We start from the raw sequence: 136,341 nt of genomic DNA, 5'->3' as shown, positions 1-136,341 counted from the left end.
TGTTGAAATGCTTAGTTATAATTCATCATTTTTTATATTTTTTCCTTTTGAAAATGAATCTAATTTTCCTGTCAGTCATTATTATCTTGTTTCGAGCTATCTTAGAATAAATGGTTCACTACATCTATTTTGTTTGATCAGACTGTAAGTTACATGGCGGAGCGAGTTGTGGGACAAGGATCGTTTGGGATTGTATTTCAGGTGATTTTTATCAATTTCACGATTCATATTATATATAATAGTCACTGGCGTGGTGAAGGGATTGAATTTCTATAATTTTTTGAGGTAGGGGAAAAAAGAAAGTAATTATACATGCTGTGTAAGACTCGTTATCTCTCTTTTAAAGTTGTCATATCCGCAAAACAGAATAAAGTTTTGTAAATGTGCTTTTGTCATCGCAGGCAAAGCATTTAGAAACTGGTGAAATCGTCGCTATCAAAAAGGTTTTGCAGGATAAAAGATACAAAAATCGTGAATTGCAAACGATGCGCCTTCTGGATCACCCCAATGTTATTTCACTTAAACACTGCTTCTTTTCAACCACCGACAAGGATGATCTTTACCTCAATTTAGTTCTTGAATATGTGCCTGAGACACTGTACCGAGTGGCTAGACATTACAACAAAGCGAACCAGCGAATGCCTATGATCTATGTCAAACTCTATACATATCAGGTCAGGAAGCTTGGATAGGCTTTGATTTTTAAAATTTGGCAAACTTCTCAAGTGGTTACTTTGCGATGGTATTTTAATTTGGTGGCATGTGTGGACATTTTTTCACGCATTTTGTTATTTGATCCCAATGTTGGAATTTTTTATTTAACTTATATTAGCATTGGCTTTGATTTATGTTGCTACTGATCATGCAAATACTGCATCCAACACCTCAGATTCTTTTGAGAGGTATATGTGGATTAATGAGGTTTATTCTTCAAAGAAAAATCCACATGTCGAGCAGTTAGTAAATTGAATCTATTATGATGGATCTTGTGAATCATTCTGCTGCTGCATCGCAGGTGACTTATTCTACTCTGTTTTTTGGGTGCACAGATTTTTAGAGCTTTGTCATATATACATGGGATAGGGGTCTGCCACAGAGACATCAAACCTCAAAACCTTTTGGTATGCTCTTGTAAACAAAAATCGTGTGTCATTGTGGTGCAGCGGTGATGATCTATTAAATCTGTTTTCTGCAGGTCAATCCCCATACCCATCAGCTGAAACTTTGTGATTTCGGAAGTGCAAAAGTTTTGGTACGTTTATATAATCTCCTTCTTGATAGGCTGCTCTAACTGGCTGGTCAAATACTGGTCTACAGCAATAAACTGATTTCATGCTCTAAAACTTTTTATGGCTTATATGACAGGTGAAAGGCGAGCCAAATATTTCTTATATATGTTCTCGATACTATCGTGCTCCTGAACTGATATTTGGTGCCACTGAGTACTCTAGTGCTATTGATATCTGGTCTGTGGGTTGTGTTCTTGCTGAACTACTTCTTGGACAGGTTCTTATAAAGTTTCAGATCTTTGTTATCTATGGCACGATATACCATTTTGAAGATATTGGCTGAGGCTCCTGTATTTTGACCGAGTGTTCTATAATGCAGCCCATCTTTCCCGGTGAGAGTGGAGTTGATCAGCTTGTTGAAATTATCAAGGTAAAAGAGTGCCTGTAATCTTGGTATAAATAAATTGATATTGTATCTCTTCATCCTCCGAAGATCATAAATTGGATGGATAGCTGATTTTATTATTTATTATGAAGGTACTTGGAACTCCGACCCGTGAGGAAATAAAATGCATGAATCCAAATTACACTGAGTTCAAATTCCCCCAAATCAAAGCTCATCCATGGCACAAGGTTAGAATCTGTCTCCAGGCTAATATGTCCATTTATTGTTGTAACTTCTGTCTATAGTTTTTATTTAGTTTTTGTTGCCTTCAGATTTTCCACAAACGGATGCCTCCTGAAGCTGTTGATCTCGTGTCAAGACTTCTTCAATACTCTCCAAACTTAAGGTGCACTGCCGTAAGTATCTCTGACTTCCCGATGCATCATTTCTTTGCTTTTTCTCATCTTTCCTTTTTGATACACGAAATGCTTTTTAAACCCTTGGGTATATATTACTTGTTTTTGAAGTTGGAAGCTTGTATCCACCCTTTTTTCAATGAACTCCATGAACCCAATACGCGTCTTCCCAATGGTCGTCCGTTACCTCCTCTCTTCAACTTCAAACCCCAAGGTTAATTCTTTGAAACCTTTCCACCTTTGTTTCTTAACGTTTCTACCCACTTCATATTTTGACCCTAGTTATCTTTATTGACAGAGTTGAAAGGAGCATCTCCAGAACAACTTTCCAAACTGATACCTGAGCATGCTCGGAAGCAGTATCCGTTCTTCCTCGGTGCCTGAACTTCCCTAAAGATGCTGATGTATACTTAGAGCTAATTTGTGCTTCGTGTTGTTATTCTAATCTAATCTGAAACCTTGATTATGCTGACTTGTAGTGCGTAACTGCAGCTGAATGCTGAACTCATTTTGTTTCCCTCTTGTAACGCTTGTTCTATAGGCTAATTGATTGGCCAATCGAATGAATGACTTGTTTTCTTCATTCTTTTTGCTAATAGTTCCTATTGTGTCAAAGCTTTGCCTCCAGTATGGAATTAAATTAATTGCATAATTTGCTTTATGCAAAATCTGTATCCATTGCACGAGTGTCATAGAGTCGTTTTGCATAAAATAGTAGTTTTTATGTTTGTGGAGACGATCTCTAGTGGGTTTTCTCTACCATTTTCTCACCTGATTTTTAAATCTGTGTTCGTTACATTTAACGTTATTATTATAATACTTAATCTATATGCATTATATAGTCTATTTTATATGTATATTTACTAACGACGCACAGATTATTGTAATAAGAAAATGATATAGATGCGCTAGCATGAAGTGGCAGCTTATAATTGCAACTTGTGTGGAATTATCGAGTTTCGTAGTTCCAAAAATGGATGAAAACTTCGAAGATTGGTGTAAATGATCGATCTATCGTTGACAACACTTGGCTTTATATTTTGAAAGATCTGAAAAAATCGATCGGTTGCCGGATGTTTATTTTGGGTTTTCCTATTTGATTCTAAAAGCCGAAATTTCAAGAACTATCTAAAACATTTTTTTCGATCCAGAGATACAACTTGAACAAAATAGTTATTAAATACAGCAAGTTCCGAAACTGCCGATTCTCTCAGTCGATCCTAACAATGTCCAAACTTCTTTTCTTGTTTTCCCTATCTTGTTGGAAGTATCCATGAATCATCCAAATGTTGAGTTTCAATTTGACCCCAAAATTCAAGCTCGAAGTCCCTTCATCCTCTAAGAAGTCCAAATCTTAATAATTATCACTTCATTTTGCCTTTCTACACCAATGTATGTAATAGTGCAAGTCATTAATCTTTTGGTTTGATTCTCTTTGCTCTTGAATACAAGTAAACTGCAGCCAGAGCTAGGCCAGTCCCCAATGCATTAATCGGCGAAACGGGCGTTCGGAAAAAGATTACCTAAGACACAATCACCACTAATCTCTTCACACAGTTTCCGACTGCATGAGAAACCGGTGATACCATTTCTAATATCATGTAAGAAACCTGACCACAAAATAAATTTTGTCACCAATAACATGCAGAAGATAATTAAGATTTACGGGCCAATATTTAGTTTTATTTGAGATTCACCTGTTGGTACGTGTGGAAGCAGAAGCCTGATAAAAGAAACCTTATACACAAATCTTTAACATTCAAACCTTGACTTTTCTGTATAAATAAAGATGATTAAGCAAAATAAAATAAATATAAGAAAGAAAGAATTGATTTCAATTTAAAACATCGATTTTTTCAGATACACATATGTGTGCAAATGCGTGTGGTACTTACAGCATATTGAATGTATGAAGGACTAAACTTGTCACCTTCCAGGAGTATTGCAGCAGATGCCAGAAGTAAAAATGACATGGTGGTTATAATAGAGAAAAGATTAATGTTATCCAGAGTTCCCTATCAAAATCAACAACGAAGATTCGGAAACTTCTTCGCCAAAGAATATGGGAGCAAAAGTTGTGATAATATAATGGAACTTACCTCCATTTTAACCATTAGTTTTTTACTGAAGACATTCCGTGTTTGGTTCGTAAGATTAGAAGCCATTGCGCTGTTAAAACCTATCCTGTTAACATGTGATCATCATCATCAGGCTACAATTGTATGTTGAAAAATAATAGCCTGATCCATAGTTTTTATAAGATTCATACCTGTTGAAAGAGGCCTCAGTGAATGATGCTAAAGTCACGCCACCAACAACAGGAACAAGAGAAGCAATAACCCATTTAGAGGGACTCTGTGTGATCAAAATGAAAGTCAAATAACTTTAAATGATAAGATGATAAACTGCTGGTTCTTAAGGAATCATCTATGAGGCACGACAATGTGATTTTCAGGAAGCAATTGCTCTTCTTGACACATTAATAAAAGCCCTTCTACCGGAAAGTTACTTGCCAAATGTATCCCTCGTCGTTTCGGATTACAATCCACACACAAGGGAGATCTGATGGTCCGGATGACATAAATTGGTGCGTTTACCTCTCCAAGAAACAGGGCAGCAAGTAGCACTGTGAAGAAAGGTTCCATTGCTTTGATCGTGTGTGTGAAGGAGACAGCGACTGTCCCGATACTTATATTTGTCAAAAGATTTCCTGCTGTGTGTCCAAGAGCCAGTAGAAATATTGGTCCAAGCTAGACAAATGATGTTCATAATAAGCATGAAGGCTTAGAAAACAAAAGAATAAACAGCAGCCATCTGTGACGCAACTAAAACTTAAAATCAAGTTACAGAATATGTACCTGAGACCGTCTTAGTTTTGGTGTTGGATGGAGTTTTAATGCCCACATCAGAAATATGAGCACTGTTCCGCAACCAAACTGAAATGCTGTTACTGTCACAGGGAATGGATAAACCTTCAAAACCTATGATTCAAGAATCTAGTATCATTATTATAGTTGGGTAAAAGTCCTAACTTCATACATAGATTAACAATCAAAATCCCAAAATCATTTATGTTTATTTGGCCAAAACTAACCCTTTCACTGCAAGAAACAGCAGAAGAAGAAATTAGTAACCCAGAAACAGAGAAAAAACACAGAAAAGAAAAGGGACCTGTTTGTTGTAGATGTTGAAATATATGTTTAATAGATACCACATTGCAAACATGCATCCAAGCTGCAATGTTTGTAACTTTTCATCGGTACTCGTCTCCTCATTCATGCCTTCTGCTGCTGATCTGACTTTAAACTCGTACAACCTTTGGCTAGCCAATTTACATGCATTACTACAATTGTTCGGAAGTGAACTTGAAGAGAAAGAGAGACCAATGGCATGAGACAAATGGTGTGTCGATTTCAGAAAGCTTGGGTGAAAAATTGCTCCGAATCTGCAGTTGAATCTTTGAAATGGTTGGCTGAAAGATTTGATGGATGGTTTAGAAGGGGAGAGAGCCAAAGCATAGCTCCCCATTTCTTGAATTCTGCGTTAGACAAATCAAAGGTGCTGAATTTGTAAAGGTTTTGGCACCTTGTCTCCAAAGCCAAGAAAATGTCTGTTTTTGTTGTTAAGAAAATGTAAAGTCACGTATGGTTTGGAATCAATGATCCCTGATTGTCATTACGCAACGTGCAAACCTTTTGGCCAAATGATCTAGACATGAAGGGTTGTCTTAAGTATGCAAAAATGACACATAAAATAAACACAATTTTTTTATTAAACGGTCTAATGATTCAATTTCGTGACACATATTTTTTATTTGCTATTTGGATCATTCATGAAAAATATTACTTATTATATAATGAGTATGGTTGACCAGTGTTGTCATTTTCGTAATCTAATTCTTCTCATTTCCGACTTTAATGGTGGTGGTTTTTCTTATATATTTTCATTAGATCGAAAACCAAGAACTTAGGTCAGGTGAAATCAACCGTATTGCAGAAACAACTCGAATCAAGAATCAAAGATTGTGACACGAGCAGATTTGCTTTTGGTAGTTCTGTTAACTCATGTAAACAACTAAATTTTGGCTGATGCGCTTATAACTCATCTAGCACACCAAGATTTCAAGCTTCTGTGTAGGTTTCTCGAACCTCTCAACTAAAAAACAGATTTAAAAAAATTGAAAGAGCGACTGTTTAATATGAGATAATAGATGGATGACAGTGTTCAACTATATATTTAAAATGTATGGTCGAAGGGACTTCAACTCTGGAGATATTGTGTTTCAGATTTATTTGAAAAAGAAAAAGGATTAAGAGAGAAAAAATAATATTAACCACAAAAGGAAGCACAGCAGAGCTCATCTGAAATTCAAGTTACCACCCATCCAATATGTGGACCTAGACAACACTATTGTGCGATTTTCAGCTTTCTCTTGGATTCAAAACAATATGGTCCCATTGTACGGGTCAAATAAGCTTGCAAGATTGTGACCTGTTAGTATAATTTCTGAGCCATTATTCAGGGCCCCAGGCAAGAAACCATAACCACTTCACTTGGTCCCTGTTCAACATTTCAAATTTGAGAAATTATAGAACTGAAGTTCAAAAATCTAGCTGCATGTAATGTACATTTGAAACTGGCTGGATATGTTAGTTTGCCTATTAGTGTGGGAAGCTAACAATTTTTCGGCAATTCAAGATAAAAATTCTCCATTAGATAAAGTGAATGGCTTAAATCTCAAGCAAATGCCAATTACTAAGCGCGTCTTACAGACAGACCACATTTCCCTCCATAATCTTCTACAAAACTAAACTTGGAAAAAAGCAAGAAGAATACGCAGAATCCCAAGTAATGCCAAAAAATCGGATATGAGAAAACTTCACATCGTGCACTTGAGTCTGGCAAATGTCAAATAACCCGTATGACCTCTTGTCTCACCACTTCGTTTTGCCACGATAGAGCGAGGCGAAGAATTCTCCACCCCATTCGCTCCGCGCTGCCTCTTCTTGCAACTATTCCTTGCTGATAAACCTTCTTCATCATCCTCCCAGCTCCTCAAGGAAGCTTCTCGAACTTCATACGTGTGGAGAAGCACTTCAAATGTTCTTATATCTGAAAAACAAAACCAAGCATAGGTGCTAATATAACATATAAACATAGCATGGCAAATAACCTATTACATGAAAATAATCACTGGATACTCCATCAGAATCAAACTCCCAAAAAGCTTACCAGTGAAGTCCACTCTGAGAGTCTCACTGGATCTTTGTACTTGTTCAATGCAAGGAGAGAAGGAGCACAAAACCCCATCTTGCTTCAGCATTTTTGCAGCTGAAGGTATGGCCAACCATGGTTGAGGCAGGTCGAGAAAAATGGAGTCTGCTTGCCCAGAATATTCATCGGGGAAACCCTCACCCTGTATATCTCTCACACTTACGCATACCAGACTACTCAACCCATTACTTTCAAAATCGTCCCTGCAGAGAGGAATATGAAGATTTTGCTAAAATACAGATAGACACACCTTCACTCCACTATTCAAGAGTTATCCATCAAGTGTGTTCAATATGCAAGGTCCCTTTGTTATTAACAAACTCTATCACCATGATTACATGCCTAGGTTCAGTTAACACTCATCAACAAATGAAAAAATATATATAAATTCACTAACTCTGCCTCCTAGACAAGATCCATCTACCTATGATAACATAAAAACCTTGGATTTGACACCTTACCTAGCCGAGGCTGCTCTCTGTTCATGAAAATCAAATGTATAAACACGTCCATTCGGCGCAACTGCACGAGCCAGCGACGTGGTTAATGATCCACTTCCAGTTCCCGACTCAAGCACCACACAACCCGGAACAATCTCCAAGTACATCACCACGAAACTAATATCAGCAATGTACAAAATTTGAGTTCTATGGCTTAAAACTAGGGTCCATAACTCTGGAGTAGGAGATAACAAGTGCACAAATCCACCCTTGTTGCTTAGCACCTTAGATCCAAAGTGTTTTCCAATCCAATCTGAATGCTTAAACATACCAAATCGGTTCTGCAAAACGCCGTTTTCCAAAACCTTTACGGCCTTCATGCTATCGTGTCTCTCATATACTATAACCAAATCTCCATAGGTTATGCAACGGTTCTTGGATAACTTATCAGTGGGATCAAGTGCCAACATTCTTCGAGGTAGATAACCGGAAAGTATATGGAATCAAAATGTAGGGCAAATTACCTTACGAGAAAATCCCATCTTTCCTAAGATTTACAAATGACCAAAACTAGATCCTTTATATTATACCTAGGTTCCACCGACTTCTATAGCTGAAATTTCAGTTCAAACCTCACAAAAGTTACAATAAACTAGCAATACGATATCCAAACGCAAAATGTTCAACTCTTTCAAATTCCCAAGCAATTCCACGCATTTCTGATCGAACTTAAAGCACAAATCGAGTTTTACCTCGAATTCTATGGCATGGAAATGGTTATCTTCTCCGGGTGTGTTTCTTTTTCGGGTTCAGAAGCTTGGTGGTGGCGAGGGCTTTTCATTTCCCAAGGGGAGACAAGCCACAGTGAGGTAAGGGCTGTCAATTCAAATTTTACAGGGAAAATTGTATCTTTATTTTATTTTAGGTATTCTTTCGACATCACTATTTATTAATAAAAATTATTAAAATTGTTGCCGTAGATTCAAAATACTATAATTGTCTTAACTAATATGAAAAAAGTAAATATATCATACCAAATTCGCTCTTCCCAAATTTTTAAAAACAATTTAGAACATGTTTACATATATTTTAAAGAGAATTTAGTTTAGTAAGAGATGAAGGCGGCTCTGAGACGTAACCGATAACAAAGGGAGTTTGATTGGCTTTGGTCCATTCGATGTATTCGTTCGAAAGAGAAAATTGATCCAAATTAAAATATCAGTTCCTATTTTGCATCGTTGTTTAAAATATTTTATGAAAATTGTGTCAATCATGTTTATTTATAATATTCATCTATATTTAAGTAGATCCAAAGAAGATACATTAGCCGCATAGAACACTACAAAGTACCAATTGCTCGGAGATGAGAACAATCATGTCTTCCACTAAAACACATTATTATGTCCGAACTCACTTACGGATTGGCACGACATATTCAACTGTTTTTCACACTAGTAGTGGGAACACCACCTATGAACGGGTGAAGTACTATATTGATACAAACCTGTGACCACGCTGTGTATAACACCTAACTCGCTTATTCAAAAGATTATTTATTGATTGACTTGGCATCACTCCACAAAATCGAGGATATAAAACTCCCAGCTGTAAACAGTACATTATGATTTGAAACGATGCTTCACCTAGCTCTTTTGTAAAAAGCATAAGCCAATGCAATAGTACCTATTGCACCAGCTATAGCAACTGTTGTGAGAACAGGGCGATGCTCCAATTTACTTGTCCAGCAAGACAATCCTCCCTTGTTCTTATCCTGTTTCTGTTCAGTGTTCTCATCTCTACAGCAAGAGAATCCATTAGCACCTTGGCAACAACTTGCAGATCTTTGTGCCTTCTCTTCAATGGCATTCTCTTGAGGCTGGATTACATTGTTCGCCACAGTTGTCCCATTAGCTAGCTTCGGTTCATCAACCTTTTCTGTTTCTTTAACCTTACCGCCCATTTGGCCCCTACAGTTTGACAGCGGTAAATTTGTTAATTGCATAATTCAGTGTAGACAATTATTAGTTCCCTTCGCAATTGCAACACAATTTCTACTACTTGTGCATGGGTTTATATAATTATCAGAATCAAAGCAAAATACTCTTTCGCAGTCTAGGAACAGTAAAAGTTTCCAAGCTAGTTAAGAAATCTAAATGCAAGTAAACAGTGCGTTTATCAATTTGTAGGCTATTTGGGATTTCATTTGGGTTTTAATAAGATGAATCACGAGCAAAATTCAGCAGATGTTTCATCATCAGTATGATGGACCGAAAGCAAACAATGTGTAGTTGAACTGGTCAAAAAGGGGACATCAATAATGACCTGCTTCAGTTACCAGTTTTTCAATGACAGTTAAGTTCTAACCATGATTAAAGTCATAATTAATGGAAGCACAGCATTTACTAATGCCTAAGCGCAAAGTATCGCACTAGTCTAATTAAAATGAAGCACCCTAAGGGATAACATGATTGAATTCTAAATATATGAAGAAATTTTTGTCATATAACACCAAATATGTTCCAGAAAAATATGGACTGACAATAAAACAAATATTCATTCGTCTATAAACCGAAATGAGTAACTATGTTGAATTTCACCTTTAGTTTAATTTATTATCTCTACTTTAAGATGCACCCAAGAAGCGCGTTCAGTCTTTAAAGCTCGTCAAGGTTTGGGATTCACATTTAAAGCGCATGCTTTGTTTAGAAGGCTGATCATCGATTCTAGCCGCATCTCGTGGATTTTAAATTATCAAGCACCATTATTTAAATCATACGTGTGTATCATACAGATTGTCAGCAAACACAGATATAAACAACTGCATTAGCAAATTGTGTTTGTGGAAATTCATTTGCCAGTACAAGTGAGTGGTTGTGAACCAAATTAAAGCCTTCTGACAACATAAAAAACAGGAAGGTATCTTTCTAGTTTTAATTACCAAAACAAGATTAAAAATGTCGTATCAAAGGCCAAAAATTTACAATCAACGTATTAAAAGATGACTTTGAACAAAGAGGAAATTTATTAGAGAGCTTCAGTAGCCACTGAAGAATGACTTCACCACATGCTACACAAGTGACACACATTACACAAATTTAAAGTTAACGCAGATAGTTAGACAGACCAAGCATCAATACAAACAGTGGAAAATATAAAAGCCTCTGTGCGTGTGAATTGGTAGACAGACATAATTAGGTGGTATAAAGATACCTCCATATGCGGTCAATAACTTCTCCCTTCACAATTTGCCGATCAAGCAATTCAGCAACATCATTAGGGGTGACATAGCCGTACCTTCATAAAACAATGTGAGAAAATTTATATGATGTAAAGATACGTGCAACAGATACAAGATTTTCAAATATGCATCCAGAACATGTCCCGCGCAAATACTCAAGGACAATAAAAAACAAAGAGTGAAATATATCTCACCAGTTACCAACAATTTTTCCTTCCGGATCTGCACTAAAAATTATCACATTGCCTGCATATTTGTGACCACCTACATGTGAGCAAGCAGTAACAAAAACCTGGTTCTTCAAATTCCTGAATTCAATCTCCTCTTTGAACTTCTCAATCAGAACTGGACCACAAACACCACATCTTCGGTCTCGGTTGTTATGAGCACAGACAAACACATAAGAACCAGTTAACTCATCCGGGATCCCAGATACCCAAGGATTGCCATTAACAACCACATCATTGACAAAGCTATCCACGTCTGAGTCTTTCAAGCCCCTTCAATAAACGAAAAGATTATATCAGTGCCCATAACAAATTAACATTATGACAGTTGAGCAAGCCAACTTTAAAAATAATAAGTTATATCATCCTGATCTAATACGGAATAAATAATGATTATAGTAAGAAAAAATTTCCCAAATAAATGACATGAAGCAAAAGGAAAATCGTAATTCGAGCCACCGACTTTACTTATTAAACCATAGAAATTGGAGAATCCAAATATACGCGATCAAAACACATGGAACACTAAATGCATGTATAAATATGTTCCTAGCCCATTGCATCAACTGCCTACTTCAATAACAGAATGGAGGAAAACCATGGAAACAGTTACCTGTATATGGTCATGTCAGGAAAAATCACAACATCTCCTTCCGATAACTTCACATCATCGCCTCCCTCACATATAGTCAACCGAGTCTACAAAACCAAGTTACATTCAGTAAAATCCAAACGTACCACAAACATATCAGGAACAAAGAATAATCGATCGTGTCCAAATGGATGATACTATGAAAGCCAGTTAACTTAAGTACGCCTTTTGTTTTCATTTCACACATCCATCGAATAGCAAAACCGAGATCCAACTGTGGAATCCAGTGTAAATGGATTCCGCATTCGATTTCACTCTCATTCCTTGAAAAGCTAATCCGAGATCCAACATCAAACGACGCATAAATGATTATATTCATATTAACACACCTAGTGAGTAATTTCCAACAACTGGTATCAGAAAACATATTAACTCAGACGTATTCAATATTATTTAACATACCTGAACTTGGAAGTCCTTTTTCCTAGCTCTGAGAGCGGAAGCAAGCAGCGTTGGTAGAGGATCGGATTCAGAATTTTCTATGTGAGAAGGCCACGACTCGTGAGACTTGTAGCAGAGGAACAAATGACGTTCGTATGGGTTAACCGTCCCGGCAAGGTTGCCCTGGTACATCTCCGCGCGCTCGAAGCCGTAATCGGTGTTCTCCTCCTCGGCGGAGGCGACGGTGGTCGAAAAACTGGCCGATTCTCCTGCCATAAGAGCTGACGGTCAGGAAGAAAATGCGGTGGTTACGTGTGAGAATTGGTCGACTCAAAGAAATGTATTTGGGGGAGTGGAGAAAATGAAAATACATATGATTGGGAGGAATAACGCAGGCGCATTTTCTAGGTAGGTGTGTAAATTATAATAATTTAAATCTTTGATTTTTTTAAGTTAATCATAAAATAAATAAATAAAATCTGACAAACAAAATCCAATGTATGACCACGTACAGAGTTATCTCATTCGACGAGTTTCATTGATATATCCCTTTTGCGTGATAAATTTTTTAATTCATATTTCTTAGATTTTTAAAAATGTATTTATTTGTATATAAGTTCTATTTTATATTAGTTTTAATATTATATAAAATAATGTTATGTTTACTTGACTTGACTTTTATAATAAGAGGATAAAATAGTAATCTTTTCATTCAAATTCGAGGTATATGATGTACTTGACCATGTTACTTATTATTATATTTATGTCGCAATGATGTCCAACAAATCATCTCATCAGAATTATAACCTCAAATTTATCTCGAATTCAAAATTATATATATATATATATATATATATATATATATATATATATATATATATAAACAAAAAGATGGAACGAAAGAAAATGCATTAAATCAATCAACATCTTGGCTCTGTTTGGTACGTATGATAAGATAAGTAGATGATTAATAATTAGAGTGATTAAAAATAATAAAATTGTACTATTTACAAACTCGAACAATATTTATTCACAAAACTAATTAAATATGGCATTTGGACAACTGATATACCGGGAAAAAAAACTTGCAAAATTTATGGATTGTTTTATCTTTATAAATTTCAAATTATTATTTTCAACAAAATAAATTCATTTAAATCTAAAAAAGAACATATGCAATATAATAATTGAGATACAATTATTGATTGTATTGGATGGCATCGACTTAACCGCATTCACTATGCGTCTTACTCTCAGTTAACCGGATCGGAGAGATACTCGTTGCGATGCGTAATCATTTTTTAAGTATTTATGCATCGTAAATTGCTATTTTTTTTTTATTAGGAATATAGTTTAACTTAGGAATATTAGGCAAAACTAGATTTTAAAAATTCACAGAAAAAGAAGTTTAACAAAATTTCGATGTTCCTTCTTAACACTCTTTTTTTGTCAAAAAATTTAAGTGGATGATACAAACAAATTTAAGTAAAATTATAAATACCTTACATTTTACAGAATTGTATTTATCAAGGTATTAAATGTAAAATAAATACATACAAACCTAAGGGTGTGTATGTAATGTTAAAAATAATCAGATGTATTTGTTAGTTTTTACAAATTTCGAGAGAGATATATATAATATTTAAATATAATATTTTAAAATATATGTATTTGGATTTTTTTGTTGATACGAAGACAAACATCAGAGAAGATATATATAATTAACCTAATTTTTTATTATTATTATTTAAAAATACCCAAATTAGTAACAGAGAAACTCCAAAGGTGAACTGACTCCAGAAGAGAAGACAATTATATGTACAGACATAGAACAGCAGAAAGATCTGGCCCTGGCCCTGGCCCATTTTTCCAACTTTTAACAATTCCCGAATGATTATCATAATTGGACAAAAGAAATCCTCCATGTGGAATAATGAGAAAAAACTTGTAATATTTTTTTCCCAAAAACGGGACCTATTCTGTCATCAATCAACTAAACATGGTTAATAATTATGATACACAGACTGCAGCTTCATATCATCAGCATGTTTAGTGGCCTTTAGTCGTACCATAATGAATTCTTTAATTTCTTGGGGAAGCTGTTAAATATCAGGTAATGTTGAAATTACAGTAATTGTATAAAAAAAAAACTACTTTTACCATAGAACTCCAGTAAGGTACCAAAGTTTTGCGAGGATCCAAAAAAAATACATTTGTTGGTAACATCATTGCCGGACAATCTGGAGAGAGAAATTTCAAACAGAGATAACTACGACGTTTGTCGTATACTTCCGCTTTTCCTAGTCTGCGTGGGATTTAATTATTCTTTCTCTTCAGCCTCCATTATTGAATTGGGTTCATGTCCATCACCACCGGGGAAGTAGCTCTATATATAATTTTTTACCCTAAGCATTACCACTGGCACTGACATGGTATAAAAATACACAGGGAATGATAGAAGAGAGGCTAAAAGCCTAAAACTAAACAAGGCTTTAGAAATACTTTCCAGTAGATCTACTGGAAAGTATTTCGACAAACTTTCTGCGGTTGAGATGGCTTCTTCTTAGAAGAGTAGATTTAATACGAGGGCTGTATTTCTGGCCGCTCGTTTGGAAGTTCAAACTTAACTACTTTTATACAACTTCAAATAAACTTCGTCCTCGTCTGATCTCAATCATAAAGTTAGCATTTAGATTCGAATATATTGAGTCGATACTTTAGAATATGCATGTGTTATAAAGTTCTGAAGACACCCTTTTCTTTCCAAACGTTGTATGTACGAAGAAGATTGAAAATGTGTGTGAACAGATTACAGCAACTTCTGGAGGGACAACGCACGTGGTATCAACCAAAACATCTGAATATGCTGCAACTGTTCTTTGACAACAATCTAGGATTATTTTATAAATAAAGACACGTAGTCACAAGATTAAGTAAAAAAATTGCAAATTTAACGTGACTTAACAAAGAATGGATGTGGAAAACGAGAAAAAAATAGAAAGAGGTGGAGACAAAAGAAATGTGGCAGCCAAGAAGTGATGTAATTGAAGAGCACAAGCGTAGCAGCAAGAATGGTGGACAGGGTAATGATGGCAAGAATGATACCAAGGATGATGTTAAAGTTAAAGGGCTTCCACATCAACAAGTTCCACAGCCGGGCGATTTCGACACCACCCAGCTCGAGTTACTATGAGAAAAAGATTCTCACCCTTTCGCCTACAGTAATTTAAAACCACTAAATATGTGGGAATTCTTTTCTTTTCCATGATGTAAGTGGTACCAGTCTCAGCCCGTATATTTTAAGCGGTTATGAAATATTTTATTGCCATTTATATAATAGTAGCATGAATATATAAATTCGTGTGAAATTAATGAAAGGATGGTAAGTAACATAGTGAGACGGGAAAGTTGTAATACATAGATTAATGGAGTTCTTTTCACTTGATTTCTATTTCCAAGCTACTGGGAATCATTATATGTGCATGAACTTGAGAGTGATTGATTGTATAGAGAATTCTAGACCTACCTTAATTTGCAGAAGTCCACTGGAGCAGCGATCGTATTCAGTCGGCGAGGCCATTTTCTCGATGATGGAGAAAAGATAGGGAATCTGCATGTGATTTGAATAATCTTGCATATTCTCCATTTCTATGCATGAGCTCTCTGTGATTGCCAACCTGCGTGAATGAATAGTTCAAATCATCAGCTCTAAAGATTTGAGTCAGACGACTCAAAGATTTTTTTTAATTCGTTTTGTGGAGTCATATAGTTGAGGATATGCATCTTACTTTAAAAAAACGAATACAACGTTTCCTATAATATCTTTTATTCTGTACTGAAAGAATTTTTTTTAAAAAAAGTATCATATTTAGTTCATCAAAATATTGTTTAAACTTTATCCACTTAATCCTGAAATTCTAGGCGGCTGTCCCGCAATTATGGAAAACCTGCCTTGGAGGACAAGTGCATCACAATTTTATTTTACGAATTCTGTAAATCAAGAAGCATGATTCTATATATTCAAGACAATTAAAGACATCCACAATGGTGGATATAATACATGCCACGTCATCCAAATATTTTCTCCATCTAAATATTCACCACAGCACGCCATTGATTTGTGTGTCAGAGCAATACCCGGTTACAAATTTGTAATCGAGTATTGCAATTTTTTTTATTTCTTCAAGCCAGCGTGAGTTTCACGCTGTCTTGAGATACGTGCGTGCATTGCATTCGCGCGTTAAAACATATAGTGGACAATTAAATGGATTCCGGGATCGACCAAGATTGGGTCGACGAAACATTGATCGACAAAAAACATTGGTCGACCAATTGTTGCAATTGGTCGACCAACCAATTGTTTTAATTTTATTAATATTTATTTTATTCAATAAAAATATAATATTAAATAATAGATGAAAGTAATTAAAGTGGTTAAATGATTATATTTAAATGAAAATAAAATATTAACTAAAGTGATAGTGGGACTCATAAATATTTGATTGGTGGGATATTTGATTGTGAAATATGAGATATTTGAATAGAGAAATATTTGATTGATGATGTAGATTATGGGGTCCACAAATATTCGATGGAAATATTTTTCTTATTGTGGATGGCCTAATAGAGTATGAAAATTTATCCGCCAAGAAAAATAAATTTTCAAAATCATACAATTTCTAAATAAAGGATCTTCTGTTTGGCTCAGGATTCATATTTATTGAATGATTGAATAGATTAAGCATCTTAGTCTTACCTCAACAATTTGTCCGTTTTCCATAACCAGGATTCTATCAGCTGCTTTGATAGTAGACAACCTGTGGAAGCGGGGTCAGAATTGCTTATAAACGTAAAGGGACATAGTGAAAAAAACTAACCTGTGTGAGATTATAAGGATGGTCCTCTTTTTCGAATCATTTTTGAAAGTATGAAGAACTTCCTGTAGAGTGCACATATAATTATGGATGTACAACAATTTTAACATACTATAACTTTGACGACGATGGGTTCCCTTTAAGATAGAATTTGAAGCAAAAATCTTACACCTTGACGTAACTTTCACTCTCAGCATCGAGAGAACTGGTGGCTTCATCAAGTACCAATATCTCCGGATCTCTGAGGATGGCCCGTGCTATTGCGATGCGCTGCTTTTGCCCTCCACTCAGTAAAGTATCGTCAATTATGGTATCATAACCATTGGGAAGACCAGAGATGAAATCGTGTGCATGTACTTTCTTTGCAGCAGACTCTATCTCTTCTCTTGTGATGCTTCTAAAGCAGCCATAGCTTATGTTCGACTTGACATCACTACGGAAAATGTGGGGCCCCTGATCATGAAGAACTTTCAGCTATCAACTTAGTGCAGCAAGGATTCAAATATTTTGCAAGTCTAACCTGCCCAACAAATCCAATCTTTTCTCTCAGCCACCTGATGTCCATCTCTTTGATAGGAATGCAGTTTATGTGAATCTGGATATCAGGGAACACAGGTAGCGGTAAAAATCTCATGTTCAGCTCTGATAAAAGGGATCGTGCCATCCAAGTCGTCTGCTATGCATGAAGGACAAGGTAATTAAGAGGTAAAATGTCACGTTCCGCTTACCTCACCACTGATTGGCTCATAGAGACGAAGCATAAGTTTGATCAATGTGCTTTTCCCGCTACCACTGGCACCAACCTTTCCCAAAATAAAGCTTGAATTGGAATTTGAATTCTCAGAAAAACCAACTAAGCAAGATGTCATTTTCTTACAATTGCAACTACTTCATTAGATTGTATAGTGATATTCACACTTTTCAAAATAGGAACCTGTCCATATCAAAGACCGGTAACGCATTAGTTCTGCTAAATATGGGTAACAATCAAGAACACTGAAACCATACAAATTAGATTGAAGTATAAAGTAAATGTAGCATAAAACTAGTGAGATACAAACACCAGAAAACAGTTCAGAAACATTCTGAAATATACAATCTCTAAGATGTAACGATCCAAAGAAGACTTTTGGCATTGCAAAAGGATATTAAAGCAGGAGAGTTATATAAGTCTCTGCATATTGAAGGTACCGTGTTTCTTGAAGGATAGTGAAAAGACACATTAGCAAACTCAATGCATCCTGTCAGCTCTTGAAATTTTGCTCCTGCCAAAGAATAAACAGCAAAATCAGGGATTAAGTAGCAACAAATAATCAGTTAAATGGAATTCAATGTAGATACAACCAAACTGCTATAACTAAACGATCATTCTTGCTGTCTCAACTCAGAGGTACGTGAACCTGTTCATTGAATAGAAAAGATGGAACCTGAAGTGTACATGTCCCCCACAAACGTACATAGATAGCTCTCCCTAATATTGGAATAGTGTTATCTTAAAATTTGAAGAACTGAAGATCTGACATCGTGAAACTGATTGTGCATCATTAAAATTTGAAGGATTGAAGAGTTGAGGGTCAATAGAACAATCCGAAGGAATCTTTTAATAATCAGCCTAGTTTATGAAAGCATGCCAAACTAAGGAATACGCAGACATGAAAAAGCACCGATCATGAGAACTTTACATGACAAAAAAAAAGGTTAAAAAAAAAGTAACCAACCTTTTGATAAGAATTGACTACCAGGGGAACAATGCATCAACTGTAAAACTTTTTCACAGGCACCAACTGACTGAAGCAATGATGACATGTTGTCTTGTATCCTCCAGGCAGCATAAATCAACCACTCGCAATATAAGACATACTTTGTCAGTTGCTCAGCAGAGACACGACGGGAGAAAATAGACATTCCTCCTAAAATAACTGCAAAAACCTAAAATGTAGTTTCAGATTGTTATGTATATATACCAGATTTCTATTCCAATGTGCAGACTTTTGTTGTCATTCTCAGTTAGAGTCAAACCTGGGTCATTCTATACAAGATGATGAAGCTCATGTTCCAGAGTCCATAAGCAACACTTTCTCGCATATCCACAGACACCAGCCGGTCAAGCCATTGTGCGAACCTAAAAAGCTAAATTTATTACGCAAATAAGTCTACGCCCAACTTACAGCATGCACATTGCTATTATAATATTCAGGAAAACCATACAAATGAAGCACATGATTTGAATAACAATGTAAGACCTTTGGCACTCTTCTGTTTCTGTTCCATACGCCCGGATTATTCTGATAGAAGACAGTGATTCTTGTGCAACCTGATTTTTATGGGAGAAGAAATTTTGAAAAAGTACAATGTAGATAAGAGATGTATTGAAATATTAGTTATTATCTGATGTACTTCGTTGGCAGAAGAGGTAAAATCTTGAGCAAGCTTTGCTGCTTTTTTCTGGTACCTGTCAACAAAAAACAAAAGAGAATTTTTCTGTTCTCCGAAATGCTACAAGTGGGAAACAAACGAGGTGCTAGTTCAACTTAATATGTGCCAGAATTAGGAGAATAATACAGTCCATTGTCGATAATCAAAATCAAATAACAAACTTTAACCTCAAAATATCTTAGACTACTACAAATACAGTCAGTCATTTACAAATTGTCAAAGCAAAGCACTGTATGAGGAAAATTTGTGTGAAAAGCCACTAAGAAGATCCAGTTTTTACGGAAATACGCCGAAGTTTTTACCAAGACTTTTTATCATCTAGGCAGTCAAGGGTCACATGAAATGTTCTTAGATATTGTTAACTACAAAATCATACAAATGAAATAGCAGGGAATCATAAGCTATGAAATTGAGAATGCAAAGAAGTATATCAACACTTACTGGCCATAAATAACAAAAATCGCAGATAAAGTAAAGCATATGATCAGTGATGACAATGCTAGGGGCCACGACAAAATCATTAAGTTGACAAAAGCACCTGAACCCTGAAAATTATAAGTCAATAGAGAATATCAAAATTAGAGAAGTGATCAGTAATTTAGAATGAGCTAGATTAATGTTGACCTGAAGAATATTTCTCAGGATCAAATGTATATCATTTCCAAGTGTACGGGATAATCGTTGACAATCTGCACTAATCCTGCTAGTCAGATCTCCAACTGTTTCAGAGTCAAAAAAGGACATGTCCTACATCAAATGTAAAGAAATTCTGATGAATTACACAATATGTAGAAACTAATAAAGAGCACATGCCGAATCAAGTTTCTAACTCAATTGTACATAATCTAAATAAATTACAAACCTGAAGAAGAAGAGAGCTAAATAAAGTTTCCCTCATGCGCTTAACCTGCAGGACTTCAGCCCAGTTAATATCACAGTTCTACATCTGATGAAACGAAAAAGCCACAATAATATATGCTTCAGTCTACTATCAAAATAAAAGACAGTAGTCCTTTTGAGCATCTAAATGATTACTTGAACTAGATATGACACATAAAAGACAGTAGTCCTTTTGTTACGGAGCCTCAATTCTGGCATTTAATCAAGTACGTTTGTGAGAACAGATAAAAATGACTTTCGGAATTGAGAATAGTAATATAATATGGCAATTCTACTTGCTTAAAATTATTAGCACATGCAACTAAATACTCTGGTATTATTGCATTGTTTATATTCTGGTTCTGAGATGGAACACAAATCATGCAGCCCATAAACTAGATTTTTTAACAATTTTACCTTTGCTCTTAGTAAACATCGAGAAAAGGGTATACTCTAACCCTCCTCTTAAATTAGATGAGTTAGCGGGTCCTTAAGGTTGCATTCTAAGTTGTCAATGTAATCAATGGATTGAAAGCTTCTCTTAGTTCACATAAGCATTTACTTTTCGATGACATATGGTTTCGAAGTGCATTGAATAACAGTTATTCAAGAGGGCATACAGTTGATAGACAGGTCTTTTATACATAGCACCCGAACAAAATGTGAGTTAAAGTTAGTTTCAAGTATTCTCATCCAAGAAAGATGGGAATTCTATGATTTCAAAAGCATAGAATCCTCGAGCTGAAAGTCTCCGATACTCTAAATGTTAATTGTTGCAATACCAAAAGGTAAATACTTAAAACAAAAGCTAGGTTAGACGCACCAAAATCATAGTAGCAATAGCAAAACATCCACTTCGCAAGCCACTGCAGTCCAAAAACAGCTGAACACTGATCATGTTTGTTAAAAGAATACAATGAAAATTATTAAAATAAAATCATCTAAAGTGACCTGCATATCCCTGACGTTAGACACAACAAAACCAGAAGCTGAGACTTCCGGTAGAACATCAAGGTTTCACCATTTACTGCAGAAAAAACAGTGTCGGTGATTATCCCGGGAATTGTAATCTCCGAAAGCTGCAGAAGATGATAGTTCAACACATGACATCAGGGACTTTTATAATACACCTATACAAATCTAAATCAGACAAGAAAGATACTCTATAAATAAATGTAAACGATCGCATTAGCTATGTGAAATAGTTTATACGGAGTCGAGTTCGCAAAACAAATACTAAAAAAACTTTAATGAATGAGCTAATAAGTTGTGAGAACATAAATACACAAGATCATTGCCCGATCAAATATGTACAGTCGCGCCAAATAATGACAAAAACAGAGGCAAAGAACTCTATGGAACTGATCACACGAACCGCTGCAATGGTTAGGGCGCCAAATGATGTGTACAGGAGCCCTTTCTCATCATTTATCAACGCCCACATTTGATTCAGAGCACTCAAGACAGTCATCGGCTTCTCCGCAATCGATGAGCTACCAACTTCGCGCTCGTTATCAGGCAATCTCCACCAACTTCCACCGGGAAAAAATCCCCGAGTAAACTCCACCCATCTCTTCAAAACGTGAATAATTTCATCTCTATCGCCGTGGCAATGCTCCCGACCTCGCTTAAATGCATTTGAAACTGAATATCTCCCAGGAATTTTGACCGAATCGCTGTTAAATAGAGTGATAACTGTGCGACTTAGCTCTGGGATACGTCCAGAGTCGGGGGGTTGGAATTTGGTTGTGGGGACAGTAGCTGGAAACGATTTGTTTCTGTGATATTTGAACGGGACTCGAAAATGGAGCGTGGACGAAAGATTGGCCATCGCAGAAGCAACAAACGTCGCATAGATAGTCAAGAAACCAGCCTAGAGTCCGCTGCCGTCCACCCGCGACTAAGGCTCCGATTTGAGCTCAGGTCAAGTTCTTGCCAATCCACTCTATTCGTTAAAATGATGATAATGTAATCTGTCTCGCTAATCCAGCCCAATCATAATTGGAATGAAATGTAGATTCCGAGGCCCATTATAGCCCAATCAATGATAGATTACTAAATCTCTACAAACTTTTATGGCGAAAAAAAAAATAAAAGATATTTGCATAATTAGTTAATATAAAGTTAAGAGTTGGTATCATGTGAGACCGTCTCACGGATACTAATCTGTGAGACGGGTCAACCCTATCCATATTCACAATAAAAATTAGAGTGGGTCTTATGTGAGACCGTCTCACGGATCATAATCTATGAGACGGGTCAACCCTACCCATATTCACAACAAAAAATAATACTCTTAGAATAAAAAGTAATACTTTTTCATGGGTGACCCAAATAAGAGATCTGTCTCACAAATACGACCCGTGAGACCGTCTCACACAAGTTTTTGTCTAAAAATTAATACTCTAAGCATAAAAAATTGTAGTTTTTCATTGATAACCCAAATAAGATATCTGTCTCACAAATTCGACCCGTGAGACCATCTCACACAAGTTTTTGCCTAAAGTTAAATATAAAATATTAATATTAATTTGTCGAAATCTCGTTGGCTATGACAAGGGCAACTTGATATTTTTTATTGGATGTCGTTCAATTGTTATAATATATTTGATTTGATAACTTCAATAATAATTGGTGATATTCATATAACTAATTGATGGACGACTCCCTTGAAGGATGTTAGGCATTACATGTAGTTGTAACCGGTACTGATCAGGATGTAGCGATTGTATGTCCTACCAAGGTTTGTGAATAAAGATCGAAATGGTCGTTGATCATAAAAGTATAGGAATTTAGTATATTATGTGTATCAAAAGTTAGTATTGTGCTTTGATATTGACTTATTATACAAAAAGTTTACACATAAAGCATCGTTGGGTCTCTTCATATAATTTTTTTTTATAGATTTACTTTATTCCTTGGTTAATGGTTATCAACATGGTCATCTTTAGCTTAAGCTGTGTTCCGACCCCTACCTATTTTTTATTTGAAAAAAAAAACAATTTTCTATTTTATTTTTTTATGTTTTCTTAGCATCATACTAAAAAATTAAAAATACAACCACCCCACAAATCACACTTAAATATCGTCCATTGGTTTGTTTATTGTAGTAGGTTTTAAAATTATGCGATTTAAGGTAAAATTCGATATCTCTAAAATTATATTGAATATTTAGTTACGGTTATTATTGTTACGAAATTAGAGAAAAGTAACAAATCGATAAAAAAAAATATTTGATAAATATTGATGTCTCAATTATGATTATTCTTGTATTGTTATTTTATGGTTATAATAATTGAGTATTTATGAGATTTTTAAAAAAAAAATTCTTTGTTGAAATTTTTTGAGATGATTGGATTTTTTTAATTAGTGAACTCCAAGAATGAATAAAAGAAAAAATATCAAATTATTTTTAAACCCAAAAAACAAACATTGACAAATAAGACACATATATCAATTATAGTATATGGGTGAGCAAAACATATGTTTCAACCAAAATAATCAATCAAACTGAATTAATTTGAAAATTTGGCTCGATTTATTCGAAAAATGAGTTTTAGCTCTTTAGAATATCAGTTAGTCTAATTTGGTTTCGGTTTTTAATATTAATATTCAGTTAATCGAACAAACCAAATTTTTGTATAAAAAATAATATTATTAAAATTTGCTAATAAAGTTTATTGATAAATAATTGTTACAAATTTTCTAATAAAATTTTATTGAACAATAGAACTAGAACTAAAAATATAAATTCAAATAAATTTATTTAATTAAATTTTTATATTACATTTTTAAATTAAAACTTGATTTTAAAAATTAAAATTTGGTTAATTCGTTATGATCAAAATAAAGGAATTTTTCGATTTGGCTTGTTCGATTTTAATGGTAAAATTTAGGGATGTAAATGAGCCGAGCTGTTCGCGAGTTTTTCGGATCTCGGCTCGTTAAAAAGCTCGTTCAGGCTCGTTCGTTAAGCTTTTGAGCCGAGCCCGAGCCTTATTTTGGGCTCGACAATTTTGTGGAGCCGAGCTTGAGATTAATGATGTTCGGCTCGTTAGCACGTGAACATGTTCGATAATAGGTTCGTGAGCTCGAGCTCGGCTCATCTCGTTTAGCTGGAGGTTGATGGGCGAAAAAAACGGAAATATCAGCGACGGTTTTTACTAAACCGTCGCTATATAGCGACGGGCTGCAATAAAACCGTCGCATATTAAATTAAGCGACGGTTTATTAAAACCCGTCGCTATTATAGCGACGGTTTACATCAAACCGTCGCTATAATAGCGACTGTTATGAATAAACCGTCGCCGATTAATATAAGCGACGGTTTTAGCAAACCGTCGCTGATGGCCACGGTTTTGGGGTTTAGGGTTTAGGTTTTAGCAAACTGTCTAAAAATTGTCGCGTTTAGAGTCGTTTGTAACATTTGCACTTAGTCATCCTGAGTGTTTATTAAATAGATATATCCGTTGTCTTACAATCGAAAAAAATGTCAGAACAAACCATATTTAGACGAAATTACAAACCATTTGTGTTTCCTAATAAAAAGTACAAAATCGTTGATGTCAATCGAAAAAAGAGTCTTGGATACTACGAACCATTTGTGTTTCCTACGCAAGCCTCGCAAGTTGTGTATTTGACTTATCCAACAACGAAGAGAGCAGAATCAGATTGGATGCATGTGAGTACTCTACGTAGGCGAGCTTATGTCACTGATGTTGAGCCATATACTGAGCATAATCAAATTGATGCGAACGATGCATTTCAAAACAACGAAAGTGGACCTCATGACATCTCAACTCAATTTCTTTTATCGTCTCAAAATCTAGTCGATGTTAATGTTATGTACGACAACGAAATTGATTTGAACTGAAAGTGAAATAGAAAATGTTCAATATTCGAGCGACGATGTTCGTGACATTTATTGAATTGTACTTTGGAAAAAATATATATTTCATTAATTATAAATGTTAATGTTTTATAATTATTGAATTTATTTTAGCGAGCACGACATGGCAGAGATCCAACGTCATGGGAGCTATACGTTCACACACATCGACATGCAGATGGATCTTTCGTTGACACGCGATCCCGCCTGCTCCACGTAAGTTTATTAAATTTCGTTATTCTCATCAACGTTACATTAAGAAAATTCCATTTGATTCATTTTAAATCAACATCACAGGAGGAGATGGAGCGCTACATGGCTGATTCATTTTGTATGAAACACTTGTATTATTATTTGCAGATTAATAATATGATTACATTTTTCAAATTTTGTTAATTTTTTTTCGATTATACAGTACAATATATTTTTATTTCAGATTTAAATAATTATAACATTTAAAAAAAAACAATTAGCGACGGTTTATAATACCCGTCGCTAATGGTGACGGGTTTAACATACCGTCGCTAAAATAACGACGGTGAAACGTCGCCGATCTAGATCGGCGACGTTTTTGTCAATACCCGTCGCTATTAGCGACGCTTGTACTCAAAACCCGTCGCTATTAGCGAACCGCCATTAACGAGCCCAGCTCGAGCCGAGCCCGAGCGTCATAATTTCCGAACGAGCCGATCCCGAGCTTCAAACCTAAGGATCGTAACGAGCTCGAGCCGAAAAAATAGTTAAACGAGCCGAGCCCGAGCCAGCTACTGTTCGGCTCGGCTCATTTACATCCCTAGTAAAATTAGATATGTTCAGTTTGTCCGAAAAAAGATCCGTTAATTAGATATTAAAAAGTTGGATTCAGTTTTAATCGAATATTCACTGTTGTTATTGTCTTAATACTAACCACTTCCAAATACTTTAAAATCTTAGTTTCGCTTCTCGTTATGATGAAATATCAAATTTTAAAAATTGCAATTCAATATTAGCAAAATATATTCAATTTTAAATTTTTAAACCACAATTGTTAATTTGTCCCGTTGTGCGCTTCAATTCCATATACAGCTTCGAAGAGGTGATTGTTTGTACCCCTTCTACAAAAATCCAACGGTCGCTATTGGCCATCTCCAACCCATTACGCTATGTTAGTGTCACACTAACTTTAAAATAGTGTAATTCTTACACCAAATATAAAATTCATCTCCAACCCATCAACTCTAAACTCTACATTAAAAAGAATATTCTCGGAATATTCTCTATTATTTTATTAACAAAAAATAATTTACTTCACAAAATATTTATAAACACAACAATTAAAATATCACTAATATCTAAAATCATTTCTATATTAAAATTCATTATATATATTACTGAATTAAAATATTAATTAAATATTTATTTATAATTACGTTAAAATTTTTTAATATTTAATATTCATTTTCAATACTTAAACTTATTACTTGATTAAATGTAATTAACTAATCATTTAAAAAAATTAAAATCACACAAGTAAATATTTTGAACATAAATTACTAACATACAACCAATATTCAAATGATCCATATAAAATAGAAATGACACACAAATATCCAACATTTAATTAACGGAATTACTATATAAATCCCATAAATGGTCGATTAGTGCATCTCGTAGTGCGAAGTGAGCCTCTCTGTCCCTTATGTTTTTATACCGAGCAAGAAATTCTTGAAATCTTATATTTTGATCCGTAATCATTTCCACATTTGGAGTTGGTGCTTCCAACGCATCTTCGATTGGTGTATCCAAGTCACGCTCATCTTCGATAATCATATTGTGCATTATAATGCATGCAGTCATTATATCTTGCAAGTGTTTTTTCTGCCAAGCACGTGCTGGAGATGCTACAATTGCAAATCGTGATTGAAGTACTCCAAATGCGCGTTCGACATCTTTCCTACATGACTCTTGTTTCATTGCAAAATATTTTTTTTTGGGACCGCGTGGATCATGAATTGTTTGCACAAGAGTTGACCATTTAGGATATATACCATCGGCTAAGTAATATCCTTGATGATACTCTTTTCCACAAATAAAGTAATTTGCTGGAGGAGCGATACCTTGCGCAAGATTTGAAAAAAGATTGGATGCCTCAAGAACGTTGATGTCATTGTTAGATCCTGGCATACCAAAAAATGCATGCCATATCCAAAGATCATAATCAGCAACCGCTTCCAAAATAATGGTCGGAGAACCACTACGACCCGCGTATTGTCCTGCCCATGCTGTTGGGCAATTTTTCCATCTCCAATGCATACAGTCCAAGCTTCCCAACATTCCAGGAAATCCACGTTTTTCACCAATATGCAGTAGTCTATCAATATCAATGGAGGTAGGTGACCTTAGGTATCGCTCTGCAAACACCTCTACAATATCCCGACAAAAACGTTGAAGGCATTGAATTGTAGTTGATTCTCCTATCTTAATATATTCATCAGCAGCATCCGCTGGTGTACCGTATGCCAACATCCGCATTGCAGCAGTAATTTTTTGATTAGTAGAGAGTCCCAGCCGACCAAGACCATCTACTCGTTGTATGAAATAACGATCATGATTCTTTACAGCCTCAACAATACGAAAAAAAAGGCCTCGTGACATTCGAAAACGTCTTCGAAACATTGCTTCATTGTATCTTGGATTATCAGCAAAATAATCGTTGAAAAGATTACGATCCGCCAATTCTCGATCACGCGGAATTACGATATGACCGGGAATCGACCCTCCATGTTTGACTTCAACTTCATGTTGCTCAGCATATGAAGCCGCTAAAATTGTGTTATTGGTTGCTAGACTCCCCAATAAATTTTCTGTTTCGTTGATGGACTCAAATTGATCTTGAACATGTGAATCAAATTCATCAGATGAGCTAGATGATGCTGAATTGAAAAAATGAAAATTTTGATAATTCATGATGTTTGTTGATAGTTGGAAATTTTGAAGTACGAGTTGGATAACTTCATATGATTCATATTATATAACAAAACCAAATCTATTCACATTATCTTTATCATCTATCCAAAAATTCTGAACCGATTTATACACCGTCGGATTAGATTTCATTTAAACCGAACCATAGGATCTTTATCATATATCCAAAATGGTTGGATTTTCAAAATCTTTATCTTGACTTCACGAGAATACACACAAATGGACATTATAGGATATTATATACAATACATGATAATAGTAATAATAATAATAATTTGTTTATATACAATACATGATAATAGTAATAATAATAACAATACACGAGAATACACACAAATTAAAAAAACATGAAAATTTGTTTCTTTACTATAGGATATTATATACAATACACACAAATGGACAAATATGTATTTATAATAATAATAATAATAATAATAATAATAATAATAATAGGATCCTTATCCTATATCCAAAAAATCCGATTCGATTTATTCACCGTTGGATTAGATTTGTTTGAGTTGGAACCATATGATCATTATCCTATATCTATTATCTACAAAATCTTATCCGATTTATACTCCGTCGGATTAGATTTCATTTAAACGGAACCGTAGGATCTTTATCCTATATCCATTATCATACTCTATATAATAAATATTATACCTGTCTCTCAAAATATTTTCGTTTCAATGGCTTCGAATGCACGAACTGCTTCTTATTCATATCAAGAAGACATACACCTTTGTCATGTTTATCTTGACATTTCCCAAGATCCTATCATAGGCATAAACCAATCTCGAAATCAATTTTGGAGTCGTGTCGAGCAAAGCTACAACAGTTCCAGAGCACCCGACATGACTGAAGTTCGTAACAAAAGATCTGTGCAATCTCGTATGGGCTTAATATTGGCGGCGATTAGTAAATTAAAAGCATGCATCCAACAAGTTGAACAACTCCATCCAAGCGGTGCTTCAGATATGGATATTGTGAGTTTTGTTTTGATAGAATATCTATACTTATATTATTATCAGTTGTTTATATTATTTATCTTAACTTTAATTTTATATACAGATAATTCGTGCGAAAGAGTTAATGAAACAGGATTCTAATTTCAAGAAAGGTTTTAAGTTTGATCATGTATGGTCTATTATGAAAGATATGGAGAAATTTGCAGCTTCGTCAAATCATTCAAGGTCAACAATTCAAAGAGGTATTGAATTTTTCGACTCTCAACAATCGGACACACAAGCAACGGATTCCCCCAAATCAGCGTCCCCTGGATTATCACCATTTGAGATTAATTTAAGTGATGAAAATATTGGTGGTACTTCGTCACAGCGGCCACTTGGAGTGAAAAAAGCAAAATTAAAAAAGAAAAAAGATGAATATATGTCACAGACAATTGAATCAATGCGATTAGGACAAGAAAAAATTCTGGAAATAATCCAAACTGGAAATGCTTATCGTGAACATAACAAAGAATTACAGATAAAACGTATGCAACAAACTGAACGAAAATTGGAACAAAATGAAACAAAAATAGAACAAAATCGACAAATGTTGGATTTGACTAGGTTTCAAGAAGAAAACAAAATTTTGGTAATCGATCTCAACTCAATTCAAGATCCATCTTTGCGTGAAAATTTTAGGGCCGAACAGTCAAGAATTTTGAGTGAGAGGGAAGAAAGGAAACGTGCACGTGATAGTCTCGACTATGGAAAATATTTTGGAGACATTGGAGGATCTGGATCCAGCTTACCTCCGTTTTAAATTTAAGTGCTTGTCATCCTTATTTTATTGTATTGTGGTATGATTTTTAATAGTTTGTTGTTTATTATCTTCTTTACGTTTATGTTGTATCATTATCTTTGATTTGAAGTGTTGTCATCTTATTTTATTTTATGTTGTATTGTAATGTCAATTTTAATAATTTAGTGTTTTTTATGTTTGTTTATTTAATTTTGTATCATTTTCTTTGATTTTCAAAAAAATAGTGTTTGAAATCTTAATTTTTTTTGTACTTGTATCTTTGTATTCAATATTAATTAATTTAATCATAACTACATAATTATAAATAATTTAATTTATTTAATTTTGTATCATTATTTACTACAACTAATTTATCACAAATAATTTATTAACATAATCATATTATCTTTATTAATTATGTATTAAATTAAAATATCCAAATTTTTTAAATTCACTTTTTTAAAATTAATTGTTTGAAATAATACATTTTTATAATTAAATTGGATTATAAAACTAATTATATAATATTTAAATTTTAAGTAAAATGACAATAAAAAAATTACAAAAAAAAAATAAAAAAAACCAAAAACCCAACGCTATTGCTACAGTGTTGCACCAAATTTGGTGCAACACTGTAGCACTCCACTAGTTTGGCGTCAACAATAGGTATCGGTTGGAGCAGATAACCCTGCACCAAAATGGTGTTTTACACCATTTTGGTGCAGGGTTGGAGATGGCCTGTGAGTACAGTGACCAATCACCGCCTTTCACGGGCTACACTCGAATCTTTCTCTCCTTGGCGCCAAATCCTCCTTTCCCGCCAAAAAGATCACGGTCAGTACGGGCAGGATAAACACAACAGCGTTCGGGTCGGAGTTGTCGGCCCATTGGTCCTGGGCCTGAAGGTACCCATCGACTTTTTATTTGGTATAGTCTCTTCTACGCATAGGATTCCTACCATGCGTGCACTCAATTAATCCATGCATCGGATTCCTATATTAAATGTGATTCCAGACTAGAAATTTCAACGACACGAAATCACCGACGTAATTGCAATTTGGAATGGAGGAAGCTTCGCTCATTATTGCTTATTTCTAGTTTTCTTTTAATTTTTTTGCAGCAAATGGAGGATTTCTAACAGTGTAAATTCAATGCTAAATCGGATATAACAATTCCCCCGACAAGAAAGAAGCCTTTGTGGCCATCCATCCTCCTACCACGAATTTATCCATCTCGAATTATATACAAAATTATCTCAAAAACGTGAATTCATATTTTAAAATGGAATAAAATTTCTGAAAAAGGGTTCGATCACATCATTTTATAACTTATTATAATAATATCAATAATTGACAAATATCGAATTTCTCTTAAACTTGTTACGTAATCAACCATGAGTAGGGGTGGTGTCGGGCATATAGAGCTTTCCGCCGCACGTGCACCTCCAAACCATATAAAACCACTGAGGAGCCACCAGCTTCGCCGGAGGCACCTCCACCAGAACCCTTGTGCATGGATCGCATCCTTCGCATTTCCCCAAACACATCGGCGGGGATGACCCCACCAGCTGCCGCTTTTCAATTTTTGCCACCGGATCTATCGTCTCGAAACGATCGTTTTTCAACTCGCCGGAAAACACAACCGGAAACAAGAACAAGAAACATGCTATGTAAATTATCAAGAGCCTTTGCGGTACAAACGAAGCCATTTTTTGTTTTAGTTTCGATTCTTTGGGATCTTCATATTTATATTGGATTAGTACATGGATTAACTCAGTCAATCGAATCAAGCAAGAATCATATAATAACTACAGTCGATCGAATCAAGCGAGGATCGTCAAAATAAATATAACCGGATTCTAATTTCATATAACATGGATTTAATTAATATAATAAGAATTTAAATAGTAAGGCAATCAAATTTCGTTTTTCCAAAAAACAAAAGATGGAAGATCATGGTCAAATTTTGTTTTGGGATATCAAGAACAGAAACAGGACAATAATTAAATCATGCCCGATGAAAATAAATCGGAGGGTCTTGAAAACTATGTAATTATGCAGCCATTATACGTATTAAAAACCCGACAATTATTATTATGGTACAGCATTATGTTATGTACTTCTTGTAGTAATATATACAATAAATTTAAGGATTTTTGTATTGTATATGGGAGGAAAAGGATAAAGAAACCAAGCCTGATTCCATTATTGAGCCAATAAAAGGGACACTTTTTGGTAACAGATGTTTCTCCCGATAACCAAATAATATCGAGACGAATTGATGACATTTCTATAATATAGACAATCATTTTTTCCGGGAATCCAATGAAAATCTTCGTGATTGATTATGTAAGTTTTGATTTCAAATCTATTGAAATTGATTACTTGATCAATATTTCCTCGTCTCCTTTTTAGTTTGTTTGAATTTTGACTTTTACCATATATATTTCCCAAAATTGATATGTTGTATTTAGATTGATGATTTTTAAATTTATTGATTTTATATGTATTTTTTTGTTTATTTTAAAGATGTAAGAGAATGTGCTTCAAATTTATTATTCCATGGTTATATAGTGTTTTAACTTTTAAGTCAATTATGATGAATTTTCATCAATAACGATTTCATTTGAAATTAATTATATTTTATGTAATTAATGTGTAAATAAACAAAATGTAAATTTAGTAATTAATATTTTATTTTATTGTCGATAACATAACTATAATCGAGATTCATGGATTTCAAATTAATCTTCATAAGTGCACCCTTGATGAATTTTAGAATGGAAAACAAGATAAACGAAATTCTGAACTTGAAAATAATTTTGATGGCTCGTTCATAATTTTTGGGAAGAAATTTCGAAAATTGGAGAGTAAGCTCGAAAATTTCAGTGTAAATTCTGAATGAGAGGGTCTTCCTATTTATAGGGGTGATTTTAAAATCTTATCATAATTCGATTGATATTCTTTCTAAAATTTGGATATGCTCTTTCCTTAAATTTCGAGATACTACTTCCATAAATATAGATATGCTTCCTTGTTGAGAAAATATGTCTTATATATGATATTTTCTTTCAATTATGTGGATATTCAGTCTTAGTTTACTATGTATCTTGCACTGAATTTCGATTTTCATTTATTTATTGGCTTGGATGATTTCTGCATACCATATATTATTTATATTTTTGAATTTATTATAATTCGAAAACAACTTCTTATATATATCTATATTTAATCAATTAAATGCCCAAAAATTTGGGGTTTCGCATTAATTAGACTATCACGTAAGCACGATGACTGTTAGGACAAAATCTAAAGCCGGCCATTAATCTGACACGTTAAGGTAAAAAGATCAGGCTTTGTAAGAAATTAAGTGCTAATCCCAAGAAGTCTTTTTACACTTTTATTTAATCAAAATTCTTTTAAATTAACAAATCTCCTTCCTAATTCCACACCATTAAGAAGTGGTGTTAGTTGCACCAATAATTTAATATTTTCCGAGCCTCACGCTCAAACGTGTTGACCTGCTAGATATGGTCGTAGAGTAAAATACTCTTGGTATCACAATCTCTAACATTAATAAATTGGATACGCTTTGTTCGCCACAAGCCATTGAATAAAAATAACTTTATTAAGGCACCTCCATTGGATATAAATTAAGATCGAACGGATGAAATAAGTGATTGTTTAGTCCGTGGTTAAGAGTTCGATGTATTCTTCCAACATTTTAACGTGTGAGCTTATCATACATGACTTGTTTAGTATGATTTACTTGACTAACATAATTTGCATGTTAATGCGCGCATTAGTTCAAGAGTTTACTTAGTACGCATTAAACGATATCGATTGCGGGTCTCAAAAAAAGTTATTATATTAAACAAAATGAGTACTTTCATAAATTATAATATAATTTTCCAACGATGATTTATTTATTACTCATTTCATATCGATATCTCCAATTTAAGACTACGTCTTAAATTCGATATTCAGTTGTAACAAACTCTCACAATTCAAATTCAAAATATAAACTATTGTCATTAATATGAGACAAAATGAGTAAATTTATAAATTATAAATAAAACTGATTACTCATCATTCTTCTGACACTAATATCTCAAATTTAAGACAAAGATTTCAGTAATAAACGAAAATGATATGTATGATAATTGTTATGCTGGAGAGAAACTCATAAAAAATCAATTAATTTTAAATCAAATTGTGAATTCGAGTATCGTTAAATTGAAAATTGGCACTGAGAACTTTAAATGCGACGAATTATTTTTATAAACCTAATTACTTAACATGGACCTAAAACCCATACATATTATATATATATATATATATATATATATATATATATATATATATATATATATATATAAACATTAATTAATAGACCCATGTGTCTAAATACCTCTTAATTGTATTATAGTTTTTCAAAAAATAACAAAGTCAAAATAAAGATGCTTGTGTATGTTCCTCGCCAGTTTAATTACTCAAGAAATCAATCCTAGGACGTGTTTGATTAAGAAACCGTTAAAATATTTGGATATTCATTCTAGTTTTTGCGTGTGGGTAGTTTAATGAGGAAGTATGATGTGGCCCAATGGAATATGACTGCACCAAACAGGGCCTTGAAGTCATAAACAACCCCACATAGGATTCTCTATTTAACACGCTCAATTATGCGAGTGCTCCTTTTTATTATCGCCATTACGAGGGGTTTGACTTGGGACTCCTCGTTATTCAGAAAAAAAAAAACTCTAATTAACTTGTTTCATAAATCAAATTATGTGATATTCATATTTTATTCCACTAAAAATATTTAAAAAATATTACTTTTCACTACGGATATAAATCTCCACAAGACCGTCTTAAAAGATATTTACACTGATTCAGGTATGTACTGTATTACATGTATACAAAAAATAATAATAATAATAAATTGGACCACAAATTTTAAAATTTCAAATAATTGATCAAAATAAGTGATCCAAGGATTCATTGGAACAAGTGGGACATAAGGTAGCACTTTATAGTTTTGTAACAGTCAAACATAAAATCAGACAAACTTTAAATGTTAGCAAGAATTACGAACGGGGATTGAAGTGGGGAGGGGGAGCTAGGGGGAGGGGGGGAGCCCCCCCTTCGCTCAAATCGTCCTTGGTTTGATATCATATAGATGTGTTCATAAATACGTTTCGCCTGTCGGGTTTTGAAGTACATATTATTACAATTCGTCGCGCACATCATATATGTGATCTAAACCTAACGTATGGCGTGTGCACAAAGTATATATTGAATCTAGTTTACACGAGTCTCGTACTAAAATTCAAGTGTTTAAAGTGGGTGGTAAACTGGTGACCAGGAAGCTTCTGGTTTAGAGGGGTCAAAATCAAGATTTATGAAGCATCTCTCTCAGCAATGAATACCATTTACTTTTTATGTTAGATTTGTTGCTTTCTAAGATTGTCATGGTTTCCTTGCTATTCCTAACGCACGCACGTGCGTATCCTCTGTCCACAGAGCAATAGGTGAAAATACGCTACTAAATCTAGGGTACTGCTTTGGCGTATGATTAAAGAGCCAAGAAAAATGGAAATTCTGCTCCCATTTCCTCTTACAAATGGGACTTTATCAAGAAAAAGAAGCTAAAAATCTTGAAGCAAAAGGGGATGATTTGCTTCTAAAAATGACTGGATATATTATACTCTGATTCGAGAACATGTAGTGATTTAATTACCATATTATCATACTCTTGAAAATTATTAAAAAAACTAAGCTTTAAATTGAGAAAATAATTATAGCTCTAGCAAGGTAGAGTTGAAGAAGATTCATACATGCTAATATAATTTCTATTATACATTACATTACCACTTCAAAAGCCTAAAACTACCACAGTTAAACTACCAAGTACCGATACAGCCTGAAACAAACTTCCAGCACAAACTAATCGAAAGGCCTTCATATTTTGATGAACCTTAAAATCTGCTAAACTCTTTAGTTGGCTCTCTCAGCATGACACATGAATACCGATTCCAAGTCCGGGGGATTAAAGAACTCCCGAACTCCATTGAAATGGAAAGTTGAAGCTGGCCGGCGCTTCCTGGGAGCCGGTGGGCAGGACAGCTTCTTGGGTATTTTGTGCTCACGCGCAGTCGGAGTCGTGGAGCACGCGCCGTCTTCGTCTCCGTTTTCCTCCTTGGACTTTGTGGATATCGGCTTCAACGGCGCTCGAACGGCGATTCCGGCTATAACCCATTTCTTCCCATCCAATTCCTTGATCGCCTCCATCTGATGCTTCTTCGAAACACCCATTTTAGAAAACACAGAAACAGTGCAAAACCTTTGCAGGAGGAACAGATTCTCCGGGGGTGGCAAAGACTCTATTTTTCAAGAAAGAAGGGAGGAAAAGGAGACGCTTTTCTTAGTGGGAAAGGGCTGGATATAAAGAAAAATGAAAGAATAAACCAAAAGCGGTCTACCTTAAATTCCTTTATGTGATTCAACACGGGGAATAAAATTAAAAGAGAGGAGGACTTGAAGAGGGGGGGCTGGGCTTGGATGCAGTACAGAAACTTTGAACAATGGGAAAAAGAAGATTAATGGCGGCAAAAGGAGTGGACTCACGAATAATTTATACTCGAAAGAGAGAAGGAAACAGAGAGGAGAAACCTTAAAGATTTGGCCTAAGTGTAGACGATTAAAGGGCTAATTCTCGTAGCTTGCATCAGAATCTATTCCGATTGATGATTGTGTGTGTGTGTGAAATTGAGAAGGGGGCAGTCTTTTAGGCTGCCCGTCAAGTTTCGGGCAGCTGAATTTTTTTGCCGCCATTTTTTTGGTTGTTTAGCCAGCAACGGCTCTCGTTCCCGCCCATGGTTTTTTTTAGCCCTGTTGAATATAATATTATATAATATAATGTCATTTTAGTTTCAGCTTGGCTTCTCATGCACACACCACCGTTTTAAATGATCCCAGTGCTTTGATTTTATTGGTGCATGAACCATCCTGACGGTGACGAATAAACTGGAGCTTGTCTGAGATAACTCGATTATTGTGAGGATAAACATTTGATAGGATACGATGAATTGGATATTCATCTGGAACAAGTTTCATTCATAATAAACATTTGATAATCGTTAATCCAAAGATATAATCGAACTAATCCTCGTTCGTCTATGAATATTAAATAAAAGAAATGGTAACTAAAATAACACCAAACCAATCAAATGGTGAGAAGCTATTCATCTGGGGTGGCGAGTCACCGTAGAGTGGTGGGGGCCGACGAACCGATTAAATGAAGTAATATATGACAACGCACTACGCAAGCAATTAAGCTGCAAGCTGTTGTCCGATTTGATAGGATACGATGAACTGGCCATTCTGCTCCTCATACCCCTCATGGATTTGTGATTTGTGAAATTATCTCTAAATAAAACAGCATTTAATTAATTTGAGACGAGTCGTCAAATTCGAGACATAATCGTGATCGACAACTCTTTTAACTAAAAATCGTAGAAATTATATATAAAATAAATTTGTATGAATTTTGAATTGATAATATGTGATATATCTATACTATATAATTAAAGGCAAAAACTTTTGTGAGACGGTCTCACTAGTCGTATTTTGTGAAACATATATCTTATTTGGTCTTATTTGCGTCATACATGAAAACGTATAACTTTTTATGCTAATAGTATTACTTTTTATTGTGAATATGGGTAGGGTTGATCCGTCTCACAGATAAAAATTCGTGAGATCGTCTCACAAAGACCTACTCATTTTTTATAAACCTTCATTTATATTTCATCGTATTTTTTAAAAATTACTTAATTCAAAATTATAGTTTAGTCATTCATTATTTTTCATGACTATCGTTGACCTTCATTTATATTTCTTATCTTTTTAAAAAATTTAATTAATTCAAAATTATAATTTAGTCTTTAATTATTTTTCATAATTAAAATACGACCTTTATATAAAAATAAATTATACAAACATGTAAGACATGCCAATATGTACACGGTGATTTTCCATGGACCGAATTTATATTCGGGTCTGGGCTGCATTATGACGAGACCAAATACAGGATGCATGAAATTTATTGGATCTTAGAGCCAATCAAATATATGGGCCGTCAATTGATTTGTTGGGCCGATTTGGCCCACTTTTTCAATAACCCCTTTAACATTTCTTGCTACACTCACCCTATTTTACATCACATACTTGATACTACTCCACAGTCCATATTTTGTACAAGTATAATTAAATGTTATATTAACAAAAAATTAGATTAGAACTATCAAACGTGATGTATTTAATTAATTCTAAGAAAAAAAATAATAAATCGGATGTTATCGTTGTAAGCTATTACTGAAAATGTGATTATTGAAAAATAAAAAAATTTCCGACTTAGACGAAAAAATGATCGAATTGTGACACTTGAGTCACTGTATATTTTAGAAGATTTTAGTTTAATCTTTCTATCACATTTAATGTATATTTGCTTTTACAAATTCAGTAGTAATTGAAATTGTTTATTAAAATAATGGTTTTTTTTTTACGAAATTTGGGGTTTTAAGATAATTGACATACTCTGTCGTGGTATTAGTTTATCATATTTATAATATTAAAATTTCAAAATCTCCTTACATTAAATAAAAAAAGAATTCATTTTATATGTTAATTCGAGGGTGGGTCAATCTTTATTGTCTAGTATTAGTCATCTCGGATATTTATCTCTAATATTAACTTCAAATATATTTTCTTGATTCTAGAAAAAAGCAAACAAATCAAATTATAAATTTATTTTAAATATGATTTGAGCTATCCACTTCTTTATGCGAAACGTGTTTTCTCACTATGATCAAATTATTACATCAAAATAACACTATTATCATATTCTTTACTAATTAATAATTTTAAAAATAAAAATTGTTTATAATATAATCTCCCGCAGGCAAGCTGTATATATGATTCACAGTTTACCCCATGCATTACGATTGGACAATATTTTTATTTTCGTTTTTCAAACAAAAGTATTTGTACGAAAAAATACTGTAAAATACAGGTAAAATGTGTCCTTAAAAATAAAATTTTCCGGACAAATGCTCTCTCTACACACGACTTGTCGGTATGTCGGCTATGAAAAAGAGAAATAAACAACTTGAAGAGCAGTAAAGTGAAAAAGGATTATTTTAATTATCTCTGATTTTCGTCGTCTTTTCAAGGGTTTCTTTTCTTTCTTTTTCTTTTTCTTTTTCTTTTTTCTTTTTCCCTGTAAATTTTACGTACAAGTAATTTGCTGGGAGTTCGATAATGATTATTTAACTAAAGAATATTTTCTCACTAGGCAACTTCAAGAATTTCACGGAAAATGTGTGAATTTAAACAGTATATTAAACTTAGATGTTGGTGGGAGTTCTAGTTCTTTTTATGACGATTATTATATTGTCACAAATAATTTTTTGGACAAAACGATCGATTTTCAATAGATTTAATTAAATAGGTAGCTTATTATTTTAAACGTTGATCTTTATTTTAAATATTAGTTCGAAGGATCTGATAATTAGATTTTAAATTATTTCATTTTCGAAGGATCTGAAATCCATTCTCATGCATAAAATAATGGGAGCAGAACTCCAAATCCATAGAATTTCCTTTTTCTTTTGGGTGGAAATCCATAGAAATCAAAAGAATCGAAAGAAGCCGAGTGTAGAATATTCCAAATAAATTTTTTTATACGGATTGACTCCAAAAAATTGGATTTCAAATACTTCGATCCAAATATATAATAAAGTGAAAAAAAAAATGTATACCATTTTTAAAAATAAATAATATTATCGACACTCGTATAAATTATCCTATTCCAAATATATTTGTACCAAAAGAAGAAGAAGTAAAAACAGCTCTAATGTCCGTATAAGCGACAAGTGAAGAAAAAGGTCTTTCATTTTTCAAGAAGTTAGACTTGAACCTATCAAGCTCATAAAGCCATACCTTATAGATTCTGATAAATGCTTTTTTAAATCAAGACATTCATTTTTCTACAAAAGTTCATTAAAAAATAATATTTTTTTTTGGTGGGACAGCTTCTAATATTCAGACACACGCTAAATATCATATATCTTAACAAAATTAATGTACTCTATAAGAAAAAAAAAAGATTCTACTAAATAAATTGACGACAAATCCTAAATATGGTTAGTACTTTGAAGTATTTCGCGTTATTAAAATTTTCTAAATTTCTCGAAAATATTAAATTATGTGTCGATGAACAAAATAATCAGGAGAGAAACACTCGAGATGTAGCACATCAAAACCCAAGTATTTTAATTCGTGCTTTTAAAATTACTTACAATTCTTATTGTTGTTACAGGGAGAAATATAGAAACATGGAATCTTGAATGCTAAATTTTAGGTTAGATTCCTAGATTTATGAAATATATAATAAGATAAGTTCAAAAGCATTTGGTAATTATTCGTAGTGCAAATCGGAAAACAGTGTTCGAGGAAACAAATAAAATCCAGAAGATCATCGATATCTGTCGTCTTAGAGGATTGCGATCTGCTGCGTGTTAAAGGTGAGGCATGCATTAATTGCCTAATCTCCTTTTACACCGGCGGCGATACTTCTTTTCCATTCTCTCAATCGGATACTGTAATTTCAATGCTTTAATATTTTCAAGAGCAAATTATTACATAAAAAAGTGTGTTATAGCTAGCAACCACATAGCATGCATTTACTATAGCACTCTCCAGTCTCCACTCCATATATATAGAGCTAGAGATTGTACTAAATACGAGAAAATTTTATGACATCTAAAATGAGACTTTTGGAAAATATATGAGATAATCATAATTTTGATGTCTGTGTCTGTTATTCAGACAATTTTTTTTTTTGTCAAATTTTAGTCTTAATTCATTATCTTGTTTTTTTTCTTTTCCTTTTTTTTTTGCACGGCTCTGACATGACACTGATATTTCTAGTTTCATATAAATCTCACATTGAAAAATGACTAAAGTCGTGTAACAAAAACCAAAATGTGTGATAATTGCCAAAAATGAATGATATAGGTCTAAGACTCTTTATCTACAATATAATAGACCAAAATCAAGGACGTGTAAACGCTGACGAAAAAAAAAATGAAGCAAATTTTCCTTTGATATATTAGAAAGCATGTTGTTTCACAAACAAAATCATAGATGCTAGTTTCATTTATCATTGTTAGAGAAGGGACTTGTATGAGTGATCAGTCTGCTGCTACAGAAGAAGTGTAAGTTCACTCTTTTTGTATTTATATATTCATTAAGCTCTCTCACACTCTTTTTTTCAGAAAGATGTTTACAGTCAGCACAAAGCATTGTTTTAATAATACCCAATTGGCAGGCTTTTGTTTCACATTCCCATAAATCACTCACTCAATTCTTTTTCCCAATATTCTCTCCTCTCATGTAAATAACTCTACTTCGTGTCTCCTCGTTTATGTCTCTTGCCAGCAGCTTCTAGCTTGCTAGGGTTTCCATTTTTCTTTTCTTTGCCTAATTAACAGGAAATATATAGAAACAAGTTTTAAGAACATGAATGGAGTGTGTTTTTAATGGATAACAGGCTGGATCATCCTTGTAAGAAAAGTGGGAAGTGCTAAATTGAGTAGAGGGTTGTTTTCTTAGAAGAAATTTAGACATATTTGGCAGATTTTCGGACAGTTGATCAGATAAATCGATCTACTGAAAGAGGTATGTATATATATATATATGTGTGTGTGTGTGTGTGTGTGTGTGTGTGTATCTATACAAATATATTGATTCATGTTTTTACTGGCATGAATCATCTCATTTTTCAAGATCCAAGAAAAACAAGTCTTATCATCAGGTTTATCATTGATCATCCTGACATTAAATTCGATATGGTACAAGGAGGAATCACCAATAATGAAAATACAGCAACACTCACACACACATATGTGTGTGTTTGGTATCTTGCAAAATTACAAAGAACTTTGCTCCTTATTTTCTTTTCCCACGGAAACAGACTTGACGGGTGAATTGAATCAAATTTACAAGTTCCTGTTAGCAACTACTAGTATGATTGATTTGACTTTTCCTGCAGTCTTAGGTTCTATACTGCACGTTAGACTCTTAAGAAAACCACAAAGGTGAGCTTCTTTGGTCTTAAAAACGCTGGTTAAATATTAACAACTACTAGTGTAAATCTTTCAGGACTTACCGTTTCATGTTTTTTATTGATAATTAAGTACATTTCTTGCTCTATCTTGAATCAGAAGTGTTGGTCGTCGTCGCTCGTGTGGACTTTGACCGCGACACATAATAAGTCATTAATATGAATGAATATTTATATGCTAGAGTTTGATGCTTATGGTTTGGTCTTTCTACACACAAAATCTAGAAAATCTAATCTCTCCGTGTTTTTCACATTCAATATAAGGTTCTTGTGTTGCGGAATCATCGTGGGTGTTCTTGTGATACTCACGTAATCGAGAGTACATTTAGTCCGTCATCAAAATAGTGTGATGATACCAATCAAAAATCATGGGTTTACTCAGATCTACATCATATATTTTCGCCAAAAAGTATTGATCGAAACCACATGGTTTTCTTGAATTTTTCTTCTCATCTACCTGAAGAAAAAACAATCGAATTAGATATTGAATTTTGATTACTCATAGATATTAGCCATCAAGATAATTGATTCCTATATAATTTTTGTTAGATCATAGATATTAACCATCAAGATAATTGATTCATATATAATTTTTGTTAGATTTCACATGATTAATATATATAATAGTGAAATAAATGTCCCAATATATATTTTTTTAAATCCCATTGAGTAATTATATATTTTCAGCAGAATGGCATCAACTTCCAACTATTCCAACCCTCCCTGTGCCGCCTGCAAGTTCCTGAGGAGAAAGTGCCTGTCAGGCTGCATTTTTGCGCCCTATTTTCCTCCCGAGGAACCCACAAAATTCGCCAATGTACACAAAATCTTCGGGGCCAGCAACGTCAGCAAACTGCTAAACGAAATCCCCCCACACCAAAGAGAAGATGCAGTAAACTCTCTCGCATACGAAGCCGAGGCTCGGCTCAAGGATCCGGTCTACGGCTGTGTAGGAGCCATTTCCGTTCTTCAGAGACAGGTTCTCCATCTCCAGAAGGAACTGGATGCAACGAACGCTGATTTAATGCGTTATGTGACCAACGAAAACACGCCGAATTTTTATCATAATCCCATGAATCATATGCAAAATAATCCACCGAGGAACAAAAACAATAATAATATTGCGCGGAGGAATCCGGATTATGGAGCGCCTGGTGGGTCGTCTTTCGACCCAAATTCAGGGTTTTGCTTCCCTTATCCTCCTCCATGGATCGATAATCCGTCGGGGGAGAACATACATGACAATGATAGGCATGGCAGGGGCTAAGTGTATGTAATCAAGCAAAATGGAATTTGTATGTAATTATTTTGTGAACTAATCATGTTTGTACGTATCATGAATATTGTACGTGGATATTGTGAAATTTTGTGTGGACATTGGAGTATTTTAGAATCCATAATAAATTAATAATCAGCATATTGGCATTTGATCCCATGTAATATATATATGCCTTGTGTGTGTAAGTAATTAATTAACGAAAGTAATTTTTTAAGATTGTTTGATTTACACTTCATCTATTGCTAATACATTAGCAATCAAAATACCCTAACTTTTTTCTAAAACAGAACCTAATTCTAATTTAGTTTCTAGTATTACTTACATATATAGTTTCATTGATACCAATCAATTTTAATGTTTCCATTGCTCGGGGGTAGAAGACCACACGATCATATTTGGCATTAACATTTAGTAAAATATTTTTCCTTTTTAAGGGAATTTTTATTTTACAAAAAAATTATTTATATAGCATGATTAAAAACATCAATCGCTGACAAAGACAAGAAACATGGATTAATGGGAAAATTATGTGAAATATTTTTTGTAACAAACAACATATATTTACTAATTTACAAAGGAACAAATTAAAGACAACCAAACGATTCAAAATAAATGTATCCGGCGGTGATTCATCCAACTAGAAAAAGATTAGATATGTTCATTTATTTATTGTTACTATATAAATAATTTATATAATGAAAGATTGACGGTGAGCTTTTAATATTAATATTATAACTAGCAAATATTTGACTATATTCATGAATCAGAGATTTAAGAAAAAGTTCAAATATTAATGTTAGTCAAATAATGAAGAAATTTGACACAGCCAATGTGAACAACACAGCACATAATTTATTTTCTTAAATATTTAATTTATAAATATCACTCACAATGTTTTTTTTTACTTCTCTATAATATTTTGAGTACCTCAATTATATGAAAAAATTGTCATTGTCCACAACAGTAAAAAAAAAATAAAAAAAATCCTAGGAAGATATTTTTCCCCATGTAAATGAACATGAACTTACATAAATTTGCATGACCTTTAATTAATTATATATATGTGTGTTTCTTTTTTTGAACAAAATTGTGTATTCTATAAAAAAAAAGTAATAAATTTGTAAAAAAATATTAAAAACTAGACAAAAACTTGTGTGAGACGGTCTCACGGGTCGTATTTTATGAGACAGATCTCTTATTTGGGTCATCCATGAAAAAATATCTTTTTATGCTAGGAGTACTACTTTTTATTCTGAATATCAGTAGGGTTGACCCGTCTCACAGATAAAAATTCGTGAAACCGTTTCATAAGAGACCTACTCTAAAAAGTAAGGGAGAAGATAGCCCGACTCGTCCCTTAGCTCCACCATTTTTTGATAACTCAAATATCTGAGTTTCGTCCGATTAATTCGAGGAGATGACGATAAAAACATGTGGTGTTTAGTTAGTGAAAGGGCTAGTGAATGTGATGCCCCAACCCAAATTATTCACATCAAAATATGCTCTCTGTCTCTCTCTTTTATCTTTTCAAAGTCGTCACGCGTGGTGCGTATGAAAAGCATATACCAACAGACCTATGTATTCATTCATACGGCTGGATCGGATTAAACTTCTGACCCCAAAAAATAAATATAACTTGCTATCTCATTCATATTATTTTTGATAAGTGTAATCGTGTTTGGGAAAATTTGGATCGAGATTCTTTTTGTGAGTCTATCTTAAAGCATATATTTTTTGGGGAATAAATTTGGAAGGGATGTTACCTTCGGCACTAATATTGTATCTAATGGTAGACATTTATCAATACATGATCATGAGCCTGTTGATTTTTCAATGGTCTCGCATGTATAATTAAATATTTACTCTTAGATGCGTGGTTTGTGTAATACGTACCTTAGAGATAGCTCGAAACTTCCCACAAATAAACTACATTTTTTTGTATCTATCGGATTGTTTTTCACGTCAGCATATTTCACCTCGTTATCCTATTTTTCTTGAATCAGCGCAAGGATTACATGAGACACGCCAAACGTATCACAAATGGGGTAGAAGAGAAACAGGAAAATGTACATTATTAAATACAAATAAATAATGAATATATTTATGTATATTCATCTTCCTCTTACAACATAGGCATATAGGGAGATTTTGGATACCACACATAATAACGTTAGCTTTTTTTTTTTTTAAAACAAAAAACATTAATTGTTTTTTAAGTTTGGATAAATGTTAAATTTTTTTTTATATGTATATATTTCCCTTAATAAGTACTTTTTAAAAAGATTTGTACTAAACAATTACTTTAAAAAAGTCATTTTTTTTAAAAAAAAAATGTTTTAGTTCATTGGTTTTTCCAATCAAACGCGCTCTCACTTCACTGTAAATTTCCTCATTGTCTTTCATATTTTCATACTATATCTTACTTAAACATTGAAAGGATTATGCTAGGAGAAATCCCAATGATCTTACTTAAACATTGAAAGGATTATGCTAGGAGAAATCCCAATGATTCATAACCAATTTGTTCATACTTTTGAAATGATATGTTGGAGATCGTGGACCACCAAAAACAGAAGCAGACACAGATACACAACTTTAGATGGGGTCATTATCTATTATCTAATAAATTAAAAGAAACAAAAACAATTTAAGTCTTGTCATCTCAAATAATCAGTCCCATCCATCATTCTCAAGTCATTGGCCCCTCGAACCGACCCAAACACCACTTTGACTCAATGTAAGGACCCGTGAAGCCCAACGTCAAACTCACTCATTGATTTCATTAACTTCAAACCTTTTTTTTAACTTGGTCTGAAATGTATGATAATTTGTTTTGAATCCAAAATTTCATCTCAATTTTGTGACGTCAGTGTCAGATGAACGGTAAATCATCATACATTAAGAAAAAAATGTACTCGTTCCAAAGTGAAATAATTGATATATTTTCTCTTAGGTTTTATTAATCCTCTTTCACTTTGGTAAATGTATAAAATCATTTTTCCTAATGATTTTTTTGGGGGGTTGTAGCTAGGAAGATGGGGCCATCGAATTAATTTTAAAATATTTGCCTTTTTGACTTTGAGATGTCATTTTGTGCTTGTCCATGTGCCGGCTAGGGGATCTCCACATACACCTAGGCTACCCTATCTATTATCAAGATTTGATATCACGTAACAAAATTCAACACGTTCAGTTTCAATTAAAACATCAATTTTACCTTTAAATTAAATATTAGAGCTTACTTTTCTTTCGTGATTTTGTATGGAAAAAAGTGTATGTATGCGAATAATGAATCTGAAAATAAAGAATTTTTTTCATCCAAACCCCAAATTCAAAATGTTGAATCGTAATAAAATTAATATCTGAATCTCTGTGTTGAGATATGGGTATGGCAAATTGGATTTCATTTTTCACTAGAAAGGCTGCTGCGTTATTGGTCACCTTTAGACAATGACCCAAACACAGACTGCTGATTCCAGTTGACAATGTCCAATTTCAATTAAAGTTGAGCCCGTTTCTTTAGATCTGAAGAGCATTTCCCTAGCCCACCAGAAACTCAATTACACGCATATATATATATATATATATATATATATATTTTCAATATTAAAAAAAAATGACAAAGAACTCAGATATATATATATATATATATATATATATATATATATATATATATCTGAGTTCTTTGTCATTTTTTTTTAATATTGAATAAAAATATAACGTTGTTGTATAACTGTCACGTCAACCACGATGATTAAAATAGGTATCACATACGTTACATAACTAAAATTAAAAAAAATAATATCATGTAATAAGTTTACATCATCAAACAATGACTAATATTATAAAAATATCATATCATGTACTGATGTACATAAAAAAAATACAAAAATTGCAAAAATATCATATCAGTACCAACTGGACAGATATTGGGTCCGGTCTTAGGTCTCCATGAATTACCTTGTTTGGAACCGTCGAGAGTTTGGGAACCAAATGATAGTTCGAACTCCCCGTGAGCTCTTTCGTAAAAAAGATCCCTCAATTTTTTTTGATTGAAATTAAATATCGGAGATATATAATTCAAAATTTTCTTGCCAAGTTACACGAAATATATTTCCGGTAAAATTGCAATTACAAAAATTTTGGGAGTAACATGTAATAATGATTAAAATAGTAAGTAATGACTAAAATAAAAAAAAATCATATTATATACATATAAAAATGACTAAAATCACATAAATATCATACCAGTTGCATCGAAAAATTACAAAAATATCATATAATCAATTTACATCAAACAATAATTAAAACTGCAATTACAGAAATTTTGGGAGTAGCCTTGAACAATGATTAAAATGGTAAACAATGACTAAAATGGCAAAAAAATACAAGTAAATTAAAAAGTATTAAAATTGCAAAAATAAACAAACAATGACTAAAATCGAACATAAAAAAATTAAAATTATAAATATAACAAAACATAACGGACCAGATATTGTGAAAAATATGACCTTGTTATATGATACATTGCTTAAAATTGAAAAAATTACAAAAAAATTACGATAATAATTATATGAAGCAAGGCTTAAAATTGCAAAAATAACAAACCATAACAGATGAAATATTTGATATTTACAAAAATAACAAACATAGCAGATTAAAAATTTGTTAGTTTGTAAAAAAATAGATAAAGATAGCAGATAAAATATTCGATAGAAAAATAACTAAAATTTTAAAAATAATAAAGATAACGTTTTAGAAATTTAATAACATAAATTACCGAAATTCTGAAATGTCAAACTTAGGCGTCTAATTTTTTAGTTTTCTTTCTTATTTTCATATTACCATGCTTTGCATATTTTTAAAAATATTTATAATTCTTAACCTAAACTTCAAATTTGTACTACACCTCTTATTTTATAATTTGTATGATTTTTAATTTTTTAAAATTCAAAGTGACAAATTCAATTTTGATTTTTGACAAAGAGACTGTAAAAATTATTTAAAAATAAAAAGTAAAAATTTTAAATTCCATTTTTAAATTTTAAAAAACTTAATAAAAAATACAGAAACGAATCAATTTCAAATAGGGAGAAATATGGTTTTTAATTTTTTGTAAATTTAAGTTTTTATTTCTTAAAAACAGATAGAATCTTAAATTTAATTGTAAGTCTGTTGAAAGAGCTAGCTGTCTGAAGAGAATTTATTTAAGCGTTGACTATTTCTGACCTGGTGTCTCCCCCTCTGAATCAGTCACAACGATGGAGTCTTACGCTCCACTGTTGGAGAAAACCCGAATCCCTCAACCCTCGCTTCAGCGACTCGCAGTTATCTCAATCTTCGAGAAGATTCGCTCCGCGCCTTCATCCGCAGCCGGCGTCAATGCCATCAACCACTGCCTCCATTCCGCCTCCCCGGCTGTCGTTGAGCAATCGACGCGGGAACTCTGTCGATTGGTCCAAGACTCGAAATTTGATATCTCCAACGCCTTATTGGAAATCCATTCTGCACTCGAAGCTTCATCGAGTCCCCAATTTCGCTGTGTTTTCATTAAGGCGATTGGATTTCTTGCAAGGTTTGGATTCCAAGAGAAACCGTCTTCTTTCAAATTTCATTCGTCGGAAATTCATCCCTTCGTTAAGGTGGTTTTATCTAATATTTATTTTTTCTTACTTTAGACATTTTTAGTTTAGATTGACATTATATCATATTTTTTTATTCGGTCTGTTCTTTATCATTCAAGAAAAGGCATCGTGAAGTTTTATATATTTGCTTGTTTGTGCCATGTAACGCACAAATGCTTTGGATTCTGCAGATTCTTTCATGTGGAAACGAGGTTCAGTGCGAACTAGTGAAACAGGTAGTTTTATTTATACTGAAGTGTAAGCATCTGGGAATGGAGGCAGTTTGTGAATTCTTGGGCCCTTTCTTGAATTATTTGGTTGTTAAAGTTCCGGTTATGGGGCATAGTTCGGCATTTGTGAGGAACTTATTTTCCACGATACTGGCTTTCTGTTGCTCATTTCCTGAAGAGGCAATTCCCATCGTCAACCTGTTATCGGAGCGTCTCAAATATTTCTCCTGTAAGAACGCGGAAGTAAGTTATAAATTTTATTCAAAATGATGTTTTTTGTACCCGATTTACATTTGAAATGTGCCATAAAGTACATTTATCTCTCGGGAATTATTTGATTACAGTTTGTCTTAAGTTTCGCCGTACTACCCTGTCCTTTCTTGCAGGAGGTTGCGAATATTTCTTATGTTGTTGAATGCTTGGTTGATGCATATCTGGTGGTGCTGAGGCAGTTAGTTGGAATGAGATCTGTACGTTGATTATGCCATTAACAAATCTCACACTTCTCTTGCACACGGTTTCAGCCTGTCATTATTTTGTTTTATGCTGATTATGTTCATATTTTTCTAGATAATTTTTTTACTGGTTTCTCAATGTTATCAGCTAGTTCGTGAGGCTCAATTATGTGGTCTGGCATTGGTGGAAGCAATTTTATTGCTGCATACAGATTTTCGCAAGTGTTCGGGTGGGGTTGAAAAAAATTTAGATGCATCAAGGCGCTTATTGGGTGTTCAAAAAGAGCTTAACCTTAATTATATGGCTGAATTTTCGTCAGTGATGTTATCCTTGTTCTCAATTCTCGTGCAGTCGGAGCTTGAACACGAACAATATCCTGTACTGCAATTGGTTTTGTTTCTGTTGAGATGGAAAAATGAAAGGGGTAATGTTTTCTGCTCCAATATTATGCTTTGGTTGTTTTCATTTTTGTGATCCATATCTGTGGGGTGAAGAATTAGTCCGTCAAAACTCAAAACCATTTAAGATTAAACCAAAAGTGAATTTGATAATCACAAGGTTCCACGTAGTTGGATACAATTTCATCCATCACTTATTTGATGCTAATTAATTTGCAATTATCTCAGTCTATCGGTTTGACTAATTGATGTAGTGGAAGTGGATAATAAAAAGAATTAACATGTTGATTCACAGAGAATGCTAGGAAAATCTGGAAAAAATCGAAAAAAAACACTCAATTTAATTTTAATCACTTGAAACGTTGTCTTTACCTCAAAAGCCCATTTATGTAGAACAAATTCACAATTACCAGAATCGGGAAATATTTCGAAAAATAGGAATGATGTAACTAACGTAATTAAAGAAATTATCTTGCCTAAGGAACAAGGAAATCAAATTGGAATCAAATTTCGGTCTTCCAAGATCAATTTATTGACAAAACAGAAACTTACCAAAAACGGAGAAAATGCGAATTTGAAAGTCTAAATGAAAGAATTTGCCCAGAATCTTGTCGGGCTCATGACAAAGTCACGAGTCTTGTTTGTTGGTCTGTTTAAAATCAAAGTAGCCTATTTATTTTCCAAATCCGACATCGTCCAAAATCTGCTCATTTGAGTTGCGTTATTTGGACTTGGGGCGATCTCAATGTGTTAAAAGGCATCTTGCACTGCATCACTAATCCTCAGTCACCTAGCATGTGCCATTTGGTGTATTTAAAATTTTCTATGGAATGCTTCTATAAATGATCGCTTTGCTACATTTATGTTATGAACTTTCGCATGGTTTTGCAGAATATGACATGAATGCCGTTACAAGTGAGTTGACTGAAGAAATTTTGTTCATTTTTCCTGTCCTTGCATTTGTTTCCTCTCCGTCTAGGTGTATTAAACAAATAGCCAGTGATATACTCTCTATCCTGGGGAAGGCTGCTACTGCTTTACTGATTGCACCAAAGAAAAAGCCGTCTGGACAATGGAAACAGCAGTCTATCACAACTCCCGGACACCTTATGTTTAGGTTTCTAAGGAATATGTGGTTTGAGGTATTGCTTAATCACCTTGGTAAAAATATTTGTCGTCATTATTTCTACTTGGCTTACTGATTTATAACCTTGCCGTTGATCGAGTTAGAAAACAAGTTTGCTTTCTGCTAATAGATTACATTTTCCTATTTTATTATTAATCAAATAATTATGAACCTCACCTTTTGTAGAAGTGTGCTCGTGTGGCATGTTTCTATGAAATTTTTTAATTATTTGTAAAAGACTAAAAGATAAACATGGTTTTATTTGGCTTGTTTTCTCGATCTATTTATGCAAAATTCTTCTGTTGCAGGATAAATCATTGTCGCTTGGTTTGGTTTATATCAATTTATTTTCTAATAGGAAAGCGTACACCAATGAAGAGCAAAATAGATTAAAAACTTGGAGTTCCTCTGTAAGAGAGTATTCTGTAGGAATTATTGAAAAGCGCAAGCAGAGTGCGACAATCACACACTCTGGGGGAAGCTTTTTGACAGGTTAAACCATTTTCATGCTTTGTCAATATATGTCTCAGTCCTAACATATCTTAGAGTATCTTTCGTGTTGAAGTGCTTTTGAATCAATCCATTCTACATGATGCCTTCTATCCTTTTTGTCTGTCAGAAATGCCTTTGGTACTCTGTGCTATTGCAAGTGTCTTTCTCTTGCATCAACGGGGAGACTCTGTCATTGATCTCTTGGCTATTGGAAGTAGTCTGGAACCTAAGCTCGGTGTTCCGTTGTTGCTAGCCATTCTATTCTACACTCATATATTTTCTAGTAAAGATAAAGACAATGATGCTCATGACATGCTGGTGAGCCAGGACTTGAAACTCATGAACCATGTTCTTTATTTATGATTGTATGCATGGATGTGTTTTTGTAAGAAAAGAAGTGATTATCTGTGGATATCAAACTGCTAGTAATTTTATTTTTTTATCGCTTCTACAGTTAAAACTCTTAGGTTTGCTTCCGTCACTTGCTTTACATTCCGCAATGACACCTCTGGTAGTTCAGATTCTTCTGCCAATGCTTAACAACAATGTGAATCCGTATGTATCCAGTAACTATTCTTATTTTTGAAGTGGTTGTGTATAAATGCGTGGTTATCCTCTGAAAGACAATATTCAACTAGTGTATGTCTTTTCAAGGTTTGAGCTGACAAGCATGCACAGTTCCGTCCTTAATAGCTCAACAAAATGCGTCGAAGCATTATTTATCCAATTTTATAGATGAACTTTAAGGTGAAATTACTTTGTTACCGGTAAACATAACTAAAGAGAAATATTTAGTCAAAAAACACATGGTATCATCACAACTGAGCAATTCTTGTGCTGTGAACCATAATCCAGGACAGCTAGGGGTCCTGAACAACACCTGCTGTAGAAATCATACTTAGTAGGTGGCCTTGTATTGCTTTGTGTAGACTTCAAGCCTGAACCTAGTAGGATACCAAATTTAATTTTGGAACCGCTGACTGATTTAGATAATATCTTGATCCTCAAGTGAATTTTTTTTCATATTCTTCATGCTTAGATTATGGATTTTCTTAAATTTCCAAACCCTGGCTAAATTTATTTCCTTCATATTATTTGGGAGTTCAATTTTTTTCCAAAAAAATCTTCGTCGTGCAGAGGTAAAAAGTTGAGTATGAAAAACCACTCTGTTACAGAATGGTGTAACATTTCCTGTTTCAAATTTTTATCGTTATTGTTAATTTTATTAATATTGTTATATTTAATATTTTTAAAATTATCATTAACAAATAATTTTTTTTTACTATAATTTAAAAAATAAACCGTGTTTTTTTAGTGATAGATTTAAAAGTTATTCATACTCATGAATTCATTTTTTGATGATGTTGAATGTATGAATTTTCCTCAATAGTTTCTATTTAAAATTTATCTTAAAATTTATTTTCATTATTACTTGGGGTGAATTGCGACGATTTTCATTATTGTTGTAGGTATTTTACATGATTTTTCAATAGCATTTGAATGGCATTTTCAAATTGCTGTTAGTGGACCATAATTAAATTCGACGTGCCACTCAATTAGAATTTGAAACAGAAATGTTACACCATTTTGTGACAGAAGGTTCTCTTCCCTCTCTTATTATGTGTTTTGCTAATGATTGGTTTTTATTTTGTATTTGTTTCCAGTGTAATAAAAGCTACTGCAATACGCATGATTTGTAAGACATGGGCGATAAATGATCGTGTCTTTGGAACTTTGCATGTAAGATTCTATTTTTCTAATTTAGTTTTATCAGGAATCTTTTTTTATTGATGTCATTAAACTAGAATTCATCTGTATAAAGTTGATAGTGATTTCTAATTGATTACCTTTTGATTCCTTAGATTTTACTGACTTTCTTCCAGATTTCTGTAGTCATTGTTCTATCATCTTTTGCTAGAGTTAACAGCATATCAGGGGGTTCTCTACTTTCACCAATTTTGTACCAATTCTTCAGAAAAAGTTCCCTGTTGTCAAAGTTTTTTGGATGCCACATCTTTGTACCTTGCCCAACACTTATTTATACCTTTCAAGAAAGGGACAAAAAAATTATGAAATCAAATTGTAGTTCTTTTAACTCATGAAATATTCTTAGAACATAAAACAATGAATTGGTTTAAAGCTGAAACAATAGACAACAGTTATGCTTGTGATATCTCATGTTTAAGGCTGGAGCTTGAGGACTTGTGATTTGTTTGCTTTAGTTTCATGATTAAAGCTATATATTAATTTTTGTGCTCACTTATTCTTTCAATACTAATATTTATGCATCATGCGTGTGCCATTCAGCATCTGCACTTGTGCAGTTCTGCAAGTATTAATATCATGTTGTTCGTCTTGATTGTGCTAATAGTTAGTTTTAATTTGGATAGTGTAAGGAAAGGGAGGACTAGGATGGTTAGCATGAACTTGTTAAAATCATGCATAATTGTGTCTATTGTATTAATTTTTTTTCTTAATTGCAGTGATGGTTGTCTTGAATCAAGTACTATTTTCACAGTTGTTGCTGTACCTAATAAAATAACTTTAAAAATAAGCAAGTTGAAATAGGAAACAGGGAAACAAATTGTTGAGTACATGGCCTTTTTTAAAAAAATTATCCAATTTCTTGTCAGAAGATTGCGATTCATGTTTATCATCTTTGTTTTTTAAAACTAAAACCATAGAAACTCGATTATGTGGCATGGTTTTCTTCTTTAATACCCACAGACTTGTAAAATTTTATCTCTACACATGTTTACGGTTTCAAATTAGATGTGAGGTTGAACACATAAAGATTACGAAGATTGGATGGTGGACAAATTGTTATCCACCAACTATTTTTCACTAAATTTATTGTGCTACTGCTACCACGAATGCTAACAATAAAAAGAAAAAAATTGAATCAATAAAAGATGAGGTTTGAGTGGTTTGTGTTTTAATTTACTTTTATGATTGTATTGCAGTAATACTCTACCATTATGTTTTATTATCTTCCTTTTGGACAAGTAAATGTTCCATTTCTTTGATATTCTCACGAAATTTAGGGATCGTTGCATCAAAATGGATTAAAGCTGTTTGCATCTGAAAGAAGTATCTGCATCAGCATCGCCGTTTCTATTCTAGATGTCTGCAAACAAAACCCTGATCGAGGTGTGGACCTTATATTGTCTATCGAGGTGTGATGTCTTGCTTTTGTCTTGGCTTTTGTATATGTGCCGTGTGAATTGCTCTAATTTGTCTAGTTGAATCACCAGGCTTGCATTGAAAACCACGATCATTTAGTTCGGTCTCTTGGATTCCAAAGCCTTGCTTGCCTTTGTGAAGCAGATGCCATCGGTATATCTATCTTTTATGCTTTCAGTCCTTTACCAAGAAAAAAATGTTTGAAATGCTGTCCAGTCACTTGAAATTATATCCTCGTGTTATGGTATGAGTAGTGTTTGCTTATAGTCTCTTCTTTCCTTGTTCTGCTGTTTGGTAAATGATTGCTCGCATTGTGAAAAATTTGCTGAATTACTTTTTTTTGAAATGATTGCGTTAATTCTTTCTTTTATGCACCTAGGGAGACATTTATAGTGGTGCTCTTGTCTCGGACTTCTATGATTGCTTTGTAATGTTATATTGTGCTAAGATTGTTATCCTACCTCTGGTCCATCTCCACAAAATGTTGTGGTTTAACGATTGAAGGGAACCTCCAATTACATCTTTATTGGACAACAATCAGCCAGTTCCTTGTTATTTTTCCAAATCCTGTCACTCCTTCAGTAACAGTCCTTCCATTGCAGACCGAGCAGTATATATTATAATGGTCAGTACTGAGCTATTCTCAGAGCTGGTTTTCCTGTTACCCTTGTTCCGTGATTTCGATGATGAACCAACCAAAGGGACTGTTTGAGAGCTGAAAAACTCTAATATTCACTTTTCAACGAGCTAGCACCCTAAAACTAAATTACAATTGGCTGTGCACACTGATGTTACTCACACTTGGATATGCACTCTAATTTTAACGAATGTTCCTTCAGTCATGTCAGCATTCTACTCGTAATATTCTGGTGGATTCCTTTTGTCATGACTGGAATGTAGCCCTGAGATATGATTCCAGTGCATACTTGCTTTGCTTTTTCTTGATACAATTACAATTTAAAAATTTATGATCTTGTGTTGCTGTTTGCTCAGATTTTTACACAGCCTGGGATGTGATTGAAGTGCACGCACGGAACTACTTGGGGAATGCTCTTGTTGCTCATGGGTAAATAATCACTCCGGCACGTTCTTTTTCTAGTTGCATTATGTTGAACTTTAAGATTTAAATCCATTCAAAAGCAACTGTTGGCCTTTGGATTTATCTTTTGAGCATATGTTTAGGACTCCGTTTGAAAAAGTATGAGTTGAACTCATGGGCGGAGCCAAGATTGTAGTTCAATGTAGGCAACAATATACAGTAATTAATAAAGCAAGAAAAAGGACATCGGTTAATTGACAGCCTTAAATAACATGTCATAAGGTTCGAACACAAGCTATACACAGGCAGAAACACCTGTTAGTTGATGGGAAACGTTGGAAAAATGACGAAGAACGTGTACAAAACCCACAATCAAAACAAAATCTGATAGAAAATATAAACCCTACAGTTAAAAAATATGCATGAATTCATTATCGATCGCAAAAAAGACACATTCTTTAAAAACAATTGAACGATTGAAGAACATTGAAGGAAAAATCGAACCTAAATTTTGATGAAATTCTGGATTTTGTAGAGAATATGGAAGATGATTAATATGAATTGGAACGACTGTTAATCAAAACGTATGAAATTCATGACTCATGAAGAGAAAACACTGTGTAGAAGGTTAACAGTCTATCTGGTTAGTATAGTAGGTAAATATTTTAAAATTTGAATATAAAATTTGGGTCTATAAATTATTAAGAAAAAAATTGTTATTTCTGGGTTTAGTACGGGAAGCTAGACATATAACATCAGTAAAATTTTTGGGTCTAAAAATTTTGATACACATTTTTTTGGGCCAAGTGTGGGCAGTTAGCTCCTCCATTGGTTGAACTCTTCTCCTCAATTTATTTCCTTCTTTCCCTTTGTTTTTTAAAGGTTTTTTTTTTAAATAAAATGAGGTTTGAATATGCCATCAGGCCTGATTTTAGACATAATGTCTCTTTTTACAATTTGTTTAGCACAATGTAGAGAAATATTACATAACTATAAGCTCAGATGTTTATCTTGAAGAAGGTTTTAATGACCTTAATTCTTCAAGCCATTTGTTCTTGCATGCATCTCTTTTTTGTGTTTTTTCATTACATGAGTTTAGACAACGGATTTGAGGAATACAAATTATTGTGAATGATTATAATAATTTAGGGCTCAGATCTTTTGATGTAATTACAAACATGAATAAGTCATAAGACATGTGTAACTACATGGATAAGACATGTGTAACTGACCCGAAATAATTATGCTAATAGACTTCTACGAGTTACATTAAGTTTTTTTATTGAGGCCTGTCAGTTATCAATTTACCGTACTGATGTACTCTTTGTTGTGTTTGACTCGTATCTTCCTTCATATTTCGTGGGCATTATTTACTTATTTTAGTGCTGTCTTCAAAATGTCTCTCATTCTGGATATTCTTGGAGAAGTGCAATAATATGGATATTTTTTCAGTTGCCCTTTAGGTGTGTTCATATATCTTGAGAAATTTTCAGTTTCTTCTGCTGTTAGCCTGATGTAGGATTTATTCCTGATAAAGTTCTCTTCAGATACCATGAGAAGTTACTTCTAATGTTCCAATACTTTTTTCACTCTCTAGCCTTTCTCTGCTTCTGAAGTGGGGGTCACTGGATGCTGATGCATATCCTGGAGCTGCTACAAGTGTCGTGAACATATTGTGGAATATTGTAACCTATAGAGAAGTTAGTCAAAGTTCTTTGTGGACTTTTGCTCAAGAAGCTGCCTTTGCTGCTTTATTGCAGTATGAGGTAGGCTTTGGGTTTTTTGAATGTGTCAATGGATCGGTTAGTTGTTTGTACTATATTATTATTACGTTGTTTGGCATAATATATTGTTACTGAATCTGGAAGCAAAATGATGGCACTAGGGCATTTACAGTTCTTATAGAACTTATCGTTATAATTTAAGTGGATGTCAGGGTTTTATATACTTGTCCTTGCTTTTCAATATTTTAAAATTTTTGGCTCTTAACATGCCCCTTTTAACCAGGGGGTGCATATTCAGAATAGCATACCAGATTTCAGCAGCAGGAATATGGAATTGCTCATTTCTCAGGCCAACCCTGAATTACTGAAAGCAGTGGAAGAATTTGAAGTCAAAATTATAAATCATGAGCACATGTTAGATGATACCATTTTTGCTATCTAACTTTTTTGATAGAAATTATAAAATTCTCACATCTATATTTTTTATATTTTTGCAGCACAAGACAAAGATTTGTAAAGCAGAGAAAGGTCTCTGGAAACAAAATCGTTAAGCTGTTAGATGTTGTCCCTGACGTGATATTTCCTTCAGGTACGAACCAATTGGTTCTGTAAATTATATTATCTCAATGTTTGGTGGAATGATGTTATTATCCATCTTTGATCATTGCCTGATGCATTGACACATTCAAACACCTAAGAACCTACCGGTTAGTGTATTCACGCGATGCTATTTCTATCAACTTTTCTAAAGAATCGAGTTGCTTTCTAGTCCATTCTTCTCAATCAATTTAAAATTCTAATTTTTTGACAATGATGTTTCACACATTGAGTTTCAATGTTCAAGTAATTATGACTGAAATTTTTAATTCTGAAATATATGTTTGGATTCAAATATGTACATTCTTGCTACCATCATTATTTCTATTACAGGTAGTAACCACAGGGCTAAAGAATTGCCTGGTGCAGCTTTACTTGTCATCCCTACTCCCAAAGATAGGACTCACCAAAAAGTAAGAAAACAAGTTTGTTGTGTCATGTTTACATTATTTTTGAATTTACTGGCCTTTGAGCACCAGTGCACTGGGACAACAGGATGTGCATGCTGTATATGAGGATGCAACCATGGAAATAGCTGCTTCTCTTCAGCTTTCGAGGAATATCTTGCTTGCTCTTTTCTCTTTGCAATCTTGGAAACCTTTTATGTTGAGATGGATTAGGTCTGGCATCATGGTACTTGAGGCAAAGGCGCATACAGTGCCAGATAAAACTTTGAAGGCTGGTGATTATATTTTGAAGGTTTAATATACTTTTTGTCCTTTTATGGTGTCGTTTGCTTTAATTCATGGCTTTCTGAAAAATTTTCAATTTGAATTTTTTAATCATAATCATGCAGGTTATAACAAGGTTAGCTGAACCAGCAAACCCTCAATCCGCTGAGAATATGGCTCTTGCACTGGGAGCTTTTTGTCTGGTGATTAACTTAGAAATTCGATCATCTATACCATATAATCATCTGTTTCTTTTCACCACATGGATCATTCTTATCATGTTTCTGACCGTTCCTTGCCCACGGTCAGAAACATCGATGCTTTTCATGATTCTAAGAACCAGTCACGGATTCTCTGTCCTGCTTTGCTCATCTAAAATAATTTCATGAAACAGGAACTTATTTTTCTAATGTAGATTGTAGATGGAATTCATTATAGTAAAATGATTAGAAGAGTTTCAGTGTTAAACGAAATTAGGAATTGAGTCAACTGCAAATAAGTATAAATGAACCCAATGGCTGTTCTAGCTCCTATACAAATTCAGAGTGCTCAAGGTAAGTTTGTGGGGAGGATTAATTTTATATCTTTACAGAACTTACGAGCTATGCAAGGAACTTTGGGTGAGATCTAAATCATATGATGGGTATATCCAAGAATTATAATGACATCACAAGTTGATTTAAATTAAGTCTATTATGTTGTGCTTTAAGATACATGCTTTGTCACATATCATGTGGATCCCTGACTGCTATTTTCTGATGTAGGTACTACCACCTTCTGCACACACCATCAAGTTAGCAGCTTCAAAGTTCTTGCTCAATTGGCTATCTCAGTATGAGCATGAACATCGCCAGTGGTCGGCGGCAATTTCTCTTGGGTTGATATCATGTTGCCTGCATGTGACTGATCACAAGCAAAAGTTTGAAATTATCAATGCACTCATTGAGGTTTGGAGCTTAATAGTTTGTATTATTTGCAGTAAGAAACCATTGAGGCTTAGCTGTGACTGAGAATGGTCCGACTTAGAAAATTGGATTTTTGTGCTTCACCATTTATGATTTTGCAACATTCCTGTTGCTTAATATATTATATGTTGTGGTGCATTATTCATTATGCATATAAAATTTTTAATTGAAATCGTGTCACTCGTTCCAATCAGAAAAGTCGTTGAAAATTCTCTTCATTGGGTTCCTTTTTTTGGCAGAATCACTGAATCTCCTTTCTGAACCCTCTAATCTATTTTTTACATGTTAGATGCATGAATCATGTATGGTTACCGCAATTTCGATGTCAATTTATTTGGATGGTGATCCTGTTATTCTTTGAAATTGGAACTATATCTCTATTTAGCTGGGTTAACTTGGATGTGACACAGTTAGCTTTGGTTTGTTATTTTACAGGTGGCATCTGTTAGCAAGAGCACCCTTGTAAAAGGAGCTTGTGGAACGGGATTGGGTTTCTCGTGTCAAGATCTACTGACTAGAGTCAATTCTGAATCTAATACTCTACACGAAACGAACACATTCAATAAGCAGGAAACTGATTTGTTGAGGAAAATCCTTAGAAGCTTAGTCCAGATGATATGCCAGTTTACTAGATCTTCAGCTCATATTATTGAAAAGCTAGCTTCATATTTTCCTCTTGGAACAGATGATTCCACCCGACCTGGTACTGTTGAGTTTCTGAGAGAGGATTCTGATAGTCTGGATCTGGAGGACATATGGGGTATTGCCGGACCTATCATTGGTTTGGGGAATTCTTTTGGTGCATTATACAGGGCTGGCGCTCATGATGCAGTTTGTTATTTAAAAGATCTGATCTTTTCGTGGATTATTCCTAGTGCAAATTTCCTGTTCTCTAAGTCAGCTGTAGGTGAAACAGGTTGGCAAATGCCATCTGTAGGAGCATGTCTTGCGATTCCATCTATAGTGCTTTTCTGCCAAAGGGTTGAATTGATCGATCACATTGAGTTGGTCCATATTGTGAATGGCTTCAGGGAGCTAATCTCTGAACTGCTCTCTGTTGAATTATCTGATACCTTCCACCAATACTTGTTGATGGCATCTTGTGTAGGAGCTGGAAGTCTTCTTTCTATCATTTTAAATGCGGGGGTGCACTCGTTAGATGTCGAGCCTGTTAAAGGTTTGCTGGCATTATTTAGGAGAACTTACTCCAGTCCTCACCCTCCAATTATTCATCTAGGAGGAATGCTTGGAGTTGTAAACGCGTTAGGGGCTGGTGTTGGAATACTGATTCCACATTACCGTTTACCTTCCTTGCATGCCACATTTAGTCAAAAGGTTGCCAACTCAAGTCACTCATGTTATTTTTATCATTTCTTAGAGGAGACATTATATGCTCTTCCTTTTCAAAATATATGGTAAAAAAATTTGCAACTTAACCTGGGTAAAATTAAATATTTCCCGGCTACAAAAGATTTACTTGCGCCCACGCCCTCGCCCACGCACATACCCTTGTGCTAAATGGTTTTCCTAGTGGATGTCAAAAGAAGCTTCTGGTGCATGAATTTGAGCGATGGAATATACTGTTTTTGAATGTGATTATCACCCATAGCCAATTAAACATCTTAGTATCTGGGAAGTTTATTATTTTGATTTCTAAAAGTAAATAGCATCTGTAAGCATATGTGGAAATGGAGTCAAAACAATTTTATTGTGTTTGTAATGGGTTGATGTTATATTTCCTGGCAGGAATCTTCTTATGCCTTGGGTCCGCTGCTTTCGAATCTGGTTCTAGAGCAGGAATTGCTCACACTGATTCAAGAAATATTTCTTGTGGCTCAGAATTCTGATGATCCTCGATTGCAGCATTATGCATCGTGGACAGTCACATTTCTCAGGCATTATGTCTTTACTGAAGAAACCTCATATGAGGAGATTGCTGTGCATAACCAATCTGGTGTTCACAAGTCCATTCCTCAGGGCTTAGCTGAAGATAGTTTGGTCATGAAACTGTCTTTGTGGCTGATAAATGTGAATTATCCCGAGGTTGGCTTTCGTTCTAAAGGCTTACAATTTCGAAAAATAAAGACTAAATTACTGATTTCCCATCATTTTGGTTTGATACACACACACATATATAACAGTTTGGTACCAGAATTAATATCAACACAATTGCTTGTGCTTTGTGATGTCTGTCATTGTGATTTCATAGGTTTACAAGTTGGGGCAACAAACACTAATTTCTAATCAGCTTTCACTTTGTTTGTAATGTTTTTTAGCTTGGTACCAGAACTAATATCAGCACAGTTGCTTGTGCTTTGCGATGTCTTTCACATGCTCCAAGATTGCCATCATTGGATTGGGGTGCAGTCATCAGACGATGCATGAAATATAGTGATCAGGTTGCCCAAGTGCCTTCAAGAAATTTAGCCTCGAGGAGAACACTCAGGGAGGAATGTTTCCTGTTTTCTTTATCACATGCAAACCAATTTGATTCTCTCCTTGGCTTCCTCGATGAACTATCTGATCTGCCAAGACTGAAGACACTTGAGTCAAATCTACAGTCACTGGTGTTCTTGCACCTGGGAGCCCTGTTGAAGATATTCTCTTTTTCTAGACTAGAAAAGCTCTTTGATGATCTAGCTGCCTTCATACTGTGGTTTGTGTCTTCTGATCAATACAACCAAGCACAGAAAGTCTCGTTAAGAGTTTTATGCTGGAAGGGATTATATCTTTGTTTAAACAAATCTGCTTTAGAGGCTCATGACTATGCATATACTTTGGAGCATTGTATGGAGGTTCTATTTGAAATGTTGCCGTGGTCTCACTCGACCGATACTGGATTATATCATAGTAATTCCAGTGCGGAATGGGCCGAAGCAATTAGGTGCCTGGGGAAGGCTCGGCAAAGTTGGCTATCAAATCTTTTGATGGTACCGTTTCCCTTGTTATTTTTAAGCTTCTGCAGCTCTATTTGTTATTGGAAAACCGCATAGCTTGGAACTGTCAAATAATTTTTCTCCTACAGGTTTTGGATTCAAATTTCAAAGAAAAGAACAGAGATTTGAAAACTTTGAAAAAGATTCAAGCTAAAGCGGCGCTAGTTCGAATTGGTTCCGTTCCTCTGTTGGAGCTTGCAAAATGGAAAGCTATTATATTGGACACGGATTCAGAAGGTTAGTGTGCTGATTATCAAATTAAATAATGCTACATTCTTAGGATCCACGCCAGTAGACTTACAAAAGTTTTGAAATTGCAGTTATCTGGAATATTCTGGTAGAAATCACTGTAACTTTGCAAGACACAGAAGAAAATGTTAGAAGACAATGGCTAGTTGATACTGCTGAAATTCTCTGTGTGACAAGTCACCCTTCCACGGTATGAACCAAATAATCCATTGCCTTTTGCAATCAGGTTAAACATTGTCGCTTTAAAGAAAATGGTATTCCATTTTCATTTTTGGTTGAATTTTGAATAATAGTTAAAATACAGTGTTTGAAGAATGCAACAAAACAAAATCCCAGAGACACAGATGACAAATGAACTAAAACTTTTAATTCAGAATACAATTATTACCTTATTTTATAAGTAATATATTGGAGATATAAGAATATCTTTCAGAGTGAATAATAATAAATTCTTGTTAAGGACTAGTATAATTTTAGTAATTACCAAATCTGATTTGACACGCTTTCATTTCTATACCTACTACATTGTGCGTGCCACATCAACATATGCACATTTAATCATACGTAGCATGTGTCCATCGAATGTGTGTTCATGTTGAGAACTTGCACTTCGACTGGAAGCGTGGAACCTTCATAGGATTTCCTTAATGTTGCTCCTCGACCTTTTCTCCTCTTCCTTTCCTGGAGTTTGCCACGTTGAGCTTATTGTATTATACAAATTTCTGGTTGTCCTAGCTATAATTTTTTATTTTTCCAATGGGGGGACGGAAGGTGTCCTAATGTCTAAAATGGAGGGTTATAATTTTACTTGGTTTTCTCTTTGGATTTTTTATGATTCCATTTCCTCTCCTTTCGTTCAAGTTAGTTTTGCTAGTTTTTTTGGATGGTTGTGCACAATGATTAGATGTACTTCAATTGATTCTGTGTAACCGGAGACAACCGGAGTGTACTTTCTGTCTAGCACTCAAAACGTGTAGAAATGACACATTGTACGCCTTAGCATATGAAAACTCAAAAGACCATTGCACCCGTTTCAGCATAAAACTCTGATCTTTGGCAAAAATAACCCTTTGCAGTCCACGAGCTGGGTCGATATAACGCAGAAAAGAATGTGGCTTACTATAGTGATCACTTTGTGGGTTTCCTTTTATGCAGGCATTACGGTTTCTAGGCTTGTTATGTGGCAGCTGCTGCAAATACATGCCCATTTTGGTTGCTGATAAGGTAAGTGTGCTGAGTGACCTGCCCATCACCCTTTCCGCTCTCCTATCGGGAACAGGTTGGGAGATGGCTGCTGAATCTGTAGCTTCTTACATATGGACATCAACGGAGAGGATTCATGATTGCGTCACACATAGAGAGAGTGCCAATTATTTACAGATGGACAGGAGCGAGAATGACACTGCGGATGTCTTATTGCGGTTGCTGCATCGCACGAGTATATTGTTGAAAGATTATTTGCCCGTGGACAAGCAGCTGAGACTTGCTAACATGCATTTTACGTGACATAACTAATTCAATTTTTTTTTTTACTTAAATACCATGGGCGTAGGGTTTTTGTTTTAACATTCAATATCTTTATGTATACTTTTTTTCTGTAAATTTATGTATTGCCAGCAGAAGATGCGTTGATGTTGGGAGATTTTGCGTGATATTTAGAAAATATCAAAACCGAAGGATATTGATGACTTCCCGACTGACCCAAGGGTGTGGATCATCGATATGAGATGATAGCATTGTAGGACCGAGTGCTTACCGCTTTACCAAAAGCTATAGCTAGTAGTAATGGTGCAACTCAAATCTTTTAAATCACACAGCAGCTCAAGCATCACGGTTCGATCGCTCTACCAAGTAGGGACTATTATTGCACCCAACACTCTCCCTCTCAATAATTGCACTCCTTGCAATCAATGAGAATCGAACTCGTGACCTTGGCTTCGATACCAATGTTAGGAGTGCTCACCGGTGATGCCGTATCTTCTGTTATCCCACTGTTCAACCACAACAAGAAACAATAGAGAATAATGTATTAGGATAAAAACCGGGCTCAGACGAACTGATTTTGGCCTCTCCAAATACACAGTGAACCAAGGCGAAGACCACAAAGGTTTCCCGATCAAAACACCGATCACTCTACACACAGTAGGAACGACACTGTCTCGCACAAAGAACCGAGGACAGTTTCCAATCTCACCACTCTCTGGTATATCACTTGAGAAATAGAGAGGAATAAGAGAAGGGAAGAGCACACATGCACAAAGCAAAGAACACTACGCTTAGAAGAAGAATGAGGAGAACGGCGCTCATGTCAAGTTACTGCCTCTTCAGAAATCTCACGCTCGTTCTCGTTTTTTTTTGCTGGGAACCAAAATGGGTATTTTATAACAAGGCAAAATAACCTAGTAGGACAAGACAAAGTAATGGGTTTTGGGTTATGGGCTTGGAAAAGTTGGGCCAAACCCAACATTTCTCCACCTTTCGGCCCAACACCGGTTCACTGGACAGGAGAGTCACCTACAGCCATCATCATCGCCCCACTTGCAGAAAACACAAAGTTAGTACAAGTACCAATATGTAGCAAACACTAAGTAAGCTACACTACAGAATAGAAACAGAACACATCAATCAGAAGTATCAAAGTTTAAAATTTTTAAACAAGATCTGAGTTTTTCAACAAACAAACACTTAGTTCCCATATCAGCAGGATTGAATTGAGAAGGAATTTTTTCAAGATAGACTATGCCTTTAGCAACCACATCACGAATGTAGTGGAATCTAACATCAATATGTTTAGTTCTATCATGAAAAACAGGATTCTTACACAATTGTATACCAGACTGACTGTCAGAAAATACAACAACTTCACCTTCAAGAAAACCAATTTCAGAAATAAGACCTTTCAACCAAATAGCTTCTTTTAAAGCTTCAGTGACAGCAACATACTCAGATTCAGTGGTTGAAAGAGCAACTATGTGTTGTAATTGAGATTTCCAGCTAATACAAGCACCACACAATGTAAACACATAAGAAGTTGTTGATTTTCTATTGTCCCTATCATTTGCATAGTTAGAATCCACATATCCAATCAATTTAACACCAACATCAGATTTTGAAAATTTTAAACCATACTTCACAGAACCATTCAGATATCTCAAAAGCCATTTGACAGCTTGCCAATGGTAAACACCAGGATTAGACATATATCGACTCAAACAACTCACAGAATATGCAATATCAGGCCTCGTGCTAACCATTAAATACATGACAGAACCTATAGCATTTGAATATGGCACATTCTTCATGTTTTTAACATCAAAATCAGTTTTAGGGGATGCTCTTTACTTAGAACAAAATGACCAGCTAAAGGCACATTGACTGGTTTTGCATTTAACATGGAAAATTTACTCAAAACTTTCTTAACATAAGTATCCTGATTCAACAAAATGACAGAACGTTTTCTATCTCTATAAATGTTCATGCCAAGAATACGTTTAGCATCTCCTAAGAATTTCATATCAAATTTAGCACTTAAGCAATTTTTAACATGATCAATGGTTTTCACACAAGAACTAATCAAAAGCATATCATCCACATAGAGAAGCAAGAAAACAGGAACTTTAGCATTTTGTTTGAAATACAAGCAATGATCATAATTACTTCTAGTAAAATTCATAGAGAGCATGCATTCATCAAACTTTTTGTTCCATTGTCTAGGAGATTGCTTTAATCCATACAAAGATTTCTTTAGCAAACAAACATGATCAGGATACTTAGAATCAACAAAACCATCAGGTTGCCTCATACAAATTTTTTCATCAAGTTCACCATGTAAAAAAGCAGTTTTAACATCTAATTGTTTCAACTCCCAATCAAACTGAGCAACAAGGGCAAGCATGATTCTCACAGTAGTAAATTTCACAACAGGAGCAAATATTTCAGTATAGTCTATCCCTTCTTTTTGAGTAAAGCCCTTAGCCACTAACCTAGCTTTAAATTGAACAGATTCACATTCATTGACCTTAAATAACCACTTACAGTCCACAACAGAACAATTATCAGGTCTAGGTACAAGAATCCAAGTGTTGTTAACATGCAGAGAGTTAATTTCTTCATTCATCGCATTTAACCATTGCACAGAATTTTCAGATTTTAAAGCTTCTTCATATGACTTAGGTTCAACATTATCAATCGATTCAAACACACTAAATGCATGAGAAGTCATATGAAAATCATCAAATCGTTGTGGCTGCCTAATATTTCTTTTAGATCTAGCCCTAGCCAATTGATAATCATTCAAATCACTAAGATCAGTTTCAGGAATATTTTCAGCAATTTCTTCATGCACATCAGCATCAACTTGATTATCAAAAACAGATTCAGACAGATTTTCAGGTAAAATATTCACATCAGGAACATTCTGCACATTTTCAGAATCATGACTTGGACCAAGTAAATGCTCCACCTTGTTTGGAGCAGTGGCAGGTTCGGGAGTAGATAAAGGAACAGATAAACAGGGAAATTCAGACTCATTGAAAACAACATCCCTACTGATTAACACTTTAAAACCAGGTTGATCCCTTACCCATAATCTATAACCCTTAACCCCATCAGGATAGCCAAGAAAAACACATTTCACAGATCTAGGTTCAAGTTTGTCATTTTTCTGATGCACAAAAGCAGAACAACCAAAAACTTTCAAATTTGAAAAATTAATTTGTGTACCAGACCACACAGATTCTGGACACTTACCATTCAAAGGCACAGAAGGAGACCTATTTATCAAATAAGCAGCAGTACAAACAGCTTCACCCCAAAACTTTTTTGAAAGACCAGAACTAGCAAGCATGCACCTCACCCTTTCAAGTAAAGTTCTATTCATACGCTCAGCTACACCATTTTGCTGAGGCGTATAAGGGACTGTCTTATGTCTTTGAATACCAGATTCAGCACACAAATTATCAAACAATTGATTACAAAATTCAAGACCATTATCAGTTCTTAGAATTTTAATTTTCTTACATGTTTGATTTTCAATCAAGTTTTTCCAGTTTTTAAACTTCTCAAACACATCAGATTTGTTTCTCATTAAAAACACCCAAACTTTTCTTGAAAAATCATCAATAACAGATAGAAAATACTGATTTCCACCATGCGTTGGCACACTAGCAGGACCCCAAACATCAGCATGCAAATACTCAAGTATTTCAGAAGTAACAGATTGTTTGGGAACAGGGGAATTGGAAAACTTCACTCTAGACTGTTTACCAAGAACACATGAATCACAAAATGGCATACATGACAATTTGTCACTACCAAAATAACCATCTTTGTGCAAAATTTCAAGACCTTTAGAACTCATGTGACCTAATCTTTTATGCCACAAATCAGTTTTGTCACTTAAGACAGCATTCACAGAATTTTGTACACAAGATTCAGATTCAACATAGCAAACATACAAGTTTTTCTTTTTAGCAGCTTTAAAAATCACCAAAGACCCTTTCATGATTTTCATAACCCCATTTCCCCATTTACCCTGTAAATCATCATCTTCCAATACAGCACAAGAAATCAAATTATGACATAAATCGAGAACATGCCTTACATTTTTCAAAGTTAACACATAACCAGAATCAAATTTCAGCGATACATCACCAAGACCAGCAACTTGACACAATTTTTCATTTGCCATAGAAACAGACCCATGATTCACTTCTTTATAACTAGAAAACAGATTTTTAAATGGGGACATGTGGAAAGTGCACGCAGAATCAACTAGCCATTCATTTTCACACAAAGAACTTGAATGCACAGAATTCACCATAGACACATCACATACCTCAGTCACCATAAAAATATCACCCATGTTTTCACTACCAGAAGCCATATTTGCATGGTCATCATGCTGATTTTTAAAGTTTTGGTTTTGATTTTGGTTTTGCTTAGGCCTAGTACACTCTTTAATGTAATGACCAGTTTCACCACAATTATAGCATTTTCTATTCTTGGGTCTTGACTTGGATCTCGCCTTACTCTTACCTCTATTTTTAACGAACGCTTGGTTATGGTTGTTTGAAGGTTTTTGATTTTGAAATCTATGTTGAGACCTTCCTCTAACAAACATAACCTCACTAGAATTATTAGCACCCTTATTTGTTTTTAAATCTATCTCTTTGCTTTTCAGACCGTTCACAACAGTTTCTAAACTTACCTGATCTCTACCATACTTAATAGCAGATTTAACATCACTGTAAGAATCAGGTATTGCATTTAAAAGAACAATAGGGGTGTAATCATCAATATTCTTATCTCCTGTTTGCTTAATGTCTTGCACTAATTTGGTAAACACATCAAGGTTCTCATCGATGTCCTTGTTTAAATCAAGTTTGAATCGGAAAAATTTCTCAAGCAAAAACAATTTACTAGGCAACGAAGTTTCAAATTCCAACGAACCGAAGATGGAAACACAACAAGCACATAAAACCTAGAGTTCTACCAGCAACAAATCCCAGCACATAAATCCGCGGCAAGCGGTTACGCTACTAAATGCAGTAAAAGAGGTTCCAGCCAATATACCAGAGCGAAACCCTAAGTAAGAGTTTCAAATTCCAACGAACCGAAGACGACAGTACGGCGAGCAGCAAGGCGCACGGCGGGCAGCAAGCCGGACAGCAGGGCGGGCAGCGGGCAGCAACCAATGGCTCTGATACCACTTGTTAGGACCAATGGAATCCGGATATCTCCACACTGGTGTGATATTGCCCACTTTGGGTTTTAACCCTCATGGTTTTGCTTTTGGAACCACCCAAAAGACCTCATTCCAATGGAGATATCATTCCATCTTTATAAACCCATGATCTTTCTCTAGATCTTCCAATGTGGGACTTTGGTTGCATCCCAACAAGCATACATAGATGTCACGTGTTTATTCAGAATTACTAATGCTGTATTGCATCGTATGTATAGAAAATAAATCTTCTAATATAGTGTAGATGAATACTTGATATAAGACGAGGAAATTAGACTTTGAATAGCATATACAGCGTGTCCTATCATATTACAAGAGAAGGTAACAAAACCAAACACCTATCATAGAGAAGTTTATAATTATGATCCACGCCGCCAAAAAATTAATGGAAATAGCACAACGAATACAAGTCACCAAGGGTTGCTGATGGCTAGCAGTTTTGTCATCAGAGATTTCTCTTAAATTTTCCAAAAATGAGGAAAGAAAACTGAAGACAGTCCAGCAGCAACTAAATCTTGAGGATTACATATTCATCTGATACGAAATTTAACTTGCTGTACAAACTTGAACCAGCTTCCAAGGCATAAACTTCATGATGCATTGTTTTCGCTCGAAACCAAGGTTGTAACAGGCTGAAAATCTTCTCCATTTTCCACAGAGTCTGCATCACTTTCTTTTGTCTGGTTCTCCGGTTCACTACATCCCGAGGCATCACTTTTCTGAGAATGAATCGAGGTAGCATCTCTGTATGGCTGGACATGAGCATTAGCACCTGAAGGCATGTTAGAAGAAGCTGAAGGATTACCAGCATCGCCTCCCTCTCTTCCAGAATTAGTAGACGCAAGCCACATAAACTGCAAATTGTGATCCTGCCAGCATTTACCATTCAAGAATGCCCTCTCAGCAGTACGCCTTGTTGTAAAAGAAATAAGAGCTGAAACATCAGATTGTACTGAATTATCATTGATCTTTTGAAGCTTCGACTCCTCCAGTTCCACTGAAGAAAGATCACCGTATGTAGAGAAGTGTTCTTTCAATGTAGCAACCTAACAAAAAGAAGCTCAATGTTAATAACGGTATGGAAGTGGACAAGGCAAAAGGCAAAAATAATCTCTATAATCCTCTCCTCGGCCTCCAAATCCAACAGAAAGTAACAATAACAATAGTGGTCGAATAAATTTGGCTAGAATTACCATGTACAGTCCTCAAGATGAAGTATGTTTGTGGCCATTTGTTCAGCCAGCTCGATTGAACAAAGGCAAAACAATGGAAAATTTCAATTAATATGATAAGAGTTCTGGAAATTACATTTGCAAGTCCAGCTGGTAATGGCGCAATAATTCTGAATGCTGTTGGGCGATTATCCAACTTAAATCTGTTTCCTACAAATGGTGTCCCTAGCAGAGCAGGTTGACGAATTTGTCTCAAGCTTGATGGCTGCAGAATAGTAGGCTTTGACGTGGTAGTATGTTGAACAGCATGTTCAGCAGATCTAGTGTTTTCAGCAATTACGTGGGTACCAGGTGACTTGGTAGTTTCAGTTTTTGCATCATCAGGTAGTGTTTCACCTTCAAGACTTTTAAAGGCCTCTGATACTGTCAAATCTTTGACACCTACAGACTGCAAAAGAATGAAAAATTGAGAGTGGCAAGATAGTTGCGACCGATTTTAGAAGTTGAATAATATTTTAGATGTGGAATTCAATCACTTATCAAGAAGGAAAATAGTAATTCTAATTTCTTTTCTAAAAAAATTCGCCATTATCCCACAGTTTTTATACTAAATTTTGCAACTGGCAGATGGCACCTGCCAATCAAATTCACAGCCAATCCCCTAGGAATACACGGCTCCCCAACTACTCTCATACACTCATAAACCCCCATATTCACCCATACCTCTACTCATTTACAAGCTCTAAAACTAGAGACTCGGCCTAGCAAACACTCTAAATATAAGACATCTGTCAGCTTCAGAGGTAAAAAACATTAGAAACTTAATATGCAAGAAGAAGAAATTCTACAAAAGTAGCACTGCCGGTTCAAAATGAATATTTATTTCCTCTACATTAATCTAAAATAAATCCGGCTTACTTGTTTCGCAAGTTTGTCTAACTGAAGCCGAAACTCATTTCTTTTTTGATCAAGCATCTCTTGCTTCTTACGAAGTTGTTTCAAAAGCTCTAAATTCTCTAATTTCTTTTGCTGCGGAGGGGTTTTGGAAACTTTAGCAGCCATGGGTTTGAGATGATCATAGATTGGCACTTGGGCAACAGAAGGATGAGCATTATTGTCCTTGCCACCTGCAGCATGAAGATTTTCTTTTCTCCCATTGGGAGCAGGATCATCTATCTTTCTTCGAGACATTATTGGCAAACCACTGTTGCCACTTAATCCATGATCAATACTATTATCTCGATTTGCCCACCAAAGCTTGATAAACCTATTGCCCATAATTGCATCAGGTGCCATCAACGCAGCTTCTGCTTCTTCCCTTTTCGAGAATTGAACAAAAGCCCGCTCACTGTTCATTGGAATGTAAATATCAATGACTTCCCCAAATTTCTGAAAATGTGAAAGAAGAGCTTCCTTCCTGTTATCTTTTAGAGGTATGCCATTAACGAATAGAGTCCGAATCGCTTTCTGAGATGGTTTCCGAACATTAGATATTGAATCTCTCCATGGCTTTAGAGACGATTCCTTGACTTGTGGAGCATTGTCATCTGCATTCATTCCTTTTCCTTGGGAAACAGCTTGAAGACCAACAATGGCTGCCTCCTCGCTTCTGATATCCCGATCAATAGAACTAGAGGATGTCCCTGTAGAATCAATTATATTTTTCTTGCCGAATCTTTTTTTTGAACTAGCTGGTTTTCCCCAACCAGACAAACTTTGAGATACAGAAGTGCAAGCACTTCTAATCGGTTTCTCATCATAGCCTTCATATGATTCAGTTTGTTTCTGACCAGACGTGTCTATATCCAAAGAGGACTCTTTAACACCAGCATTTGATCCATTAACTGCTAGTAGTGATGCTGATGCTTCAGTATTATTATTTGCCCACAAAGGTTGATCTGGATCATAAACATCAGATCCCACTGCCATAGAGCCACCCACAAAACCACCATTCAGCCCCAAACCATCTTCAGTAATTCCAGGCCTGCCACTTGTCACATGAAAAGCCTTGTTTTTTGCTAATGAGCTGGAGGAAGTGCTAATTACAGGTAAAGCTCCATTCCCTGAAGTTCCCAGAAGCTGTGAGCCAGGAAGTGAAACAGGGAGGTTGAATTGTGAAAGGCTCTGCAGTTTCAAGGATAGTATTTAATCAAGCAGTTGTCACATTTGTAATCAAGTAAAGGTCTGAATGAAAAAACACAAACAACTTATATCGAATGACAAAGTATTCTAAACTCCAAAGTAGTACAAATATTTAGACAATACCTGAACATCTTCAACAACAATACGATTAACACCATGTTCCATTGGGCACATATCACCTCTTAAGCAAAAACCACGCTCCTCGAAGTCTCTACAACGTTGCCGAGGAAGGCCAATATTTAGTGCTGGATTAATAGATTGTCTCAACGCCCCCGGTAAACCGAAGTGGCGAAGTCCATCAAGCCCACCATTTGGTACTCCTGGAACCATTCCAAATGCATTCCATGATGCACTGTGTGCACTAGAAATGTTTCCCAGTCCCCTTCCTGCAAGCAGGCCAGAAGGAACAGGTCCAGATTGGACCATTGGAGTTGTGACATCAACCATGCCAAGCCTGGAATTGTGCAAACCCCAGGAGAGAGGGTCCATTCCCCTACCCAATACAGGTCCAGCTTCAGCTAAAATTGATTGGTTTGCCCTAATTCTTTGGTTCAAATCCATGGGAACTCTAGAAAATGGGGTCCTGTTTGTGCGTCTCTTTTCAGATCTCGTAAAGAAGTTTCTTTCTGAGGCCCCATTATGATTTTTTGAGGTTTCACCAGATTGTGGATCTCCTTCCCTGTAAGGAAATCCATTATCAAAAGGTTTCCTTTTCCTATATGGTCTTGTTGAAACTTGATTTAGAAAATCACCATCCAGTGGTTGAGAGCCTGTCTCTCGCTTGCGATGCTTATGGTTACGATCATCGTCTTCATCTTCGCCTTCACTGATTTCTTTCTCCTCGGAATCACTGGCGCAATCTGAGGGTGAAAGGTCTTGAGAAGAAGCCTTTAGATCCATGGAATGCTAGTGATGGGAAGAAAGAAATCTGAATTGTCACTCTGCTTCAAAAGTTCAATATCCGTAGGAGATAGGGAAACGGAGAAAAATTTAGTGAATCGATTTTAGCTCCACCACCACCTAGAGATGGAAAGATAATAAAAATGTTCAAGCCAAACAATATATTGACTTCCCTTTCCCATTCTCTGAAATATCAAACAAGATATAGACATTTCTTTACATAAAATGTTTCCACATTACAAATTAAATCAAAAAGTCACTCTTCAACCCCACAGAACTCCAGCCAAAGCTGATATGTCAAATCCCAGACTCAACATGAAAAAAAGCTTATATTTACTAAATTCTAATAGTTCCGAGTTCCGACTAATTACCAGCAAAGGCAAGCACAACTCTTCCAATTTTACGGAAGATAAGGAAATAAAAAATTCATCAGCGTCCCTAAATTACTATCATTAAAGACTCTGGAATTTAAGGAAACATTTCATGGCACTAGATATTAAAAATGACTCCGGCATATCAACTTCCTTCTGGAAGCTTTTACGGCATCAGTTTGTTCACATCTAAAAAAAACGTGTAAGTCAATATCTTATCAGAATGTCCTGTAAAATCCAAAAAACAAATAGAATGTAATAAATACACAGCTCTTTGCTGATGAACACCGGGCAGTTACTTATGAAACTTACAGCTCAACCTATCGAAGAAAGGAAAACCGAACAACATCATTATTTATCACAGAACAAGAGTTGACTAGATGAGCAGCAAAGAACCATAATTGACTATCACAGACATCTTTATGTACTAAATGTCTAGTACCCACACTTAAATCATGCAAACAGTAACCAGAATCAACCATCTCAGGCACAACCACATTTGGGGTCAGTGGGACCTAAGTTTCAATCAGAGACGCCACAAAAAATTCCCAGTTAACATTCAACATTTTCAACCTTGCTGGAACCACAACTATAAAAACCAATCCCAGACAAAAACAAAAGCAAAAACAGAAGAAGAAAACGCGCAACCGTTGCGCAAGGAGCAAAAAGCCTAATGTCAATACAAAAAATCAACCGCGTAATCCCGAAGAAACATAATCAAACATATCACCACGCCGACAAAAGAAAAATTACACAAAAAATCAAAATCAGCTGGAATTGATGACAGAAAGGCGGAGAAATTAAACCTAATCACTGAAATTCGAACTAGAGCTTCGATGACTTGTTTCTTCAACGCAAAAATATGTAGTACGATTACTTATCAATGCGGGGCCCCCAAAATTTCTACCCAATTGAAATATATTTAGCCTTCTGTTCAGCAATTGATCGTTGATTATGTTTTCGCAGCTGTATTTCGCTTGTAGATTTTGTCAGTTTTTGGTGAGTGATCTCCGAATGGGGGTTTTACATTAGGAGGAAGATATATCATAGGAGTCCTCGTATATATACTTCTAAGAAACCTGGCAAAGACATTGGAAAATACAGGGGGGGTTTCTGCTATTTACAAAGGATGCATGAATTTTGCGTTATTCTAAATTGGCCACAATATTTGGGTTCATGAGGTGAAAGAGTTAATTTACGCTTTTACCCTAGGATTTGTGAAGGCTTGTTCATGAATGTATGCTTTTTTGACATGAAGTTATCGTGACTAAGTACGAATTAGTTCGTTGCGGGTGTGCGGTGGACCAGTAACTTCCTCGACGACCAATCCTTTAGTTTAGTTGATACAGATTTTAATTGTTTATATTAGACATAGAATGATAAATTACAATTTTTTTTCCTTTTTCAGTAAATAATGAATATAGTAATAGAAGAAATATATAAAAAAATAATATTATCATTGTCTTTGTACTGTAATTTTAATTCAATGATCTGATCGATAAATACTCAATATACAAAATTGAGACCAAACATCTAGCAAGCCAAAAATCAATGACCTTTAGCATAGGGATGAATAAATTTGAGCTAGTGAAAGAATAACTTTTGTAAAAAAAGGCCAAATCGACTACCTTTAGGTTTCTTCATGATGCTCAAATAGATTGTAAGGAAGTATAATATCATGAATACACTGAGAAATAGCAAATTACACACAAAAAGAAATGTAGCGCGAGTTTATCTTTTCAAACAAGTGAATTCAAAACTCTACACCCGCATGAAGCAGCAGAATCTATTACTGGCCAAACCACCCCGAGGAGCTTGGCCTTCAGTGTCATTCATCACTTGTCCATTACCATGTTTAAATCTACTGATTGTCCATACTCTGTCAATTTCCGGACTGTGGCCCTCACTTGGTCTATTGGAAATCCCTTGTGGGTCACTTTCCCAACCACATCATCAATAGGAACCTTGTTCCCAGAGCTGCCGGACCCCGACCCACCACCAACATTAAGGCTGAAGGAATTGCTTGAGGTAATATTCGAGCAGTAGGTAGCTGCGGATAACCACTTCCACCACCAAGTCCACCATCGTTGGAAGGAAATTGTTGTGGTTTCCTTGGCGAGTAACTACCATACTGTGATGGTGAGGTGTTGTAAGGATATGTTCAACATGACCTGCTGATTGACCAATCAAATGAATGAGAATATCCTGGAATAGGCCTGCTAGATCGAGGCTCATAAACATTTGGGGTAGGAGTATATAATTGTCGAGGGGGGAGGAACTTCAACAGAGGGATGAGAAAGTGGTGGGCGAATGCCAGATGGATAAGTTTGGGGAGGTCCATACAGCGTTTCTTCGGAGTGATGACTCAATTGTGGCTGGGGTAGGATGTGTTAATTGCAGAGAATTGGGGACGCAGATGAGGAGGTGAATGTGGCAGAGAGTGAGGTTCAGGAGTGTTGGTGCTGCGGCAGAGGTGGTTAAGAGTAATGTGGTTGAGAAAGTGGTTGCTGATGTTGGTGTTGTGGTGGAGGTGGCTGATTCATATGTTGTGGTGGAGGTGCGAGAAGCTGATGCTGGTGCTGGTGCTGGTGCTGGTGCTGGTGCTGGTACTTGATACTGCTGTTGGGGAGTCTGGTCAGATGGAGGAAAGTAAGATTCTTGCCGAGGAACAGAAGTAGTTTGGTTTTGTGAGTACTGGTTAGGAAACTGAACATGAAACTCTTAATTTTTATTGTTGTGGTGGTGGAGCATGGGTGAAGAGAGGCTTGGAGGTGGCAGTGTAAGAGAAACTGTTGAGAACTGCTGGTTAGCAGATGCAACTGACTGGGTCAGCTCAGCGTGTGCAAGGTTTTGGCTTTCGACTTTTTCTGAATTTGGAGACTGCAGATTAGCAACTGGTAGTTCACCTACTCTTGCTTGTTCATCACTTATCACCTGTACACCAGTTTGCACCTGCAGACATATTACAATAACCATAAAGAGTTGCATAAATTAATCAAGAATTTTTTAACATGCAAAAAGGAAAGGGTTAGGCCAAGCTCACCCACAAGACACTTTTCACTTAGATATCATGTAATAAATTGAAAATTGTAATGTACCCGTAACCAAAAGGAGAACCAACTCTCCAATTCATTTGATTATTTTTACAAAAAATCGATTTTCAGAATAAAGCAAGATGGATGAAAAATATCTTTGATTAATTTCATGTATGTGTAATAGTAGGTAAACGTTCTTTGCATAGTTTGAAACAAGTACACAATCGAGAAAGTGAAAAAAAGTATACACTATATTGCATAAGTTAATGTCATTTATGATTTAACATATCAATTCAGTAAAACTAAGGTAAGTCAGAAACTAACATGGCCAAATGACTATAAAGCTGAAAAAGAAATGAACATGTTGTCTCCAAGATTAGGTGTCATCGAATAAGTTGATGATAAACCTTACCTATTGCCACTTAAAAGTATACATAAAAAGGAAAAAAGCACCTCTCTGAGAATATTGCCCATTTTTCTCAGTTTCTCATCGATGATCCCAAGATTGTTCCCAACAGACTCCTTCAAATCACCCATGGAATTTTCAAGCTTACAAGTCCTTGTTCCCAGTTTACCAAGGACAACCAATGTTGTGTTTTATCCAACCTTCTGTTTGGTTAAGGAACCCTTGATAGATTTAAAGATGGCTTGTAATATCTTGTCAATCCTTCATCACTTGCTGCTCCCAAGACTTAATTGAATGATTCATCATGTAATCTAGTTATTCCTTTATCCAAACAATTAACAACTTGTAATGTTTCTTCTTATCCCAATAATAATATTGATCTTTGGTATAAAAGATTTGACCACATGTTTGTTGCTCGATTACAATGCTTGCCTTTTATTGAACAAAATAGACTCATAACACTGCAAAATCTGTCGAGTAGCCAAGCAAACTAGAGCTGTGTTTCCATCTGTCGAGAGACACAATTCCCCACATAGTTTCCATCTTGCCCACATGGACCTATAGGTCATTATCGCACTGCCATAATGAAGGTGCTAAGTATTTTCTAACATTGTTCGATGATTTTTCGAGATGTTCATGGGTGTTCTCGATACAGTTTAAGTCAGACACTCTTGAAAAAATATGTTCTTAACATTCATCCATTAATGGATTCAGATTGCACGATCTGTGTACACATTAACTAGTTGATGGACTGGGGACGATTTATTTTACTTTCAGACTCTGAGGAGGGACTGCCATTTTCAACCTCGTTGGACTCACCTCAGATAAATTGTATCATTGTATCCATGAATCTGGGAGAGGAAGGGCGAGATGAGACAAAATCTTAGGTCATTTTAATAAATCCACACCAAGCTACAGTTTCGTTCTCAGATTGTCGATAGTAAAAGATAAAACCAACCTCAAAATCTTGGTTTCTTTGAAACAAAACATCGTTCAACGTTACCAACCTATGCCAGCATTTTCGTCCACCAATAGAGCATTATGTTGCAAGGGCCCTCGCCAAACGCTGCCAGAAGCACTCCTATCAACCTCGAATCCCGTTCGACTAACGGATGCATAATAATATTTCCTTAGTTCATTGCTCGTTAAAATGTCGTAGGCTTTGTTAACTATCAGTGTGTTCTCATGACCCTGAAACTTAATCTTAATTAATTAAACTTCTTACATTGAAATTAAAATTCAAGAACATGATATGGGATGCACATAAGGCACTTGTTCCCCTGCTATATCCGGATGACATTTCTTTTGCAGTCTCCTGTAAGCATAACAGAAACTGCAAGCAATTGATAGTGATTCTTGCTTTCTTCTAGCGGGTTCCGACCACATCTAGCCACAACTGATCTTTGTCTCCTACCGATACAAAACCATAAAAATAAATCCCATTTTTTAGGCAATATTCACAGCAAAGAACGCAACTTTCGCTATTAATTCACCACGGAAGGAACCGTGTTAATGTTTAAACATATTACCTACAGATGGGCTTCTTGAAATATGGTCGGTGATTGCTTCACAAAGGATTTGACATAGAGAATTGGAGATGAGATACAAAAGAGGATGCCATTTTTTCCTTGCTTGCAGAGGCAGATGCTGTTTCACTAGATACTTGTGTATACATGACAATGGGACCAAGATATTTTGGTCTCCTCAGTGTGTTCCCTCTATCCAATTCTTAAACCCGTTTCTTATAAAGCGTGTGAAAGGAAAAGAGAATGCCGATTTATTATGAGAAAAAGCGTGTTTAGAAAGACATGAGTCACTGAAAAATGTTCGCCGTCAGATTTCTCCGGCCGTTTAGGGCTCCTATCGCTGCCACTGTTTCGTCCTCTTCCGTCGGAACAACTCCTCGTTAGTCCCCTTCCCAATCAACAGGCATATACTCCTCTCTATGCTCACCCCAGTCAAATGAATACACTGATCACTGTCTTATTCTGTTGTCAGGTTTCGGGAAATCGGATTTTTTCAAGGCGTGGATAAAATTGGGAGCTACAAACTCTCCGGAGCTGTGTACCGTGACCAAATCTAGCTTCAAATCGGTTGCGTTGCGGAAATCATTTGAATACGCTCAGAAATTGTGGGACTCAGGTGAATTCAAGTTTTTAGTGGAGCTTCCATTTGTTCTTGATGACTGTGTTAATTTGTTCTATCACCATATTGGACAACCAACGAGATCAATGTACTTCACTATTGAAGGTTTTGCTTTGTGGATAAAGGGGTCATACCATTGTTGAATTACAGTCATCTATTGAAATTCTGTAACTGTTGGTTTTGCTCACAGAATGCAGGTTTTCGGTTCGAAATACGGTTATGTGTGGTGTTCTTGGATCAATTGTCCTTTGGCCAAGGATTTCTTATTGTTTGGAAGGTGAGTAGCAAATTTTCTGGTAAGTGTATTGTTTTCATGTACTTTGAAAGTGATTGTTACTTGCTATGTGGTTGGCATGAGCGAGTGAAATTTTGTTTCTCATTTTGTAGGTTTCCATCCACTGGCTGATTATCCTCAAACGATTTCAACGGATTCGCCTTCTTGCGAAAAAGTTGATGGGATTATTGCTTTGATTCGGAAATTGCTAGTGCCGTTTTTCCTGATTTTAAATTTGTGGCTGAATTGGGGACAGAGTCACCCTGTCTTCCTTGTGGCTAAAGTTACTCTTGTCTTTCTAACCACAAAGCCATACCCTTCCTCGGTTTATTTAGTTGTTGATCGGGTAATTTGCTTTTTCTCCATTGGTTGCCTGTATGGAATTGTGCATGTTTAGGAAATACTTCACCATATTTCTTGAAATCCATCTTTCTGTCATATAGAATTACTGAAACTCTGTAGTTTACAAAAAGATTGTGAAATGTTATGAGTAGTTTCTCTAAATATTCGGGTTTCATAATTTCATAGCTTCCACCTCGTTTTTCCCTTTTGATATTAATCTCTTCAGTTGCAGCACCAGATTATTGGCCGACAACCCTTCTTGTACAGATTCAAGGTGATTTTCTTGCTCCATTTATCGAATTTTCTCAGTTATTGCTGAGCAATACTGTCCTTGTGCATTTTCTTATTGAATTCAGTGTCAAATTTGGAGTTAAGAAGATACAAAAATCCAAGTTCTTTCTTTGGTTCTTTTTACATCTTCCTCCACTGTATTTTTCAGCCTCCGCAATTAAAGACGGTAGAAGTTGAAGATTACACTTTCTTATGTCTCGCTAGAGTTGAAATGAAAGACGAAAAACTTGTGCTGATCGGGGTTTTGGGTGGTTGGTGGATCTTGCCTTTGTCGTGGTTCGAGGAAGTTCTTCTCTTTGATAAATCATCATGGAAGGAACTAGTTTCTCTAGCTAAGAGCAGATTTAGATTGGCTGCTGATACATGTTAAATACTGAGATAAGGGTCGGACAATACTTTTTTCATCTCCATCTCCTAATATATAAAATCCTCGTGTTATTTAAAAGCTTCAATCACGTATAGTATATCTTTCATAAGACGGTCTCACGGATCTTTGTTCGTGAGACATACAATAAAAATTAATATATTTGACATAAAAAGTAATATTTTTCGTGGATGACTCATATAAAATGACTGTTTCACAAAATTGACATGTGAGACCGCATCACATGAGTTTTTGTGATTGATTTATTATTTAATAAAACCGATAAATCTGATTTAGTTCGAACTTTTATAAACACGAACGAAACCGGCACTTGACACCGCTGATGAAAATCATTCATTTAGCTTTATTCTCTGTTATATATTGAATAAAACAAATCTAAACGCACAAGTAAGATGTTCGAAAAAATGTAATTGTAGTTGTTTTAGATAATTTTTAATTTTATTACTACCCAAGTTTATGAATAAAACAGTATTATTCAGATGACATTTACGTACTAATCATTAGTTTATCCAATCCTTCAAATCATTAAGTCATAACATTAATTGTTTCAACAACTTTTTTCCATGCATTTACAAATTCTGCTCCAAGAAAAAAATTACTTGCTTGGAGTTGAAACAAAGATTATCTAACTACAACACATTTTGGAAAGAGTTATACATGATTCACAAAAGCTCTTTGTGAGACGGTTTCGAGTCAATTTTGTGAAACAGATATTCTATATGGGTCATCCACGAAAAAATATTATTTTTTATGTCAAATATATTAATTTTTATTATAAATATGAACAGAATTGATCCGTTTCACGAATAAAGATCCGTGAGTCCATATTATGAAAGACCTACTCACTCAATTATGGTTCATGTTTTTTGTTCTCTTTATTTTTTATTCATTAAACTAAAATTATAGTTTAATCCCTAATAATTTTCGTTCAAAAAAAGGTTTTTAATAATTAAAACTGTCGGATGATACATCTTCCCCCGTTCACCAGAGAACCAGAGACTGCAGTAAAGATGACGGCTTTTGTGTTTTGTTGTTTTTATATTAAGCTTTATCTTGTCCAAGTTTAAATCTTTTGTGGAAAATTCCTATAATTTTAGAGATTGTAGAGTGTGTTCAGTTGATGTTTTTACTTGTGAAGTCTCTCTCCCGTTTTCCTTTTTTCTCTGAAAATAACCAAAATTTCTGAAGCGACATCTTATTTTGCGATAATTTGAGAATGTGGGTAAAAATATTTTCTGGGATTACGGTTGCAAGTTATTTTGCTACTACTTTTTTGTTGAATTTAAGGAGAAAAAGGAGGAGAATTTATATAAACTGAGTATGGTTCTTCTATATATCTACACAGGTGTCCATATATCATTGCTGCAAGAGGTGTGCGAGGAAGAGACAAAAGAGATGTCTTCCTCAAGAAATGTTTTTCGAAATTTTTTTAGGCTGCGTGTATAAATTTCAAATCTATTCATTTATTTTTGTAATTTAGTGAAAAATCATATACTTCAAATTCAAAATTTTTTCATGATTATATGATGTTTTATGATGAACATCAAATCCACGTCTTTAATAGATATATAATGTTTCGTGTTAGTTATATACTTTCTGTTATAATTACCCTTACATCTCCCAGCTCAATGTTTGCAGAGAATGGAACCTGTGAATTATGATCCGTACCAAACATTTCATCCAACACCATATTTGGAATTCAACTCATGGAATTATAATCCTGGAGTTGTATCCGGCTCTTAATGATAATTACAAAGAAAGACGCAACATCGCAATGTGATTTATGTGGAAATGCGACGAAGTTGTCTCGAGATATGTAAGTTTGACTGTGGATTTGAATATCTACTATGGACTAGCTGTAATGGTTTAGCAGTGGTCCCTGATCTCAGAGACTCGGATATTTATTATGTTACTAATCCCTTGACAAAACAGCGGGCTATACTTCCTCCAAATTCCAGTGAGATAATTGAGGCTTCTGTGGAGTATGAAGTGGTGTATGCGTGTGGTAAGAAACCATATGGTCCAAATCGCAGTGCTAACTATTGTAGTTGATAGAGTTTGCTGGCATATTGACATAGGACACTCGTCTCACAATAGGAGATCCGTGTCATTAGTTACCGGAGGCTATGCACACTGGATTGGCAAAACTTTGTTTTGACATTGAATGTAGAGAGTGAAACCATTAGTTGGTTTCCTAAGCCTCAATTTCCAAAAAATGGGCTGTAATTTATCCATTATAGAACCAATGAGTTTACGAGGGATGTTTGGGAAATGAATCCAGAAACTGGAGAGTGGACCGTGATTCTTAGCGTTGATTTAAAACCTTTGAGATCCCATTTTAAGAACTTGTGTTGCAAAAATGCCAAATCGATAGTTCCCTTCGGTTGCTTAACATTTAGAGAGGTCTTGTCTTCAGTACTGGATGTACTCAGACAAATTCAGTCGTTTGAGTTGGGCACCAATTTGAAATCATACCGTTTTCAAGCTCATGTGAACAGCTTGGTTTGGTTGGAAGAATGATTTTAAGTTAATAGAATAGGAAAGAAGCGGAGAATTCCAATTTCAAGATTGATTGCTCCTGACATGCAATTCTAAATGGGGTGAGTCTCGTAGTTAGTTTGATTGTCTGAGTAATTTTGATGGAAGCACATACATACAGGTTTGTTTCAATTGTGTTTTTTTTCAATTCATTTGAGCTCCTGGTGTGGATGATAATGTTTTTTAGAGCATATCTTTCATAAAAATATGTTATGTAGTTTTGAATTAAGAGGCATTCGTACTTGAACTTGGTGGTCTCGAACTGAGCTATGTTCCTGATTTGCTGCAAAATGTGAGTCTCCCTTTCCTGTTTTGCTGCAAAATGTGTCTCCCTGAGCATGATGCATGAAGTTTTTCCTAAGAATTTGTGGTGATAGTAGCACATGAAATAATAGGTTCAACTACGTGAGAGACAAAGAAGAGGGACCTCATGAACTTCGATAAAATTGAAGGCCGTGTCACAATAGCAATCTCTGGTGCTCCCATTTTGTCAAATGATATTTTTTTTTACATCAAATACAAATCTCTGAATTCAAAATTATCTTTCCTACAATTCTCTACGCATCTTCGAAATCTAATACAAGATTTGTACAGATATTAACTTTTTGCACACAAAACTAGCTCTTACATTGTATCCCTTTACAAAACTTCATTCGTAGTTTGGATATATACGCTTATAGATCACAACTCTGTATACTCGATGACTCTGCTGATGAGTATCGGTCTCCGAGTTTTTTAACCGTGTTTGATGATGAACTGTTTGTGCTGTATGATGACTGACCAGAGTCTGCCGAAACCATACTGTTTAAAAATGGTGGTTGATTTGGCTCGGGAATTTCGCAGTTTTCGTTCACAAGCATTCGAACGACTTCCTCCATCGAAGGCCTCTGAGCGACAGAAGCCTGTGTGCACAGAAGCCCGATTTTCAGCACTTTTGAGGTCTCCATTGATGGAAAATCACCTTTTAGAAGAGGATCCACTGCTTCAGTTAATCTATTTGTCTTGTAGAGTTTCCAAACCTAATGCCAGAACAAGAAAATATTTAATAATTAACATTGCAAGATCGAAGAAAAATGTTTCGAGCCATGAGATTTTACAGTCTTTAGAAGGGACCCGGAATCCTCCTCAAATGCGTTGTTCTTCCTGCCGCACACAATTTCAAGAACCAACACCCCGAAGCTATAGACATCGGCTTTCTCAGTAAGCTGTCCTTTTACAAGATACTCGGGAGCCATGTATCCCCTGTCAAAACAACTTCTTAAAATCGAGAGAACTTGAATGCTCAAAACATTCGGATTTAGAAGAAAGTTTCTTACAATGTGCCCGCGATTCCTGTGCTTAGATGAGTTTTATCAGCTGCAAAACATCGAGCAAGACCAAAATCAGCGATTTTAGGATTAAAATTTTCATCAAGAAGGATGTTGCTGCTCTTTATGTCCCTGTGAATGATTCTGGATGAGCAACCACCATGAAGGAAGGCTATCCCCTCAGCAGTTCCGACAATTATATTGAATCGTTCCTTCCAATTCAGAATCTTGGCCTTGTTTCTGATGCATTCTTCGAGGCTTTTATTGGGTACAAATTCGTAAACCAGCAAACTCTCAGGGCCCTCAATGCTACAGCCCAGAAGCTTTACAAGGTTCTTGTGTTCAACTCCACTGATCAAGTTTATCTCATTGAAGAACTCATCTACCCACTGCCTGGTGCTAAAAAACAACCTTTTCACGGCTATCGTTTGACCATTCGAAAGGGTTCCCTTGTACACTGAGCCAGCCCCTCCTTGGCCTAGTTTTCTTGAACCGTCGAAATAGTTTGTCGCCCTCTCCAACGTTTCATATTTGAAATTCAAATTCGATTTGTTGTAGGAATATGAAATCCGGCCGAGATTACTACGTCCTGCAAGGATTTTAAATGGTGAAATAAATTTTCTGTCGATTACATAAAAGAAAAACTGAAATTTATCATTCTTTATGGACAATTTATATTACTTTGTTTTCGTCTTTTCCATCTTCCATAGGATGCATAACCAGCAAATAGAGAAACCATGCAGAAGAATGCCACGGACAAAGCAATCGCTATTGAAGTCCCTGTTTTAGTGACTCCTAGAAAAATAAAAAAAAATAAAACAATAAGCAATTTTTATGAGAATGAATCAACACTACAAGGAAAATGAACAGAAAAAAAAGGGTCGCTGTAATATGGTACGAAATGTCACCCACCTTCAACCTTATAATCAGATTAATGAGCCATCCAAAGTTGAAAGACAAAGCATGGAAATGCAAAAAATTCGATCATGAAATCAAAATACAACGAAAAAACAAGAAAAGGGACACAAAAGAATATATTACAGTGTATATCGATTGCATCAAAACACGTAGAAGATCACTAAATTATCGCAGCACCGAAGCTAAAGGCGCATACAGAATCATGCCGCCAAAGAATGGATTCCATTTCCTATGCACAAAAAAACAGACTCTAACAAAATAACAAAACCAAGAATCGGCTTAATTCCAACAACCCGTTAAAAGAATTGCATCAAACTCACCGGAGTTTCGATTTGAATCCTCGGATTGATTAGAGAAAAACTTGACCGTGGAATACCTCAAATAGCAACCAGCATTCAAAGCTCTGCCTTCCCTGCTCGGCAGACAAGTTTTCACTTCTCTATTCGCCTTCGCCAAACACTCCCTACATCCATCCCCGGTCAAAGTCTTCCAGCACTCCGCCAATCCAAAGACACCCTTAATCCCATCCGCCGCGTGCCCCCTATTCGAAACCGCAGCAGCAGTTAGATTATCCATCAGCTCCGCCACATTCTTCCCGAATTCCACATCAACCCCCACCCCCACCCCCACGGTGCTGTTGCAATTCACCTTATCCCAAACGGGGTCGGTTCTTTCATCGAAAAAACTGTAGTTATCATATCGCAGGAAGCACCCGTCCAGAAATATGCGGCCGGAAGCTGAAGGCAGGCAGTGGGGAAGGCGTGTGCGGCTGGCGGCGTAGCACTGAAGGCAATCATCGTGAGACAAATCACTGTGACACTGAGCAAGGCTGTATATGGAAAAATCGGCGGAGTGCACCGTGTAATTCCCCCAGTCATCCGCCGTGACACGCTGCGAGAGCGATCGCATTTCTTCAACGAAGACAGGAATATAGCTGCTGTTCGGCACCGGCGGCGGTTTTCCGCATAGCAACCCGGCTTCGAAAATTCTGGGATCGGACAAAGAAAAATGTGGAGCCTTGCTGAAGAAGATGAAGATGATGATCCATGCTAAGCCGGTAAAATTTTGGATTCTTGAATTCATATAGAAAATTTTTTTCTGTTTCGTGATCACTGTAGAATCTGAAACAGCCAGCGGAGGCGAGTGATGAATCCAACGGACATTTGAGTTCTGTTCTGTTCCTCTTCTTTTTCCCACCGGAGAGGATGATGATGAATCAGTGAGGCATATATATATAAATTGATTATATGAAATATCTTAAATATTATAATATAAATTTTATTATGCCATTTATTAAAATCATAGAAATTTTTTTAAATGCTTTATTTTAATAGATATACGGATATATATATATGTAAAAAAGAAAAAGAAAGGAAAACGAAGCATATAGAGAATTGAAAATGTAAACAAGGGTGAGTCCAATTGGAATAGTCAAAATGTAGCCGCTTAACTGGACCTTGTCTCCTGGATCAACGCACGATTGGACGAGAAGACTTCATTTATATCAATTTGGTCGAAAGTTGACCGAAAATAAAATAAAAAGTGAAACGATAAAAGAAAAAGAGAAGAAAACTAGTAGAGCTGTCAACTTCTTGAGATCCACTTTCCAAATAATAATATTTCTTGAAATACACTCTAAGTTTTTTTATTTTGAATTTTTTTCATGCAAACTAATGAAATCTAGAAGATCGTTGAAAAATAGAACAACAAGTGGAAGAAATATTACAAATATAAAGTAGAATAAATATTCTAATATAAGTAATAAATGTAGAAAGTATGGTAAAGTTTGAAACTTCTCAAAAGTCAATCATTCATATTATACATCACTAGGCCCCATCATGCTCTATTTTATTTATTTATTTATTCTTTCTTTCACACTCATAAATCACAATATATATATATATATATATATATATATATATATATATATATTAAATAAATTTAAAAGTCATGAAGCTGGACTCATGATTAATGAATATCTTTTAAAAATAGAAATGCTGATTAAATTAACTAGAAGAGTGGTATTAATATTTTAATATAAGCTTATTTTTTCGAGAGGATATAAGTTTACTATAATTGAGTTTCAAATATAAAACATCGTCTCAAACTTGAGATTTTGGTTGAGATTTGTGTGTCAAATTAGCTATTATCTGCGATATTTTAATATAAGTTAGTGTTTTATAAGTATCAGAAATAAAAAAAAAATTAATATTTATTTAATTTTCTTATATTTCTCTAGTTGGTGAGGATTGAAAGTTATGAGATCAGAATGAGTGGCTTCTATCAGTTGATCGAGAGCATACACGGGATTAAAATTGATGGAGTAGTATATTCTCGATCTACCAATGTATAAATAGAGCAAAATCCTAACAAAAATGTTCGCACGTGATACAACCCAAACGGGTTTAAGATTCATATAATTAAGAAGCCCACAAAGATGAATTCAAGATTCTTAAACGAAGGAAGGCCTGGATGGAGCAGGCAAAATCAAATCCTTTTTGGTAAGAAACTCGACCACTCTCGCCATTGTTGGACGTAAATCATGCGATTCTTGATTACACAACAAAGAAATCTCAACAATTCTTTGGACGGCACTCGAATCTTCAATGCCAAGCATTGGATCTGTTACACTTGCCACCTTATCCATTTGATAATGCTTCCATGCTTTCATGATTATTGTCCAAGTACCCTTGTAAATAAACAACATCATATGTTAAAGAAGTGTTTTTCATGCTATTGGGATGATTATCACCACGGTGACAAGCGTGTCTAGACTGTCATCATGCTGATAATTGTTGTTCCGTTCGCCAGTACTTACTATTTCGAGTACAAGAACTCCGTTGCTATACACGTCTACTTTATCAGTTAATCGCCCTTCGAAGAGGTATTGGGGCAGCAAAGACAGATGTAACAAGTCAATTCAAAAGAGAAGTAAGTTAAGGGGAAAAAAAGGCTTACAATGTGCCTGCGATGGCAGGGAGTCCTATTTGATCTGTTGAATCGAATCTTCCTAGACCGAAATCCGCGATTTTGGCATTAGCTTCACGTCTAACAAGATATTACTCGCTTTATATCTCTGTGGATGATTTGGGCATGGCAATCTTCGTGCATATATTGAAGACCTTCTCAGTTCCTGTGGATATTTCTTCCATTTGCATCACAGGCAAGGTCAGATTATTCAATATAAAGAAAAACAATCTTATTTTTTGCAAAGGAGATATTGAGTAAACATCAAATAATTTTTTGCAAAGGTACCCTAATACCTTAGAGAAACAGAGGAATTTAAGTTAATAAAACCTTTTGCCTATTTGCAAGTGCGAAGGGTAATGCAGAAAAATATACACCCCAAATCCTCCTTGGCCAATCTTGTGGGAGTCATTGAAGTTTTTCTATAGCTTTTTCTAATGTTGAATTCTTGAATTGCAAGATTATGTTGATGGCATCTGATACCACCTGCATGTCTTTAGAGCACGGGATTCTTTGAGAATTTTACAGGCTAAATTTGTTTGACATTGTTATAGCTTAAAAATAACGAAGAGATATATTGCCAGCAAAAAAATCAAACATAAAATGCAGCATACCATTTTGTTGTTTCCCGTGTAGTGTGTATCGCTTCTTATAGACAGTTGTAGACAAAAGTATCCTAGGAGAATTGCTGTGAGGCATATCCCAACCGAGCCGATAATTGCTGAAAGAAAGAAAACAGCTGCGTATAAAATTTGATGCATTAGTGCCTTTGATGTCATAAATGGAAACCGAAGCAATATCTCAACTGAGCATAACTGACCTTTACTTGAGGACGATTCTGGCTCATTGACAAACTCAGAATCCGCGTAAATAGCAACCGACGTGCAGAACTCGTGCTTCAATCTAGGGCAACCATTTTTAGATTCCTGTGCTAGGACTTGTGAGGCATCCACTGCGTGAACTTTGACTCACAGTTGTCCTGCAATTTGCCATTCCGTATGCCGATATTTAGTCATGTGATGTTTTTTGCACTTGTGCATAACCTCGGTTTTCCGGTGCCTTCTGCACTAACTTATCCATCATTCTTGTCACAAGATTCTTGAAAGTCCGAACACTGCTGTCCTTGGCATCGCTACAACTCGTCTTTAGGGATGATATGCAAGGAAAATTGGAAATTAATCATAATCAGATCATGAAAGAAGAGGAAAACAACAAAACTAGGCCATTTGAACTATTTGACATCATCCATGCAGAAACATGACAGAATATGGTAACGTTCAGCTTCACAATTCCTTCGAAAAAGCGACGACAATAAAGGGTAATCTTGAAATCACCTCAGAACCATATTGTTTTGATAACGATTCATGAAAAAAACTATAGTTTTCAACCCTTATGAAGCATAGAAGCAACCATCATAGGAAATACGGGGGCAGTTATGAGGAAGGCAGTCCGGAATCTGCTTATTGATGGACGTAAAGCAATTTTCGCATTCTTCTCTCGACAAATCCTCCATGCATTGAGCCAAAACAAACACGCGATCAGGGTGTAAAAGCCCGCTTGTCACCTGGAAAATTTGATTTCCATGATTCCATCTGGCATTGATGCAATGGCCTCGGTATAGTTCTCGTTGAATTGCGAAACGTTTTTTGCTCTGTTTTCCCCTCATTGATCGAAATCGAGGATCTAACATTGTTGCATGCTTCAAATAATAGACAATCGACTAAATAAAGATGATCGACATTTTAAAGATCTCTGTCTCATTTCATTATTTTTTGGTAATAAAAAAACTTCCACTACTTCTGCTTTATTTATCTCTTTTATTTATATAAGTTTGTTATAAAGCAAGTCCATATTTTATAAAAATAAAAAATTAAATTAATAATAAAAATACTTTTTTATTCTTTATACAATGTGATTCAATTCATAAAATAACATTTTGTTCGAAAAAATATAAAAACCTGATAAAAATTAAATAATGATTTATCAATTTAAATACAAAATTGAACAACAATACAAATTAAAAAAGAAAAGAAAGAGATCCTTGCAGGGTATTTCACACAACACATTTTTCCCCCTTTTACAAAATTTTCGTTTTAGATCTTCATTCATTTAGAACAATACGCGCAAAACAATTTTGATAACTTAGTTACAAAATAATAATAATAATAATAATAATAATAATATAACAAAAAAGGAAATGAAGCATTTGACTTCATAAATAAAAATAAATGAAACCAGTAAAAATGTTGTCAAACTCGTTACACTAATCATGATTTATTAATATGTAATCATAATTAATCGGTAAACAATATATACTTATAATATCTGATAGACGACAACACTACGCAGTATCTAAATACAACTGAACTCACTCGCAAGAAGCTCTAGTACTTTCAAATTATTTTAAATTTTTCATTTTAAAATAATTAATCTAAATTATTGCCAAGATATAATGAGCAAAACTCTTTACGAATATTGTAATTACAACGCTCAAAGCTTCACCCTCGAAATACTTATACATGGATCTCAAAAAAATTGGCATTGCATACACTTTATGGTTTTGACTTTTAAGGATATCAATATTGAAACAAGATATATTTGGAAAATAAAAAACCCATCAAGAAAATCAAGATATCATTGTAATATAGATTTAATGTTTTTTGTAACCACATTTAATGTTTTTTATACCAATAAAAAATATATAAAAGGAATATGTAAAGGTACGATATGTGAAAAAAGAACAAACTATTTATTTTACAATTATATCTCATTAGAAACTTCTCGTACCATTGCATATTTTCATTTTTGCGAAGTCTACGACAAACATAATCCCGACTTTAAACTCTCCTCTCTTTACTCCACATTTCGAATTCAAGCTCATCAGTAGTCAGGCGGCAACTATTTTAGGCCTTTTCACCTTCTGCGGAAATTTTACATTTTATATGGATTAAGGAAGTGAGGACCACTAGGTATTATTTTTTAAGTAACTAAACTTACATTTGAGACGTTGATCCAGCAATCAAGAACCTCCAGAGCTTTCCCGGATTGATGAACTTCGCGGGCTCGATATATCCCTTCAGCCAAGGTGCAGACGATCCCGCTCAGAAATAATGCTGCTGCTGCATTTAACACCTGATTCAATGTATACCACACTGTAGTGTTAAGAGTATTTAGATGGATTTCTCGTGCTGTGCTGTTGTGTTCAGACGTAGTCGGTTCATATAAAGGTAACTGATGGTTTGACGGCTTTGAATAGAAAGTGTTGGGACAAATGCAACCCACTCTTCGAAAAAGAAGGAAAACATCAAGAATTTGTCTACTAATTACTGCAAACAAAGCGTTTAAGAAACTTACAAGTGCATCGGCAATAGCTCCTTTCTCACCAGCGAGCACACGCCTTAGCACATCAGCATTATATTTTGGTCCTCCCCCTTTCAAATCTTCTAATGTGCAGCGAGGAATGCCAAAATTTACTGCATATACAAAATGGACTTGCGACTGAATATTCTCCAGAGAAAGACTCCCGAATTCACACCAAAAAGGAGCTCATCATGTGGTGAGTATAAGATATGCTGATGACATTAAACAGATTGAGTTCTTACATGGATCAAAAGAAAACTGCTCGATTTTTTTGGGTGAAATATCAAGCACCACCCCAGGACCTGTTCCAAGTAGCCAAATTTAATCAAGCAAAGCCAGAATTGAAGAAAGGGTTTGTGATGGACACAACCAGAGTTCCTTGATCTAAACAAGATAGGATCTTACCGAGTGGACTCATTTCATCCAATCCCTCGGAATGAACAACCAATGCTCTTTTCATGCCATATCGTTGTAATGCTTTAGCCATCTTACTGACCTATCAGAACACCATGAATCACGGTGATGACATTTAAAGGAAATATTTTTGACATATCACAACAAGAAATAATTAGGTGCTATGGACTTTTTTTTCTAAATCCTATCAAGAGGGAAATGATGGACAAGTAGGTATCAAAAACTGTTATTCATGGTGTAGAACTCCATTTTCCAGATAATACATACCATGCCTTCTTTATAAACTCCGATGACAGAGTAGGATACATGTGCTGGATTTAACATAGGACCTAGGATATTAAATATTGTTTTCACTCCAAGTTTTCTCCTCACAGGAGCAAAAGTCTTCATTGCTGGATGATAATTTGGAGACATCATAAATCCGATTCCAACTTCTTCCACGCATGTCTTCACGCCCTGAATTGACACGTAGCAAAGATGATATCACATCCGATTATCCAAGTCCGCCAAAACACGTACAATGCACTTAAAAGAAACATGCATCTCTACATTCTACTATGCTCCACCTATTTGTCACATAGAAGTAGTAAACGTAGTGAATAAAATGTATATGGTTTAAAAAATTAAGTAGGCACAGTCTTACTTTGTCATAATAAAGACATAGATACTATAAGATCGTTTCCTTAAATATCGTATGATCTTTCCAAAAAAAAAGAAGAAGAAATAACTGAGTAACAACAAAAGTATGAAATTTTATACGGCAATAAATGGAGGGTGGTGGGGGGAGGGGACCAAATACTTGAGTTCTTCTGCCAACAATTTAATGGGCATAATGTTCCTGCTGTCAAATAAAAGGCAAATCAATAATCTTTTGCAGATGGGTTAATTAGATGCCGGCGATATCATACAAGATCCAAGAGTCCAATTTTAATTCGTCCATACCACAGGGTCTGGATTTCGAATATCTAAATCAGCTTTTGACCATTGGATCTAGCATTAGTTATGCTATCAAGAACTAAAACGCGTGCGGATGACAAATTCTACACACATCAGTGGCGACACCTAATATTGACCAAACCTAACGCACTGAACATTTTGTGATGCTAATTGCCACCATTACAGCATCAAGGACTTTAAGACATTCTAACCTCTGGCTCCACATCAATGGCGACTCCTAGTGCTTCCAAAACATCTGCACTTCCACAAGCCGATGAACTTGATCTATTCCCTTGCTGTCACAAAGAAAATGCTTCAATATAGAAACTTTTGATGACAAATTTTTAGGTGATGCAATAGGTGAAAAATGAAAGCAGATTGTAGATTCAAGAACCTTCCCATTTATATCAGTATATAATCTATCAGCCAGGCTCACCTTAGCAACCTTGACACCACAAGCAGCAGCAAGAATCGCAGCACCGGTCGAGATATTCACGGTGTTAGCTCCATCGCCGCCCGTGCCCACTATATCCACCGCATTTTCCAACCCTTCAACCTTTTTACAGCATTTTATCATAGCCCTAGCCAAACCCACTATCTAAATTCAAAGTTCGACAGAAAACTTCAAATTATCAACTCAAAAATCTCGAATGGTAAGAGAAACAAACGTCTATAGCGCGAAGAAAAGAACAGTGAAAATAAAATTGCCTTACTTCTTCAAAGTTCTCTCCTTTGGCTCTGAGAAGAACAAGAAAAGCGCTGATCAAAGATTCACTCCCATCTCTCAGCAAGAAATCCAGTGAGCCCTCTGCTTCTTCTTCAGTCAAGTCTCGTTTATCCAGCAGGCACTCAAATAACTGATAGGACAAAAGAAACCAACAAAAAACTGGCTAAGAAAACAAACGAATCGTAAAAGCTCAAAGTTAAAGAGGAAAAAAAATACCTCTTTGGGGGAAGAAATGGGTAGCTGAATTCTGGGGCAGCATTCCGTGCGAAGAGCTTGTCTCCGCAGAATTCCATTACGGTCGTTTGGATTGAAATCAGAACCGTGTATCATGCATAAGTCAGCGCCGTTCTTGAATATGAGATGAGAAGGGGAAGATAGAAGAGCACTGCTTCCAAAAGCAGCCATTACTCCAGTTTTCTTGCTTTGTTCATGGGAAATGGAAGCGTCATTCAAATTTCTGAATCCCCAACTTGTTTTCACCTTAAAAACAAAAACAAAAAAATGGAGTCTCTCCTCGTTGCTAGACACGTGACCTCTCTTATTTGAGTAGGTATTTGTGAAACACTGTGCGAAATTAATATTTTTAGCAGATTGTATATCCTAGGGATCTAGGGTTAACGTCTTATCAACCGCTCGTAATTAATAATTTCATGGCCAAAATCATTTCATTAGTCCCAATTTTTTGTTGATATTGGGGACCTTTTTCCCCAAATAAAGTTGATTTACGATGGGAAAACAAATTCAATAAACATTGATCGGTGGGGTTGTTGATCATAAACGTATAAAAATTTAATATATTGTGTGTATAAAAAGTTAGTATTGTGCTCTGATTGTCAACACGAGCACATAACATGCAGCAGAAATTAATTATTTAACACACGAGTACAACTTGAATAAATAGATATCATATTTAAATTATGCACAAGTTCAAATACTTGTGCAATGTCTCGTGTTCAAAATTCACTGGAAAAATATGTGATCGTTTACACCAAAATAATACTAGCGATAATAACAAAATCAAATTTCTTAACACTCCAAAGAAGTAAAATGCATCAAAATAAGAACTAGATGCATAAACCGTAGTTGCTTAAAAACAATAAAAGAACACTCTTCGATTAACAATCTGCGTCAGTATTGTTCTCCACGTGTCTGTAACACCAATTAGCAACACGGCATAGACATGAGTCGATCACTCTAATTCTTCGGCACGAATATTGTCTCCAACTCTGAACGTAGTGTAGTTCAAAGAAAAACTCTAGCATCTATGTAAAAGTCCCTCTCCAAAGGTCATCAGTTCTTCTCTCAACATTCCATATATATAGATTTCATATTTTGACCTAATTATATTTCGATAAAAACAAAATCTTACAAACATGGAGACAATAATTTATTAGTAATAAAACTCTGTTAAAAACTAAGATATTATATCTTATAAATAAATACCAAATCATGTAGGATAAATATTAAGATTCAAGTCAAATTAGTCTAGACATGCAAAACTCTTATTTTTCAATTTAAATAAAGGTCAAAGATTAATTAATAATGAAATATTCTTTTCAAATAATTATGATATTTAAAAAGTTAAATATAACATAAGCTTTAATAAGATGAACTTTTTATAATTATGAAATATAAAAAATCTATAGTACTTTATAATATGCAATAAAAATATAAACAAATAATAATTTAATAAGTAAAACACAATCATTTTTTTAAATAGTTAATTGAAGAATAAAATTATGTATATTATCACCAAATATGCAAGGGGTGATTTTGAAATTTAAAAAAAAAAAAACTTTATGAAAAGTTAGTTATTAGGACATTTTTGATATCCTGCACACTTACCGTGCACATCTATGTGAGCACCGATAAGGTGACACTCACCCATTGGATGCACAATTTTTCTATATTTCATTACATCCAATGGGTGAGTGACACCTCATCGATGCTCACATAGGTGTGCACGATAGATGTGCAAGATATCAAAACTGGTTATTAGGATATCAACCTTAATTATTAGTATAAATAAAATACCAATTAAATTATCTTCTATGTAAAAATTGAATATAACCAAACAAAAGCTCAAATATAAACTTTGATGGTGAAAACAATTAAGCATACTCTTAATCCATTTTAATGCTAAAAAAATAAACTTTAAATAAAAATTAAATTTACATGTATGTATTACATGCTAAAAATCCATGGCCAATATTATATAATAAATCCTCCGATTATAATATTAGATTATATTATGAGCAAAATTCATCATAAATATGTATTTATTGAAGTCGTTGAGACTTGAGAGACCACCGCAATAAATACATTTCTTTGTAGAAACTTAAATTCAGTAAAAATATCCAAAACACCACAAATAATCAACAAATCTCAACCACTGCAATAAATACATTTATTAGTAAAAACTTAACACAAAAACTCACGATTTCACGAGTCAATTTTGTGAGACATATATTCTATTTGAATCACATCTAAAAAAGTAATATTTTTTATGTCAAAAGTATTGATTTTTACGTTAAATATGAGCATGATTGGCTCGTTTTACGAATAAAAATCCGCGAGACCGTCTCACAAGATACCCACTCAAAACTTAAATATAGTGACAATATCCAAATAATTGACAAATTTATAATGTAAATCAGACTATATTTATTTGATATGACAAGAGACATGTACATGTACGGTGTATAATTATTTTTGGTAAAATATTAATTTTAGTTATGTAAATTTTAGAGTATTTTTGGTAAAATATTAATTTTAGTTATGTAAATTTTAGAGTTTGATGTTTTTGTCATGTATTTTTCGTTTTTTTATTTATTATAATCATGTAACTATATTCGATACATAAATTTTAGTCATTATCATCTAAATTATATAATTAAATAATTAAAATCAATATTAAAATTTTATAATGGTGTGACTTTGTGAGGAGGAAAAAATCAGAAAACTAAATATTTGAGCCTCTGTTAAAGCCCAAAATTGGGAGGCAGGACAACTATTTGAGCCTCTGTTAAAGCCCACAATTGGGAGTCCGGAGCTGCATAATAATAAGGGAAGCCCAATGACAAACTGGACAAGCTAGCAACTCCGTTTTGTAATCAAGATGAAGTACAGGGGGTAGAGTGAAATAAACCAAACGTACTCAAACCCCCAAAGGAAGTCGATACTCTCCGGAGCTTCACAGTTTCCCAAGAAGTGGAGAAGAAAATGTTCGCTGCAACTGCGAGAAATCTTCAAAAGCATTCCCTCAAAGCCATCTCTTCTTTGATCTTCAATCAGAGGTTAAATTTTTCGTTTTTCGTATATTGTGTTTTCTCGTAGAATATTGGATGTTTGTTGCCATTAAAAAGTCTCTTATCATTCAGGATTTTGGGAAGCAATGGTTGTACGAAGTTTTTGCCTTGTTCTCTAAATGGGAGTTCTGGGTTTTCGCGTGTGGATGACGATTTTAGTTTTTTAGTGAAAAGGCTTAATCTTGTTGATGGAGCTCGCGGGTATTCGGTGAAGAGTATGAGGAGTAAAGTAGAGAAGCGAATGCAGAGGGAATCAGGTAAAACCATGAGGGAGGTTCGAAGGGCAAAAAAGTTGAGAAAAAAGTTGATGACGGATGAGGAACGCCTGATTTATAATCTAAGAAGAGTATGTTGCTGAAATTGTTCTTAGATTTGAATTTGTTGAATGCTGTGGTTTTTTTTTAATCTCCTTCTCATTAGAATCGTAGCTGCTCCGAATTGGCTGTCTCAATGTTTTGGTCTATTGTGTGTGTTTTTGTATCGAGCTTTCTGTCACAGTCAGCTACTTGAACTCGTGAGTGATATGCTATGCCACCACTATTTTTCAGCCGTATTGGTTCGCACCCCTCTCCCCAAATCTGCCCCCTGTTTATGGGATTTTAGCTGGTCAAGAAATGCTTGTGCCTTTGGTCTTTGATAACTCAAAATCCTTAACCGAGTTGTGTCGATGTTTTTGCTTCCCAGTTTCATGGAATTTTAGTTGCATCAAGTTTCCATAGTGCTACATCATGGTTTGGAAATTTAGTTGCCAGTAATCGTTGGATGTGAATGTCATCATAACTATTTGGTTTGGCATGTCTTGCATCAAAATAGCTGTTTTTTGTGTTTGAGTCACGAGGAAAATTTAAAAATCGCATTTCTGCTTGACGGTATTTCTATGCATGTTCTATGGCAATTTAAAACCATTTTTTATGTGGCGTCTCTTCATTATGTTCTTATATTTTCATGTCCTTGATATTTGCAATTGTGCTTCCTGTTGAACAAGTACAGGCAAAGAAAAAGGTTGCTTTACTCCTTCAGAAGCTGAAAAAGTACGAGTTACCAGAGCTTCCACCTCCACGCCACGATCCTGAGCTGTTTACTCCTGAACATTTACAGGCATATAAGAAGATTGGCTTCAGAAACAGAAATTATGTTCCAGTTGGTGTTCGTGGAGTCTTTGGAGGAGTTGTTCAAAATATGCACCTTCATTGGAAATTCCACGAGACAGTGCAAGTTTGTTGCGATAATTTTCCCAAGGAAAGGATCAAGGAGATGGCAACTATGTTGGCAAGATTGAGCGGTGGCATCGTGGTCAACATACATAACGTGAAAACTATTATCATGTTCCGAGGCCGAAATTATCGTCAGCCAAAGAATTTAATACCTATCAATACTCTCACCAAAAGGAAGGTGTATATAAAACGTTGTCTTCTTTAGTTCCTTTTTCTCTTCTGCAATTTACACTGAAAAACTTGTAAAATATGTAGAGAATTTGATATTTAACCAATTATCCTCGACTTTGTTATACAGGCGCTGTTTAAGGCAAGATTTGAACAAGCACTTGAATCACAAAAGCTTAACATAAAGAAAACGGAACAGGACCTCCGTAGAAAGGGGGTGAATCCCGACGATCCGGTTGCCATGGCCAGCATACAAAGAGTGGCATCCACATTTTTCAATGCAATTGACAAGAGAGAAGGAAGTCCCTACATTTTCCGAGAGGACAAATCAACACAGATCGAAACTGACAAGCTTCAGCAGCCACAGGATCCTGAGGATGACAGTGATCAGGAGGAGCTTGACCGATTCATTGCTGAGATAGAAGATGCAGCTGACAAAGAATGGGCTGCAGAGGAAGCAGCAGAGAAAGAAGAACTTGATCGTGTTAGATATTGGAACAGAGATGATTTTAGTAAATTCAGAAGAGATGACATGATCAGAGGTGAACATTCAGAGGATGAAAACAGGGTAAGGACGAGAAATTGGAATCAGACTCGTAGGAGGACCTCGGTAGATAGTGAAAGTGAAGATGACAACGATTCCAAGCTTGATCATGAATGGGATTCCAATGATGATGTGAATCGTGATGATGGTGGTGAGGACTCTGAGGAGGATCTTGATAAACTCCCCTGGAGTAAATTGGAAAGACAGAAGGATAATAAGATTGGTAAAGCCAACTCAAAGGGATTCGAGGGAAATAAAATTGGATCTAGGGGCAGGACCAACGACACATCTATGTCAGAAGATATGCTAAGTGACCTCGATGATGCTATGTGGGGGTCAGACGAGGGGGAAGAACAAAACCTGACAAATTCTAGAGCATCAATTAACAATTACCAAAGCAGTAGTGATGACGAGAACTACGATCAGTTCAAGATAGAAGATAAAAGAAATTCTAAGAGGGGCTTAAATAGAAATAGCGGCGAGTTGGCAGAAGACCATTCTAAGGCGAAACACTTGTGTAAATATTAATTTTGTTTCCTAATTTGGAGCCATTCTGGTTATTCCACTTAATCTTGATTATTACAACTATGAACTATATGTTCACTGTTATCCTGATTTAGGAAAATCTTCAACCTTTTTTCAGTTTGAAATTGTGTGCCGTGTTAGCTTGGTGGCTTCGTAAATTGAAGAATGACATTTTGACAGGATGAGTTAATTTGCTGCTATGGCTATATATCAAATCTATTGGAAGAAAGATCAAATTGACTTAATAGCTGGCTTTGTAAATTATTTATTGAACATTATTTAGAATGGTATATGCTGTTTGGTAGATTTAGATTGTTTTAAATAAGCTTGGATTGATCCCAATCACAAAGTCCGGGATGGCCGGAAGTTTTTATTTATATTTACACAAATGTTGAGTAAAAATGTATTTAGCTCCGCTCCCTACATTAGGAAAAACATTTAGACTTGCAAGTTGGCTCGATTAACATGAATTCTTGGCTCTGACATGGATCTTTCATGCATATTTTCGAGCTAGGGAATTATGAATAAAGTATGAGCATGCATTGGTTTAAATCTATATGTAACCTTCTCACAGACAAGTGCAGAGAAAATGATATGGTTTTTGTTTATCCATACAGCACCTGAAGTGGTTGAAAAGTCAGGTGACAATTCACTATCGAGGCTCAAAATGTTATATACTCCAGCCAAAGAGTTGTCAGAGAATGAAGTGACGTATGCCCGAGTTTTATTCAATTAGGATGTTTATTCTTTTTTGGACTTTTATTTTCATTTTCCAAATTCTCCTAACATTGTCGCCACTTACAGCAGTGTTGCTATCTTGTTTGGAAATCATAGTTTGCGCAACACATTTTTTTTGCTATTTCTCATCTTGTTTATTCATTTGTAAGCAGCATTTCCACCCAATTATTAGGACAACTGGATGCGCTAATACCTTCTGGGACTTCAGGGCAACATCGCAGAAAGATAGGTTTGTACTTAGTTTTAGAAGGCATTCAAAAATAGGTCTACTTATGGCTTTATGACGACGACAAATTTAGTGGATCACTACCAAGCTGTCGAGTGATTTTAGTTTTTTGGAATTTTGATCAGTTGGTTATCTTCATACTAGATATGTTTAAGTTAGTAATCCTCAAAATATTGCAACTATTTTTCATGCTATTTCTATTATAATCTCACTGAGTTTAAAATTTGCCTCCTTCCCTGTTCTATAACAATATATGCATGAAAATAAGAGATTTTGAAAGGCTTAGTCCTTTTCCAGAGTGAGTGATACTATTGAAACAAATTAGATGAGATGCAGATGCATATCCATTATGTAGTCGAATTTATGTCGGTTTTAAATTGTTCAGTGCTAAAAATGAAGTTGAGCTTTTATTAGATGAAATTTACTTATAACTACTTGCTCATGTTTCATTTAAGATTCATATTTTTGTGTGTTTGTATCGACTTTATCTTCGGATTGGAAATATAACTCAGGCATTTCATCCATAGGAGATGGTACTGAGCCGAAAAAGAAGAGGATGAAGGCCGATTCAGATGTCTCCAGACTTTCACCTTCAATGCGAAATCACCTAGATAACCTTGCAAATTTGAAGGGTGAACAGGTCAGCATTAAGCCTGAATTCTTCATCCAGTTACTGCTGATCATCCTGTTGATTTTCGCTTTTAATTCAAATTTGGTTATTCTCGCTTGAGGTACCTACCTTTGTGATATTTAGTAATGGATTATAATTAGAAATCTTCAAACAATTCAGGTGGCAGCAAGGGTCCCTCAAGAGGATGCAGGAAAGGATGAATGGTTCGTGGTTAAAGTTATTCATTTTGACAAGGAAACCAGAGAGTGAGTGATGTTTTTATTTAGAAGGTGAAAATGCATATTTGCTATTTTCGAAACAAATATTGATGAAAAACCTTACGACTAAATTTGTTTTTATTTTTATTTATATTTATATAAAAAGAAAAATCTGGTGTAATTTGGTATTATTCAAGCTTTGCGTGTAATAACTGTGTTGACACAGAATTGAAGTGTTGGATGAAGAACCAGGTGATGAATAACTGGTGTAATTTGGTATTATTCATACTTTGCAGTGTACATATCCACGTATATTATCGAAGCTTCATAAAGCTCCAGTCTTAGTTTGAGAACCACATCTTTAAGCTCTTTGTTGAAATTGAATAGCTATTTCATTTTGGTTCTTGACACAGCCATGTTCATCAAGGTACCCCGGCATCGGATCTTGGACTTTAACTGTGGCTACTGGCTGACTGACAGCCAATCGGACCAGTGTTGTGTATCCAAAATGTCATTTCCCCTTTCTCATACAGATTGTACAGGAATGAGAAAACAAAGAAAATAAGCAGGAAAAACATAGTCATTCTGTACATTGGAATTGACTGGCTTAATTCTTGATCCTGATCACTTACGTGTCAGGACCATAGGAGTAAAATAAGGGTCCCCAAATCCTGCAATTTTGCTGAGAACAATTCTTGAAAATTCATCACAAAATTCGACTGGCACTATAATTTTTTCTTACAGCATGTCTATAATAGATATGGCTAAAAATACAGACTTCCATAGAAAATTGAGGCACGTAGCTCCAGGATCATTTTATAAAAATTCTAGTATATGATAGAAAAATTTAGCTGAATTATCTTATAATCAAAGATAATATTGCGTATCCACGCCCAAAATCTGTTTCGCTAGAAAGTGATTCTCAAATAAGCCATGAAAATAAAGGAGGGCGTCAAAAAATCAATAATTTGTCTTAAACCAATAGAATATTAAAATTCAAGAACCTTCATCGCTATAACATCAATACTTGTCTTATTCTTCAAAAAAATAAATAAATATAAAAGCAATTCACATAGTTTGCAGAAAAATGAACATAAATAACATAAATGATAAAAGTAAACAAATAACAGAAATTATACATATAATCGTTACCCGGGATAAGCAAATGATATCGGATTGTTTTCTTTTTCGTTATGAAATATATGTAGAAGGAAGCATAAGAAAAAAAAATAATATAGAATATGAGAAAAGAGATAATGATAGAGAATAGGAGGGAAGGTGCCTAAAAAAGGTACGTAGAGGAGGGAAAATCAATATTTTAGATTAAAGTAAATGAGTAATTAGGTTAGAATAATTATGTTTGAGCATGTAAGGGTAATTTTGACCAAATTCATATAAAAATTTTAAATGAAGGTTAGTTTACAAATTAAAATTGTTAGAAGGTCAAAAATCTAAAAAATTATTGTATGAAGGTTATATTTCAAATTATCCCAAAAAGGAACCAAATCACTTTTTTGTTCCACCGTTGGAACGGGCTGGGCTTTGTATGGGTAGGTTTAGACAATAAATGGGCTTCAATACCTTTTGAAACAGAGCCCATTTCATCTCAGCTCCAATTCTTCTTTTGTATATTTTTGTATACACGTATTGCGCGTATATGTTCGAATATATGATAAGTTTTTTAGAAGCAAAAAAATTAAAAAATTAAAAAAGAAGAAAAAATGGGGCTAAATTAAATATTTTGTAATTCCTCACTAGATTTTTTTATCCACGAGTGTATTTGGTAGGCAGGCAAACACATATTGGTTCGGCAATTTTGGTTTGGGTCATTCAATTCATTTTTGGAATTCAATTATAGTATATTAATTTGTCATTCGATTGGGTATTTATTTGCCAAATTCATTGAAATCTTCTTGTATCTTTTATATAGAATAGTTGTCCAAAATCTAAACATCTTCTTATTTATTTTTAATTTTAAAATTATTTCTAAAATAATTGTCTCAACTGAACAAATACACACTTGTTTTCAAAATAATTTTGTAGAAAGTAATTATCCAAACAAAATCTAATACATTAATATTTTACAACACGTGTCAGCTTTACTTTTAAAAAATTATTTGTATTACTGATTTTACTCTCTCTCTCAGCGCTCTCGGTCAATTAAAAAAATAGGATTAATACATAAAAGATTTAAAAAAGAAAGACTCTGACTTTTTCCATACAAGATACATCCGTGCTTAAATATTTGTAATGCATTAAAAATATGCATAAACTAACCGATCCATTCAACTGATTGGCAGGAGAAAAGTCGACTATGAGTGGTTTACCATTAAGATTCAATCTCTGCATGTTAGGAGTAATTCCCGTTTTGATACCAACCAAGAAAAGAATGATGTTAACTTGAATTGACAAATTCCACGCAATAACATGCACAACATACACACGAAAACAAAGAGAATGAACGAGACGAGATTTACGTGGTTCGGTCTTGAAATGACCTACATCCACGGGAGAAAGATTAACCAGCTCTTGTATTCAAATTACCAGAAGATATTCCTCGGTTACAAAGCTATATGACAGATACTAACTCTCAAGAGATTTTGATTTACAGATCAAGATCACTCTAGACGATCTCACACCTCTCAAGTTAGAGCTCTCACTTTCAATATCTTTCTGCTTCTTCTCTTTTGAATACTATCGACTCCTTGTATATCAAGATCAGGATTATGAGTATATGTATACACGGGATGACCGCTAGACCCATCAACCGTTTCTGTTGCTCACACCAAAGGATAACAGACTCCAGGCATACAGAGAAAACTAACTCAATGGCTTATTATCCCATTGACCCCTTTTCAATTCATCCTTGCCCACAGCTGCTCCTTGATTCATTGTGAGACACCAACATTACCTCAACAATCTCCACCTTGTCTTACAAGGAATAAACCCCAAGAGTGTTAAGTGTTAATCTTTCTCCTCCCCCTTTCGGGCTTATGATATTGCAATCATACCGACCAAGTCTAAGCAAAATTTAAACTTGGCCTGAGGCAGCTCCTTAGTCAACATGTCTGCTGGATTATCATGAGTTGATATCTTCTCCACCTTAACATACCCTCTTTCAATTACATCCCTTACAAAATGTAGTTTTACATCAATATGTTTACACCTTTCATGATACGCTTGATGTTTGGTAAGGTGTATTGCACTTTGATTATCACAATAAATCGACACAACTTCTTGATTAATTCCCAGTTCTGTCAAGATTCCCTTAAGCCATATTGCCTCTTTAACTCCTTCAGTTAAAGATATATATTCCGCTTCGGTAGTGGATAAGGCCACCACAGATTGTAGAGATGCCTTCCAGCTTATGGCTGTTCCATATAAGGTGAAAACAATTCCGGTTATGGATTTCCTTGTGTCTACATTTCCAGCATAGTCTGAGTCAACAAACCCAACCAAAGGTTGAGTTATTTCAGGTTTCCTTTTGAACATTAGTCCTAGATCTGGCTGTCCCTTTAGTATCTCATGATCCATTTTAAGGCTTCCCAATGAGCACTTCCCGGATTTGATATGAACCTTGAAACCAAACTCATTGCATATGACAGATCTGGCCTGGAACATACCATTCCATACATCAAACTCCCCACTCCACTTGCATATGGTACCTTTTCCATTAGTTCCCTTTCTGAGGCCCCTGTAGGTGATTGATCACTCGACAGTTTGTGATGATGTCCCAATGGAGTGGAGACTACCTTTGCTTCGTGCATTCTAAACCTTTTCAGCACCTTCTTGATGTATGTACTTTGATTGAGAAAAAGTGTTCCTCTTTCCCTGTCTCTTCTTATTTCCATTCCAAGGATCTTCTTGGCTTCCCCAAGTTCTTTCATGTCGAATTCAGAGCTTAGCAGCCTTTTAAGCGCTTGAAGATCACCCTTATTCTTACTTACAATCAGCATGTCGTCTACATATATTAGCAGAAAAGTTCTTGGTTGAGTGCCTTCGCCTTTCATGTATATACAGCTGTCAAACTTGCTTCTTGTGAAATGAATTTGTGTCATGAATTCATCAAATCTTTTGTACCATTGTCTGGGACTTTGTTTGAGGCCATACAAGGATTTTCTTAGCAAGCACACCTTATCTTTGTCTTCTTCCCTTATATATCCCTCGGGCTGATCCATGAAGATTGTTTCTTCAAGTTCGCCATGCAGAAAAGCTGTTTTGACATCTAACTGTTCCATTTCAAGATCCAGTTGAGTGACCAGCGATAACATGAGCCTAATGGATCCATGCTTGACCACTGGAGAATAGATTTCATTAAAATCTATTCCCTCTAGTTGTGTATAGCCTTTTGCCACTAACCTTGCTTTATATCTGAGATTGGGTTTGGCTGTTCCATCTTCCTTTACTTTAAAAATCCATCTACAGCCAACTAGTCTTTGTCCCTTGGGTCTAGCAACAAGGTCCCATGTGTTGTTCTTATTTAAGGATTCTATTTCCTCATTCATCGCTTTGATCCACATTTGTCTATCTTTGCATCTCATGGCTTCCTTGAATGTGGTAGGTTCTGTAATCTCCACCTGTTCAGCTATGGTAAGTGCAAAGGATATCATGTCAGCCTGTGCATATCTCTGAGGTGGTTTAATATCCCTTCTCTGTCTGTCTCTGGCCAATATGTACTGACTTTCTTCTGTTTCAAATACAGGTTCTTGAACTGAAACCTTGTTTGTGTGTTCTGTTCCATTGTGTTCAAGGGTTAGTCTCAGGTCACCTTCCCTGTTTTCTACTTCGACATTAGAATCTGTAATAAGGTCATCTGTTGAAGTATTGTTCTTGATGATGAGGGAGTATCCCATCTTGGATTCATCAAAGGTAATGTTTCTGGTATTAAAACACCTTGGGCCAGATGATTCCAGGTTCCATACTTTGTACCCTTTAACCCCTGTAGGATAACCAATGAAAATGCATCTTAGTGCTCTAGCTTCTAGCTTATCTTGCTTGACATGAGCATATGCCAAGCATCCAAACACCTTTAGATTTGAATAATCCGAAGGTTTGCCAGACCAATACTCCATAGGTGTCTTAAATCTCAAGGCACTAGATGGGCTTCTGTTAATTAGATAGCAGGCTGTTGTTACTGCCTCCCCCCAGAACTCCTTTGGTAGTCCTGCATTCAGTAGCATAGATCTCACTCTCTCAAGCAAGGTCCTATTCATGCGTTCTGCAAGCCCATTCTGCTGAGGGGTTCCAGGTGCTGTTTTATGCCTCACTATCCCCTTTTGTCTACAGAATTCATTGAACTGGTTAGAGCAATACTCAAGTCCATTATCTGTCCTTAGGTGTTTGAGTTTTTTATCCAGCTGATTTTCGTTCAGTGTAACCCATTCTTTGAATCTCAAGAATGCTTCGTCCTTGGATTTCAAGACATATATCCACAGCCTCCTTGAGTAATCATCGACAATGGTCATAAAATACCTTCCCCCACCATGTGTGGCTGTCCTTGAGGGCCCCCACACATCAGAATGTGCATATTCAAAGGGTCTGGTGGTTGTATGATTTCCAGTTCCAAAACTTACTTGTTTTGCCTTTCCGAGAATACAATACTCACAGGTTTCCAAGCTTTGAATCTTGTCTCCACAAAGGAGATTTTGTTGAGACAGCTCATGAAGACCCTTAGCACTTATATGCCCAAGTCTCAAATGCCAAAGTTTTGACTTTATATCATGATCTTCTATGTTAGCTGCTCCACCTAGGACAGTATTTCCCAAGAGTATATATAGGGAATTCTTTCTTGAAGCTCTCATAACCACTAGAGATCCTTTTAGCACTTTCATATTTCCATTGTCAGATTTGAAGGAGTAGCCATTTGACTCAAGTGTGCCTAGTGATATTAAGTTCCTCTTAAGTTCAGGAACGTACCTCACTTGGTGCAAAGTTCTGTCTGTGCCATCATGCATCCTTAGCCTTATGGTTCCAATCCCTTTTACTCTACAGGATTTGTTATTTCCCAAAATTACCAAGCCCAAGTCTGACTCATGTATTGATTCGAACCATGATCTTGTAGGGCACATGTGAAATGTGCACCCAGAATCTAGAATCCACTGGTTCAATGTGTCTTGTTCTGAAATGGCTAGAACTTCAGCAGATCCATACCCATCAGATGTCACTGATGCCTCACCATCATCTTTTAGTCTGTCTTGCCCCCCTTTCATACGTTCTGGACACTCACGTTTGAAGTGCCCTTCTTTATGGCATATGTAGCACCTGTATCTGGTGATGCTCTTTGATCTTGATCTGCCTCTATTGGGTTTATGATGCCATTTTTTACCCCTTCCTCGCGTATAGGAAGTTTCAGGTCTTCCCCGGGTGTTCAGACTTTCACCATGAATTGGTTGTCCTTGGGTTTGAGTTTTTCTCTGTAGTTCCTTTTCTTTAATAGCGGATTGGACCTCCTCAAGGGTAATAGATTGTTCCCTGCCATACAATAAGGTATCTCTGAAATGTTCGAAGTTTCTTGGAAGAGAGTTTAACAATATCAGGGCCTTGTCCTCTTCCTCCAGCTTTACTTCTATATTTTCAAGATCATCGAGGATCTTGATGAATTCATCCATCTGGTCAGAGATTCCCTTGCCATCTTCGATTTTGAATGAGTACAATTGTTGTTTCAAGTACAGCCGATTGGCAAGGGACTTAGTCATGTATAACTTCTCGAGTTTGCCCCACATAGCAGCAGCTGTGGTTTCTTTAGAAACCTCGCGGAGGGGTTTATCGCCCAGGCACAGAATTATGGCACTTAGTGCCTTCGCTGCATTGATTGCAGTCTCCTTTGAATCTTCTCCATCTGTTGATTCTGTTCCAAGGAGAGCACCGGCAAGTCCTTGCTGTATCAAGATTGCGCGCATCTTGATTCTCCATAATCCAAAATCATTGTTTCCCGTGAACTTTTCAATGTCAAACTTCATTGATCCCATCTTCTTGAATCTTTGGTGATCGTGATCGTGGGTTCGTTTTCCCACAGACGGCGCCACTTGTTAGGAGTAATTCCCGTTTTGATACCAACCAAGAAAAGAATGATGTTAACTTGAATTGACAAATTCCACGCAATAACATGCACAACATACACACGAAAACAAAGAGAATGAACGAGACGAGATTTACGTGGTTCGGTCTTGAAATGACCTACATCCACGGGAGAAAGATTAACCAGCTCTTGTATTCAAATTACCAGAAGATATTCCTCGGTTACAAAGCTATATGACAGATACTAACTCTCAAGAGATTTTGATTTACAGATCAAGATCACTCTAGACGATCTCACACCTCTCAAGTTAGAGCTCTCACTTTCAATATCTTTCTGCTTCTTCTCTTTTGAATACTATCGACTCCTTGTATATCAAGATCAGGATTATGAGTATATGTATACACGGGATGACCGCTAGACCCATCAACCGTTTCTGTTGCTCACACCAAAGGATAACAGACTCCAGGCATACAGAGAAAACTAACTCAATGGCTTATTATCCCATTGACCCCTTTTCAATTCATCCTTGCCCACAGCTGCTCCTTGATTCATTGTGAGACACCAACATTACCTCAACACTGCATTTAAATCTTTCTTAATAGCATGTGGGCAGAGTGTGGCATTTGTCTTCATGTGTCGTGGCTTTAATGTGTTTATGTACATATTCAGTGCTAGGTGGATGCGTCAAAGGATTTTGTTATCTCGCTTGAATAGCTATCAAGATGAAGCCAAAACTCGCTCAGGCACATAGGAGGCCTAGAAATCTCCAGGAAGGGGGCCCAAACTGCATCCTTGTGGCCGGGGGTGTGTTGCTGAGTACATTATCAATCCGTCTGGGGTTCAAACTTAAGCAGTTTCTTGATACGAAACAAACAGTGACTAGGAGCCAAAGGTACCGTATGTTATCTTATCTTTTTCAGGATAATATGAGTTTACTTTGTGACAGTTGCTTTTAATGCAGGAAATAGAAAAACTATGGATGGGAAGAAGTCAGCAAACTTCCCCATGCACTCAGATGCCTTTTGTTTTCGTCAAGATGAAGAAGATGGTTGTTACAATTATAGTCCTAATCACATATTATCCATATCATTTTACTTAGTAATCAAACTTCGCATTGCCCTCCCTTGTTAATATAGTATATCGTTTTTTATAAATAAAAAAAATTTGTTGGTTCTTTTTATGTGTGATCATAAAAAGAACAATATTTGAGACAACAATTGAAGAGAAGAGATGATATGATACTTGAAATGCAGGATCAAATTGCATAACTTCAGAACTCCCATAACGTGCAGCTTTCACATTGTTCCCATCTTCAATCTTTGCTGGATGCTACGAACAGGGATTTGTTTGATTCAGATAGGGAAATCCAGCGATTAAGAAAGGCAATTGCAGATCATTGCGTTGGACACATCACCTCTGGTGAGAAGTCACCAACTGTTCCCACTTGGCCAGCTGAGTGGAAGAATGGTCATACAAATGGATTCCAGGAAGTTGAAAAAAAAATCGGATTTGCTAGAGAAAACCAGAAGGGATGGAGAAAGGATTGAACTTTTGAAGGGGGAAGTTAGTGAGTTGAAGGAAAAGACTACTTGTTGCAAAGCTACAAGGAGCAGAAATCTGAGCTCTCGATGAAGATCAAAGAGTTGCAGCAGAGATTAGATTATCAGCTTCCAAATATTTTGTAGGCATGTTCAATTTCTTGTGCATTCTTGTGTGGCTTCTTCACCAGTTGTGGGGACCCGGGGTTCTAAATCAGATCTAATCTGGGATTAAGTGAATCTGTGAGAAAATGCGGGTCAAAATTTTGCTTTTTAACATTAAATCAAATGTCAATGAAACAAAACATGATTTTATATTAATCCAACAAAATAAGGTACAAACAAACTGTTTAATACAAACATCCACTAGTGTTCGAATCTCAAGTACAAGTCTATTACAAGTCTAAAAGGAAGCCACTAGAAGTCTTCTTCTACACCCGACATCACCACATTATGAACTCTCTCTTCATCGACGTGACCCTGTACCTGCCCCACCTGTTGCCAAGCACACATACAGACAAGACAACAGCCGGATAACTCCGGTGAGAACGAATCCCAGTAAAAAAATGTATGCATGCAATGTAATAAATCATATACAAATGCATAACATATATCAATGTACATGAAATAAATCTAAGACATGTAAAGGAATACAAATCTGTATTCAACATCTAGTTCTTGACTCGATTCTTTTCTAATCTAGGGATCCCGGTGTGAATAAGACGTCACTGATCTGTTACCTACCCTACCAATCGGGGTAACGGGCGTCTTATTCCTAGACTCCGATCAAATCTGTATCGAGTGGCTACACGTGGAGGTGATCTGCTCCTACGCGTCGATACACCGAACGTCTAGTTTGACAAGTCTGTCAATGATTCCTATCTCAAAGGCTTGAATATAAATCTATAAACAAAGCACAATAGAAATCAAATATCAACAATATTCTAGTATGTGATTTAGGGAAACTCGTATCAAATCTGAATCGAGTTGTGCAATCCCGTGATCACATGAATTATACCTTTCTTTGTCGAACAATCTGTCGAAGTCTCGAGTTCACAATAGCCAATACAAATCTGCAATGGCATAATAAATGTGCATTCTATCAACATGTATTTCAAAGGAATACAATGTACAAATCTGAAATTAGTTTCAATACAATTCGACGGCATTACTACATGCTTTCTCGATACCAATTAACTCCATAATAACCGATATACTAACCACGATTCATAACATCAATAATAACAATCCTAATCTCCAACAATGTGCATATGCTCTATCGATTATATGCTGGAATTTCACCAGATTTACATACAGTGTCTGAAAATCAATCCGGTAACGAGTATAGCAAGCTCAACATGTCAAGAACACATATTCTCACTCAAATCTGAATTTCCCCAACATGAATATTCTGAAGCATGCTGAAATATAACAAAACTTACATCCTTTGATAGCTCTTGAAGAGAGGAACAAGAATATCTACTTAGATTTAAGTTTGGATGTGTAAATCTTACCCAACCACAATTATAAGCTTGGAAAACTTGAAGAACAATGGCACATGCTCTCGGTTCTGCTGATGGAGATCTGAAAATGAAGATTCAGCAGCTTCATCTATATATATACCTGCCATGTGTCAACATAAAAATCGAAGGTGGCATTCTCGCATGCAGCACCGCGGGTGCGCTGCTCATGCACCGCGGGTGCGCTCAAGCTTCGGCCCACTTTTAATTTTCTGAAACTCGTCGACCGTGGGTGCACTGGGTGTTGCACCGCGGGTGCGGTCATTCTACCGCGGGTGCGGTCTGTCTAGCACCGCGGGTGCGGTACCTGTTCTGCCCAAATTTCATACCCTACTGGCCATTTACCGCGGGTGCGGTCACCCTTCGGCACAAACTTCACAATTCTGATTTAAAGGACCGCGGGTGCACTCCCTTCTACACCGCGGGTGCGGTGAAGCTTCGGCCATACATTGAAAAATGCTAACTTTTTCAGCCATCACCTACACACATCTCATTTAGTGCTTCTCATTGTATTTCATGCATTCTCATGTCTTCGACGATTACATTAATAAAGCGACGGTTTGGCAGTCCGTAACCGGAGGTCACGTCGCATTCGTATAGCGCCGGTTTCTCAATAACCGTTACACCTTGCGACGGTTACATACAGACCGTCGCTTAAATAAAACCGTCGCTAATTTAAGCGACAGTTTCACTTCACCGTCGCTATATTAAAGCAACGTTTAGTCAAAAATAAACCGTCGCTTAAATAAAGCAACGTTTAGTCGCTTAAATAAACCGTCGCTATGTACCGTCGCTATGTAAAGCAACGTTTAGTCAAAAATCGTCGCTATATTTAACGACGTTTATTTACAAAACCGTCGCTTTATTAACCGACGGTCTTTCAAAAAACCGTAGCTTAATGAAGCGACGATTTTTAATCTATCTAGTAAAAAACAACCCAGACATGATTTACAAAATTAATAATCTATTACGCTAAATTAAAATTCATAAATAAAATACTACGCTAAAATTCATAAATAAACTATTATGCAAAAATTAAATATTAAATTTTCTGAAATATAAAACGCTTTAAAAACCTGAGTGCGCAAAGATATACAGATCCACGTAACACTGGAAGATCACACCGACGAGCAAATCTACGAAATTAATACGAAAATGTTAGTACAAAATAAAAAAACCGAAAATGCGAAAAAATTGATAGAGTTTCGTTACTATCAGATAAGAAAGATTATAGCGACGGTTGTTGCTAAAACTGTCGCCATTAGCGACGGTTTTATTAAACTGTCGCTAATAGCGACTGTTTTTGACAAACTGTCTCCGATCTAGATCGACGACGGTTTTCTCGTAACCGTCTCTATGTGCGACATTAATTAAAATCTGTTGCTATTAGCGATGGTTTGTCCTATAGCCGTCGCTTATCCAACCGTTTTTATGTGAACAATAATTTATTATTTTAGGCTACATTTAGGGCAACCGGTACAACTTCGACCCGACCCCCATCAAGTTCGGATCCGAACAAGACATGTTTTTAGTTCCCGCCAAACGCGTATATAACCTCACTAAACCCCTCACTAAACCGTCGAATAAAATAGTTTCAGAAAAGATGGGATTTCTTCATGGTCTGAAGCTGCTCTGGCTTCGCCGGCACGCATCCCCACTTTAGACGCAAAAGTCGAAGTACTGGGAGGTGTCAGTGGGTGTGGTCATAGCTGTGGATTCCGCCTTCTCACTCCACGCGGCCGTGAAGAAGTTGATGAATGAGGATGAGGAAAAGGAAAAACAAAATCAACGTGATGCAATGGCCAGAGAGTTGTTGGAGTTGACGAGAGAACAACTCACACTGCAACAAATTCAGGTCGACCTCGCCAAAAAGCTTGTCGATGCAAAAGTCGACACAGTGGCAAAGTCAGAGAGATCAGCTGTTGATGACGGATGAGGAACACATTATTTATAATCTAAGAAGAGCATGTTGCTGAAATTGTTCTTAGATTTGAATTTTGTTGAATGCTGTGGTATTTTTTAATCTCTTTGTCATTAGAATCTTAGCTGCTCCGAATTGGCTTTCTCAATGTTTTGGTCTGTTGTGTGTTTTTTTTGTATTGAGCTTTCTGTCACAGTCAGCTACTTTCAGTCGTATTGGTTCGCACCCCTCTCCCCAAATTTGCTCCCCCTCCTCCTGGTCATGGGATTTTAGCTGGTCAAGAAATATGCTTGTGCCTTTGGTCTTTGACAACTCAAAATCCTTAACCGAGTTGTATCGATGGTTTTGCTTCCTAGTTTCATGGAATTTTAGTTGCCGCAACTTTCCATAGTGCTACATCATGGTTTGGAAATTTAGTTACCAGTAATCGTTGGATGTGAATATCATCATAACTCTTTGGTTTGGCATGCCTTGCATCAAAATAGCTGTTTTTGTGTTTGAGTCACGAGGTAAATTTAAAAATCGCATTTCTGCTTGACGGTAAAACCATGAGGGAGATTCGAAGGGCGAAAAAGTTGATGACGGATGAGGAACGCATGATTTATAATCTAAGAAGAGCATGTTGCTGAAATTGTTCTTAGATTTGAATTTTGTTGAATGCTGTGGTATTTTTTAATCTCCTTGTCATTAGAATCTTAGCTGCTCCGAATTGGCTTTCTCAATGTTTTGGTCTGTTGTGTGTTTTTTTTGTATTGAGCTTTCTGTCACAGTCAGCTAATTTCAGTCGTATTGGTTCGCACCCCTCTCCCCAAATTTGCTCCCCCTCCTCTTGGTCATGGGATTTTAGCTGGTCAAGAAATATGCTTGTGCCTTTGGTCTTTGACAACTCAAAATCCTTAACTGAGTTGTGTCGATGGTTTTGCTTCCCAGTTTCATGGAATTTTAGTTGCCGCTACTTTCCATAGTGCTACATCATGGTTTGTAAATTTAGTTACCAGTAATCGTTGGATGTGAATGTCATCATAACTCTTTGGTTTGGCATGCCTTGCATCAAAATAGCTGTTTTTGTGTTTGAGTCACGAGGTAAATTTAAAAATCGCATTTCTACTTGACGGTAAAACCATGAGGGAGATTCGAAGGGCGAAAAAGTTGATGACGGATGAGGAACGCATGATTTATAATCTAAGAAGAGCATGTTGCTGAAATTGTTCTTAGATTTGAATTTTGTTGAATGCTGTGGTATTTTTTAATCTCCTTGTCATTAGAATCTTAGCTGCTCCGAATTGGATTTCTCAATGTTTTGGTCTGTTGTGTGTTTTTTTTGTATGGAGCTTTCTGTCAAAGTCAGCTACTTTCAGTTGTATTGGTTCGCACCCCTCTCCCCAAATTTGCTTCCCCTCCTCCTGGTCATGGGATTTTAGCTGGTCAAGAAATATGCTTGTGCCTTTGGTCTTTGACAACTCAAAATCCTTAACCGAGTTGTGTCGATGGTTTTGCTTCCCAGTTTCATGGAATTTTAGTTGCCGCAACTTTCCATAGTGCTACATCATGGTTTGGAAATTTAGTTACCAGTAATCGTTGGATGTGAATGTCATCATAACTCTTTGGTTTGGCATGCCTTGCATCAAAATAGCTGTTTTTGTGTTTGAGTCACGAGGTAAATTTAAAAATCGCATTTCTGCTTGACGGTAAAACCATGAGGGAGGTTCGAAGGGCGAAAAAGTTGATGACGGATGAGGAACGCATGATTTATAATCTAAGAAGAGCATGTTGCTGAAATTGTTCTTAGATTTGAATTTTGTTGAATGATGTGGTATTTTTTAATCTCCTTGTCATTAGAATCTTAGCTGCTCCGAATTGGCTTTCTCAATGTTTTGGTCTGTTGTGTGTTTTTTTTGTATTGAGCATTCTGTCACAGTCAGCTACTTTCAGTCGTATTGGTTCGCATCCCTCTCCCCAAATTTGCTCCCCCTCCTCCTGGTCATGGGATTTTAGCTGGTCAAGAAATATGCTTGTGCCTTTGGTCTTTGACAACTCAAAATCCTTAACCGAGTTGTGTCGATGGTTTTGCTTCCCAGTTTCATGGAATTTTAGTTTCCGCAACTTTCCATAGTGCTACATCATGGTTTGGAAATTTAGTTACCAGTAATCGTTGGATGTGAATGTCATCATAACTCTTTGGTTTGGCATGCCTTGCATCAAAATAACTGTTTTTGTGTTTGAGTCACGAGGTAAATATAAAAATCGCATTTCTGCTTGACGGTATTTCTATGCATGTTCTATGACAATTTAAAACAATTTTTTTTATGTGGCGTCTCTTCATTATGTTCTTATATTTTCATGTCCTTAATATTTGCAATTGTGTTTCCTGTTGAACAAGTACATGCAAAGAAAAAGGTTGTTTTACTCCTTCAGAAGCTGAAAAAGTAGGAGTTACCAGAGCTTCCGCCTCCACGCCACGACCCTGAGCTGTTTACTCCTGAACATTTACGGGCATATAAGAAGATCGGCTTCAGAAACAGAAATTATGTTCCAGTTGGTGTTCGTGGAGTCTTTGGAGGAGTTGTTCAAAATATGCACCTTCATTGGAAATTCCACGAGACAGTGAAAGTTTGTTGCGATAATTTTCCCAAGGAAAAGATTAAGGAGATGGCAACTATGTTGGCAAGATTGAGCGGTGGCATCGTGGTCAACTTACATAACGTGAAAACTATTATCATGTTCCGAGGCCGAAACTATCGTCAGCCAAAGAATTTAATACCTATCGATACTCTCACCAAAAAGAAGGTGTATATAAAACGTTGTCTTCTTTAGTTCCTTTTTCTCTTCTGCAATTTACACTGAAAAACTTGTAAAATATGTAGAGAATTTGATATTTAACCAATTATCCTCGACTTTGTTATACAGGCGTTGTTTAAAGCAAGATTTGAACAAGCACTTGAATCACAAAAGCTTAACATAAAGAAAACAGAACAGGACCTCCGTAGAAAGGGGGTGAATCCCAACGATCCGGTTGCCATGGCCAGTATACAAAGAGTGGCATCCACATTTTTCAATGCAATTGACAAGAGAGAAGGAAGTCTCTACATTTTCCGAGAGGACAAATCAACACAGATCGAAACTGACAAGCTTCAGCAGCCACAGGATCCTGAGGATGACAGTGATCAGGAAGAGCTTGACCGATTCATTGCTGAGATAGAAGATGCAGCTGGCAAAGAATGGGCTGCAGAGGAAGCAGCATAGAAAAAAGAACTTGATCGTGTTAGATATTGGAACAGAGATGATTTTATTAAATTCAGAAGAGTTGACAGGATCAGAGGTGAAGATTCAGAGGATGAAAACAGGGTAAGGACGAGAAATTGGAATCAGACTCGTAGGAGGACCTCGGTAGATAGTGAAAGTGAAGATGACAACGATTCCAAGCTTGATCATGAATGGGATTCCAATGATGATGTGAATCGTGATGATGATGGCGAGGACTCTGAGGAGGATCTTGATAAACTCCCCTGGAGTAAATTGGAAAGACAGAAGGATGATAAGATTGGTAAAGCCAACTCAAAGGGATTCGAGAGAAATAAAATTGGATCTAGGGGCAGGACCAACGACACATCTATGTCAGAAGATATGCTAAGTGACCTCGATGATGCTATGTGGGGGTCAGACGAGGGGGAAGAACAAAACCTGACAAATTCTAGAGCATCAATTAACAATTACCAAAGCAGTAGTGATGACGATAACTACGATCAGTTCAAGATAGAAGAAAAAAGAAATTCTAAGAGGGGCTTAAATAGAAATAGTGGTGAGTTGGCAGAAGACCATTCTACGGCCAAACACTTGTCAAGTGATTAAGAGACTGGAAAATGGGAATCAGATGGCACATCAGGAGAGGAATCTTGTGATGGCTGGAAATAAGTTTGTAAGGAAAAGGAAAAAACAGTGGGAAGATAAACGTTTTCGAAGAGGATGAAATTTGGAACCGAGAATGACTAGACAGAGGTCTGTGCACGGTGGCTAAAGAATTTGTTTGAATGATGCTATTGAGCTTTTCAATCGACGGTTGATTCCAATTCTTGAGGATGCTGAAAGAGAATTACTGTGTAATCTAGTAAAATACGTTAGCAGATTCTTATTCTTGGAGGACAAGGTGTTCCATATTTTGTTACAAGTTACATAATCAAGAGAAATTTTGTCGTAATATTCTTCCTGGCTGAAGAATGCAGCCATGTGGTAATGGTAGTTACCAGTTAGGCCGTTACTGCTGCCAGAATGTAGAGAACATGAGTGAATGTATGCTAATGTATGCACATTTTCTTTATCAATGACATTACTGCATTGAATATGATTAAATATATCAAAATTATATATAAATAGGCGAGTGGTATTTCACTGGAGGACACGTAAGTTGACACAGTAAGTAGAAAACATAACAAAATTGATATATACACACACACACACACACACATACACACACACACACACATACATACATACTTGGATCATGAATTGGATTTGTCATCGACTAACACTGTAGCATCTAATCAACTTAGTTACACCTCGTGTCATGGGACTTTCTTTGGATCTCATCTCTAACATCAGAATTTAACGAATATTAGTGTCCATACAAATATTATACTAAGGGGGCGTTTGGTAGGCTGGATTAAATAGGTTTACATTGTTTTGTCCTTCCCTATCCTCTGCTTGGTTCAGTTTTAGTTAACACCTCCCAATCCCATGTCCAGAGGACTAAAGTATAGTAGGGTAGATAAAATAAACCCTTGCCCCACCCCAATATTATTAGTCCTTCCTTTTGTCTAACGTGTAGTTTCTTAAAGTACCCTTTCATCCCCCCACAAGTCGAACAATGAAGTCTCCCACCAACTCAGTGAAATCGGACGAAGGAGAACAGAGTGTGTCGGTGATATTTTGTTTCCCCATTGACATCTTCGTTTAACAGGTTATTGTGATGTTTACCTTTCTTTCTTTCAGACTTGAATTTCCACCAACTATTTTCGATTTTAAAATTGTTTGACGTCAAATATTGGGTTTTACTTTGCGAAATGTTGCCCGAATCTGAGGATAATCTCGATGTGTCTGTAAATGAGCTTTGTTTATTTTTAGCTTGTTCCCGGAAGATGTTGTTTTGGTACTGTTGGACCACGTACTTCACTGCAATCGTATTCTTTTTTGTGTTGTTCTTATCCATCTCCGTCGAAGCCCTACAATTTCCCCTTTTTAATATTTTTGTTTGGCCTTAATCTTTACTGAAGATAAATTTATTTTTTTCAAAATATGTGTACATGAACTAAAAACAAAATTTGAAATAATTTAATTCAGGTACTGTCTTACATGTGCGTGTAACAATCGAGTGTTCAACGTCGTTGAGTTTGGCGAAATTGAATAAATGATTTATACTTCATATGGCGAAATTTTGATGACTACTATGGTAGTTTTTTTGCGCAGGAGAACAGAAAAACCTGACTTTTGATGTCCACCACAGTGTAGTGAATTTGTCTGAACTAGTAGAAATTACATTGTGCTTCTGCGTTTGCATTTTTGAACACATTTGAAATGTTAATTTGTTTTGAAGTACCTTGAATCGATGACAATTACGAGTAGACGCATTCTACTTGTTGTGATGCTACACCAAATCATGTGTCGATGGTTCTTGATAATGTTACTGCTGAGACATCACCGAATGAAGTTACGTGCGAAACGACTTCGCCAAACGCGTACAAGAACAGTAACCTACAGCATTACGGAGAGAATAAATTTGCAATTGAACCATTTGCACCGTATCATTGAAATAGGAGATGTTCAATGTGTGGTGAACTTGCGAATGAATAGGAATGCATTTGCACGATTGTGTTACTTGCTAACTACTGTTGGAGGACTAGTCGACTCTACCTATGTTCGTATTGAAGAGAAAGTCACAATGTTTCTATCTATATTGGCGCATCACAAGAAAACCCGACTTGTTGGTCATGACTACATACGTAGTGGCCATACAATCAGCACCCATTTCCATCAAGTACTCCGATCAATTCTGATGTTACATCCTATACTACTGGTTAAACCATCCCCTGTCAACGATTCTTGCAGCAACGATTCTTGGAAATGGTTCAAGGTGAGTTGAACCCCGTCTTATTTACGTGTAGAAAATAAACAGTAAGCATGTATGTATATGGTGATCCTTACGTATAGAATCTGAACGTATTATTCATTACTTGTACAGGGATGTCTTGGTGCTTTGGACGGAACGTATATAAGTGTACATGTACCTGCCAATGAGAAGGCACGATATCGAACAAGAAAATGTACTATTGCCGTAAACGTTCTTGGGGTTTGCGACCGAGACATGAAGTTCATATACGCACTTACGGGGTGGGAGGGATCTGCAGCAGATGGTAGAGTTCTTAAAGATGCACTGACACGTGACGATACACTGAAAATTCCAAGAGGTTTTTGTAACTTTGATTTTTTTCTGCCTAAATTTCGCAACTACATATTGTTAAACACGTAATAACTAATTTATTAATTCCAGGTTGTTATTACCTATGTGACAATGGATATGCCAATGTCGAGGGATGCTTGACTCCGTACAGACGAGTAAGATATCATAGGGACGCTTGGGGAAACCGTGCAAATGGACCACAGAATTATAAGGAGTTATTTAACTGGACGCACACGCAAGCCCGTAACGTAATCGAACGAGCCTTCGGTTTGTTGAAAAAAAGATGGGCCATACTTCGAAGTCCTTCGTTCTATCCGTTGAAGACACAAAACAGAATAATAATGGCATGTATGTTGTTGCATAACTTCATCCGTTCTGAAATGCCCGATGATCCAATCGAGGAATTGAATGACGATGTACTAAGTCCAGACAATGACACACAAGATGATTTTATCAACATCTTCGAGTCATCGGATGAATGGGATACGTGGCGAGAGAACCTCGCAATGTCGATGTGGAACAATTTTAACTAAAGCGTTTGGATTACTGTACTTGTGTTGTTACAGCTTTTAACGCGATTTACTTTTCGCTTGTATCGTTCAGCACTATGTTAACTGAAAACAAGAATGCATTTAATGTTATTGTGTTTCGAATTTTTTAGCCGCCATATGTAATTTTCTTCTTATTAACGAACTTTGATTGTGAATCAATCTATTTATTATCATCTGCTTCACTTCTGGTCTGTACTATGTGCAGGATTCAGAGGACGGTAGTGGCGACATCCTAGTATGGAAAGTGGTGCAACTTCTGAAAGTTGTTTTGGCAAAGGCAAAAAAACTGAGAAGACTAGACGTACTTGGACTGAACGTGAAGAAGAGTGTTTGATAGAAGCACTGGAAGAAGCTACCACAGAAGGTTGGAAGAGCGGAAATGGTTTTCGGCCCGGGTACTTAGCTTTTCTTGAGAATCGTATGAAAGTTGCATTCCCTACAACGAATTTATGTGGCAACCCACATATTAACTTCAAGGTGCACGTATGGAAGAAATTGTATGGATCTTTGGTGACAATCTTAAGTAAGAGTGGTGTCGGCTGGAACGACATAGAGAAGACCATTGAAGCTTCCAACGACATATGGGAATCACTGATTAAGGTATTTTTTTGTTTCGACAATTGATTTAACTATGTTCGTCACCCAAAAATGTGCACAATTTTATTTCGTTAACTGTTTGTAGGCTGACACCAATGTACGATCAATGAGACACAAAAGGTGGATGTATTACCACGATTGGTGCGAAATATTCGGTAATGATCGGGCTACCGGTGACAGAGCTGAACATTTTGCAGCAGCAGTCCAAGAGGTCCTTACCATGACACCTGAACTACCCAACAATGTAGGTGTGAGTCTCGATGAATTGTTTTCTGTTGACGAGGGAGGTGCTGAGTCAATGTCCGTGTCTCTAACACCATCGTCGCGTGCACTGTCATTTGGAAAGTCCAAAGCTAAAAAAAGGAAGCAGGTGGACGATGATGATGATGCCTAAAGATACAATGACGGACCTCATCCGACAATTGGCGAAAGAGAAAGATGTTGAACATGAGAAGATGAGCGATGCACAAGACAATGTGTTGAAGGTAATGGAAACAATTCCGGAGTTGAGCGAAAACGAGAAAGTTACTGTTATTGAGTTATTGGTGGATAACCCTGCAAAGTTATCATTGTTTCTGCGTTTGGGTGATGCCGGAAGATTGAGCCTAGCGCGACGTTTGTTAGCACGATGTTGAAGGAATGGCTTTAGTTGCGGCACTTTTGGGTTACTGTTTTGATTCCACGCATTCCTTCGTTTTTAGTTGATGCCATTGTGTGCGTGTAGAACTTTGTATGAATTATGTTGACGAACATTTTGTCGTTGCCTTACTTATAGTGTAATTTTGTTAGCGGTAATTTTGTTTGTGCCCGTGCTGCGGTTCATTTACTGACTCAATTGCTCTGTAACATCAGTATACAAGTTGTCATGGTAGGGTTTGTTTTGTGTCCTGGAAAGGGAATTCATTGTGTCATGCTTCCAAATTTCTCAATTGGTGACATATATGTTCTTTGATTTCGTTTAGAGACTTTGCCTGAAGACACAAAATGTGGTCTTCACTGACTACATGACTTGATAAACATTACAGGTTTCGTCCCCTCCCATTCGAACTTAAGCGTCGTAAAATTCATTGACCCGAAATCTTGTCTCGTTCCCTGTTTGACATAGTTTCATCGTACCAAAACATTAATTTAAATTTTTAAAACCCGATAACAAGAAGGTTTTTCATCACCACCGATTGGTTGGCAGTGAAAGTATGAACCAAAGTTAGTGTAATGAAAAATTGTGTCATCTGTAAGTTAGAAGTTTTGGTGTCCCTGTTCTGTCACAAACTTCATACGAGAAACAATATTGAAACAAGTGAATGAGTATTCAACTATTAATACGTAAATCAAGCGGTGCGCAACTGTAATAGCCAATGTACGAGGGAAGTACCTCATTTTTTCGTACACGTAGAATTTTTATTCCATGTACCCGACCAAAACAAAGCAAGTGAACAAAGCATTGTAAAACACTCAACGCTTTCCTGTGCAATTTTCTTTTTTTACGTGCCTTTGTCGGGGGTGTTCAACAGGGACATACATGATTACACATGAAAAGTGCATCAAAATCGATTCAAGAGCAAGCAGTGTGCTACGTCAGAATATATATCAAAAGTTCATTAAACAACCGATTGGGCTACACCACAAAAGCAAACGAGTCTTGCAAACCACACCATCGGCTACACGTTTACAACTATAATACAATCCAAAATACAAAAACGGTGGTTGCAAGACCGCCTAACTGACGGACCAAAGAAACATGTTCAGCCACTTGCCTCGACGGTTAAAGGTGTGTGGTCCACTGTATTATTTGGTATCCCGGATGTGGTCGATGCCATAACCGACTCCGTCGCTACGTGTTGTTTCGTGTCAATTGTATCGGCATTATTGAGAGTAGAAGATTGAGAAAAACAAGCTGCATTGCATGCTTGTGTGTGCCGACGAGATGTTGAAGGAGTTGTGGGATTTGTTGATGCTTTTGAACCGATATGATTTTTCGATGACGATTCAGTGGTCGCACACACTTTTTCGACATTGTACTCATCGCACCAAATGAATCGGTTCCGATGTTTCAATCCAGCCGGACAGATGAAGTAATATTGCCCCGGCCGGGTTGAGTACTGACCAGCTAGACGTAAAAGCATACACCCATTCCCGCACTCGCATTGTGGTGCTGTCTTCACATCCATGAAAACTATTGATTACATGAATTCAAAGCATTTAGAAATTAGTTACGTAGCTCCACTCAGGCCCTTGCACAGAAGTTTCTACATTAATAATCCTTTCGAAAGTACACACGACAATCAAATACTAGTATATTTTCGAAAATCAACACAGGAAAAAAACATTATTTACGAAACGGACGAACAGAAGACGAAACTTAGGTTGTTGTTAAAACGCAAATTTATATTTATTCAACATTCTTACGCATTACCGAACGGAAATGAAAGCAGATTCCTGGAAAACGAGAACAATAAAATATTCACACACAAATACTCACACTGACGACGGAGTATGAACACGCACAAGAGAGATTTGAAGCCTTCGGATGTCGATTCAGCTGGAACGCCTCACTATCCTCAGATTTTGGGGAAGAATTCTTAGATCTAAGCGGGCCTTTCGACGGTGATGTGGCCTAGGTTTGGGGTGGAAGATATTTTTGGGGAGGAACGACGTGGATGTAAATGTGAGTACAGAAGAGAAAAGTGGGTTCAGATTTAATAATGTACAAAATTTGTGGAAGGGTATTTTGGGTACTGGCAAATTAAGTCATTAGTTTATCACACCAGTAAAAATCAAACCAAACAAAACAATGGGTTGCGCACAAAATAAAAACCTGTACATAATCATTTTTTTATCATTTATGTGTTAATCATTCAGTAATTCTATCTTTCAAACCAAACGTAGCGTAACTTGATAATTAGTCTATTATTGAGATTGTTGATGAAATAAAACTATTTTTCAATTTTATTCGTTAAGACTGTTGGGGTATTTTTTTTTAACCTCGTCAACTCTTTTTTTAAGAAAATGACTACTTCATATTGAGGTGACCATTTTTTAAAAAAAATATGAAGTGGTCATTTTCTTAAAAAAAAGTTGACCGAGATTATTTAACCAATTTTTCTTATTTGGTTAATATATTGCATATTTATGATGCATTAATTTTTTTTTAAAACAAAAAATTATGATGTCAATCTTTCTATCTTATGCAAAAACGTGAAATCGACTAGATAATGCTTGAGATTAGCATTACAAATAAGTGCTGATATGGAAATCTATTCCATTTTTCAAAGAGAGATTAAACTTCATCACCCCAACACTCACCCAGTCTTCGATACGGTTCCTGTTGAATTTGACGCTCGCTTTCACCCGAAATCTTTGTTTGAATTTATTCTTTTGATTTGAGTAACTTTAAATTTTGGTTCCGAATATTCTGCTCGGTGAGAATCAAGTAATGTCGACCCATGAAAATGAAGCGATTGAGCATAAAGCATACGCTCGGATCGGGTTGTTAGGGAATCCCAGCGATGTGTACTATGGGCGCACGATTTCATTGAGCATTGGCAATTTTTGGGCTTCCGTGAAATTGGTGCCTTCTAAAGATTTGGTGATCGTTCCTCACCCGACTAACGATCTTGTCCAGTTTCAGTCACTCTCGAATTTGGTATCTTTGTTCTCTCCTCTCTCTCTCTCTCTCTCTCTCTCTCTCTATTTGTCTGCCATTGTTGTTAAAAATATTGATCGATTGTGCATTCTTGGTTTTTGATCCAATGTTGTTTCATTTGGTTTTAAAAGCTCATCTTTTTTTAATTGTTATGGATGGTGTTGATGTTGTTGCATCGATTCAAGTCTTGGTAATGGTTAGAGTTAATTGGATTTTTGCTTAGAAGCAATTCTTAGGAAGGGTAGGAGTTAAAATTTGTTTTGGAATCCCGTTTGGTTTTGCTGTGATTTGGATGAATGTGTTGTTGAAACTGCGTGCGTTGATCCCTTTTTTTTCCTCTTAATTTGATCCCTTGATGGTTTAATGGTTGATTGATTGCTGCCGAAAATAGAGATTTATGAAAATTTCGGTTTTATCTGATTTTCGTTGTGGTTTTAGATGACGGGGGTGTATGGTTTACCTTGATCAACAGTTTCTATGATTTAAATGGCGTTTCCTGTAGGTTAATCGTTTGCAAAGTGATGGTTATTATGGAGGGGTGCGACTGCTGGTGGCAATTTGTAAAACTTTCCACAATCATTGCAAAGAACACAACATCAGTTTACATGAAGGGAATTTTACTCTGTCTTATGATACAAACATCCCTCGTCAGGTACTTCTTATGTTCTTCGGTGTTCTCGTATCTTGTCAAGACTTTGTTCCCTGCTGTCACAACATAAATTTTCAGATTAAGCTTACTATGGTGTTCAAATATCTAAATTATCTTCTTTAATCAATTAAGTTATTGGCCTTGAATTTATGAGATGGGACAAATAATAAATTTATTTTATTCAGCTTCAAGTCTTTCTATTCCTCTCTCTCTCCAAAATAAGCTGTCCCTGCTTCGTTCCAGGATTGCAAGCATAAATAAACTAGTTACTATATATTCCTCTTGTAATATGAACAGTTGCAGCTGTGCACCACTCTATCAATCACAGGATATGATCCAAAATTTTGTTTCATTGTAACAGACTGGACTTTCCGGTTCAAGTGCTATTGTTTGTGCTGCTCTTAGCTGCCTTCTCGACTTTTACGACGTCAGGCACCTGATTAAAGTCGAGGTGCGGCCACACCTTATCCTTAACGCAGAGAAGGAACTTGGTATTGTTGCCGGTCTCCAAGACAGAGTAGCACAGGTCTATGGGGGCGTTGTGTATATGGTATGTGATGAGAATGGGAGATCTCCCCATGTTCTGTATAAGTGATGTATTTTAATGAGTCTCTTTATGATTTTCCACTCAGGATTTTAGCAAGAAGCACATGGAAGAATTGGGACATGGGATTTATGAACCTATGGACATTGAACTTCTTCCGCCACTATATCTTATCTACGCCGAGAATCCTAGTGATTCTGGAAAGGTATCTTATTATCATACACACATCATTCTATATACTCAATTTTTCACGTCTTTTTGTCATTTGAACCACTTTCCGCCTTCTTGTTAAGATATATAGCAATACATCATAGATAAGCTTATCAATGATTTATTGCTATATATTTTAACAAGAAGGTGGAAAGTGGTTCAAATGACAACAATCTACAAGGCAGAATAAGTCTTTGTAAATTCATATTGTGATTTTATAAATGACATTGCTTTTGAATGTTGATCATGTCCTTATTTGGAGGACAATTTTCCTTGTTCACTTCATCGCGCTTCCTCTTTCGACCATCATCATCTGCTCACATGATACCAAATACAGAGCTGTTGCTGTTTCTCTTTACTGTATGATGGTCGCTTATGATAGAACATATTATATTGACAAAAGAGTACTATAGGTTCACAGTACAGTTCGTCAAAGGTGGTTAAATGGTGATGAGTTCATTATATCCTCAATGGAAGAGGTTGCAAATATTGGATTGGAGGGAAGGACAGTATTGGTTGAAAAGGACTATGGAAAACTTTTCAATCTCATGAATCGTAACTTTGATTTGCGAAGGTACTCGAGGATGTTAAGACTCTGTCCCATTGCCTTGCATTATGGTGTACATGAGAAATGCTTACTTCAATTTTTTTTTTTTAGGAAAATGTTTGGTGACGATGCTCTTGGTGCTCTGAACATAGAGATGGTTGAAGTCGCCAGACGGATCGGTGCTGCATCAAAGTTTACTGGTAGTGGAGGTGCTGTTGTCGTGTACTGCCCAGAAGGGCCTTCACAGGCACAACTCTTGGAGGACGCATGCAAGAGTGCTGGCTTTATCTTTCAACCGGTGAAAGTTATGCCATCCTTTTTAAATGACGTTGATATTGGCACCATGTCATAAAAGCTTCACAAAACCATTCGCGTTTGCCATCCCGACTGCAGCACATCGAGTTTTTTCTTTTAAATTGCTTTTAGCATGGTCATGACCTCCCCCATCGAGGGATTTTTCTCAACACATGAGGACATTTTATATTTATTTCGGTCTTTGAAAGAGATATGTGGTGAACTACACATGTTCCGCATTTACCCGAACCTCGTCGTTTTTCAGACTAATGTCACCTGAGGCCGAGACTGAAACTTACGAACCATATATTCCATGGAGTTTCACTCAGATAACATTGTTTTTTTCCTTTTTATCAACCAAAATATGTGTACCCGGTAATCATCAGCAAAAACACAAAAGACAATGAAGAAGGCATCATTATTTTGTATAATATTTGCCAGCAACTGAAATACAAATCATCCTTGCACGAAATCAAATGTTAGGATCAAGAAGCATGACAATATAAGAAAAGTCTTTCTTTCCGTTTCTGTTTCTGTTTCTGTTTGTGCACCATACAACATCGAAAAAGCTTTAAATCATAAAAAATTAACGAAACTGCAAGCAATATTTATCTTGTTGCACGAGCCTACCAAAACTCAGACCAACAAATTCATAGCCACAGTAATGTAGCACCTGAGTTTCGCCTTTCCATCATTCCATCCATTTGAACAATGCATGAAACATTGGAACAGGAACAACAATGTGCAAGTCCAAAAAAATTATCTGTTATCATTCGAAAATTCAAGGCAAAAAGGCAACATAGATTATCATATAACTTCATACATCCTCAACCTCGATTTACAAGAGCTCGAATAGAGCCAGAATATTTAGCCACTTCTCACTATCCTATCCAAATTTAGCCACAAATGCAAACTTGTACCTCAACTTCATACATCCTCAACCTCAATTCACACTTCTCGAGAACCTGTCAATTGTCATATATTCCCACACAAACCTTGATTGTCCATAGACATGCCTGCTATTTTTTTTTATTACAAGTTAACTCTGCAACAAACAGACAATTTGTGCTAGATTACAGTTCAATACGCACAAGATACACGAAGATCAACACCACTATGTGCCTACAAAGTACCGACAGAGGTCTACTGGTCTGTTAATCCTGCAACGAGTTCCCGTGGTGACGAGTCCCAAATCGGCAGGTCGATGAATTGTTGCTTCAGCCTTTCCTCTTGCGCACTGCACAATGCGTCAGCTACATCACATAAATGGGAGACACCATGAATTACAGCCTCCTGTGCTTCAACCTATTCGATTCAATATAAATGTCATCAATAACATAAATCCATGTTCGACCCTTTTTTTTTATAGTTTTCAAGTCCCACAAAGGAATAATCCCCGGCATTTATTTTCACAATGCATGTTACACACTTCGAAACAATGAAGCGGCGGATGCATAGAATTTTAAAGCAAGAAGCTAGAACCTGAGAGAGGAGATCGTCGACGAGTCTCCGGTGAGTGGAATTCGTCAAGGAACGGTCTTGTGAGCTCGAGGGCTCGTTAACAGAGACCGTGTTACAAATCCCTTCATGCGCCTGACACTGTGTTTGGGAGTTCGCCTCCATTTCCGTTAAGGCGTTCGAGAAACGTTCCCACTGACGAATCTCTCTTTGATACTTCTCCCTCAGTTGAAGGAGAACCTTTCTCTTCCGTTCGCGGAGGTTCTTCCTCGAATCCTCCGGATTGGCGTCGCACAAGGTGGCGCGGGAGTCCTGGATCCGTTGTTTCTTGCGCTTGTACACAAAACCATCATCATTAATCAGCTCCCAGTCGTCTTGATTCTCCCAATCTGCTGGATCCATGGACTTATTCAAAGAAGAGCAGACGGATTAGGTTTGAGTGAAATCTGAAGATTTTGGATTATAATTTTTGGGAGCATTATTTGTCGTACTCCAAAAAGTATAATATTTGCCCAAATAAACAGTACTATCGGGCCTCAATTATGTTGACAACCTAAGTGGCTAAGTCGGCCTGAAAATAATCAGGTTAGGATCGGAGATTTTCGAGTATGAGTCATCAAATCAGATTGTACCGAAATTTGACTCGGAAAAATAGTCGACCTAAGTTAGCCAGATTTTTTTTAAAAAAAATTTGGTTAGAATTAATAAATATTAACTATATTTTTATATATTATATATTTGAATTCTTTTATTGTACATATATCGATTTCATAAATTTTCATCAGTAATATTTATTTTGTAAATATTGATTTTTAAACAATTATATATTTTGTGTAGTAAATATACTTTAAAATTTCTAAAATTAGACATTTAATTTATGATTTTTTCATAAACGAAGATGATGCTTGATCAAATATTTATTTTGTACAATATTAATCTTTTAAACCATTATTTTCTTTTTATTTTATTGTTATTGATCTCATAAATTTTTATTATGTAATATTTATTTTGTAAAATATTTGAATTTTTTAAACAAATATTTTTATGGACTAATTAACAGTTTAGACAACTTACACTATTAATTTAAATTAAATGTTTAAATTAATGAAATATAATTATCATATTTTAAACGACATTTGTTATTATGTGTTTAAATTAAAATATTTATCACTGCTTTGAATTTTTATCTCAGACAAATTTTTTTCAAGATCTGAATCTATCCTACTTATCCAAATGAGGTAGTGTCGATGATACCTGTGGGGAAAGTGCCTCACAGGATCTGGACCGTTGATTTTAAAGAATTTGGTAGATCTCACATATGAATTGATGGACCCAGTATATGTGTGGTTAAAACTGAACTTTTGATCTTATGACAGTGTCCCATGAGGTAGGATGAAATATTCCTCCAAATGGAGACCGCAACTAAAAGAACGTGACAAACAAGACAATGTGGACTGATCTCGAATATAATCCATATCCGCTCTACGATTTTGTGTTTCAAAAAATAATTCTAATTCCGATTTCAAGCTAACCGTGGTCGGATCCAATATCCATCGGATCCGGGTCTTGTTTCATCTCACAGGACATGAACCCTCCTCCGACCCACCTCCCAATTTAAGGACATACCTGAAAAGGTATCATCTTTCCATCAGAAATCAGATCATATTTTCCTTAAAAACCAATAACCTTTTTTTTTCTAAAGTGTTGGATTTCTCCAACGTGTCAAGATTCAAGGATCCAACGTAGTTGCATTCTCACCGGAAGTTAGTTACGGCGGTCAACACGGGTCTTCGAGGAGTACCTGGCGATGTCGACTCCCGATATTGCCGGAATCTTGGAGAACTCGGAGGAACTTGATCGCTTAAGGAAAAAGCAAGAGGAGATCCTCATGGAGATCAACAAGATGCACAAGAAACTCCAATCCAGTGAGTGGTTGTGTAAATATTAATTTCGTTTCCTAATTTGGAGCCATTCTGGTTATTCCACTTGATATTGATTATTACAACTATGAACTATATGTTCACTGTTATCCTGATTTAGGAAAATCTTCAACCTTTTTTCCGTTTGAAATTGTGTGCAGTGTTAGCTTGGTGGCTTCGTAAATTGAAGAATAACATTTGATAGGATGAGTTAATTTGCTGCTATGGCTACATATCAAATCTATTGGAGGAAAGATCAAATTGACTTAATAGCTGGCTTTGTAAATTATTTATTGAACATTATTTAGAATGGTATATGCTGTTTGGTAGATTTAGACTGTTTTAAATAAGCTTGGATTGATCCCAATCACAAAGTCCGGGATGGCCGGAAGTTTTTATTTATATTTACACAAATGTTGAGTAAAAATGTATGTTAGCTCCCTACATTAGGAAAAACATTTAGACTTGCAAGTTGGCTCGATTAACATGAATTATTGGTTCTGACATGGATCTTTCATGCGTATTTTCGAGCTAGGGAATTATGAATAAAGTATGAGCATGCATTGGTTTAAATCTATATGTAACCTTCTCACAGACAAGTGCAGAGAAAATGATATGGTTTTTGTTTATCCGTACAGCACCTGAAGTGGTTGAAAAGTCAGGTGACAATTCACTATCGAGGCTCAAAATGTTATACACTCAAGCCAAAGAGTTGTCAGAGAATGAAGTGACGTATGCCTGAGTTTTATTCAATTAGGATGTTTATTCTTTTTTGGACTTTTATTTTCATTTTCCAAATTCTCCTAACATTGTCGCTACTTACAGCAGTGTTGCTATCTTGTTTGGAAATCATAGTTTGCGCAACACATTTTTTTTTTTTTGCTATTTCTCATCTCGTTTATTCATTTGTAAGCAGCATTTCCACCCAATTATTAGGACAACTGGATGCGCTAATACCTTCTGGGACTTCAGGGCAACATCGCAGAAAGATAGGTTTGTACTTAGTTTTAGAAGGCATTCAAAAATAGGTCTAATTATGGCTTTATGACGACGACAATTTAGTGGATCACTACCAAGTTGTCAAGTGATGTTAGTTTTTTTGAATTTTGATCAGTTGGTTATCTTCATACCAGATATGTTTAAGTTAGTAATCCTCAAAATATTGCAACTATTTTTCATGCTATTTCTATTATAATCTCACGGACTTTAAAATTTGCCTCCTTCCCTGTTCTATAACAATGTGTGCATGAAAATAAGAGATTTTGAAAGGTTTAGTCCTTTTCCAGAGTGAGTGATACCTATTGAAACAAATTAGATGAGATGCAGATGCATATCCATTTTGTAGTCGAATTTATGTCGGTTTTGAATTGTTCAGTGCTAAAAATGAAGTTGAGCTTTTGTTAGATGGAATTTACTTATAACTACTTGCTCATGTTTCATTTATGATTCATATTTTTGTGTGTTTGTATCTACTTTATCTTCGGACTGGAAATATAACTCCGGCATTTCATCCATAGGAGATGGTACTGAGCCGAAAAAGAAGAGGATGAAGGCCGATTCAGATGTCTCCAGACTTTCACCTTCAATGCGAAATCACCTAGATAACCTTGCAAATTTGAAGGGTGAACAGGTCAGCATTAGCCTGAATTCTTCATCCAGTTACTGCTGATCATCCTGTTGATTTTCACTTTTAATTCAACTTTGGTTATTCTCGCTTGAGGTACCTACCTTTGTGATATTTAGTAATGGATTATAATTAGAAATCTTCTAACAATTCAGGTGGCAGCAAGGGTCCCTCAAGAGGATGCAGGAAAGGATGAATGGTTCGTGGTTAAAGTTATTCATTTTGACAAGGAAACAAGAGAGTGAGTGATTTTTTTATTTAGAAGGTGAAAATGCATATTTGCTATTTTCGAAACAAATATTGATGAAAAACCTTACAACTAAATTTGTTTTTATTTTTAGTTATATTTATATAAAAAAATCGGTGTAATTTGGTATTATTCAAGCTTTGCGTGTAATAACTGTGTTGACACAGAATTGAAGTGTTGGATGAAGAACCAGGTGACGATGAGGAGAGCGGAGGGCAGAGGTTGGCTCTTTCTTCTATTGTTACTTATTTTTTGGTTCTAACAGCCCTGCTTCAACATCAGTTCGCCGTGATACTTTATCATATCATTAAATTTAAGACTATTTTACTAGAAAAAGATGTTTTATTTATGTTCCTGATTCTGTTTTCTTTTTCCTTCTTTATCGTTTTCCATTTCTTTTAAAAGTTTGGAGAACCTTACAACTCAATTAAGGCAACACATATTTTGACGTGACAGTGATATTCAAAATGCACTTTCCGTCCACAATTCAGTACATGAAGTCAAAAATAAAGTATCGTTGTAGATTGGTGATAGTCTTAGTCTCATGGATATAATCGAGGGATTCCTGCATTAATCTTGTTAGATGTAATGTTGTATAATAAAAGGATTTTACACCATTATATTTTACTCTTTAGGTTAAACGTAAGGGTCTTTGGTGTCTATAGCTAATTAGTTAAATTTATTGATGCTCGCACTCATCTAAATGTAATGCTTGCCTGTTGTTGGTTCTTATTGATAATCAAAATACTTATATGTTTAAACTTTAAAGTCAACATTGTGGCTTAGCTTCGCCTATTCTTTCTTTTTCTTGATGGTCTCAGAAAATACAAGCTGCCTATGTCGCATATTATACCATTTCCAAAGCGAACTGATCTCTCTAGTGCCCATGATTTTCCTCCTGGAAAACATGTTTTGGCAGTATATCCAGAAACCACGACTCTATATAAAGCAACTGTTGTCCAAGCTCGGAAGGTAGTATTTACTTGTTATGTTGTTTGTAAAGATAAAATGATTCAAGCTGACTTGCAATTATGTTTCTTTTCTGCATGCGATGTGGAATGTTCGATTTGCTATTATTAGAGGAAGACTGATGAGTAAGTACCCTTTCTTCAGTTTGCTACTGGCTCATTATCATCTTCTACTATTGTGAATTATATGCTTGTTTTGACATGGATGTTCAATTCATCAGGTGATCTTATAAGTTCTAAATTTCTTTGTGATTTTACCTTGACAGCTATGTTTTGGAATTTGACGATGATGAAGAGGATGGATCTTTGCCTCAACGATTGGTACCCTTCCACCGAGTCGTTCCTCTTCCAGAAGGATATCGTCAATACTTATAATATTTATTTATAGGTTGTAAAAATTCTGACGTGTGTTCTTATAGCATTTAAGCTTTGTAAGACTAGGCTAAGATTAAGTATAGTTTGTATCCACGCCCTTTGAATCAACTTTTTCCTTTTTTGTAATAACTTGATTTAGTCATTTAAATATTAGTTGCTGCATTTATTGATCAAAACGGCAGTCTGCGGGTGTAAAAATTACTAGTTCAGAGGTGAATCTGAAAATGACAGTCAAGTGTTTTACAAGCGTGTTTTTCATCGGTAGATTCTGCTGTTTTTCCAAGGACTCACAGTTGCTTATGGCATGCCGTCGTGATTGCAATTGGCGGATCAGACAAGGATCCGTTTATTATACGATTGCAATCCAATGATTTGCAGCTTCAGTATAGTGCACACCATCCCAGCTAATTACTACAGAAGGATCTGCGCAAGAACCAGCCGTCACTTCATTACCATTTAGATTACCTTTGTTTCCACACCAGATATCGTACCCGATTCCATGATATCCGCAAGCATATTTGGAAGGGTCCCCAAATCCTGCAAAAGAAAGACGCACTTTCCTTGAAGAAAGTTAAAGTTCACGTTTTTTTTAAACAAAACTTGGTTGGATATGATTAGGCCTTGATTCTTTGCAGTTGTGATTAGTTCATACTTTGCAGTGTACATATCCACGTATATTATCGAAGCTTCATAAAGCTCCAGTCTTAGTTTGAGAACCACAACTTTAAGCTCTTTGTTGAATTGAATAGCTATTTCATTTTGGTTCTTGACACAGCCATGTTCATCAAGGTACCCCGGCATCGGATCTTGGACTTTAACTGTGGCTACTGGCTGACAGCCAATCGGACCAGTGTTGTGTATCCAAAATGTCCTTGCGCCTTTCTCATACAGATTCTACAGGAATGAAAAAAACAAAGAAAATAAGCAGGAAAAACATAGCCATTCTGTAAATTGGAATTGACTGGCTTAATTCTTGATCCTGATCACTTACGTGGCAGGACCATAGGAGTAAAATACGGGAGGGAGTAGTTATTAGCGTAGCTTACTCTTAGTTGTGTTGAGTAATAGCTGACTATCTTGGGTATGGCAGCTTTCTGTTGTTCTAAACTCAACTTTCTTATGCCTGCAGCAATATCATTTTGCCCCATATCAAGTGTGAACAGTGCCTTGACAAAGTCCTTTTGTTTTGGTAGCCTTGTTTTAACGGACTTCTTTTTCACTGAAATTCAAGGCAAAAATTAAGATCAGGTAAAGAAACAAAAAGGCACATTGATGACGTTTTTTTCTTCAAGAAGCCAAGTCTCATGTGAACCTCGGTTGACAAATAAGCTGTTCTGTCTTTAAATTGAGTGTACTGCTCAACTTGGATTTCCAGAGGGAAAGGGCTGACACCATTTTCAAACCAAGATTCATTAGGCCGCATGATGGTTGCACCTCCTGTTGCAAAGTTTGCACCATGCCGGTAGCTGGATCCTATTGAATCCAGGTAAGGACTCAAAGATGGTATTCCCAAATGATCAGCTTTATTATCAAGGGAGATATTAGATTTCGTTAGGAAAAAAATTCGGATGGGTGGGGGGTGGGGGGTTGGGGGGGAGGAGTCTCTGAATATATGCAACATCGGAGTTGCATTGATTTCTTACCAATGAAGTCTATGATAAGGCGTCCATCGGAGGCTCTTCCAACCGGCCTGTGAAAGAACGTTTCACCTGAAGGTGGTGCTGGTGGATAAAATGCTGCTGCTATTCCTCCGGTATCAGAATTCGAGTCACCAAAATTGTATACAGCAGGGTAATCACAGGGTGACAATTGTAGCTCATCAGCTTTCGCTGGTAAGAGCGTTGAAATTGAGGCACAGAGAAATAAAATTCTTGAGAATTCCATTAATGCCAAGTTTTTAGTTGTTTTACTCAGTTGGAAACTTTTTGAGTATTGGGTACTGGCGTGAGTTATAGCGTGAGTTATATATAGGCATCTTGGTCATTTGGGACCTACGAGATACAAGCTTAATCCTACCAAGTAAATCGTATGTGTTTTGTTTGAGCACGCAATTCTTTTAGGGAGAAAAGTTGGAAATATTTAATACAAAGAGACATGCAAGGTTAAAATTTTCAACCGGGTCGATCCACTAGTTGATTTTCCCTAAAAATTCTG

At 35.8% G+C, this 136,341-nt stretch overlaps 21 protein-coding genes, 1 long non-coding RNA gene and 1 pseudogene across 38 annotated transcripts in view; 9 read left to right on the top strand and 14 right to left on the bottom strand.

Moving 5' to 3' along the window:
- The window catches only part of LOC140821596 (shaggy-related protein kinase epsilon-like), a 4,010-nt gene extending 1,397 nt beyond the window's left edge, over positions 1–2,613 (top strand). For all 3 annotated transcript variants that reach the window (XM_073182125.1, XM_073182123.1, XM_073182126.1), the window contains exons 4-13: positions 142–201; positions 402–674; positions 1,050–1,121; positions 1,196–1,252; positions 1,366–1,506; positions 1,609–1,659; positions 1,767–1,862; positions 1,947–2,030; positions 2,142–2,244; positions 2,329–2,613. In XM_073182125.1, the coding sequence (XP_073038226.1) occupies positions 142–201; positions 402–674; positions 1,050–1,121; positions 1,196–1,252; positions 1,366–1,506; positions 1,609–1,659; positions 1,767–1,862; positions 1,947–2,030; positions 2,142–2,244; positions 2,329–2,414 (1,023 nt within the window). In that variant the 3' untranslated portion in view covers positions 2,415–2,613. The remainder of the gene's footprint in view (positions 1–141; positions 202–401; positions 675–1,049; positions 1,122–1,195; positions 1,253–1,365; positions 1,507–1,608; positions 1,660–1,766; positions 1,863–1,946; positions 2,031–2,141; positions 2,245–2,328) is intronic.
- A 577-nt stretch (positions 2,614–3,190) lies between these two features.
- Positions 3,191–5,796, bottom strand: LOC140821588 (phosphoenolpyruvate/phosphate translocator 2, chloroplastic-like). Its single transcript, XM_073182113.1, has 8 exons — positions 5,202–5,796; positions 4,889–5,011; positions 4,628–4,780; positions 4,300–4,385; positions 4,130–4,214; positions 3,926–4,045; positions 3,728–3,805; positions 3,191–3,640 (listed from the first exon to the last, which is right to left on the bottom strand). Exons 1-8 carry the CDS (start codon positions 5,556–5,558, stop codon positions 3,554–3,556), a joined length of 1,089 nt encoding a protein of 362 aa, XP_073038214.1. The 5' UTR covers positions 5,559–5,796; the 3' UTR covers positions 3,191–3,553.
- Positions 5,797–6,901: 1,105 nt separating this feature from the next.
- Positions 6,902–8,636, bottom strand: LOC140821613 (uncharacterized). Its single transcript, XM_073182148.1, has 3 exons — positions 7,766–8,636; positions 7,263–7,507; positions 6,902–7,142 (listed from the first exon to the last, which is right to left on the bottom strand). The coding sequence occupies exons 1-3, from the start codon at positions 8,212–8,214 to the stop codon at positions 6,910–6,912; spliced, it is 927 nt and encodes a 308-aa protein (XP_073038249.1). The 5' UTR covers positions 8,215–8,636; the 3' UTR covers positions 6,902–6,909.
- Positions 8,637–9,085: 449 nt separating this feature from the next.
- LOC140821594 (altered inheritance of mitochondria protein 32-like) lies at positions 9,086–12,626 on the bottom strand. The gene is made up of 5 exons (XM_073182121.1): positions 12,264–12,626; positions 11,823–11,908; positions 11,177–11,482; positions 10,955–11,038; positions 9,086–9,711 (listed from the first exon to the last, which is right to left on the bottom strand). Exons 1-5 carry the CDS (start codon positions 12,516–12,518, stop codon positions 9,384–9,386), a joined length of 1,059 nt encoding a protein of 352 aa, XP_073038222.1. The 5' UTR covers positions 12,519–12,626; the 3' UTR covers positions 9,086–9,383.
- Positions 12,627–14,409: 1,783 nt separating this feature from the next.
- LOC140821582 (ABC transporter B family member 26, chloroplastic-like) lies at positions 14,410–22,421 on the bottom strand. Of its 4 annotated transcripts, XR_012115789.1 has the most exons (19): positions 21,807–22,421; positions 21,383–21,510; positions 21,255–21,297; positions 20,415–20,459; positions 20,177–20,299; positions 19,994–20,097; positions 19,514–19,568; positions 19,360–19,430; positions 19,136–19,238; positions 18,835–19,045; positions 18,308–18,381; positions 17,994–18,050; positions 17,845–17,919; positions 17,637–17,711; positions 17,286–17,569; positions 17,120–17,181; positions 16,999–17,059; positions 15,769–15,919; positions 14,410–14,628 (listed from the first exon to the last, which is right to left on the bottom strand). XR_012115789.1 is itself a non-coding variant. In XM_073182100.1 (18 exons), the coding sequence occupies exons 1-18, from the start codon at positions 22,260–22,262 to the stop codon at positions 15,806–15,808; spliced, it is 2,139 nt and encodes a 712-aa protein (XP_073038201.1). In that variant the 5' UTR covers positions 22,263–22,421; the 3' UTR covers positions 15,611–15,805. The 4 variants fall into 4 exon arrangements, 3 of the variants coding, with proteins under 3 accessions (XP_073038201.1, XP_073038202.1, XP_073038203.1); XM_073182100.1 differs by lacking the exon at positions 14,410–14,628 and having other exon boundaries at positions 15,611–15,919; positions 17,288–17,569; XM_073182101.1 differs by lacking the exon at positions 14,410–14,628 and having other exon boundaries at positions 15,611–15,919; positions 17,288–17,569; positions 21,383–21,458; positions 21,807–21,948.
- A 4,459-nt stretch (positions 22,422–26,880) lies between these two features.
- On the bottom strand, positions 26,881–28,107 carry LOC140821607 (uncharacterized). Its single transcript, XM_073182140.1, has one exon. The coding sequence runs from the start codon at positions 27,972–27,974 to the stop codon at positions 26,916–26,918; it is 1,059 nt and encodes a 352-aa protein (XP_073038241.1). The 5' UTR covers positions 27,975–28,107; the 3' UTR covers positions 26,881–26,915.
- Positions 28,108–28,960: 853 nt separating this feature from the next.
- LOC140821606 (glutathione S-transferase T3-like) lies at positions 28,961–30,259 on the top strand. The gene is made up of 2 exons (XM_073182139.1): positions 28,961–29,269; positions 29,355–30,259. The coding sequence occupies exons 1-2, from the start codon at positions 28,973–28,975 to the stop codon at positions 30,051–30,053; spliced, it is 996 nt and encodes a 331-aa protein (XP_073038240.1). The 5' UTR covers positions 28,961–28,972; the 3' UTR covers positions 30,054–30,259.
- A 1,160-nt stretch (positions 30,260–31,419) lies between these two features.
- LOC140821621 (EPIDERMAL PATTERNING FACTOR-like protein 3) lies at positions 31,420–31,740 on the bottom strand. The gene has a single exon (XM_073182159.1). The coding sequence runs from the start codon at positions 31,738–31,740 to the stop codon at positions 31,420–31,422; it is 321 nt and encodes a 106-aa protein (XP_073038260.1).
- Positions 31,741–35,831: 4,091 nt separating this feature from the next.
- Positions 35,832–36,751, bottom strand: LOC140821595 (cyclin-dependent protein kinase inhibitor SMR6-like). Its single transcript, XM_073182122.1, has one exon. The coding sequence runs from the start codon at positions 36,344–36,346 to the stop codon at positions 36,029–36,031; it is 318 nt and encodes a 105-aa protein (XP_073038223.1). The 5' UTR covers positions 36,347–36,751; the 3' UTR covers positions 35,832–36,028.
- Positions 36,752–41,198: 4,447 nt separating this feature from the next.
- LOC140821616 (LOB domain-containing protein 25-like) lies at positions 41,199–43,615 on the top strand. Of its 5 annotated transcripts, none has more exons than XM_073182152.1 (3): positions 41,199–41,310; positions 41,646–41,773; positions 42,909–43,615. In XM_073182152.1, the coding sequence occupies exon 3, from the start codon at positions 42,910–42,912 to the stop codon at positions 43,483–43,485; it is 576 nt and encodes a 191-aa protein (XP_073038253.1). In that variant the 5' UTR covers positions 41,199–41,310; positions 41,646–41,773; position 42,909; the 3' UTR covers positions 43,486–43,615. The 5 variants fall into 5 exon arrangements, with proteins under 5 accessions (XP_073038253.1, XP_073038252.1, XP_073038255.1 ...); XM_073182154.1 differs by lacking the exon at positions 41,199–41,310 and adding an exon at positions 42,147–42,192 and having other exon boundaries at positions 41,358–41,773; XM_073182155.1 differs by lacking the exon at positions 41,199–41,310 and adding an exon at positions 42,147–42,192 and having other exon boundaries at positions 41,358–41,773; positions 42,906–43,615.
- A 5,074-nt stretch (positions 43,616–48,689) lies between these two features.
- On the top strand, positions 48,690–64,859 carry LOC140821615 (protein RST1-like). Its single transcript, XM_073182150.1, has 25 exons — positions 48,690–49,139; positions 49,313–49,594; positions 49,738–49,821; positions 49,955–50,231; positions 51,097–51,347; positions 51,640–51,823; positions 51,951–52,141; positions 52,278–52,378; positions 53,488–53,563; positions 54,868–54,999; positions 55,078–55,159; positions 56,000–56,072; positions 57,643–57,811; positions 58,053–58,183; positions 58,267–58,358; positions 58,700–58,779; positions 58,862–59,065; positions 59,163–59,240; positions 59,802–59,984; positions 60,438–61,337; positions 61,749–62,045; positions 62,279–62,932; positions 63,028–63,175; positions 63,259–63,377; positions 64,343–64,859. The coding sequence occupies exons 1-25, from the start codon at positions 48,759–48,761 to the stop codon at positions 64,691–64,693; spliced, it is 5,520 nt and encodes a 1,839-aa protein (XP_073038251.1). The 5' UTR covers positions 48,690–48,758; the 3' UTR covers positions 64,694–64,859.
- Positions 64,860–70,190: 5,331 nt separating this feature from the next.
- LOC140821585 (zinc finger CCCH domain-containing protein 41-like) lies at positions 70,191–75,576 on the bottom strand. Of its 4 annotated transcripts, XM_073182108.1 has the most exons (6): positions 75,324–75,575; positions 73,370–74,266; positions 72,023–73,228; positions 71,241–71,552; positions 70,738–70,978; positions 70,516–70,651 (listed from the first exon to the last, which is right to left on the bottom strand). In XM_073182108.1, exons 2-6 carry the CDS (start codon positions 74,144–74,146, stop codon positions 70,644–70,646), a joined length of 2,544 nt encoding a protein of 847 aa, XP_073038209.1. In that variant the 5' UTR covers positions 74,147–74,266; positions 75,324–75,575; the 3' UTR covers positions 70,516–70,643. The 4 variants fall into 4 exon arrangements, with proteins under 4 accessions (XP_073038207.1, XP_073038208.1, XP_073038210.1 ...); XM_073182106.1 differs by having other exon boundaries at positions 70,191–70,978; positions 75,324–75,576; XM_073182107.1 differs by having other exon boundaries at positions 70,191–70,978; positions 73,370–74,187; positions 75,324–75,576.
- Positions 75,577–76,175: 599 nt separating this feature from the next.
- LOC140821578 (uncharacterized) lies at positions 76,176–79,640 on the bottom strand. Of its 2 annotated transcripts, none has more exons than XM_073182091.1 (3): positions 79,488–79,640; positions 78,006–79,368; positions 76,176–77,469 (listed from the first exon to the last, which is right to left on the bottom strand). In XM_073182091.1, exons 2-3 carry the CDS (start codon positions 78,087–78,089, stop codon positions 77,239–77,241), a joined length of 315 nt encoding a protein of 104 aa, XP_073038192.1. In that variant the 5' UTR covers positions 78,090–79,368; positions 79,488–79,640; the 3' UTR covers positions 76,176–77,238. The 2 variants fall into 2 exon arrangements, with proteins under 2 accessions (XP_073038192.1, XP_073038193.1); XM_073182092.1 differs by having other exon boundaries at positions 78,006–78,534; positions 79,488–79,627.
- Positions 79,641–79,644: 4 nt separating this feature from the next.
- LOC140821577 (uncharacterized) lies at positions 79,645–81,465 on the top strand. Of its 3 annotated transcripts, none has more exons than XM_073182089.1 (6): positions 79,645–79,863; positions 79,957–80,100; positions 80,294–80,380; positions 80,491–80,723; positions 80,958–80,993; positions 81,159–81,465. In XM_073182089.1, exons 1-6 carry the CDS (start codon positions 79,782–79,784, stop codon positions 81,378–81,380), a joined length of 804 nt encoding a protein of 267 aa, XP_073038190.1. In that variant the 5' UTR covers positions 79,645–79,781; the 3' UTR covers positions 81,381–81,465. The 3 variants fall into 3 exon arrangements, with proteins under 3 accessions (XP_073038190.1, XP_073038189.1, XP_073038188.1); XM_073182088.1 differs by having other exon boundaries at positions 80,952–80,993; XM_073182087.1 differs by having other exon boundaries at positions 80,946–80,993.
- A 2,926-nt stretch (positions 81,466–84,391) lies between these two features.
- Positions 84,392–87,382, bottom strand: LOC140821602 (cysteine-rich receptor-like protein kinase 42). Of its 2 annotated transcripts, XM_073182134.1 has the most exons (5): positions 86,479–87,382; positions 85,922–86,035; positions 85,250–85,829; positions 85,031–85,175; positions 84,392–84,952 (listed from the first exon to the last, which is right to left on the bottom strand). In XM_073182134.1, exons 1-5 carry the CDS (start codon positions 87,239–87,241, stop codon positions 84,608–84,610), a joined length of 1,947 nt encoding a protein of 648 aa, XP_073038235.1. In that variant the 5' UTR covers positions 87,242–87,382; the 3' UTR covers positions 84,392–84,607. The 2 variants fall into 2 exon arrangements, with proteins under 2 accessions (XP_073038235.1, XP_073038236.1); XM_073182135.1 differs by lacking the exon at positions 85,922–86,035.
- A 1,166-nt stretch (positions 87,383–88,548) lies between these two features.
- On the bottom strand, positions 88,549–90,092 carry LOC140821604 (uncharacterized). Its single transcript, XR_012115790.1, has 3 exons — positions 89,946–90,092; positions 89,740–89,864; positions 88,549–89,619 (listed from the first exon to the last, which is right to left on the bottom strand). It is a non-coding gene; the product is annotated as an uncharacterized lncRNA (long non-coding RNA).
- Positions 90,093–91,855: 1,763 nt separating this feature from the next.
- On the bottom strand, positions 91,856–95,081 carry LOC140821614 (anthranilate phosphoribosyltransferase, chloroplastic-like). Its single transcript, XM_073182149.1, has 10 exons — positions 94,779–95,081; positions 94,549–94,692; positions 94,272–94,433; positions 94,048–94,131; positions 93,167–93,355; positions 92,891–92,981; positions 92,728–92,787; positions 92,480–92,598; positions 92,123–92,257; positions 91,856–92,045 (listed from the first exon to the last, which is right to left on the bottom strand). Exons 1-10 carry the CDS (start codon positions 94,965–94,967, stop codon positions 92,013–92,015), a joined length of 1,206 nt encoding a protein of 401 aa, XP_073038250.1. The 5' UTR covers positions 94,968–95,081; the 3' UTR covers positions 91,856–92,012.
- Positions 95,082–97,671: 2,590 nt separating this feature from the next.
- LOC140821620 (uncharacterized) lies at positions 97,672–102,376 on the top strand. The gene is made up of 9 exons (XM_073182158.1): positions 97,672–97,858; positions 97,943–98,216; positions 98,861–99,262; positions 99,383–100,313; positions 100,939–101,032; positions 101,212–101,288; positions 101,813–101,925; positions 102,076–102,161; positions 102,340–102,376. Exons 1-9 carry the CDS (start codon positions 97,785–97,787, stop codon positions 102,374–102,376), a joined length of 2,088 nt encoding a protein of 695 aa, XP_073038259.1. The 5' UTR covers positions 97,672–97,784.
- A 12,255-nt stretch (positions 102,377–114,631) lies between these two features.
- Positions 114,632–118,145, top strand: LOC140821619 (CRM-domain containing factor CFM9, mitochondrial-like; annotated as a pseudogene).
- Positions 118,146–124,963: 6,818 nt separating this feature from the next.
- On the top strand, positions 124,964–127,741 carry LOC140821589 (glucuronokinase 1-like). Its single transcript, XM_073182114.1, has 6 exons — positions 124,964–125,352; positions 125,855–126,004; positions 126,363–126,551; positions 126,634–126,750; positions 127,169–127,329; positions 127,414–127,741. Exons 1-6 carry the CDS (start codon positions 125,143–125,145, stop codon positions 127,652–127,654), a joined length of 1,068 nt encoding a protein of 355 aa, XP_073038215.1. The 5' UTR covers positions 124,964–125,142; the 3' UTR covers positions 127,655–127,741.
- A 635-nt stretch (positions 127,742–128,376) lies between these two features.
- LOC140821590 (uncharacterized) lies at positions 128,377–129,554 on the bottom strand. Its single transcript, XM_073182115.1, has 2 exons — positions 129,079–129,554; positions 128,377–128,901 (listed from the first exon to the last, which is right to left on the bottom strand). The coding sequence occupies exons 1-2, from the start codon at positions 129,454–129,456 to the stop codon at positions 128,740–128,742; spliced, it is 540 nt and encodes a 179-aa protein (XP_073038216.1). The 5' UTR covers positions 129,457–129,554; the 3' UTR covers positions 128,377–128,739.
- Positions 129,555–130,592: 1,038 nt separating this feature from the next.
- Positions 130,593–134,209, top strand: LOC140821576 (SAGA-associated factor 29 homolog A-like). Its single transcript, XM_073182086.1, has 9 exons — positions 130,593–130,979; positions 131,612–131,705; positions 131,890–131,966; positions 132,491–132,603; positions 132,753–132,838; positions 133,012–133,065; positions 133,666–133,816; positions 133,925–133,938; positions 134,079–134,209. Exons 1-9 carry the CDS (start codon positions 130,862–130,864, stop codon positions 134,185–134,187), a joined length of 816 nt encoding a protein of 271 aa, XP_073038187.1. The 5' UTR covers positions 130,593–130,861; the 3' UTR covers positions 134,188–134,209.
- Positions 134,210–134,348: 139 nt separating this feature from the next.
- On the bottom strand, positions 134,349–136,237 carry LOC140821591 (GDSL esterase/lipase At5g14450-like). Its single transcript, XM_073182117.1, has 4 exons — positions 135,831–136,237; positions 135,454–135,708; positions 135,234–135,406; positions 134,349–135,081 (listed from the first exon to the last, which is right to left on the bottom strand). Exons 1-4 carry the CDS (start codon positions 136,069–136,071, stop codon positions 134,644–134,646), a joined length of 1,107 nt encoding a protein of 368 aa, XP_073038218.1. The 5' UTR covers positions 136,072–136,237; the 3' UTR covers positions 134,349–134,643.
- Between the last annotated feature and the right edge of the window lie 104 nt (positions 136,238–136,341).

Source organism: Primulina eburnea, unplaced genomic scaffold (assembly GCF_022965805.1).
Source record: "Primulina eburnea isolate SZY01 unplaced genomic scaffold, ASM2296580v1 ctg636_ERROPOS244172, whole genome shotgun sequence".
Classification (NCBI taxonomy): Eukaryota; Viridiplantae; Streptophyta; class Magnoliopsida; order Lamiales; family Gesneriaceae; genus Primulina; species Primulina eburnea.
Note: the sequence above shows the minus strand (reverse complement) of the source record. Positions and strands in the feature narration are given on the sequence as shown.

What these genes read in the sequence shown, in the direction of transcription:
- LOC140821588 (XM_073182113.1), bottom strand. Translation starts at nt 5,558, where the DNA reads ATGGGGAGCTATGCTTTGGCTCTCTCCCCTTCTAAACCATCCATCAAA. An exon ending in CTGCCCTGTTTCTTGGAGAG is followed by an intron (nt 4,386 to 4,627) that starts GTAAACGCACCA and finishes TTGATCACACAG; the next exon opens with AGTCCCTCTAAATGGGTTAT. An exon ending in AACTAATGGTTAAAATGGAG is followed by an intron (nt 4,046 to 4,129) that starts GTAAGTTCCATT and finishes TGATTTTGATAG; the next exon opens with GGAACTCTGGATAACATTAA.
- LOC140821613 (XM_073182148.1), bottom strand. Translation starts at nt 8,214, where the DNA reads ATGTTGGCACTTGATCCCACTGATAAGTTATCCAAGAACCGTTGCATA. An exon ending in CAGAGAGCAGCCTCGGCTAG is followed by an intron (nt 7,508 to 7,765) that starts GTAAGGTGTCAA and finishes TCCTCTCTGCAG; the next exon opens with GGACGATTTTGAAAGTAATG. An exon ending in TCTCAGAGTGGACTTCACTG is followed by an intron (nt 7,143 to 7,262) that starts GTAAGCTTTTTG and finishes TTTGTTTTTCAG; the next exon opens with ATATAAGAACATTTGAAGTG.
- LOC140821594 (XM_073182121.1), bottom strand. Translation starts at nt 12,518, where the DNA reads ATGGCAGGAGAATCGGCCAGTTTTTCGACCACCGTCGCCTCCGCCGAG. An exon ending in AAAAGGACTTCCAAGTTCAG is followed by an intron (nt 11,909 to 12,263) that starts GTATGTTAAATA and finishes TTGGTTTTGTAG; the next exon opens with ACTCGGTTGACTATATGTGA. An exon ending in GTTATTGACCGCATATGGAG is followed by an intron (nt 9,712 to 10,954) that starts GTATCTTTATAC and finishes GTCAAACTGTAG; the next exon opens with GGGCCAAATGGGCGGTAAGG.
- LOC140821582 (XM_073182100.1), bottom strand. Translation starts at nt 22,262, where the DNA reads ATGGCCAATCTTTCGTCCACGCTCCATTTTCGAGTCCCGTTCAAATAT. An exon ending in ACTATCCTTCAAGAAACACG is followed by an intron (nt 18,051 to 18,307) that starts GTACCTTCAATA and finishes TGATATGGACAG; the next exon opens with GTTCCTATTTTGAAAAGTGT. An exon ending in CTAATGAAGTAGTTGCAATT is followed by an intron (nt 17,920 to 17,993) that starts GTAAGAAAATGA and finishes ATTTTGGGAAAG; the next exon opens with GTTGGTGCCAGTGGTAGCGG.
- LOC140821607 (XM_073182140.1), bottom strand. Translation starts at nt 27,974, where the DNA reads ATGTTTCGAAGACGTTTTCGAATGTCACGAGGCCTTTTTTTTCGTATT.
- LOC140821606 (XM_073182139.1), top strand. Translation starts at nt 28,973, where the DNA reads ATGGCTTCGAATGCACGAACTGCTTCTTATTCATATCAAGAAGACATA. An exon ending in GTGCTTCAGATATGGATATT is followed by an intron (nt 29,270 to 29,354) that starts GTGAGTTTTGTT and finishes TTTTATATACAG; the next exon opens with ATAATTCGTGCGAAAGAGTT.
- LOC140821621 (XM_073182159.1), bottom strand. Translation starts at nt 31,740, where the DNA reads ATGGCTTCGTTTGTACCGCAAAGGCTCTTGATAATTTACATAGCATGT.
- LOC140821595 (XM_073182122.1), bottom strand. Translation starts at nt 36,346, where the DNA reads ATGGGTGTTTCGAAGAAGCATCAGATGGAGGCGATCAAGGAATTGGAT.
- LOC140821616 (XM_073182151.1), top strand. Translation starts at nt 41,240, where the DNA reads ATGCTAGTTTCATTTATCATTGTTAGAGAAGGGACTTGTATGAGTGAT. An exon ending in TCTGCTGCTACAGAAGAAGT is followed by an intron (nt 41,311 to 42,908) that starts GTAAGTTCACTC and finishes TATTTTCAGCAG; the next exon opens with AATGGCATCAACTTCCAACT.
- LOC140821615 (XM_073182150.1), top strand. Translation starts at nt 48,759, where the DNA reads ATGGAGTCTTACGCTCCACTGTTGGAGAAAACCCGAATCCCTCAACCC. An exon ending in AAATTCATCCCTTCGTTAAG is followed by an intron (nt 49,140 to 49,312) that starts GTGGTTTTATCT and finishes TGGATTCTGCAG; the next exon opens with ATTCTTTCATGTGGAAACGA. An exon ending in CTGGTGATTATATTTTGAAG is followed by an intron (nt 59,066 to 59,162) that starts GTTTAATATACT and finishes ATAATCATGCAG; the next exon opens with GTTATAACAAGGTTAGCTGA.
- LOC140821585 (XM_073182106.1), bottom strand. Translation starts at nt 74,146, where the DNA reads ATGGATCTAAAGGCTTCTTCTCAAGACCTTTCACCCTCAGATTGCGCC. An exon ending in TTGTTGTTGAAGATGTTCAG is followed by an intron (nt 73,229 to 73,369) that starts GTATTGTCTAAA and finishes TTGAAACTGCAG; the next exon opens with AGCCTTTCACAATTCAACCT. An exon ending in TAGACAAACTTGCGAAACAA is followed by an intron (nt 71,553 to 72,022) that starts GTAAGCCGGATT and finishes ATTCTTTTGCAG; the next exon opens with TCTGTAGGTGTCAAAGATTT.
- LOC140821578 (XM_073182091.1), bottom strand. Translation starts at nt 78,089, where the DNA reads ATGGGTGATTTGAAGGAGTCTGTTGGGAACAATCTTGGGATCATCGAT. An exon ending in TGGGCAATATTCTCAGAGAG is followed by an intron (nt 77,470 to 78,005) that starts GTGCTTTTTTCC and finishes ATATGTCTGCAG; the next exon opens with GTGCAAACTGGTGTACAGGT.
- LOC140821577 (XM_073182087.1), top strand. Translation starts at nt 79,782, where the DNA reads ATGTTCGCCGTCAGATTTCTCCGGCCGTTTAGGGCTCCTATCGCTGCC. An exon ending in TTCCGTCGGAACAACTCCTC is followed by an intron (nt 79,864 to 79,956) that starts GTTAGTCCCCTT and finishes TTCTGTTGTCAG; the next exon opens with GTTTCGGGAAATCGGATTTT. An exon ending in TCAGAAATTGTGGGACTCAG is followed by an intron (nt 80,101 to 80,293) that starts GTGAATTCAAGT and finishes TTTTGCTCACAG; the next exon opens with AATGCAGGTTTTCGGTTCGA.
- LOC140821602 (XM_073182134.1), bottom strand. Translation starts at nt 87,241, where the DNA reads ATGAATTCAAGAATCCAAAATTTTACCGGCTTAGCATGGATCATCATC. An exon ending in ATGGAAAAGACGAAAACAAA is followed by an intron (nt 85,830 to 85,921) that starts GTAATATAAATT and finishes AAATCCTTGCAG; the next exon opens with GACGTAGTAATCTCGGCCGG. An exon ending in CCGGGTCCCTTCTAAAGACT is followed by an intron (nt 84,953 to 85,030) that starts GTAAAATCTCAT and finishes TTCTGGCATTAG; the next exon opens with GTTTGGAAACTCTACAAGAC.
- LOC140821614 (XM_073182149.1), bottom strand. Translation starts at nt 94,967, where the DNA reads ATGGCTGCTTTTGGAAGCAGTGCTCTTCTATCTTCCCCTTCTCATCTC. An exon ending in CCATTTCTTCCCCCAAAGAG is followed by an intron (nt 94,693 to 94,778) that starts GTATTTTTTTTC and finishes TTGTCCTATCAG; the next exon opens with TTATTTGAGTGCCTGCTGGA. An exon ending in CCATTGATGTGGAGCCAGAG is followed by an intron (nt 93,356 to 94,047) that starts GTTAGAATGTCT and finishes GTGTCAATTCAG; the next exon opens with GGCGTGAAGACATGCGTGGA.
- LOC140821620 (XM_073182158.1), top strand. Translation starts at nt 97,785, where the DNA reads ATGTTCGCTGCAACTGCGAGAAATCTTCAAAAGCATTCCCTCAAAGCC. An exon ending in TCTTTGATCTTCAATCAGAG is followed by an intron (nt 97,859 to 97,942) that starts GTTAAATTTTTC and finishes CTTATCATTCAG; the next exon opens with GATTTTGGGAAGCAATGGTT. An exon ending in TGATTTATAATCTAAGAAGA is followed by an intron (nt 98,217 to 98,860) that starts GTATGTTGCTGA and finishes GAACAAGTACAG; the next exon opens with GCAAAGAAAAAGGTTGCTTT.
- LOC140821589 (XM_073182114.1), top strand. Translation starts at nt 125,143, where the DNA reads ATGTCGACCCATGAAAATGAAGCGATTGAGCATAAAGCATACGCTCGG. An exon ending in ATACAAACATCCCTCGTCAG is followed by an intron (nt 126,005 to 126,362) that starts GTACTTCTTATG and finishes TCATTGTAACAG; the next exon opens with ACTGGACTTTCCGGTTCAAG. An exon ending in ATGGGGGCGTTGTGTATATG is followed by an intron (nt 126,552 to 126,633) that starts GTATGTGATGAG and finishes TTTTCCACTCAG; the next exon opens with GATTTTAGCAAGAAGCACAT.
- LOC140821590 (XM_073182115.1), bottom strand. Translation starts at nt 129,456, where the DNA reads ATGGATCCAGCAGATTGGGAGAATCAAGACGACTGGGAGCTGATTAAT. An exon ending in TCGACGATCTCCTCTCTCAG is followed by an intron (nt 128,902 to 129,078) that starts GTTCTAGCTTCT and finishes TGAATCGAATAG; the next exon opens with GTTGAAGCACAGGAGGCTGT.
- LOC140821576 (XM_073182086.1), top strand. Translation starts at nt 130,862, where the DNA reads ATGTCGACTCCCGATATTGCCGGAATCTTGGAGAACTCGGAGGAACTT. An exon ending in GCAACATCGCAGAAAGATAG is followed by an intron (nt 131,967 to 132,490) that starts GTTTGTACTTAG and finishes TTTCATCCATAG; the next exon opens with GAGATGGTACTGAGCCGAAA. An exon ending in GAGGAGAGCGGAGGGCAGAG is followed by an intron (nt 133,066 to 133,665) that starts GTTGGCTCTTTC and finishes TGATGGTCTCAG; the next exon opens with AAAATACAAGCTGCCTATGT.
- LOC140821591 (XM_073182117.1), bottom strand. Translation starts at nt 136,071, where the DNA reads ATGGAATTCTCAAGAATTTTATTTCTCTGTGCCTCAATTTCAACGCTC. An exon ending in GAAAAAAACGTCATCAATGT is followed by an intron (nt 135,407 to 135,453) that starts GCCTTTTTGTTT and finishes CTTGAATTTCAG; the next exon opens with TGAAAAAGAAGTCCGTTAAA. An exon ending in ATTACTCAACACAACTAAGA is followed by an intron (nt 135,082 to 135,233) that starts GTAAGCTACGCT and finishes TCATTCCTGTAG; the next exon opens with AATCTGTATGAGAAAGGCGC.